The sequence below is a fragment of the Salvelinus namaycush genome, chromosome 8 (genome assembly GCF_016432855.1).
Source record: "Salvelinus namaycush isolate Seneca chromosome 8, SaNama_1.0, whole genome shotgun sequence".
NCBI lineage: Eukaryota > Metazoa > Chordata > Actinopteri > Salmoniformes > Salmonidae > Salvelinus > Salvelinus namaycush.
Window position 1 is genome coordinate 46,182,469 of NC_052314.1, and position 119,363 is coordinate 46,301,831.

The 119,363-nt window shown below is 41.9% G+C and overlaps 4 protein-coding genes across 7 annotated transcripts; all 4 read right to left on the reverse strand.

Moving 5' to 3' along the window:
• Positions 1-1,874: 1,874 nt before the first annotated feature.
• Positions 1,875-22,531, reverse strand: LOC120052747 (SPRY domain-containing SOCS box protein 3-like). 2 transcript variants are annotated; one of them, XM_038999838.1, is made up of 7 exons: positions 22,350-22,531; positions 13,600-13,738; positions 13,105-13,282; positions 12,631-12,818; positions 12,165-12,267; positions 7,686-7,811; positions 1,875-3,966 (listed from the first exon to the last, which is right to left on the reverse strand). In XM_038999838.1, the coding sequence occupies exons 2-7, from the start codon at positions 13,723-13,725 to the stop codon at positions 3,572-3,574; spliced, it is 1,116 nt and encodes a 371-aa protein (XP_038855766.1). In that variant the 5' UTR covers positions 13,726-13,738; positions 22,350-22,531; the 3' UTR covers positions 1,875-3,571. The 2 variants fall into 2 exon arrangements, with proteins under 2 accessions (XP_038855766.1, XP_038855765.1); XM_038999837.1 differs by lacking the exon at positions 22,350-22,531 and adding an exon at positions 21,730-22,023.
• An 856-nt stretch (positions 22,532-23,387) lies between these two features.
• LOC120052748 (V-type proton ATPase 16 kDa proteolipid subunit-like) lies at positions 23,388-33,590 on the reverse strand. The gene is made up of 3 exons (XM_038999839.1): positions 33,355-33,590; positions 24,720-24,903; positions 23,388-24,385 (listed from the first exon to the last, which is right to left on the reverse strand). Exons 1-3 carry the CDS (start codon positions 33,425-33,427, stop codon positions 24,181-24,183), a joined length of 462 nt encoding a protein of 153 aa, XP_038855767.1. The 5' UTR covers positions 33,428-33,590; the 3' UTR covers positions 23,388-24,180.
• A 14,844-nt stretch (positions 33,591-48,434) lies between these two features.
• Positions 48,435-62,796, reverse strand: LOC120052749 (exportin-6-like). Of its 3 annotated transcripts, none has more exons than XR_005477404.1 (3): positions 62,535-62,796; positions 49,544-49,991; positions 48,435-49,244 (listed from the first exon to the last, which is right to left on the reverse strand). XR_005477404.1 is itself a non-coding variant. In XM_038999842.1 (3 exons), the coding sequence occupies exons 1-2, from the start codon at positions 62,619-62,621 to the stop codon at positions 49,758-49,760; spliced, it is 321 nt and encodes a 106-aa protein (XP_038855770.1). In that variant the 5' UTR covers positions 62,622-62,796; the 3' UTR covers positions 48,435-49,244; positions 49,717-49,757. The 3 variants fall into 3 exon arrangements, 2 of the variants coding, with proteins under 2 accessions (XP_038855770.1, XP_038855769.1); XM_038999842.1 differs by having other exon boundaries at positions 49,717-49,991; XM_038999841.1 differs by having other exon boundaries at positions 48,435-49,991.
• A 2,171-nt stretch (positions 62,797-64,967) lies between these two features.
• On the reverse strand, positions 64,968-110,824 carry LOC120051937 (BTB/POZ domain-containing adapter for CUL3-mediated RhoA degradation protein 1-like). Its single transcript, XM_038998819.1, has 7 exons — positions 110,624-110,824; positions 94,561-94,822; positions 93,762-93,931; positions 93,386-93,475; positions 92,988-93,040; positions 77,239-77,434; positions 64,968-66,499 (listed from the first exon to the last, which is right to left on the reverse strand). The coding sequence occupies exons 2-7, from the start codon at positions 94,793-94,795 to the stop codon at positions 66,263-66,265; spliced, it is 981 nt and encodes a 326-aa protein (XP_038854747.1). The 5' UTR covers positions 94,796-94,822; positions 110,624-110,824; the 3' UTR covers positions 64,968-66,262.
• Positions 110,825-119,363: the final 8,539 nt, after the last annotated feature.

Genomic DNA, 119,363 nt, shown 5'->3' on the forward strand with positions numbered 1-119,363 from the left:
TTGTGGGTTTTGTGAAAGCTATGTTTGCGGTGAAAAAATGGCGTTGTGTGTTTGGCTATTGTGGTGAGCTAACATAAATATATATTGTGTTTTCGCTGTAAAACACTTAAAAAATCTGAAACATTGGCTGGATTCACAAGATGTTTATCTTTCATTTGCTGTACAAAATGTATTTTTCATAAAAGTTTTATGATGAGTATTTATGTATTTCACGTTGCTCTCTGTAATTATTCTGGCTGTTTTGGTGCTATTTGTGACGATGGCTGCAATGTAAAACTACGATTTTATACCTATAAATATGCACATTTTCGAACAAAACATAAATGTATTGTATAACATGAGGTCATAAGACTGTCATCTGATGAAGTTGTTCAAAGGTTAGTGATTCATTTTATCTCTATTTGTGGGTTTTGTGAAAGCTATGCTTGCGGTGAAAAAATGGCGTTGTGTGGTGAGCTAACATAAATATATATTGTGTTTTCGCTGTGAAACATTTTAAAAATCAGAAATGTTGGCTGGATTCACAAGATGTTTATCTTTCATTTGCTGTATTGGACTTGTGATTTCATGAAATTATATTATATGATATTCCCTGTGGCGCTAGGCTAGGCTATGCTAGTCAGCGTTTCTGATGAGGAGGATCCCGGATCCGGGAGGGTGATTAAGTATTAAGTAACCACATTTTGGGCCTATTACAATACAGAAACCACGACGGATTTGAAGAATATTCACTTGCTGAATGTGCGCCAATCTGGGCAATGGAACGGTCTGCGTGGCCATCTCTGTTGTGATGTCACCTGCTAGGTTGGGAAGCGATCTCTGCTCAGACTACGAAGGTGAATACCAGTAGAATGTTGTCGTCAATATGATTTTTTTTTTGTGTGCCAGAGCTGCCTCAGCTGATACCGCTGTCTGTACACTGAAAGTGGCATTAGTTTGATTTGCAAAGGAAGGTTTTCATTTGTATTTTATTTGATGTTGATGCATTTTGTGCCATTGTAGGTTCTTTAGACCAACAGACATGCACAAACATTACTTACTTAATCCTTATTTCCTGGAGGAACATTGGTGTGCAAACAGGTTGCTATAACAATATAAATCTTAACAGAGTAGAGAATACTGAATGTAAAGGTTAAAGATTATTAAAGATTAAACATTTGCTTGAACCAGGGGGAAAAAGAAAAGCAAAAAGCACCATGAGCCTCTGACTATTTTTTAGAATAAGAAAAACAGTTCTGTGCATATTTCACGTATTCATCTTAGTTTCAGTTAAAGGCCATGCTTTAGATATAGATTATTGTAGAGAAAGACATTTTTAGAGAGAAAGAGAAGAATAAAGGCCTATACATACAGTATGAACATTACATAGAAGATCCATTTATATATCCCATTTATACAGTGAATTCAGAAAGTATTTAGACTCCTTCACTTTTCCCCCCACATTTTGCAACATTACAGCCTTATTCTAAAATGGATTTAAAAAACACAATACCCCATAATGACAAAGCGAAAAAAAGTTTGACATTTTTGCAAATGTATTTAAAATAAAAAACAAATGCCTTATTTACATAAGTATTCAGACCCTTTGCTATGAGACTTAAAAATTGAGCTCAGGTGCATCCTGTTTCCATTGATCATCTTTGAGATGTTTCTACAACTTGATTTGAGTCCACCTGATTTGGAAGTCACACACCTGTCTATATAAAGGTCCCACAGTTGACAATGCATATCAAACACCAAGCCATGAGGTCGACGGAATTTCCGTAGAGTTCCCGAGACAGGATTGTGTCGAAGCACAGATCTGGGGAAGGGTACCAAAAAATGTCTGCAGCATTGAAGAACACAGTGGCCGCCATCATTCTTAAATGTAAGAAGTTTGGAACCACCAAGACTAGTCTGGCCAGCTCTAGGAAATAAAATGTGGGAAAAGTCAAGGGGTCTGAATACTTTCCAAATGCACTGTATATACACAAGTGCTTTGATGCATAAAATAAACCACATTGTACACTGAAAAATAATAAAACACAGACATATTTATATATTATAATATGTGGACACCCCTTTTCTACCCCCTTTGCCTTCTTTATTCAGTACACTGTCTGCAACCCAACCATTGGACGCACAGGAGTTCCAACCAAATGCACGTGACAACAAAATCAAATGTCTAACTAACAGACAAAACAAGTCAGGCTCTCTTTTTGCTTGATGGTTAACAGGGAGGTCAGTATAAGAATGGTGCGTGACAACTCACAGTTCAACATAGATGGTGTGTGTATGTGTAACAGTCATCACTGCTCCAACACGACGGCAGTATTGAGTGAAAAATAAATCAGAACCCCCCCTAAACATCTAGTTAAAAAATAAATAAAAATAAATAAAAAATACATGTTGATGCCATGTCTGGTGTCGATATGACAAAAATAATTCAGGGGAATATATTGTCAAGCTGATCTAAACAAAATAATAAAGATTGTTCCTGTTCCGAAACAAATGTGCTGATTAACAAAATAACTTTGTTTCACTGAGTATTCAAAACTGTCAAAAACTGTCAAGAATACACAGATCAAGTAATCCACTTGATCTGTGTATTCTTGCAGAGCAAGAACAGACATTTTCCCATAGATTTTCCAAAACTTTGATTCAATTCCAGTGTTAATGCCAGCCTAATGAAGTTATGATTTCATTAGAGAACAGCTAATGACATACAAACGCAAGCTCTTGCCAAATTGCATCACTTTAACCATTGGTCAGACAGACTCCATCAACATTGATCTAGGGACGGTCTTCCAGCTAGGATATTTGTTGAAGGTCATGTTTTACATGCAATAAATCTGACCAGGACTACCGCCAAAGCAGGCCTTTTCTCCTATTTAGAAAATGTCAAATTTTGAGTGTGAGTCTTGTCTTATTTACACCTTGCATTAATAATGTAACATGGATTGTTTGGATTTTCGTGCCAGGACCAGACGAAGGCACAACAAAGAGGGAGGAAAAAAGTAACAAATAAATGTTGTCATGGAGATGTGAAAGCGCAACAAATTGTGACTACTCTCTGGACTCAACTTCGTTCTTCGGTCAGCTAAAACAGAAACTTAAAATAGGGCCTTATGGGCCAGTCTTATAGCAATCCAACCAGTATTGCATGTACAAGGAGAAAGCATGGTGACAATCCACATAATGCTGCACTTGGTCTCTTCTCATTGATTTCATGTCATCATTGTTGTTGCATATACTGTTAATGTACACTGAAGTTTGGCCATAGGTCTTAGTGCCACATTCGTTTGATCTTGATTAAATGTTCCCACAATATTAATGGTCCTGGGATCACCATTAACGGTAATGTGTGTGCATGTGTATATGTGTGTGTGTGTGTGTGTGTGTAAGGGGTTATAACTTGAGTATGTCTCAGGGAGGGGGCAGGGATCCAGTCCAGTTCATGGCTGCATCCAAATGGCACCCTATTGACCAGAGTCCTATGGGTCTTTGACCAGTAGTGCACTATATATAGGGAATAGGGTGTAATTTAGGGCACACCCCATGTGTTTACATTGGGGGTCACATCGGATTCCCGTCACGTCCAACGACATCTCTTCCTCTGACATGCCTCAGGGTCCGACGAACACCCCTCAGAGTCATCGCTTTCAGAGGACAAGGCCCCAGCCAAGGGGGGCGTAGGGGGCAAGTCAGACCCCAAGCCCCCCCCCCCTGGAGCCCCCAGGAGGCCGTTGTTGAGGCGGAGGACCCAGCCCAGCTTATTGTGCAGCAGGTGGCGCAGGCCAGGGGGCAGCGGCAGTATGCTCAGGGTGTCTGGGCACTCAGGGAGGAGCTTGCGGAGGCGAGCACAGCACAGGTACTGCAGGGAAGTGGGCGTGAAGCAGGAGCGGATCACCTTCATGCTGCTCTTGGCTGCTGTGGAACACGCCATGGGGTAGAAATGCTTGTTCTGTAGCTCCGTAGCCGCCACGCCTGCAGAATAGAATATACATTTTATTGTCCAGTTTAGAATGGAAATGTATCCATTTGCTGTCACATTACCCAACGTCACACACAAGCAAAAGGCTAGGCGCAGCACAGGGGTAACTAGCTGGGTACATGCAGAGGGGGAATATGAGAAATCCTAGGTAGGTTCCATGTTGATTAGGTCTTGAAGTGATTTATAGGGCCGGTTTTCCCATCCCAGATCAAGCCTAGTTCTGGACTAGAAATCACTTTGAATGGCGATTTAACATAAAGCATGCATTGTAGCCCAGGACTTAGCTTAATCAGTGTCTGAGAAACTGGCCCCTAATGCCCATCTAGTTACATACTGCCCAACCACCCATCTAACATGCAGTTGTAACGGCAGCCTTCCTCCTCTTCATCTGAAGAGGAGGTGTAGCAGGGATCGGACCAAGACGCAGCGTAGTTCGTGTTCAACATGTTTAATAAAGAGTGAACGTGAACACTACAAGATACAAAATAACAAATGTGGCAAAACCGAAACAGTCCTATCTGGTGCAGAGAACACAAAGACAGAAGACAACCACCCACAAACCCCAACACAAAACAAGCTACCTAAATATGGTTCCCAATCAGAGACAATGACTAACACCTGCCTCTGATTGAGAACCATATCAGGCCATACATAGAAACGGACAAACTAGACACACAACATAGAATGCCCACCCAGCTCACGTCCTGACCAACACTAAAACAAAGAAAACACAAAAGAACTATGGTCAGAACGTGACAGTACCCCCCCCCCCCAAGGTGCGGACTCCGACCGCACAACCTAAACCTATAGGGGAGGGTCTGGGTGGGTATCTGTCCGCGGTGGCGGCTCTGGTGCTGGACGTGGACCCCACTCCACCATTGTCTTTGTCCACCTCCTTTGCGTCCTTTGAGTGGCGACCCTCGCCGCCGACCTTGGCCTAGGAACCCTAACAAAGGGCCCCACTGGACTGAGGAGCACCTCTGGACTGAGGGGCGCCTCATGACTGAGGAAACTCCTCCGGACTGAGGGACAGCTCATGACTGAGGGACAGCTCATGACTGAGGGACAGCTCATGACTGAGGGGTAGCTCATGACTGAGGGGTAGCTCATGACTGAGGGGTAGCTCATGACTGAGGGGTAGCTCAGGACTAAGGACAGCTCCGGACTGAGGGGTAGCTCATGACTGAGGGACAGCTCATGACTGAGGGACAGCTCATGACTGAGGGGTAGCTCATGACTGGCGGGCGGCTCATGACTGGCGGGCGGCTCATGACTGGCGGGCGGCTCTGGCGGCTCCTGACTGGCGGGCGGCTCCTGACTGGCGGGCGGCTCTGGCGGCTCCTGACTGGCGGGCGGCTCTGGCGGCTCCTGACTGGCGGGCGGCTCCTGACTGGCGGGCGGCTCTGGCGGCTCCTGACTGGCGGGCGGCTCTGGCGGCTCCTGACTGGCGGGCGGCTCTGGCGGCTCAGGACAGACGGGCGGCTCAGATGGCGCTGGGCAGACGGGAGGCTCAGACGGCGCTGGGCAGACGAGGCTCAGACGACGCTGGGCAGACGGGCGGCTCAGACGACGCTGGGCAGACGGGCTGGGCAGACGGGCGGCTCAGACGGCGCTGGGCAGACGGGCAGCGCAGGCGGCGCTGGGCAGAGCAGACGGGCAGCGCAGGCGGCGCTGGGCAGACGGGCAGCTCTGGGCAGACGGCAGACTCTGGCCTGCTGAGGCGCACAGTAGGCCTGGTGCGTGGTGCCGGAACTGGTGGTACCGGGCTAAGGACACGCACCTCAAGGCTAGTGCGGGGAGCAGCAACAGGGCGTACAGGGTTCTGGAGACGCACAGGAGGCTTGGTGCGTGGTGCCGGACCTGGTGGTACCGGGCTGGAGACACGCACCTCAGGGCGAGTGCGTGGAGGAGGAACAGGGCTCTGAAGACGCACAGGAAGCCTGGTGCGTGGTGTTGGCACTGGTGGTACTGGGCTGGGGCGAGGAGGTGGCACCGGATATACCGGACCGTGAAGGCGTACTGGAGCTCTTGAGCACCGAGCCTGCCCAAACTTACCTGGTTGAATGCTCCCCGTAGCCAGGCCAGTGCGGGGAGGTGGAATAACCCGCACTGGGCTGTGCTGGCGAACCGGGGACACCATGCGTAAGGCTGGTGCCATGTACACCGGCCCGAGGAGACGCACTGGAGACCAGATGCGTTGAGCCGGCTTCATGGCACCTGGCTCGATGCCCACTCTAGCCCGGCCGATACGAGGAGTTGGGATGTACCGCACCGGGCTATGCACACGTACAGGAGACACCGTGCGCTCTTCCGCATAACACGGTGTCTGCCCGTACTCTCGCTCTCCACAGTAAGCACGGGAAGTTGGCGCAGGTCTCCTACCTGACTTCGCCACACTCCCCTTTAGCCCCCCCCCCAAGACATTTTTGGGGCTGCCTCTCTGGCTTCCAGCCACGCTTCCGTGCTGCCTCCTCATACCACCGCCTCTCGGCTTTAGCTGCCTCCAGCTCTTCACGAGAGCGGCAATATTCTCCAGCTTTAGCCCAGAGTCCCTTACCGTCCAGAATTTCCTCCCATGTCCAGGAGTCCTGTGTACTAGGCCGCTGCTGCTGCTGTCCCTTACCACGCTGCTTGGTCCTTTTTTGGTGGGTGGTTCTGTAACGGCAGCCTTCCTCGTCTTCGTCTGAAGAGGAGGTGTAGCAGGGATCGGACCAAGACGCAGCGTAGTTCGTGTTCAACATGTTTAATAAAGACTGAACGTGAACACTACAAGATACAAAATAACAAATGTGGCAAAACCGAAACAGTCCTATCTGGTGCAGAGAACACAAAGACAGAAGACAACCACCCACAAACCCCAACACAAAACAAGCTACCTAAATATGGTTCCCAATCAGAGACAATGACTAACACCTGCCTCTGATTGAGAACCATATCAGGCCATACATAGAAACGGACCAACTAGACACACAGCATAGAATGCCCACCCAGCTCACGCCCTGACCAACACTAAAACAAAGAAAACACAAAAGAACTATGGTCAGAACGTGACAGCAGTGTTGGGGAAGCTACCCTGAAAATATAGTTGACCAAGTTATCAATTACTTCACACTGCAGGAAGTTAAGCTACCCTTAAAGGAAAACACCCAAAAACAATCTTACCGGCAGTATTTCTGTAACTTGATTGCTGGCACGCAAAACATTTCGGGACTATATCAACAATGGACTAATCAAACAAATACCTAAATACATATTTTGGGGTGTAATTTTTCTTTAAGAAAAAATATAGTTTACTTAACTAAAGTTTATTTGAAAAAGTAGTTCAAACTAATTTGTGATAAATTATATCTAAATCTGAAACGTCAGACTACAAATTGCAAGAACAGTCAAATGTAAACAGAATGTGTAATTAGCCTATTAATAACAAAAACTGTTTCAAGTGAGAATTAGGCACGTTTGATGCCGTAAAAGAAAGGAAATTCTTGCCTACTTCACCCATATTTTCTTATCTTTTTGCCCAAAAAAGTAGTGTGTAGTTCCAGTAGTTAACTACAACGCTACATGGCAAAAAAGTGATTAACTACTGAAAATGCTACCAAGATTTGAATTTAGTTCAACTACTACCAAGCTAATGCAAAACGTAGTTAAATTACTATATGTAGATCACTACTCACCCCACCTGGTCCCCTTGACCTGTGACCCCTGTAATTACCTATGCACTTGCGGTTCTTAAAGAAGGTGAGTGTTCCATGCCATGTGTCCAGGTGCACTCCGATGATTGAGCCCTGGCCGAAACGTGAGGAGAAGGTCACCTTGTCTCCTTTATGATGTAACAGACCTAGAAGATGACCATATTAGCATTATTATTATTATTATAAGGGGAAAACAAAACTGGCTCACACACACACACAATTATTTCATGTTTCAAAACAATTTCTTTATCCAGATGAAGGGTACTGTTAAGGGATCCCCTATGGCTCCTAATTATGCTAATGTATATGTGGGTTACATGGAGAAACAGTCAATTCTCAACCACCCCAAAATATATATTTTCCCCCAACATTATTATTTGGAAATGGTACATTGATATCTTTGCTCCATTCGGGAATTTTCCACTCCAGTTAGCTCATCAAATGCCAACTAGTGTTAGCACTATGACTTGTAGTCTATGGGAACAGCTGCTGTACCTGTAGACTTCCTGTCAGCACTGGCTCACGAAACTACCTACCTTCATACTGCATGGTCATGGCTAAACAGCTTTTGTCAAATTGACATCAAAAGTTATTATTTTGCATTTTAGCTAACCCTAACCCTTTTCATAACCTTAACCCAATTCTCCTAAACTGCTACGAAAAGTCAAATCTGACAAAAGCTTTATTCTTTCTAGTCAAAACCATACTAGACGAAGAGACATAAAAATGATATCCACGAGTTAATCAGACTCTGGGTAAGTAGATAAAAGGTCTTCATTGCCAAAATCCCGAATTATCCCTTCAACCTCTACGGGATCGGGACAGTTGTTTCGTAATATGCATAATGTGACTAGAACGACGTGGTAAAGAACAGCATCTTTACAAGGTCCTTTGCTGTTGTTTTGGGATTGATTTGCACTTTTTGACCAAAGTACATTCATCTCTAGGAGACAGAACCGCTCCTTCCTGAGCGGTATGACGGCTGCGTGGTCCCATGGTGTTTATACTTGCGTACTATTGTTTGTACAGATGAATGTGGTACCTTCAGGTGTTTGGAAATTGCTCCCAAGGATGAACCAGACTTGTGGAGGTCTACAATATTTTTTCTGAAGTCTTGGGTGATTTCTTTTGATTTGCCCATGATGTCCTTGAAATACATCTACAGGTACACCTCCAATTGACTCAAATGATGTCAATTAGCCTATCAGAAGCTTCTAAAGCCATAACATAATTTTCTGGAATTATCCAGCTGGTTAAAGGCAGTCAAATCCGTGTATGTAAACTTCTGACCCACTGGAATTGTGATACAGTGAAATAATCTGTCTTTAAACAATTGTTGGAAAAATGACTTGTGTCATGCACAAAGTAGATGTCCTAACCGACTTGCCAAAACTATAGTTTGTTAACAAGAAATGTGTGGAGTGGTTGAAAAACTAGTTTTAATGACTCCAACCTAAGTGTATGTAAACTTCCGACTTCAACTGTATGTATTTGTGTGATATATAAAATTGTCCGATTAATCGGTAACAGCTTTTTTTGGTCCTCCAAAAAATCATAAAATCGGTCGACCTATAGTCCTCAGTACATGGGCAACAGGAGTGGGTGGGGGGAGACAGAGACATATATCAAACAGACCAAACCATTATCAATTTCTATTGGTCCAATGAAAATGGATGCAGGGGTGTGGATAGGCTCATTTGAACAACCTATTTTAGGCCTTGATGTTATTATGCAACTTGACTCTACATCGAACATTTCTGAAGGGAAGGTGACGTGGCAAATTAGACAACTGCAGGGATCTACACTTCAGAACCATCCTATTTGGACTACGAAGAAAAGAGTGTGGAACTTTGCATATGGAACCAGTGTGCTTGACAGGTGTTGCCCCACCTTACACAAAACAATATCCCATTAGCAAAGAAAGCTATGGCCGCTACTAAAGTAGTGGAGGCTCCTAACATCATCATACAATGTGGCACACCATGTAATCCAGCTACTCTGATGCTTCCTCCATAAACCACATTACTTGAATACGACTGTTGTGAGTTGGTTTTGGATCAACTCTTTGATGGGTTTATTAAGAGTCATCCGTTGGAAAACCCTGAGTTTATCTTATACACAGACGGTTCAAGCATTGTGGAGGGGGGTGTGAGAGGAAGGCAGGCTGGGCAGGTACTACTGTTGGGTTCTGAGAATATGAAATATACTTATTCATGTCACTGAGGGAGAGAGGGTAATGTATAACATTTACATTATATCAGGATATGTTATTGTTAGCCATCAGGGATCCTATGGGAGGGATCCTCTGAGAGGACACAGTCTGGTACCAGGCACCATGACAGCCGTGAGTTGGAGAGGAGTGAGCACTTTGGGGTAGAGGTCAGGTCAGATGAAGTGAGGAAGAACAGATATCACTAAGGTTCTGTCTAGCAACAGAGATGGATTGGCTGTTCAGATGTGTAGGAGGAGACTCAGGAGGAAGGGTTAAATATCAGTGCTTGTGTGAAATGTCATTGTCTAATGCAACTGTATTGATCCTCTGGGAAGAATTAAACTTGGTTAAGCTTTCATAGTGTCCGTTGAGTTTTTTATCCTGAGAATTAGAACCTAACACTACAATGGACAATGTGATAGTGACAGGCACGTTAGATTTAAGAAAATCAGATGTTCACTTTGAGTGACACAATGTTTAACTATTGCATACAACTCTCTAATGCAGTAGCGGAAGCAGACAGACAAGTATAAGAGGCGTGGGGAATAAGTCCCGAGGGGGGACATGACGTAGTACCAGGACAGTGGGTGATGGTAAAAAAATATTTAACAGAGACATTAGGGCCAAAATGGGAAGGTCCTTATTAAGTTCTGCTCATAACTAGGTCAGTAGTAAAAGTCCATGGAAAATCACAATGGATATTATGTCACTCATTGCAAGGTTGTCCATGTTGATGACAAAGCGGAGCCTGGAGAATAAAGAACTGATTGGCCCCCGATTGCTAATCAATCTCGGGTGAAGAAGCATAGTAAGATGATCAGAACCTGATATGCTTCTATGTTGTACACAGCAGTCATCATATTAGGGATATCTTGGTGAAATGTCCAACTTCTTCCTGAAAATCGGGACATGCTTACTTAGGGAAATCTATGTGAAATATCAATTTCTCTTGAAACCAGGACATGTTACTTTCACTTTTTTGTTTCCTTCATTACAGGTTACTAGAATCTACAGTCTGAAGCAATATCCCTTGACCCAAGGACTGTACTTGAAATGATACAAGATCACTGGTGAAGTGTTCACTAGAGAAGTCCTTATCAACCAGTGGAACGGAAGAAGAATTAGAAAGGAAGAAGAATTCCTCACTACCAGACTTTCAGAACATAATTTCTAATAGTTATCTATGTGGGACTGATACCAGTGTGGAAGAGCGGATCACTTTTAAAGGACTTGGTAAATGATTACCTTGCCAATAGGTATATGTATGAATGTATGAATATGTATGAACTTTCCAATTTGTAAGTCGCTCTGGATAAGAGCGTCTGCTAAATGACTTAAATGTAAATGTAATAGGACGATTGAATATTATGGTCTTGTAGACAATTTTATTTTTTTGAGTTTCCTCCTAATACAGGATGTGGTAGGAATTGTAAGGGACATCATCATTACACCGGTTAATACTTATTTTCTATAACTTTGTTTGAAATCAATTTCTTATTGTAATAGCAAGTAAAATATGCCCTTTGTGTTCTATAGAAATGCAAGGTGTTTAATGTGAATGATTTTATGCTTACTGCTAATGTTTTTTATACTGTATATTTTTTAATGTTTTTTTTATTATTTTCTAAAAAGACATTTTAAGTATATTTCTTTTAAAAATGGTCTAGGGGGGAGTGTAAGAATATCTCGAAGATAAATACACAACGCAGAGGACGAGAGGTCAAGAGTACTAAAAGTCAATAGAGTACTAACGGTCAATATGGAATTATCAATGGAAATAGTTGGTTTTCAGTTCAACATCTGTTAGGAATGTCAGTCCTGAACTCATTGCTATGTGTGGCACGTTCTCATTGGTCCAACCTGAAATAGGATACTTGTTATTTGGCCATTGGCCCAGTTTTATTGCAAGGAATTCTAATTGGCCAAAAACAGGCTAGTGCTGGGTTATAAAACTACATCCTGTCCCTTTGTTCTGTGGAGAGAATCAGAGAGAATCACTGAGGACAGGGAAGGAACGACCATCTAACATCTACCTCTCAGCATAAAATCTATGATTTATCCTCTTTGAATAAACCTATTTTCCTCCCCCTGATTTGCTATGGGGTTTGTGTTATTAAAGAATAACATCAACTGCTAACAGCTCTAAAATTGAAAACCCTGTCCAGCAGAGCAGGCACCACTACAGGCAGGCTCAATCAAACACTGAAAGTATTTGAAAGAAAACGAATACGATATGAACCCAGGTCTGTTTGTGATGAGGACTATCTGATGGATTATATGGTTTTACCAGTGTAGGAGAGACCCCAGCTGTCGTCATCTTTCCCCAAAAGGCTGCAGAAGGTATGTCTGTACTTATCCAGCTTCACGTCACAGGTTCCGATGCCTACCATCTACACAACATCGAAGAGTCTTCATTCAACATGTTCACTTTAACCACATAACATCAAAATAGAACAGTAATGAACATGCTCACCATCATACAATATGCAAAAGGTTCACAAAATAAGCTTTAGGAAAGAGAAACCACTAAACTTCCTAAGGTCTTACAAGCCTAAGCACCAACCCCCAGCAGAGGAGGCTGGTAAAGAGAGAAATCAGAGGACAGGCTCATAGTAATGGCTGGAATTGAATGAATGAATGAAAACTGTTCCATTCATTCAATTACAATGTGCCCGGCCTCCGATTTAAAGTGACACCTGTCTCCACTGATCCTCATAATGCTGTCTCCTGAGTAATGATAGGCAGAGCCTCACCATATCGGTCCCGTACACTGGTGATGTCATCTTGATCTCCCAGAAGTGCTGTCCATCTGCCAGCTCCTTGGAGCCTCTTATGGCTGCTGTGCCGCAGCTGTACTCCGTGTGGAAGTTGACTTTGCGGTTGTCGCAGGTCATCAACGTGGCCGTGGAGCGGTTACTATCGTCCCACACCCAGTCGAAGTCTGCAATGTCAAGAGGTCAGTGGATCAAATGACAGTTGACTTCCAACATTTCAGACACTTAAGATATTTTAATAAGCAAATAATGGTGAGAGCTTCACTTTGGGAACTCCCTTATACAGCATGGGCATGAAACAGAAGAAAACCCTCAGAAACAGTGTGAAATACCTGAAGTGACTACCTGAACTTGACCTATAAAAAACGCTCACTTTCCACTTCAAAACGTTTTGCTACGGTGTGCCCTTCTGAACACAACCCTAGTTCCCCACCCTGCCCCTCCAGTCCTCACCCTGGTCTTCCTCTCCACAGTGGCAGTCTTTGATGCGGTGGAAGCCCCGGAGACGTGGGTTGTAGCTGGGCTCGGCCTGGGAGTCGCAGGTGCAGTACGACTCTCCGGTAACAGGCACGGCACTGGGGACCGGTGGCACCACGGGACGGTAGTCTGGCTCAGAGTCTGAGTCACTGTACTGCAGAGGCCACAAACAGTGCTCAAATATGTCAGCTTTACTTGACTCCGCTTTTCTGGCACAATGGAACTGTCTACGTCACAGGTGTCAAACTCATTCCACGGAAGGCCAATTGTCTGCGGATTTTCGCTCCTCCCTTGTACTTGATTGATCAATTTGCCTTAGGTCCCTCATTAGTTAGGAACTCCCCTCACCTGGTTGTCTAGGTCTTAATTGGACACAAACTGAAAGGAAATAACAAAAACCAGAAGACAATCTTCTCTCTATGGAATGAGTTTCACACCCCTGGACTACGTCCGTCACAAACTGACCCTTACCTGTAAGCGTTCGTAGCCCCACTCCTCACTTTCTGAGGCCAGTACCAGCGCCCGGGAATCAGAATCTCGCCGTATTCCACTCCACACGTAACGCCACGCCCGGCTGTTCCTGCTCCGCCTTGACATTGCAGCAGGACACCTGGGGGAGGGAGGAGTCAGGAGAGTCAGAGTTGGGTGGACAAAGGTTGCGTCCAAAATGGCACCCTATTCAGTGCATTACTTTTGACCAGAGCCATATGAGCTTCAGAAGTTGACAATTTTACAATGTTGGCAAAAATGTGATTTTACAGTGCATTCGGAAAGTATTCAGACCCCTTGACTTTTTCCACATTTGGTTACGTTACAGCCTTATTCTAAAATGTATTAAATTGTTTTTTACCCCTCATCAATCTACACACAATGTCCCATGATGACAAAGCAAATTTTTTAATAACTGAAATATCACATTTATATAAGTATTCAGACCCTTTACTCAGTACTTTGAGAGCCCCGACGATCGATCTGAACATTAACACGCATCGCTTTCGGTACGGTTATGGAAGCATAAGGACCTTATATTTCATATCAGTAAGAAATAATTTTCAAAAAACAAAAAGAATACATTGATACACATACACCTTTATAGGGTTAGTGTTCCCACATCGCCATCTCCATGTTACAGAGTGTGTTTACGGAAGACCTCCTGTGCTAATTAGCATGCTCCTAACCTGTGTGTAACGGAAGAAGGCCGCCAGAAATGTGTTGTCACTGAAAAACAATGTTGCCTGCAACTGTGATAAAACCGGTTAAAACACTGTATACTTTGCATTTGTGAAATTATATTGATGTAATATAGAACCATATCGCAATTTAGAATTCTAGTATTTTATCGCAATTTAGGATTAATTCACATTTAGATAAGAGTATTTGACTGTCTACCTCTGAAGATACTGTATCATATAAGGTCCTTGGACCATAACGATAGGCTCCTTAACCTCTAAAGGTCTAAGCCAGGGATCATCAACTAGATTCATCTGTGGGCTGATTTTTTGAGTGGATTTGTAGACTGCAAAAATTCGCTAGCTAGTTAACCAACAACCGTAACCATGTATTTGAGAGACAACAGGTGCTCATTGTGCAAATGTATTCCCGTTTTTAATAAACATTGGAGACAAAATACAGTTAACATGTTGTCAACAATCTAAGCCAACGCTGTATGTTTTGCCTCTTAATTACGCACGCGTTGGTTTTGTTGCTAAACAACAAAGCCGTATATTAGTTTGTAGGCCAAACCGTTTGGACTCTACAGACTCATGTTTTTGTGAGAAGACCGATTTTCTGGATTTCTCTTGGTCTGATAAACAGTGATGTAGCTCTGCCACATTCCACAGCAGATGCAGAAGGCCGACATAGACGGATCTGGTGGATTGAGCCAATGCAAAAAAAACATAACGCAAAGACGGATTTTGATGGGGACATTTTAATTATGTTAAACTGATGCACGGGTGCATCAATCAACTAGGGGGTTAAGAGTACATCTTGGGCTAACTGATGCCTAGCCTAGCTACACCATCAATTATGAATAAATGAATATCTCCTACTCAGGCCATTTACCATTTAAACAAATTGTTACAGTTCCGGTCTGCTTAAGGGGCACCAATGCAATGGATAGAAGAATGAGCCAGATATTTCACCGGATGTATAAATGTGACGCATCCAGTTCGCGTTTCCACACCACCAAATATGGTGATGAGAGGAAGCCCAGTGGCCTGCAGTGTGAGAAGATGGAGATGGATTTTGGCAGTCATTCTGCTAAATCCCATTGATTAAACATTTGATCTCCAGTTCCATTTCAAAAACTAAAATCTGTAACAAACAGTGGACTGTGTTTTTTAGACTTTACCCTTTGCCAAAGTTGAAAAAAATTGCTTTGTTTAGAATGAGTGCAAGGGCGAATATAGTTATTGCACACGCACTTCACAGCGTAGACGTTCCCTAACGGAAATATGCAAATAAAATGCTATAACGCAACAATAGGATCTCACTAGCATGTGCTTGGCTCTGCCCACCTCCTTGCTTGTTCTGCCCACTATGATTATTTTGCTCCATTTGGAAGTGGTGCACGACTCCAGGATTTTGAGTCAAAAGGAGTAGACTCTTGCTCGACTCCAAAAACACACTGAAACGGATGCGCACACACCCATCTAATTATTGCAGTCCTACTAGGAAGACTACATTTAGAGGACATGAGCATGATGCTGCCCACTTGACTATAAAAGGCCTATTTTGTTTGAATATAGAAGGTGATGTGTAGAAACAAAAATATTTCAGTGATATTTCTGCTGTGTCATGACATGTCCCATGATGCAGCGCACTTTGCTGATAAACCTGTTCTTTGCCATGCCCTATTCGGTCAGGAATTACCAGAGAGGATGTTTCATCTTCCGTCTCTGCAGTGTTGCCATGTTCACGGTTTTCCCGCCATATTTGGCTACTTTATAACCTAAGTTGTGGGTGAAAATGTATTGGCCATGGTCGCAGGTTTGTGGGCTATTTCTAAGTTGCACCGCGGCCGCCATGGCATTTCTCTTAAAAAATATACAGTACCATTCAAAGGTTTGGACACACCTACTCATTCAAGGGTTTTTCTTTATTTTGACTATTTTCTACATTGTAGAATAATAGTGAAGACATCGAAACTATGAAATAACACATATGGAATCATGTAGTAACCAAAAAAGTGTTAAACCAAATATATTTTATATTCTTCAAAGCAGCCACCCTTTGCCTTGATGACAGCTTCGCACACTCTTGGCCTTTCCTCAACCAGCTTCACCTGGAATGCTTTTCCAACAGTCTTGAAGGAATTCCCACATATGCTGAGCACTTGTTGGCTGCTATTCCTTCACTCTGTGGTCCAACTCATCCAAAACCATCTCAATTGGGTTGAGGTCGGGGGATTGTGGAGGCCAGGTCATCTGATGCAGCACTCCATCACTCTCCTTCTTGGTCAAATAGCCCTTACACAGCCTGGAGGTGTGTTGGGTCATAGTTCTGTTGAAATACAAATGATAGTCCCACTAAGAGCAAACCAGATGGGATGGCTTATCTCTGCAGAATGCTGTGGTAGCCATGCTGGTTAAGTGTGCCTTGAATTCTAAATAAATCACAGACAGTGTCACCAGCAAAGCACCCCCACCTCATCACACCTCCTCCATGCTTCATGGTGGGAACCACACATACAGAGATCATCCGTTCACCTACTCTGTGTCTCACATAGACAATGCAATTGGAATCAAAAATCTCATATTTGAACTCATCAGACCAAAGGACATATTTCCACTGGTCTAACGTCCATTGCTTGGCCCAAGCAAGTCTCTACTTTTTATTGGTGTCCTTTAGTATTGGTTTCTTTGCAGCAACTCAACCACGAAGGCCTGATTCACGCAGTCTCTTCTGAACAGTTGATGTTGAGATGAGTCTGTTACTTGAACTCTGAAGCATTTATTTGGGCTGCAATTTCTGAGGCTGGTAACTCTAATGAACTTATCCTCTGCAGCAGAGGTAACTCTGGGTCTTCCTTTCCTGTGGCGTCCTCATGATAGCCAGTTTTATCATAGCGCTTGATGGTTTATGCGACTGCACTTGAAGAAACTTCCAAAGTTCTTGAAATTTTCCAGATTGACTGACCTTCAAGTCTTAAAGTAATGATGGACTGTTGTTTCTCTTTGCTTATTTTAGTTGTTCTTGTCATAATATGGACTTGGTCTTTTACCAAATAGGCTTATCTTCTGTATACCACCCCTACCTTGTCACAACACAACTGACTGGCTCAAACGCATTAAGAAGGATAAAAATTCCACAAATTAACTTTTAACAAGGCACAGCTGTTAATTGAACTGTTAATTGAAATGCATTCCAGGTGACATGAAGCTGGTTGAGAGAATGCCAAGAGTGTGCAAAGCTGTCATCAAGGCAAATGGTGGCTACTTTGAAGAATCTCAAATATAAAATATTTTGATTTGTTTAACACTTTTTTTGTTACTATATGATTCCATGTGTTATTTCATAGTTGATGTCTTCACTGTTATTCTACAATGTAGAAAATAGTAAAAATAAAGAAAAACCCTGGAATGAGTAGGTGTGTCGAAACTTTTGACTGGTACTGTATATTTCACTGTGACCTGTTGCTGACTGTCAGGCAATGAGGCAGGCTGATGCTGAGTGAGTGATTGGTGGGGATGGCCGGAGAGGTTTGTGTGTGTGTGTGTGTGTTTGTTTGTTAATAGAACACTACAGTTATTGACTGAGTCATGTGAGCGAGAGGACAGAAAGCAGCACGCGTGCATGTTGTGACAACTTTTTACCAGTTGAATGTAGGCCATTTACTGTCATTAGGGAGACACCTATTTCTAACACTTTTTCCATAAAACACTATGCAAGAACTGATGCACATCAAGAAACAATGGAGACAAAGTGTAAAAGGTGTAACATACACTTTGTATTTCACAGAAAATCCCTAATTAATTTAAAGGTTATTTTGAGATGTGTTACACTACTTTCAAGAGAACTATTTTATTGTAGTTATTTTCTAAATTGTGATGCCATCAACGGGAGCCATGCTTTTACTCCTCAGTTTGCTCAAAGTGTGATGAGGAAAGGTGTGTTTATGTATGTTTATTTGTCTTTTGAATGCAAATGTTCACAAATGCACAAAAATATTAAATAAAAGTAGTCTTGTTGCACTACTGTCGGTAGGAATATATAATAGCGTGAATGGGGATCATTTTCGAGTGCACCTTTGCAAGGCTAGCCCAGCTAGAGAAAGGGTCTCTTTCAGGTACAGACAGCGTGAGTTTCCTGACGATTTTCTCACGCTATTCTTTACTATCTTTTGTCAGGCAAATATACTTGAGTTATGAGGGTCCAGATGGCAGCATTGTTTGCCTTGGATTTGTAGCCATTCCATGCAGGTATGTTGTCAAATGTGACATTTTTGTATTTCATGTTTGATGTGCCTAGTTAGCTGTCATTCATTTTGTTAACTGTCTGGTCATGTCAGGAATGGTGTTGTTGCCTCATTAGTATGCCTGGGGTATAATAGTACATTCAAATAAATAGTACTTATAAGCAAATTATTAGTATATTGGTGTACAACTTTAATAAAATGACATTTGAGTCTTTTGAAAATATGAACATGTACATTTTGTACGATGCATTTTTTTGTTGTCAGTTTGCTCAAAGCGTGGTGAGGAGAGGCAAATATACATGTGTATGAGTCCAGACGGCAGCATTAACATTTGCCTTGCTTTTGTATCCATTCCATGCAGTCATTAAAAAAAGAGAGACAACCAGCAGAATTGTGTCCAGAGCTTTCCCTTCCCTTCCACCTAAAACTCACCAGAACACAATGCAGAAAGGTACCGGTATAGAACCGGTTACAAAAGCACTGGAAAACGGCTTTGGGCGCACTAGAGTGCATTACATAAATTCGCTCAGAGGTGGTTTAAACTGCATTCTGGACCAGGTCTCTCTTGGAAAACAGATATTATCTCAATGAGAAAAAAACGGTATAAATAAAGGTAAAATAAAAAAACTAAATTTGAATGTTGACTGCTTAAAGAAAAAGGTATCAAGCAAAGTGCTTATTGTATGCTCAGTTCTTGGGTCTCCGGGGCTACCCGAGTGGAAATTTGAAATGGAAGTTATGAAACTCCTTCACGTGGTTCTTCTTATGTAGAAAAGTCCTCAATGTAACTGACATTAGGCTAAATGTGTAGAATTATACATTTGCCTCTGCTGGCCATCAAGTAGCCTATTACATTTATATGCCATTGTAGGCTACCATTTCATACAATAAATATGTTGAAATGACAATATCACTGGAGTCATTGCAAATCAATGTGTCACCTGTGTAGCCTACCTGGACCTGGCAAAGCAATTTAATAAATAGCCTACGACAGTTTGTTGTTGTAGCCTTGTGTTATTATGAACGCATTAGATTGACGTAACAGTTGTCAGATTAGGCTACAGGTTAAAAAAAAAAAAGTTTTAAAATAAACACTGGCTGTTGTTGACAAGCATATTCAGTTCATATACATATTATTAAAATGTAATTCATTGATTGAAATTATGACCCCATCCTCAGCAGCCTATTCAAGCAGGCTATTGGTAAACAAGCACCTCTTATTGCGAAATCGCCTCACTATTCATTAATAAATTTGTCTTAATTTGAACTAAGCAAGCTGCTAAATCATTCAGTTTATATCTTGCCTACATGTTGTCTAGGATACTGTAGACTATCTGAAATGAGATGTAGGCCTATCAGGGGCTATAGGATACCTGCCTTAAGCTAAGCAAACTACGGCAAAATGTAATTGCATTCATAAACCCAGACTTTAGTCTGTAGCCTATGCCTATTGAAATTACAAGTCAATCTTGCAAATGGGACCATTTATAACGGTTTGTAGTCTTAATATCTGGCACATAATTGCCAGAAAATAGGCTAACAGTTTTTTTTATGTTCATCCAAGTGTTTCTTGCTCAGAGATTTCCTGTCGGATTTATTTATAGTTATGCACATGCGCAAAGGGGATTTATATACATTTATAAACCTTGTTCGAGCCCTGAATGCTGATTGGCTGAAAGCTGTGCTATATCAGACCATATACCACAGGTATTACAAAACATTACTTTTTACTGTTCTAATCACAGTGGTAACCATTTTATAATAGCAATAATGCACCCCGGGGGTTTGGGGTATATGGCCAATATACCATGGCTGATGGCTGTATCCAGGCACTCCGCATTGTGTCATGCTTAAGAACAGCCCTTTTAGCCGTGGTATATTGGCCATATACCATACACCTCGGGATGGTTGAGCTAGCGTGATCTAATGTGATTAGCATGACATTTTAAGTTACGAGACATTTCCCAGGACAGAGACATATCTGATATGGGCAGAAATCTTAAATTCTTGTTAATCTAACTGCACTGTCCAATTTACAGTAGCTATTACAGTGAAAAAATACCATGCTATTGTTTGAGGAGAGCGTACAGTTATGAACTTGAAAATGTATTAATAAACTAATTAGGCACATTTGGGCTATCTTGATAAAACATTTTGAACAGAAATGCAATGGTTAATTGGATCAGTCTAAAACTTGGCAAATACAGAATTGCACCTAACCTGGAATAATACATTGTGACCTTTCTCTTGCATTTCAAAGATGGGGGGGAAATAAAACAAACATGTTTTTTTCGTTTGTATTATCTTTTACCAGATCTAATGTGAATTATTCTCCTAATGTGTTATATTCCTTTCAAATGGTATCAAGAATATACATATTCTTGCTTCAGGTCCTGAGCTACAGGCAGTTAGATTTGGGTATGTCATTTTAGGCAAAATACATTTTTAAAGGGTCCAATCCTTAAGAGGTTGCAATGTCATAACTTTATTATATAACAATTATTATTATTTAGAGGAAACCCGAATTTTACTTCTAATGTCGTTACAAGTTACTATGATATTCCTTCTTAATTGGCTCAATAACGTTACGGAAAAATATTTATTGTAGAGATATGGCAACTCCTCCCATGCTGTCAAAAAAATGTGTGCTAGTTTTTCCAAGCCTTTTGGGCAGGTTTTGAGTGGTCATGGGCTCAACATTTTAACTTCACCTGGCAACCCTGCGTCTCTCTGTACACTTCACGTACCATCAACTGTCATGCACAGATTTTAGCTAGCTACATTTTACTTACCTAGTTGCTGTGCATAAAATATCCATCCATCTGTTTAAATTAAGTGACCAAGCCACGCAAATATGTAGGCTAGGCTACTGACTAGATCATACAATCAATCATCTCGTCTGGTACGTTTTGGGCCTAGCTGGCTCGCGAACAGCCCCAACGGTACTGCACACGTTTTCAATTTAACTAACGTCAACGGGCTAACTGTGCCTCCTTGGTCAAGGACTAAACATTTACATCATGGCAAAAATGTAAGAAATAATATGCATCATAACTAGTTACATATCTACAGTTTGTAACCTTTCTCCAACATGTTATTTTTTGTTGACGTTAGCTAGCTTGCAAGTACCTAGTTAGCTACAGTTGGCTGGCTAGACAGCGTTAGCGCGATTGCTAATGTACCTGTACTGTAACGTTACCAGCCGTCCGTTTCCTGTCCGACACTTAAAAATAAGCCCTTAGTCTTCGTTAAATGTCACAGGACTGCATAGGCCAATATCTTTATGAAACATTTGCAGCGAAGTACTTTCTTTACTAACATGCTAGTCGGCCAACTAGCTTAAGTCACTCTCTATCACAGAGTATGACAGAGTTTCTAAACCGAGGCGCATCATCGCGATACTTCCGGGAACGCTTGCCAAACAGACCAGGCCGGGTTTGAGACTTCCATGAGATACGTCAAAAAGTATTCCTTAGTTGTTACTTTTCTCAAAATCTAATGGCACAACCTGGATTCTAACAATGTTTTAAGTAGTTCAACACGTTATTATTCCAACCTCGTGAAAGTGCGAAACTGACACGTGTTCATTTTCGTCACAAATTACTTTATAGTTAAGGAGTGCCTTTGATTTGAAGGCTTGCACTGGCGCAGTTTGGCGCGAGACGTCCGTTAACCCGATGCGGTGTTTCTACGCATGCATTTAGCTCGCCAGCTTCGCCACCGACATCGCCTGATGCGTGATTTCTATTGGAGAAACAGTTTCTGCCCAACTTCAAACCAAATACTTTTTAAAATAACTAACCCAAAATAGACCAGAGCCTGTCGTTTCCAATGGGAATAAATTAATCCGAGTGGGCGTCAGCGTAGTTTAGTGGTTAGAGTGTTGGACTAGTATCCGAAAGGTTGCAAGATCGAATCCCCGAGCTACTAAGGTACAAATTTGTCGTTCTGTCGCTGAACAAGGCACTACCCACTGTTCCTAGGCCGTCATTGAAAATAAGAATTTGTTCTTAACTGACCTAGTAAAATAAAGGAAAAATACAAGTGGGCAGAGCCAAGCACCAGCTATGGAAATCCTATTGGCGTGTTCTAGCATTTATTTCCGTGAGGGAACGCACACTCTGAAGTGCGCGTGTGCAGTAACTCAATTCGCCCTTGCACTCCTAAACAACGCTATTTAAAAAAAACTTTGGCAAAGGGTAAAGTCAACAAAATGCAGTTTTGTTTTGGAAACAGAAAACTGTATGGCGACCAAATGTTTCATCAATGACAAAATGTGCAGAATTTCGGCCAAAATCCATCTCGCTCCACCTTCTCCTACTGGGCTTCCTTATTACCATATTTGGTAGTGAGAGGAAACGCCAACTGGATGCTTCACATTAATACATCTGGTGAAATATCTGACTCATTGTTCTGTGTTCATACTGTACTGTCTGACTATCATGACCTATTTTCCGGCAACAGACAAACAATACTTTGTCAAACCAACTGCTGCCATGTGAGATTTTTCTTCCCTCCAACTAATAGCAAAGTTGCACATGTGAAGATTGTGAATGCTGTTATTTATAGTGCTGCTATATAAACATGAACATGGCTTAACATTCCTACACCACAGCCCATATAGGATCAATTTCATAGACATCACCACTTCCTTGTTGCTGGAACTATTCACATAAGGCTGACGGGAGAATTCGAGTGCAACTGAGCCGGCATCTGTAGTGCTGCCATTGAACCCTTGAGCAAAGCATTGAACCCCTTCAAACAATTACCCACAGTACAATTAATCTAGCTATACACAGATCTCTCTCTCTCTCTCATTGGGAACTCGATAAACACTTTGTTCCATTTAAACAGTTTTATTAACATTTCAAAATCTTCATAAATAATTAGTGAAAAAACAACCAAACCAAAAAATAGTTATCCATGTCCTCATATTAGTTTGGTCCTTTAATGTGAAAATGGTCCCCAGATAAAATGAAAATGATTTGTCCAGTCAGTTCTTCAGAAAGAAACTAAGGAATAATAATAAAAGCCATTTAGCAGACACACAAATTAAAGAAAATTGGGAGGAAGGAGGTAAACTGATACTCAAGCACGTACAGGACGAACGCGTCACTACATTTACATAGCGCATTTACAAGGGGTTGACTACTGGACTCAAGGACGACTGTACAGGAAAAGTGATAAGAGGACGCTTTTCGCTTCCCGCCCAATCCCAAAGCAACCCCATGCCTTTGTCCCAAATCACACACTATTCCCTATTGAATGCACTACTTTTGACCAGAGCACTATGTAGAGAATATGGTGCCATTTGGGACACAGCCCATAACACCTCAAGATGCCTCCCTCGTAGATCTGACAGGCATGAATAAGCAATATAGGTAGGGGGTAGGTATGTGGCTTTACTATTACCATATTGCTAACACTTATTCAAACCTATTAGATCTACAAAGGACCATCAATTAGTCTCACGAGGAAAGAAGTGGCTAAAGGGAGTTGATTTGGAACCGGGCGTAAAGGCATGCTCTACAATTTGTTCTTTATTTCTTAGTTTATATATGGAATGGATGACGTAGCGTTGACTCAACGTACACGGATGGATGGACAGAAGGACTGTTCTTTTCTTTCTTTCTCTATTTTGTGGAGAGGATGAGAGCCACGATAAGACCGTAGAGCCCTAGGACTTCTGCGAAGATCAGGATGAGGATCATGCCCACGAAGAGCCTGGGCTGCTGAGCTGTGCCCCGAACGCCTGCGTCGCCCACAATGCCGATGGCAAAACCAGCCGCCAGCCCACTCAGCCCCACGCTCAGCCCAGCACCCAGGTGGAGGAAACTCCTACATGAGAGAGAGGTGAGGGATAGAGTGAGATGGAGAGGGTAGAACGAGAGGAGGGATGGAGATGGGTTGGAGAGAGGAAGAAAGAGATGGGGAGGGAGAGGAAGATTTATTTAAAACAATTGCAGTCAAAGCATCCCAAAGAGATTGCAGACCATCAGTTTACAGATGTAGTACATCGCTAACACTTCTGAAAAACAATGGTGAAAAATCCACCAATCCTATCAAGTGGAGCCAATACCATATTACTACCAATCAGATCGCTTCAGACATGCAGTGCCTAGCGGTAGACTTGAGAATGGGTAACTAGCGTCTGCAATTTCTGAGCTCTTACTTGTAGAGGGTGACTTTCTCTGAAATGTTGTTGGCGATGAGCACCGCCACCACCAGCCCGTAGATGGCGATGATACCTGCCATGACCACAGGAATGATGGACTTCATGATGAGCTCCGGCCGCATCACCGACATGGCAGCGATGCCTGTGCCGCTCTTAGCCGTGCCATAGGCCGCCCCCAACGCTGGAGGAGAAGGAGAATTTAGAATTTCAAAAAGACAGAACTCCAAGACCATCCTCTTTTGTCAACAGAACACAATTGTTTCAAGTTAAAAAAAACATGAGAAATTAGATTGTTATAGAGCGTGTGGGTATTAAAACCAATTGAGTTTGACAGTAGTGTCTGCGCTTGTTGATCAAAGCCCATTTTCATCACAGGTAAGCTTCCCTTTCCATGCTTTGTAGCTCTAGGAAAAACATCTTAAATCTTTACATCTATGAAGAGAACTTAATAGATCAACAAATGCATTAGCACAATGGTAATGCCCATCACAATGGTTTCAGGATTTGTGCAAGGTGGAGAAAGAGGTAGCGGAGTTTGTGTGTGTCTAATGGGATAGTTTGTGATTTTGGCAACGAAGTCCTTTATCTACTTCCCCAGAGTCAGATGAACTTGTGGATACCATTTGTATGTCTCTGCGTCCAGTATGAAGTTAGTTAACTTTACTTGACTCCTTGTAAGCCTGCATGCACCTGGCCCGCCACTTCGGTCATCAGTTGAACAGTGTTTCCTCCGACACATTGGTGTGGCTGGCTTCCGGGTTAAGCTGGCGGGTGTTAAGGAGCGCGGTTTGGCAGGTCATATTTTGGAGGACGTATGACTCGACCTTTGTAGCGATGAGACAAGATCGTAATTGGATATCACAAAATTGGGGAGAAAAAGGGGGTACATTTGGGTAGCAAATTTGAGAGAAATAAGCTTTTCGTGCATATGGAACATTTGGGATCTTGTATTTCAGCTCATGAAACATGGGACCAAAACATTGCATGTTGCGTTCATATTTTTGTTCAGTGTAAATAGCCAAGAGACAAGGACAAAGTCTCACTTCAGTCAACTTTTTTTTCAAGTAAATTAGGCCAACTTATGCGTGTGCCACGCTTCTAAAAATGAATCTTTCAACTCAGCTCTTCACATGCAGTGTTGAAGCGCAAGGTGGGATAGGCTATACGTTTTGTAGTTCTTTGACTTTATGCAATTAATTTACCAGCTATGAAACAAAACTGCAGAAATACTTTGAAAATAGCTACTGCAGAATAAATGTTTCCATAAATGTGATCATACTTTACTATTTCTATTCACAAACACAAGTGAAAATGCTCACACTGTGGAGACTGACCACCTGCCAACGTGGCTGGTGAATTTGACCCGCCAATGCCAAAATCTACCCGCATTTGACAGGTGTTAATTCTACTCCCTGAATAAGAGATAATGGGGACATAGCCATGCAGTGCTGAACCCCGAAAGCAGTAGAGCTAGCCTAGCCAAACTGAAGTGAAAAAATGCCAAAGGGCGAGGCCAGTCTGGTATTTAATTAGGCAAGTCAGGTAAGAACAAATACTTATTTACAATGACGGCCTACACTGGCCAAACTCGGACGACGCCCTATGGGACTCCCAATCATGGCCGGTTGTGATACAGTCTGAATTTGAACCAGGTTGTCTGTAATGACGCCTCTAGCACTGAGATGCAGTCTCTTAGACCACTGCGCCACTCGGTTTAACCAGCCTATCACAGTACTTTAATTATCCATGTAGCCTATTCTCACATCTCCACAAATATCAGTGTGGGGCATTCTGGGTTTGGGCGGTTTCCAGGTTGTCATAACGACCTTGTGCCATACTGGGATATTCGGTAATATTGTCACTGAACACAAGGGGCGCTATTTTCAAACCCCACAGATTAAATCAGAAGTACATGAGAATGCTAATACTAACAAGCGCAATGCAGACATTTTATACAGTCTCTGACCTAAACTATTTGCAAGACAGGCAATCCAGCACAACGTTTTACAAGTAACTTAAAGATACTACTCACAGTTTGGTGCAGGCACAAAACAAATATTAGACACCTACATTTGCACACAGGCCAGGTAGCCTATGAGCCTACTTCTATGCATAATTAGGTGCACGTCCTTACTCAACATTGACAGAAGTGCTCCAAACACAAGTTGTCAATTTAGTCATTGTCTTTTAAATGGAATGAAATAAACGAATACTTGTTTCTCACAAGCGTAGCATAGTTTGTGGGCTCTGCAAACAACGTGTCCACTCTGACAATGAGAACAGTAAAAGACTGGAATAATAATTGTATTGAATGCATTAACAGAAATTATTCGGCCTGAATGCCAAGTCTGCAGGAAACCTGGCACCATCCCTACGGTGAAGCATAGTGATGGCAGCATCATTCAGTGGGATGTTTTTCAGCGGCGGGGACTGGGAGACTAGTCAGGATCGAGGGAAAGATGAACGGAGCGAAGTAAATAGAGATCCTTGATGAAAACCTGCTCAGGTTCACAGACTTGGACGAAGGTTCATCTTCCAACAGGACAACGACCCTAAGCACTCAGCCAAGACAACACAGGAGTGGCTTTGGGACAAGTCTCTGAATGTCCTTGAGTAGCCCGGACTTGAACCCGATCAAACATCTCTGGAGAGACCTGAAAATAGCTGTGCTTTGATCCTCCCCATCCAACCTGACAAAGCTTGAGAGGATCTGTAGAGAAGAATGGGAGAAACTCCCCAAATACAGGTGTGCCAAGTGTTAATCGCTGCCCAAGGTGCTTCAAAAAGTAATGAGTAAAGGGTCTGAATACTTATGTAAATGTTTTTTTGCTTTGTCATTATGGGGTATTGGGGGGGGGGCAAACTATTTAATTAATTTTAGAATAAGACTAACATAACAAATGTGGAAAAAGTCAAGGGGTCTGAATACTTTCCAAATGCACTGTATATTTGCCTTTGCTCGACTAAAAAAAATCTTGGTCGACTATTTGCGGTCAACCCTAATTCTGGTTGATGGGCACCTCTTTTACATTTCTTGAGAACAGAAATATTTAAAGATTGGGATGCCATAAAATTTGATTTGACATATGTCCACTCCTACACCTTTCTGTAATCTGTCACATCTAAATACATTATAATCATTTACTTCAATGTCTATCAGATACAGAACCATTTAACCATGTTTCTGAGAGAACCAGAGTGTCAGGACACGAGTCCTGTACCCAAAATGTCAATTGTCACCTTTTGAAATCATACTTTGCACACTTAAGTGCATTATCCCAAGGCCCATATGTGATTTAAAGTCAGAGGGGGTATTTTAAGCTCATTCCCATAAGAGCTAACAGGCATAAGGTCATCTGCAGATATTTTTTGAGTGAGCAGAGACTCTGCAGAGGTCCCTTGCCGACCAGCTGAGAGCAGAGTAGACTGCACATTTGACAGACCTCCCTCAAGTTGCTGGCTGTAGTGGCTGGGGTGGGAACTGGGAGAGCAGTGTTGGCAGAGCACAGTCCACCCTGATGAAGCTCCCGCCAAGGGAGTGGAGCTGCTGCAGGGGATCGGTGGCTGCCAATTCTCCATTCTGGGTATTCACAGGAGGCGGTGTGGATCCTGTTGCAGGGTTGGGACTGCAATGGGGGGGAGGAGTGTCCCAGGCCTGTCCTGGGGATGGGAGTAGGGAAGGTAACTAAAACTAGCCTGGGAGGGAGGTTGTGGGGAGAATTGAGGAGGGCAGTGTGGCTGGCGAAGCTCCAAACTTTCAGCATATGAGGGCTGATGATCTGAATGATACATGGTGTGGACTGCATCATGTGGTGCACTACCCTCAACAGTGTTTTTCTAGACCCTAGGGTAGTGGTCGTAGCTGTGTAGAGCTGGGCTGTGATGTGCCAGGTCTGGTAGAGCTTTGCTGATAGAGCTTTGCCTGGTCTGGTAGCATGGGAGGGAGGTTGTAGGGAGAATTGAAGAGGGTAGTGTGACCGGCGACGCTCCAAACTCTGCATAGGGCCTCTCTGACTGCGTACGGCTTGGGCATAGCTCAGTGTATCTGCATGCAGTTCTTGGGAAAGAAGTGGTGTGGGGGGGCAGTGTTGCTGACTGTTCGCCAGTCTGTGTGGCGCCACCGAATGCAGGTCTAAAGGTGCGCCTGATTTGCCTCAGGGAGTTTGTGGCTGCTATGTTGCTCCTGTGAGGTGGACTGACCACCTAGAGCAACATCCTTTAACGTCCTAAAATTATGAAAGGAAGCCCAGTGGCGGGCAGAGGGAGAAGATGGATGTTGGACGACTTCCTGCTAATTTTCTCATTGATGAAACATTTGATCTCAATACAGCTTTCTGTTCGTCACACTATAATATGTTATGAACAGTGGACTTACGTTTTGTAGAGGTTAACCCTTTGCCAGTTTTAAAAAATGGTGTTGTTTAGGAGTGCAAGGGTGAATTGAGTTGTTTCACATCTTCACTTCAGAGTATGCATTCCCTAACAGAAATATGCAAATACATGCTAGAATGTGCCAAAAGGATCTCCCTAACTCATGCTTGGCTCTGCCCACCTCCTTGCTTGTTCTACCCACTGATTAATTTTCTCCCATTGGAAACAACAGGATGTGGTCTTATCTTGGGTTAGTTATAGAAATCTTTTGCTCATGAAGGCTCTGAGGCTAAGCTATCCACATTCAGCTGTCTTCGAAACCGCTTGCGAAAGTCATCTTTATCTTCACCGTGCGCACACAGTTCAGGCGAGGTATGCGTGGGTGGAAAGTCCCTGGCTGTCTAAACTTGTGAGTCATATGACTGCGGGTGAATGACTGGTTCTGGAGAGTGGAGTCAAAGCCAGTATGAAAAAGGTGCTTTCAAGACAACTGGGAACTCAGAAATGAACATGGTAAAAACATTATCTCGGAAAGTCGGAGCTCTAGAAAAACGCCTTGGAATTCCGAGTTGGATGACCGTTCCAAAATTATTTTTAAGAGTTCACAGTTGTCTTGAATGCTTGGAAGTCGGAGATTTCAGAGTTCCCAGTTGTTTTGAACGCGACAGGCCTTTTTTTCGGTTAATGCTACAATATTTAAATCACTGACCTTGACAAATAAAGCGTTGTAGTTTACATTTACATTATCCAGAGTAACTTACACTAGTGAGTAGATACATTTTCATACTTTTTCGTACTGGCCACCCGTGGGAAGCGAACCTACAACCCTGGCATTGCAAGCGCCATGCTCTACCAACGGAGAGGAAATGAATGACACAGATCTGATCAAATGAAGAGGGTACCCTAACTCGAATGACTTTAGCACCATCTAGGCTATTGATTGAATATGGCTAGTCAGGTGTTGCATTAGAAGATGGCTTGTCAGTCACTCAGTCTTACTGTGTCAATACCATTGAAACTATTTATACATTTGAATATTTGTAGCTACTTAAGTAAATACCGCAGTCAACTTTTGCAAAACGTTAGGAGATGAAGAACATTGCGTTCTTCATTTCATCCGTCACATAATTTTTCATTGTGAAGCTTACATGTAGTCACATGGTGGTTGTTTACAAGCACACAACGACGAGAGACCGGAGCCTTGTGAGTCACTCACTGTTGTGCAGCACGCGGCAGGTGATTGAGTTACAGTATGGAATTCACAACTAAATGTTTGCCAGCTAGATATCTTATATCAAATGAACTGTCTAAAATGTGCTAAATGCTCTGCCGTTGTGCATTTGGTTTGCAAATTTAGTAGCTAGTTAGACATAACAACAGAGAATCCCCTCCTGGATCAAGAGCCTTGGGTATCTGATAGTATTTCTGATTGACTTAACGCACCACCACTAATGAGCTGTGGAGCTTCTCAAAGTAATGTTTTCACCACCTCAAACAGTCTGTTTAACATCCATTGAGAATGACAATAGTTCAATGGATTTGAAAAATCTTTCATGCTCTCTTCCTTTTGATAACCCCTCAGTGTAATAGGGAAACAATGAACATTGTCTAAAATCATGTGAAAGGCAATATCCACAATGCAACTCGTTCAGCATATGTCGGGAGACACAGTTTGTGTTACAATTGTTTGTCTATCCTGAAATAACTTAAGCTAATTTCCATGAAAATGGCCTAAAATCAATTGTTAGGCAACACCCACAATTCCACTAGTTTAGTATTTGAAGGGAGACACTGAGTTGCAAATAAACATTCTAAAATCATGTTTTAGTCAATATCAACCATGCAACTACTGCTGCATGCAACAGGAGACACAGTTTGTGTGCTACCTGAAATAACTTAACTTGATTTCCATGAACATGGTCTGAAATCATGCGTTAGGCAATATCCACCATGAAACTAGTTCATATGACGGGAGATCTACCATTCCAGTGTTTTACTTGATATATTGTATTTACTTCGCCACCATGGCCTTTGTTTTTGCCTTTACCTCCCTTATCTCACCTCATTTGCTCACATTGTATATAGACTTATTTTTCTACTGTATTATTGACTGTATGTTTGTTTTACTCTGTGTTGTTGTATGTGTTGTTGTATGTGTCGAACTGCTTTGCTTTATCTTGGCCAGGTCGCAATTGTAAATGAGAACTTGTTCTCAACGTGCCTACCTGGTTAAATAAAGGTGAAATAAAATGTAAAAAAAAGGTACAGTTTGTGTGTTACAATTGGCCAAGCAAGACTCCAACATCGTCAACAAGTTTGCAGGTGACACAACAGTGGTAAGCCTGATCACTGACAACGAGACAGCCTATAGGGAGGAGGTCAGAGACCTGGCCGTGTGGTGCCAGGACAACAACCTCTCCCTCAACGTGATCAAGACAAAGGAGATGATTGTGGACTACAGGAAAAGAAGGACCGAGCACGCCCCCATTCTCATCGACGGGGCTGTACTGGAGCAGGATGAGAGCGTCAAGTTCCATGGTGTCCACATCATCAACAAACTAACATGGTCCAAGCACACCAACACAGTCGTGAAGAGGGCACAACAAAACCTATTCCCCCTCAGGAGACTGAAAAGATTTGGCATTGGTCCTCAGATCCTCAAAAGGTTCTACAGCTGCACCATCGAGAGCATTCTGACTGGTTGCATCACTGCCTGGTATGGCAACTGCTCGGCCTCCGACCGCAAGGCACTTCAAAGTGTAGTACATCACTGGGGCCAAGCTTCCTGCCATTCAGGACCTCTATACCAGGCGGTGTCAGAGGAAGGCCCAAAAAATTGCCAAGGACTCCAGCCACCATAGCCATAGACTGTTCTCTCTGCTACCACACGGCAAGCGGTACTGGAGCACCAAGTCTTGGTCAAAAAAGTAATGCAGCTTCTACCCCCAAGTCAAAAGACTCTTGAACAGTTAATCAAATGGCTACCGGGACTATTTGCATTGCCCCAAACCCACCCCCCAGTTTTACGCTGCTGCTAATCTGTTAATTATCCATGCATATGTAACAGTTTAACTTTAGTCCGTCCCCTCGCCCCGACCCGGGCGCGAACCAGGGACCCTCTGCACACATCAACAGCAGTCACCCACGAAGCATCATTACTCATCGCTCCACAAAAGCCGCGGCCCTTGCAGAGCAAGGGGAACCACTACTTCAAGGTCTCAAAGCGAGTGACGTCACCGATTGAAACGCTATTAGCGCGCACGACCGCTAACTAGCTAGCCATTTCACATCGGTTACACAGTCACTTTACCTCTACCTACATGTTTATATTACCTCAATTACCTCGACAAACCGGTGCCCCCGCACATTGACTCTGTACCAGAACCCCCTATATATAGCCTGACTACTGTTATTTTATTGCTGCTCGCTACTGTCATTTGTTCTATTTCTCCCCCCCCCCCCCTTTTTCTTAAAACTACATTGTTGGTTAAGGGCTTGTAAGAATTTCACTGTAAGGTCTACTACACCTGTTGTATCTGGCGCATGTGACAAATGAAATTTGATTTGACCTTATTTGTGAAACAATCTTCAAAATATTTTGGTGCAATTCAGAAGGGTGATTGAGGACCTTATTACTGATGAATGTGTTTTTTTTATGACCATGTCCTTTCTGCTTGCATTTTGTATTTACATCGATCTGTGTAAGTTATGTAATTCTGGGCTCATCTGTAAAATAAAGGTTAAATAAAATAAATAAAAATAACCATATTTGGTGGTGAATGGAAATGCAACCGGATGCTTCAGATGTATGGTGAAACATCTGGCTCATTGTTCTATCTGTGGTTGAGCAGCCCAGGTGAGAAAGCTGATTAGCAGATAGGTATCTTGTTGCTAGTCGACACGATTACCAACCATCGTTATTTAAAGTATCGAATTGGATGTCTCCAGTTAACACAGAAATACCTACATCAAACTGTATCAATAGAAATTGGCCAGCTTATTACGTCAATGGCAACGTCATCTGTTACGATGGAAATCTCCATTCCGAATACCTACCCCCTCACATGACAGGAATGATAGCCAGTTATCTAACAAGCAACCGCATCCTCTTGGCTTTTTTGACTTGCCCGCTCCATATTCAACACAAAATTCCTTAGTAGTAGACATTTCGGCCGAGAGTAATACGACCCACACACCCCTTGTGATTGAACGAGGCATGAGACATATAACTGAACGAGGGTGTTGTGATAGTTAACGTTACCGCTGAAGACCATAGCCGCAGAGGCTCCCATCACTGCGAAGAAAGGGGAATATTCGGGACTTTCTGACGACATTCTTACGCGTTCAGGGAAAAGCGCACTAACGTTCTTTTTTTTTAAACCGTCAACGTTTCTGTCGATTCTCAACACTCAATTGCAAGGCCCTTTCGTGCAGCACAGGAACGACACCCGAAAAAGCCACCTCTTCCCTGGTGTAGCGGTAGAAAATGGCGAAACGGGAAATGTCACATGATCAGTCCCCTGGCCATGTCCCATTATGTCGATGTAGGGGTGTCCAAAATATCCTGCGTGTCATGTCCATTTCGTTCGCGTGAGAATACAAGTGAGAATAATTTGTTGCCAAGAAAGGTAGAACTTGTTTGTATATAATTTAATCAAATAAATTAGATGATATCCCTAATTTTGTAGTCATAATGGTATGGTCCGCTGAAGGCTGTCTATGGTCGTCTATTCATGCTTGCCTGGTTGTGGGAGGGGATGTGCCGCTACCATAGGTTACTATGGAACGCCGTTTGGGTCTTTGCGTGTCAAAAAAAAATATGAAAGTGATGCAGAAGGTTACAATTGGTGGAATTATGCCATGTTTAGACTAGATAATGTTAAACACGGTTGAACAAATTATTGTCTTTTCTTGATTTTATATAACAACATTTCAACCTCGTTTAGCATGATCTATTCAATTAGCTAGGTGTCATCAACTAAAATAACCCTAATTTATAAAGCAGTTCTTATTTGATTAATGGTGATTGGACCCATCTATGTGAAGCTAGCCACAATAGTGGACTTTACGGTTAGCCTTCAAAATAAAAGTATGTCATTGACACTGATGCAAATTAATACAAATTTAATTATGCCATAATTGAATAGGTCATGCTAAACGAGGTAGAAATGTTGTTATATAAAATCAACAAAAGATAATAATTTGTTCATTTGACAAAAAGCTGTTGAAATCACACTGGATGTATTAGACTTTAGAATTGCATTGGGGGCATACGTATTTCACTGTACAGCCTAACCTATGGATTGTGGATCAATGACATAGGGTATCAGTCTACTCAGTGACACCCAGAGAAACATTAGTGTCATAGCTCTTATTGCAGGACTCTGAAACAACTGTGAATTGAGCCACATTTATTGTCAACCCATGTGTATTGAACACCATTCCAAAGGAAAAACAATACTGCATGGATGTTTTGGAGTCTGATAACTCTAACGAGGACGTTGGGGAAAAACATATTGGATATTGAGTAGACTCATACCCCAATTCATTGATCTCCAATCCTTAGGTAAAGCTGTACAGTGCAATATGAATGTCAATACACACAATAGGCTGACTGGGGAGGTGATTTCACACAGTCACAGTCCCGCGATAAGAGTTACAACACTAATATTTGTGTAAACTCTTCACAGTTGTGTTCTGTGGGTGTCACCGAGTAGACTGGTAACCCATTTCATTGCTTCACATTCCAACCTTGTTTAATATTATCTAGTCTAAATATGGCATAATTCCACCAATTGTAACCTTCTGCATCACTTTCAAATAGGTACTTTTCTTTTGAAGGCAAACTGCAAATTGCACCATTGTGCCTTATCCTTATTGTGGCTACTTCACAACACATAACCCGGTCTGGTCGAGCGTCACTAACGTAAACTCACCCCATTCCGTACAAATGTGCGCAACCGCAACATTCATACGAGGCTACAAAGAAAACTAATGGGACTGTAGCGACTGTGTTGACTTCAAAATCGGGGGTGTGAACTACGTTTCTATTCAAGCGTTGATTGACATGGTAATGGCTCTATAGTATTGGAGAAAAGTTGAAAAAAAGGACCCTCCGTTACATCGTGACGTGTCATGTCGTAACGTACAGCATGCATAAAGCAACTATTTCTGTCTTACAATCTCTCTCCACCAGGTGTAGCACTTCTCTCATCGTTTAAAAACAAGAAATGGACAGTGACGGGGGTAAGGGGGATACCTTAGTCATTTTTTGTGATCATGCATGTGATCATGATTCTCAAAGCCGCTGTTTACTTCTAAGATCACTTTTGCACCGCCCTAAAAACCCGATTCAAATTCGACACAAACCTTCAAATAGGTATGTAATGACACATTATATAAACTCTTTATAGTGTTTTATGAGGTGATAAGTTGGACAGATCGAGTGAAAAAAAGCAATTTTACCACACAACATCTCTCCTTCTCACTATCACGCATTAGTTTCGCTTCCCCACCCGCCATTTTTTTTAAAGACCCGACGGAGCTCATTGCATTGTTGAATTATGCAGAAACGGGCAGCGTGGGAGTCATGTAATTGATTCTGTTGGAAAGGGGAGAAATTGTGCTTTACAATGGTATTGACATTACAGTTGATCTGGAAGTATTACGTTTTTGGGGCGCTAAAATAAGGTCAATTGTACGGACCAAGGCGGTGTACAAAAGTGAGTGTGTTTTCGTTAGCTAGATTAAGCTAGCTGGTTGCTTATAACGTTAGCTTTGGGCAACAGGGTTGAGTAGCTAGCTAGCTATTTATTTTCATGAACTGAAGTTCAATTTCAATAGGCAAACAACAAGTGGCTACGTAGCTAATACTTACTCACAAGAATTCCTAAATCGTTGTTAAGGATAATGAAAATGACTGCGATTTCTACTGGTCATTGTTTTCAGGCTGGTTGTATTGGTGCTAGCTAGCTACCCCAGAAGTTGCGGTTGAACAAAAAATGCCTTATTACCATCGCGGTACTGTAAACACATCGTTCGGGGCCAGTGTGTGCTTGTTTGCAGACTTTTTTTGTACAGCTTTGACAGTGCTACTGATAGTGGTTGCACTTGGCTTACACGTGCAATTCATCACACACAACATTGTAATAGAATTGTGTTATTTGACATGTCAAATTAAAAGCTTATTTAAAACGTCAAGTATGTCACTATTTGACGTGTATCTTTTTAGACACGTAAAGACCCAAACGGTGTTCCATAGGGTACGGTCCAAACACTTAAAAGACACCCTATATCCCTTCAGCCCTCAAATTAAGTGGACACTTCTGATGACGTATCATGACATCTGACGAATATACACTTGCAGGCAAGGCGTGAGGGAGGAAGGAATTATTTTTAAATGGACCAGCCTTGGCAGGAAATTCGTCACTCGTTGATCCGGCCATTGATTGTGTTTTCAGCCACCGGTAGCTTTATATGCGCTACAGTCAATTATGAGTGCATTTCTACGTTTATTAAATATATAATTATTAATATACGCCTACTGTACGATAGCTAGCAAATGAATTAGCTAACTAACGTTAGCCTGCCTAGCTGGAACTTCTGAAGAAGGAAAATGTTTTATTTCTACAATTTCCAAAAGATAACCAAACAAAAACATTTACTTTTTACGAGACGTGTTTGTGCCGTCATGTGCATTAGTAGTACAATTTCTAACTTATTTGCATTCGTTTTAACTAACACTTGTATGTTGACTTCTCCATTGATGTTGTTTTAAAGTTTTCGCTGACTTTTCTTAGCGGATGTACAATTGCCAAAAATTGAATTATGGGGAGTTTCAGGCCCTGGAGTGAACATAATTGTACATTCGCAAAGCCTACTAAAAACGAGGGCTGAGGGGTTTACGTTGCAAACTTCCCTTGCTTGGCTAATAATTTGGACCACCCACTAAGATGGCGATGGGGATTCCCCAAAGGGCATAAGGCGAGGGTAAGTGGACGAGGATGTGTCTTTTAAGTGTTTGGACCGAATAAATAATCTTGCTACATGGAGGAGTTTCTGGAAACATCACATGCACAGTTTGAGCGACTTTAGGAAGTGATGTTGCAGGGTAGCTCAGTGCTGCCCCCTCTTATTGAGTATGTCAAGTTGAAGGCCGACCAAGGTAAGGCAGGCTGCCATTAGCAACTAAATTATAATTTTAAGAATATGTTTTTGTTTCAGTCTCCTCCATCTCCATTAACCGAAAGTAATTGAATGGATTTTTTTCCTATTAATAATGTAAAATCAACATCTGTACAGAAAGACTCATGTGAAGGCCAAATTACAGAGGAGGATCTTCTTGATGCAATTAAAGCCTTTAAATCTGGGAAAACTCCAGGGCTGGATGGCATACCAGTGGAAGTATGCCAAACTTTTTTTGATATACTCAGGAGGACCATTATTAGCATGTTTAAACCACTCCTATATACACGGTAGATTATCGGATATGCAACAAGAAGGTCTGATTTTATTATTACAGAAACAGGATCCAAGTTGTATATATAAAGATCCAGTCCATTAAAAAAATTAGAGGCCTCTTACACTTCAGTGTTGTGACGCAATAATTTGAATTAAAAAGGTATTGTCAGATATTATTCAGACAGGTTTTTTACATGGATGATACATTGGAGATAATATAAGACAAGTACTGGAAAAATAGAATACTATGAAATATCAGGGACACCAGGCGTGGTTTTCATAGCTGATTTTGAAAAGGCTTCTGATAAAGTACGACTGGAGTATATATATAAATGCCTAGAATATTTTGTCTGATAAATCTCTTATAAAATGGGTTAGTTATGTATAGTAAACCTAGGTGTAAAATAGTAAATCATGGCTACAGCTCAGAAAGTTTTAAACAGTCAAGAGGAGTAAAACAAGGTTGTCCACTATCGGCATATCTGTTTATTATCGCCATCGAAATGTTAGCTGTTAAAATTAGATCCAACAATAATATTAAGGGATTACAAATCCATGGCTTAAAAACAAACGTGTCATTGTACGCTGATGATTTATGTTTTCTTTTAAATCCCTCCACAGTCAGAGGATCTAGATACTTTTGCTAACCTCTCTGGATTAAAACAAAATATTGATAAGTGTACTATTTTACATATTGGATCACAAAAAAATTCTACTTTTACATTACCGTGTAGTTTACCAATAAAATGGTCTGACGGGGATATGGACTTACTCGGTATACAAATCCCAAAAGAAAGAAATTATCTCACTCCAATACATTTTTATAGAAAGTTAGCAAAAATAGATAAGATCTTGCTACCATGGAAAGGAAAATACCTGTCTATTTGTGGAAAAATCACCCTGATTAACTCTTTAATCATATCACAGTTTACCTATTTGCTCATGGTTTTGCCTACACCTAGTGACCTGATTTTTAAATTATATGAACAAAAAATATTAGATTTTATTTGGAAAGGCAAGCCAGACAAAATTAAAAGGGCCTATTTATATAACGAATATGAATTTGGAGGCCAGAAATGATTAAATATTAAAGCATTAGACCTCTCACTAAAGGCATCAGTCATACAAAAGTTATACTTAAATCCTAAATGGTTCTCTAGTAAATTGGTAGGAATGTCTCACCCCATGTTCAAGAATGGCCTTTTCCCCTTTATTCAGATTACAACTGCTCACTTTCGGTTGTTTGAAAACAAAATAATCTCCAAAATATAGTTATTTTTTAAACAAGCCTTAGAAAGTTGGTTGCAATTTCAGTTTAATCCACCTGAAAAGACAGAACAAATAACACAACAAATATTGTTGTTAAACTCAAATATACTAATTGATTAAAAAAAAGTATTTTTCTATAAAATGTTTTAAAAAAGGTATAATTCTTGTAAATTATATCATAAATAGGATTGGTGGAGTTATGTCACACATGAAGCTAACACAGACATATGGAAATGTCTGCTCTACCTAAAATTACAACCAACTAATTGCAGCATTACCACAAAAATGGAAGAGGCAAGTAGAAGGAGGAAAAAGTAAGGAACTTGTCTGTAACCATAAATGGTTAAAGAAAATTGTGATAAATAAAAACATATACCAATTTCATTTAAGGACAGCTGTGCCATATAAATTGCAAAATAGTTGGGAAGAGATTTGCGATGTACCGATTCCATGGCACATTGTTTATGAATTGACAAGCAAAACAACGCCGGATTCAAAACATCACATTTTTCAATATAAATTATTATACAAAGTTCTTGCTACCAATAGAATGTTATATATATGGGAGATACAATCTTCCCAGCTCTGCAGATTTTGCTGCGAGGAGGCAGAATCATCAGATAATTTATTTTGATACTGTCCATATGTAGCTCGTTTATTTTCAGCAAACTTAACATGTGTAAATATTTGTATGAACATAACAAGATTCAACAATTGAGACATAAACTGAACAAGTTCCACAGACATATGACTAACAGAAATGGAATAATGCATCCCTGAACAAAGAGGGGTAAAAATCAAAAGTAACAGTCAGTATCTGGTGTGGCCACCAGCTGCATTAAGTACTGCAGTGCATCTCCTCCTCATGGACTGCACCAGATTGGCCAATTCTTGCTGTGAGATGTTACCCCACTCTTCCATCAAGGCACCTGCAAGTTTTTATTGCTATCTAACTGTACTGTTAGTTCTTCAATTTCCTTTGTTAATATGGACTCTTTTGATCTAAATTGCTTTTGTTTTATAGATGAGTACTGAATTGCATGGCCTCTAAAGGCACATTTAAAAGTGTCCCATACAAGAAGGGGATCTGATATACCTATGTTATGTCGGAAAAAGTCAGTTATAAATTATTCTGTCCTAGTTATAAACAAGTTATCATCCAGTAGGCTTTGATTAAATGTCCAATATCCTCGCCCATGTGGAAATTCTGTAAGAGTAATATATATGCCAATTATGTGATGATCCGACCGCATTCTGTCCCCTATCAACACTTTTTTTAAACTTTTGGTGCCAGAGAGAATGACATAAGAAAGTAATCAAGACGACTAGCTTGATTAAGCCTCCGCCGTGTATATCTCAATAGGTCAGTGTATTTAAGCCTCCATATATCCACTAAATATATCCACATATCCACATTCATGATTTCCTTAAGTGCCCGAGGGTGATAGTTTATAGTGTGATTTCCTTTACGGTCCATAGAGGTATTTAAAATCGTATTAAAATCCCCCACCATAATAATAGTCTAGTGTTGCTTGTAGAGTTGATAAATTCTTATATATATTTTCATTATTTTGACCGTATAGGTTAATAAGCCATATCTGTTTATTGTCCAATAACATATTTAAAATAATCCATCTACCTTGATGATCTGTTTGGACACCGATCTACTACTCTGAGACAAGCCCGAGCATAGCCCACAAAGATCTCCTCCACAGCACGAACCCGTGGGGTTCACCAACCCGGACAGGAAGATCACATCAGTGACTCAACCCACTCAAGTGACGCATGGAAGAGCACCAGTAAGCCAGTGACTCAGCCCCCTTAATAGGGTTAGAGGCAGAGAATCGCAGTGGAGCGAGGTGAACCGGCCAGGCAAGTCTGGTTCATCCTTGGGAGCAATTTCCAAACGCCTGAAGGTACCACGTTCATCTGTACAAACAATAGTATGCAAGTATAAACACCATGGGACCACCCAGCCGTCATACCGCTCAGGAAGGAGACGCCTTCTGTCTCCTAGAGATGAACGTACTTTGGTGCGAAAAGTGCAAATCATTCAACAGCAAAGGACCTTGTGAAGATGCTGGAGGAAACGGGTACAAAAGTATCTATATCCACAGTAAAACGAGTCCTATATCGACATAACCTGAAAGGCTACTCAGCAAGGAAGAAGACACTGCTCCAAAACCGACATAAAAATGCAGTTGCAAAACCGACATTTGCACCTGCACATGGGGACAAAGATCGTACTTTTTGGAGAAATTATGTGGATACATTGAAGCAACATCTCAAGACATCAGTCAGGAAGTTAAAGCTTGGTCGCAAATGGGTTCTCCAAATGGACAATGACCCCAAGCATACTTCCAAAGTTGTAGCAAAATGGCTTAAGGACAACAAAGTTAAGCTATTGGAGAGGCCATCACAAAGCCCTGACCTCAGTCCTATAGAAAATTTGTGGGCAGAACTGAAAAAACGTGTGCGAGTAAGGAGGCCTACAAATCTGACTCAGTTACACCAGCTCTGTCAGGAGGAATGGGTCAAAATTCACCCAACTTATTGTGGGAAGCTTGTGGAAGGCTACCTGAAATGTTTGACCCAAGTTCAACAATTTAAAGGCAATGCTACCAAATACTAATTGAGTGTATGTAAACTTCTGACCCACTGGGAATGTGATGAAAGAAATAAAAGCTGAAAAAAGTTATTCTCTTTACTATTATTCTGACATATCTATTTCTTAAAATAAAGTGGTGAGCTTAAATGTATTTGGCTGAGGTGTATGTAAGCATCCGACTTCAACTGTATACAGTACCATTCAAAAGTTTGGGAATGGGAATGTGATGAAATAAATAAAAGCTGAAATAAATCATGGTATAAAGATGATAAAACCCCATCTCCTACTGTAAATAACCTGTACACTGTGTGTGTGTGTGTAGCCAGCCAGGTAGGAAAAAGATTATTAAAAGAGTATTTTTCAGTACACCACAACGCAAAGTAAGAACCCTAGTAGCCTAATATCTCAAAGACTAGTTGATAAAATGTTTATAAATAAGAAGTGAAATGCTAATAGAAATGTTTCACAATGATGTCATTAGGCAGAGCAGGCAACAGATGGCACAGACAGCAGAGCTGGGGACAGATGGGCAGGGACAGACTGGCAGAGACAGGGAGTCTCAGGTAAGTTTGAGTCTTTGTTTGCAACATTATGAAAGGTTCTCTTTTTTAGTAGGGAAGTAGGGAAAATGCCATGGATACCCCAACTCTCAACTTAAACTGGTGACTGAACAAATATTTGTTTAAGGCAATGGTATTGCTGTTGTGATTGTGTAGTTTTGGGTAACAGTAGTTAGGAGTATGGCAAACACCTTATTTCTTTTCCAGGAGACAGACTGTGTGTCAGTGAGGGTGGTGAAAGGGAAAGAGACTTCAGAGGACAGTGTCACAGCCACGGCAGGACCAGGTGTCAACCTTGTTGCCAGCAGCACCAGTATAGTGGACAGTGGTACAGCATTGTCCAGCTACCTCAGTGATGGCACAAAACCATATCAGCCACACCTACAATTTATAGAACCGCAAACTCTTGCCAACAGAGTGTTGACGTTTCAAGAGAGATGGTTTCGCGATTTTCCCTGGCTACATTATAATCCATCAATAAAAGGAGTGTTGTGTTTTCACTGTAGCCAAGGGTTTTCAAGCCAGCCATCTTTTGGCCAAAGGGCGGGTGCTGCCTTCATTAGTGCTGGATTAGGAACTGGAGAAAAGCCATTGTAAAATTCACAGCTCATCAAAACTGCCAAACCCACCGCCATTTTGTAACTGTAACAGCACACCAGCTAAATCTAATCAGTGCCCAGTTATCCAGCGTGTGGGGTAAACAGCAGAAATTACGAAAGCTACCTTGCACTGTATGAGAAAGCAACAACATTGATTGACTCCATTGAATCCATTGAGACACACTCAATACGATTTGCTGGCAAAGCAGTGGATCACTATAGGGCAGAATTTTTTTAAGTGTTGGATGGTGTGGAGGTTCAGTTTGGCAACCATTTTGACCAAGACAGTCTAAATGTCCTGCAAAAGTTGGAAAGAGCGCTTCTCATGGGGGAGTTGGATGAGTCTCTAGAGCAGTACTCTGAGCTGAACATAGATTCTCTTTTAGTGCAGTTGCCTTACTTTTGCAACAAATACCCCTGTAGCAGCAGTGGAGAGGCAGCAGAGGTCCTCAGGAGGCTTCCAGTGGCTTCCAGCTTCCCGCACCTTGGGGTTGGTTGAGCAAGTTGAGGTGCTGATCAGAATTTTGTTTGTGGTACCAGTGTCTTCATGTGAGGTTGAGAGGAGTTTCAGTGCACTCCGTAGGTTAAAGACTTGGCTACGGGCTAGCATGGGCCAAGAGAGACTGAATGGCATAGATGTCTGTAATGTACATAAAGACAGGCTGGACAGTCTCGAGGGAAATATCTGCCAGCAATTTGGTGGATCCGTTGAAACCCGCAAACATATGTTTGGTTCTTTTGTTCAATAGTGTGTATAGCAGTGGTTCTCAACCTTTTTTGGGTACAGGAACTCCTGCATATTTTGAGGTAAGGCAGGCAAGGTTTTGAGTGGTCCTCAGGGACCTCCACCCCATCTATATTATGTTATTTTATAAAAAAATAGCATACTTTTGTGACATACTTGTCCATAGCTGCTGTTTGAAGAGTTGAGACACTGACTGAATGATAAAACAGTATTTCTGAAGGATATTTTGGTTGATTTATTATGGTTATTCATTGAAGTAGTTATTTTGCTTTTAGAACTGTACTTATTTTGAGCTTTTTGTTCTTGTAAAGCTATTGTAGTAGATTCAGGCTAGTGGCACATATTTAATGACTATATAAATGTATCAGAAAAAGTTAAATAAAAGGTTAATTCAATATGGAGACCAACTTTGTGATGGTTCTCAATGGAGATTCTTTTAGATAAGATCACACTATGTTCATTGTATTTACGAAAACTGCACCCTGGCCTTTCTTGGTATTGCTGGTTGTAAATACAAATACCTGCATACATACTGGACTGATAAGGAACACTGCTATAACTATTTTTATTGGTAGTATTATAATGATTTAAACATTTGAACAAGTTGGGACAACCCTTCAGATAACTACTGTACCTATCAATTATCCAGTTGTAGTAATTATGGTTCCTCAATATATATTTAACATATTACGACGTAGGCTGTGTGTTACAGCACTACTTTTGGTGTCCCCCTCAGGAATTGCTCTTGTAAATTTCATGTAATCCCCTCCAAAGTTGATATCAGATTTTCGCCCCTGAGCTCGCCAGCTTGTAGTCCTAAAACCCAGAAGTGATTTACTTCTGGGTTTGTTCAGCCATTCCCATTCCTGTGACGAAAATGAATGGGGAAAGAATAGGGTTTTGTGATTAACGTAGAAAATAAGGTCTGTTAACACAGGTTTAGGAGATCTTATACGTTTTGTTCTATGAGATTATAATGTATCAGTCAGTTAATATGACCTTTATTAATTATGAAGCCTTCATGTGCTTTATGTGCTTTTTTGAATTACATAAATACTAATTCAAAAAAAGTGACGTTAGATGGACAAAATGTATGAGATCTCCTAAGCCTTATTTTTGCAGTTTATCTAAAAACCCAACAAAAACTCCATTAATTTTCCCATAGGCTTTGTCCAAAAAACCATGATGGAGTTAGTGCCTACAAAAGATGCCATTGCTATTGCTCTCCTATGAGTCTGATTCCGACTTAGGAATGTATGCCTTTCCTACGTACGCACACCTTTCCTACGCACTTCTCAGTATTTGGTATTCAGACTTACCTTATTCAGTTGCATAAAATGCTCTGCAAGTGTGGCTACCTTGCGCTCTCTGAATACGTTTAATTCAACCTCTGAATACCCTCCCACTTGCTGGACAACAGATTTTCTCGCAGAGTTTATTCAATAGGGTTTTCAATACATTTATCTTAAGCCATCCCTTTAAATACGGTGTACCTTTAATTCGAATTTTGTCCACAGACTCAATAGAATACATAGAGAGAACAGGTTCAGAATATATATGGATCAATGAAAGAATGCCATCTATACTGAACAAAAATACAAACACAACATGTCAAGTGTTGGTCCAATGTTTCATGAGTTGAAATAAAAGATCCCAGAAATTTTTCATGAGCAGAAAAAGCTTATTTCTCTAAAATGCTGTGCACAAATTTGTTTACGTCACTGTTGGTGAGCAATTCTCCTTTGCCAAGAGAATCCATCCCCCTGACAGGTGTGGAATATCAAGAAGCTGATTAAACAGCATGATAATTACACTGGTGCTCCTTGTGCTGGGGACAATAAAAGGCTACTCTAAAATGTGCAGTTCTGTCACACAACAAAATGCCACAGATGTCTCAAGTTTTGAGGAAGCGTGCAATTGGCATGCTGACTGCAGGAATGTTCACCAGAGCTGTTGCCAGAGAATTTAATGTTAATTTCATGTGAAATCCATAGATTAGGGTCTAATGAATTTATTAAAATTGAGTAATTTCCTTATATGAACTGTAACAGTAAAATCCTAGAAATTGTTGCATGTTGCATTTATATTTTTGTTTAGTATATTTATCTTATTCTTTGTTTCAGCACCAACTGGTAGATTTAAAAGTACTCAGATTTTGTCGATTATTTAGGCACATTTGGGTTAGGAAAGTATGTATGAATCATAAAAAAATAGGTTTGGTTTTTGCTGTATTCATCCTGAAAGTTTTCAATTTCAAGTTCAATCCAATTTCAATCCATGAAATTTTGGAAGTTGGAAAAGTGTACAATAGGGGTTGAACAATAGTCCTATAACTCTACACTAATTCTCATTAATCATGGAACTGTATGACAACGGCCCAGTAGTCGTGAACCACGCTCCAGGTTTAACCTGCTATGTGCAGAGGAAAGAAAGGTAAATGGAAAGGAATGATGCAAAATGTGAGTTACAAATTGAAGAAAACTAACACTAAAGTGACAGTTATACATGTATGTGGGTATTACTGACTCTGGCTCCTGATAGTGACTAATATTTAACATAATACAAATTGTAAAATAAAACTGAGAAAAGTCCAGGCATAGGCTATAATTAAAACATTCTAACTCGGCAGATTCAGCCCTTGTGAGAGCAAAATTATAAGATTATGTTATAATACTGATATTGCATCAAATGGATGCAATGGAATAGGAATAGAATAGGGTTCTTAGAACGCGGTCTAAGAAACTGCATCTCAGTCCCTTGGTTTGAATCCAGGCTGAATCACATCCAGCCGTGATTGGGAGTCCCTTAGGGCGGCACACAATTGTCCCAGCGTCGTCCGGGTTTGGCCGGGGTAGGTCGTCACTGTAAATAAGAATTTGTTCTTAACTGACTTGCCTAGGTAAATAAAGGTTACATTTAAGAAAAAGTTTCAAAAATTAAGACACTCATCTGTGCGTGGTCTTCTGAATTGAGCCTCTGGGGCTTAATAATGCTGACAGTGGATTTATGATGCCTTTGGTGATAAAACCTAAAGAAACCATTCCATAGCATGAGTTAGTGTTTGTGTATTGGGAAATACCAGGGTTGAGATGGCTCGGGTTTGGATAATTATGAGAGGAACCTTGTTTTAGTGACCAGACCTTGGTTTCCACACAATGAGAACAGTCTTTACAGCAGATACTGTCTGCTGTGAATTATTCATTTATTTTATACGAATCCTAACCTTGTGACCCATTCCACACATCTGTTGTTTGCATTGCAGACTAAGGGTGTGTATTTTTGCTAAAGAAGATCTTTGTATCCTTTGTGTCGGGGCTCTCAACAAATCATCTAAAGGGTGGTTCGTCGACCAGCCATTGTTATTGCAGAGCACTCACATCATGCACTTGTGTGTGTGGTGTGACATGCTTTCCTTATTAATAAGTGAATAAAGATTTAGTTTAAGTATAACTCTGACTTGTGTGATATGTTTGTCTCGCCTCATTTGATAATAAAGAAATAACCACCACACCCTACAGAAGACTATAGCTTGGGCTAGTGGCCTGGGTTCGAGACCTGCAACAAACTTATTTTATAATGATATTAACATATATTGCTAAGAATGTGAGAGTAGGGTGATTCCCGTAGCAGGTCTTAAACCCAGGCCACCAGCACCAATGATGAACACCCTAACCACTGTCCCAATAAAGGATATCTCTATAGGACATGTGCTTATTGGGCCAGTATAGTTTGGCCCTGTCCTGTCCAGAAGAAACCCTACCCCCTCATCCCTAGGCACTTGTGTAGATCCGAAACAACTTGATAGGTGGAAAGGCATCCGCATGCTTCCCAGCTGAAACAGTTCATAAGAGTTTGCATATTTTATGACTACATTTTGTGATGTTTTTGTTTGTTTTGGACTTCGGTAAGGTTTTTTCGGCTGTTCGGGCACACATTTTTTCTCTCGAGGCAAGCCGAAGTTGGTAGCTGAAGTCTACGCCCCTTCATCAGTGATTGGTCAATTAAGTATTGTTGTATTTCAACTAGTGACGACTGGTTTTCATGCACATTTTTCATTAAGGAATACTGCACCAAACATTAGTTAGATGTAAAAAAAAAAAACGTCAAAATTAATGATAGAATTGAGTTAAATTAATTCTGACTATTTTGAGGAAGTGTATATTGGCTACGGCGTCTCAAAATGGACAAACAGTACTATTGTTGCTTATTTCTCATTTTTCAATCGAAGCTCTTGTAGCCCTTTCCTGCAGTTAAATGACCTAGTGGCCTCATGGGTGGAACGTTAATATTTTTCATAATTAAATAACATTATTTACAAAAAATGCCGAACATCCTGTGTTTCTATGTGAAACGGTTTTGTTATTTCAGTCTTCTGTGATGTATTTAAAGTGTAATATTGGGATGCAAACAAAAAAATTAGTACATTTTAACTCTATATCTGACATCCTACAGGTCTCTTCTTTTTTTAATAACTTATTTACATAAATCAAATCAATTATGAAAATAGTCAGATTAACCGATGCGTCCGGCCAAACACGGATGACGCTGGGCTAATTGTGCGCCGCCCCATGATTCTCCCGATCACGGCCGGCTGCGACAGAGCCTAAACTCGAACCAGGAACTCTAGTGGTACAGCTAGTATGCAGTGCCTTAGACCACAGCGCCACTCACTCGGGTTCTATTTGATGTTATGTCTGGCCTATCTATCTACCTATCTCACCCTATCGCAGTGCATTTTCTTCTACGTTAAGCTGTGAACATCAGACAATAAATGCATCTCTTTTATAGTCTAATCCCACAAGGCATATTTTTTAAAACACTGAAATAGACCATTATGACCTTAACTGCACTAGGTTAAACAGTGAAAATATCCATAGCCTAATAAAATATATTTTAGAGTTTTAGTCTGTCTATGTGCTCTTAGCCAACTTCTTTGTCGTTGCTTAGTCAGATGAACTAATCCTGAATTATTGGAGCACACATGGGGCCGGTATCCCAGACACAGATTAGGCCTAGTCCTGGACTAAAAAGCATTTTTAATGGAGAAACCGGAAACCAGGGTGGTATTGTCAGTTTCATAGTCAGTTCTGGAGAACCCCCTGTGAATGCAGGTTTTTTATTTCAACCTTATAATCATTGTACATTGCTTTCTTTTGAAGTCTACTTTACATTTGAAAGAAATGCAAAAACATTGACATTGCAAGATTCATCATAGTGTCACAATGTCATAGCACAAAAAAACTAAGTAAAAAAAAACTTTATTAATTAAGCATAGTTTATTCTGTTTCAGAATGGAATGATATGAAAGACAAGTTGAAAGTCTGTCTCCTTTGGAAATTAAAAACTGAAGGCAAGATCAATAAAAACGTACACGTTTGTTTTAAAAACTCAAAATCGAGTTGGAAAGTGCTGAATCCCAGCCTGGCCCTGGCTCAGACCGCTTCAATCTGGATTTAAATTGGGTCTAGACAAGACCAGGTCTGCCCATCTTGCCGCATATCAATTTGGCCTTGTCATCATCAATGGCAACAGACAAGTCAAGGGCACTGTTGCTAAAAAATGAAATAATAAAAACCCTCTACAGCAGAAATGAAGGTCCTAGAGCACAACCGCCAGTCCGTACTTTTCTCAGAGAATCTTCAACCCAAACCCCTCCCAACCCAAAAGACAGGCCAGCCCATGTGGAGTTCCTATCCCCCTGGGAGGCTCAATAGAGGGGGTAGATAGGAGGGGAGCGGCCAGCACTGGTTTGGACAGACCCCAATGTTGAAAATCTGAGCTGTGTGGAGCGTGCCCATGGGTGATGTGCTATAGCTTGACAGTGCCCGTAGGGAGGCTGCTATTACACAATCTGTAATAACGCAGGTCGTTTACCAGTCTGTGCACACTCTGAGTGAAGGAGGGCAAGTCCTAGAGAGAGAGAGAGAGAGAGAGAGAGAGAGACACTGGTTACAAAGAAATCAAACATTTGAAGTCATGCAAACATTCAATGTACCGTAACATCCATTGGAACCATCCCACCAGTGTGTGCTAGTGTATATATTGGAAAAGAGCCAATGTAAATTGCATGTTGCATATGGGAGTTTGTTTATAAGCCCTCCCCCATTCCCAAATATGGGCCATGGGAAGTTTAGACATTTTGTTGTACATATGTAAAGTCACATGCACAACAGATTGTATAGTAATTAAACAATTATATCCTGTCATACTGTAAGCATCCAGTTTTCCACTGGAAAGAGATACAACGATGCTACCACAGTTTTCCACTCGTATTTCTCAGTCCAGAGTCTCTGATAATTCCAAGAGCACATAACCATATAATATTGGGCTAATACCCCACCACCACCTCTTTTACTATGAAATACAGTATACCAAACCCTACCCCAGACTCCCACTCTATAAACCCATTCCCATTAAGTCTCATTAAGTCTCCAGTTTAAAGTTGCGGCAGAGCACCGCCCGCTGGTTGGCGTCCACGCTCTGGCAGCCATTGAGGAACTCGGTCATGAAGGAGGAGTAGAAGGCATCAAAGTCCACGGAGGCCATGTTGTACACTGCCAGGGCGATCTCCTCTTGGAGCAGGTTGTGACTTTTGTGGAGGAGCACCTGTAGGAGCACGTTGATGAAATGAAACAGCATGGAGGTCCGGAACACCCTCTGGAATAGATAGACAGAAAGAACAGCGTGGCCAAACACCAATGTTAGAATCATTCAATTTCAAATCAAATCAAAGTTTATTTGTCACGTGCGCCGAATACAACAGGTGTAGACCTTACAGTGAAATGCTTACTTACAGGCTCTAACCAACAATGCAAAAAAGGTATTAGCGTTAGATTTCCCTTCATTGGAACTAAGGGACCTCCTGCACCAAACTTTACAGTTGGCACTATGCATTGGGGCAGGTAGCGTTCTCCTAGCATCCGCCAAACCCAGATTTGTCCGGACTGTCAGATTGTGAAGTGTGATTCATCACTCCAAAGAACAAGTTTCCACTGCTCCAGAGTACAATGGCGGTGAGCTATACACCACTCCATCCGAAGCTTGGCTTTGCGCATGGTGATCTTAGGCTTGGGTAGTTCCAGAAATGGTTAACATAGAAATAAAGACATTTCTAGAGCAATAAATAAATAAAGAACCACTTGGAAGGGAGGCTCTCTTATTGAGGCAAAGTGCCTCCAGATGACACGAGATGGGAAGAAAGTGGATAGCTTGTCAGTGCTACTAAACTTTGAGGATATGGTATTGCCAGGAAAAGTTAGGACTGGGTATATGAGTTATTATGTGTGAGCATATATTCCGAAACCATTGCGTTGATATAAATGTCAAAGATTTGGGCATGTGGCGGTGGTGGGTAAAGGCAAAAGGAGATGTGCAAAGTGTGGGGGAGAACATGCATATGGGGAATGTGGAGATGGGGTCCAGTTAACCTCTTGGCGCACCGATTCCTTTAGCGGGATCATTTGTCAACATCTGCTGAATTGCAGAGCGCCAAATTCAAATTAAATTACTAAAAATATTTAATTTTCATGAAATTACAAGTGCAATATTCCAAAACACAGTTTAGCTGGTTGTTAATCCACCTGGCGTGTCAGATTTAGAAAAAAAGCTTTACAGCGAAAGCAAACCAAGCGTTTGTGTGAGGACATTGATCAGTAGACAAAACATTACAAACAGCTAGCAGCAAAGTAGCTTGGTCACGAAAGTCAGAAAAGCAATAAAATTAATCGCTTACCTTTGATGAACTTCGTATGTTTGCACTCACGAGACTCCCAGTTACACAATAAATGTTTGTTTTGTTCAATAAAGATTATTTTATATCCAAAAACCTCCATTTGGTTGGCGCGTTTTATTGAGTAATCCACAGGCTCATGCAGGTCATGACGGGCAGACAAAAATTCCAAATAGTATCCGTAAAGTTCGTAGAAACATGTCAAACGTTTTTTATAATCAATCCTCAGGTTGTTTTTAACATAAATAATCGATAATATTTCAACCGGACGGTAAACTTTTCAATACAAGAGAGAAAGGCTGGCTGTCCACTGACGCAATGTGATCATTCTCGCTAATTTTTCAGAATAAAAGCTTGAAACTATGTCTAAAGACTGTTCACACCTTGTGGAAGCCATAGAAAAAGGAATCTGGTTGATATCCCTTTGAATGGAGGATAAGCAGGCAATAGAACAGAGTAGTTTCAGAAAAACAGCACTTCCGGGTTGGATTTTCCTCAGGTTTTCGCCTGCAATATCAGTTCTGTTATACTCACAGACAATATTTTGACATATATGCATATTCTAGCATCTGGGCCTGAGAAATAGGCAGTTTACTTTGGGAACATTATTTATCCAAACATCAAAATACTGCCCCCTAGCTTCAAGAGGTATTAAAGTGCTGTAACTGTGGGGGCACCCATAGTGTAGCGTATGGGGGTTGTTCAGTGATGAAAAGACAGGTGGAAGTGCAGCAGGTGAGGAGTGAGCGTAACATCTCAGAGAGAATACAGTAGACGGCACACATCAAATGTGTGATTTTTGACCCTATGTCATGGGTCACGTGTATATACCCATATATGGGAGTCCTGTTGTTCATTTCTCACGCTTTAGAGTGAGTGTTAATTTATGCATATAGTGCATCTGTTCCTTTGAAGCTGTCATGATGATTGATGTGTAGGGACCTCGTTGAAATGGGGGATGTGTTTGAACATTTCAAAGAGTATGCCCCCCCGGTGTAGTGGCCTTAGGGCTGTTGTCTATGAAACAGGAATGTCCGGGGGTATTGGGGGGGCGGACCCATTATAAATAAGCCCCAGAACACCACAAGCGCCCGCGATAAACCACTAAAGAAATTAAAAATAAATCCAGAACATTAAACAGAAAATTAAACATGTCTCCTGGGCCAATTGTAGGTGTACTTTGTGCCGCGTGTCAAGAACCCAATGACAAAAGCGTTGAGGACATTTTGTGTGAGGCCCCTGAATGTTTTAAAGGAGTTTTGGACATGACTGATGGACATATGGCTTACATATTCCAACCGGAGGATTCAATTGTGAAGATTTTCACAGACAGCGGCCACAGCCCCCTTTTATCAAACAAAATCCAGGGGGGGGGGGGTTCTCCTGCACTGCGTATGAGAGAATGGCTTAAGATATGGCTAGCGCTATGTCAGATCGAACACGCCCTGAGTGGTACATCCCTGCCCGGCTACACGTTGGAAGAGGAGGTGTGCGGGCGCGATGATTTGAAAGCCATAAGAATCTCTTCAATAGTGTTTAGCATTCACCCAAAGTCACATCCACTTGGGAGAAGATGGTCGCCAAGGGGTAATTAATGAGACTCACTTTGGCATCGTTTGCAATATTAGTACCATCTCTTTTGGTAACTTTGAGACGTAAATGCAATAAGGTGTTGTTGAGGTCCAGGTAGTTGTCACTGTGGCCTGGTATGAAAAATTCTATAGGACCGTTGTCGGTAATGGCAGAGAGTGGAGCTATCTCCAAATAACAGGACCTACCTATTGAAAATTGGGTTAAGGGGGCCGTGAAAAGATCGAGCTCTGATTTTATAGCTTCAGAGGACATGCGGTGTAAAAGAGCCATGTTGCTTGTTCTTTTAGAAAATACTTCTGAGTATTATTTTTGCTGTTTTTGGTCCAGACCTCCTCACTTTACCTTGTCTTTGACTTAAGTGAGTTTTGAGTTTCTTTTAACGGTTAACCTCCGCTTTTTAGGGGCTGGCCTGCGCCTTATACCCGGAGGTCTCTTTTTTGGTCTTCGAGACAACAGCATAAGCCCTGAGCCTTCTTGATGCTCGGCATCTGATGACGCCCTTCTGGTCATAGCATTGGATACAACCTCACTTACAATATTTTTTAGCCGCTGGTTTTAAATGTGGTTTGGCTATGCTGAGGCCTCTCTTCATAAATGGTAAAACCATTCTAAAGAGGTTACGAAATATGCCTCCTATCCCCGAACCGTACATGGTCGGGGATCCATGATAGCTGGGCAATCCATTACCCACTTGATCAACATAGTATGAGACATAGCGGTTAGGGTCGAGATGGTGGTTGTGTTCCATAACTATTTCAATTTATTTCTATTATGTTTATAAAATATATTTAATACCTAATAAAATATGAAATATGTAGAGAGGTTTTGGTGGGTCTAAAGTGGAGTTTTACAATCGTTTTACCATAAGTAAATTCGATATTTTCGTTCTGATCCGTTTTAAGCTCAACCAGAATGTTTTCAATATATTTCTTGCTTACAGGTACATAGTGTGGCTTGTCATGGTTAACAGTGACTACATCACCATCCTTTCCCTCTATATGAACTGTTCTCAGGAGGGGCACATAACTGTCTCCTACCCTTTGATAGGATATGATGTCGGTATACACAAATATGTTGTAAAACCCTGCATGTATATCCGCAGGGAATGGGAATAATTTCTCTCTCACATACGTCCATTTATTGGAACTCATCCCCAACATGTCGACTAAATTACCGCTGGTCTTTATACCCCCATCAGCAGCCCCTGAGATTCGTACACGTTTATGAATAGGGTTGTAGTTCAAGAGTATTTCCATATTGTTCAGGGTTAGGAGTTTGTTCAACTCTGAGATGATTCTGTCGACAGTTCTATAGAACCCTTTTTTAAGCATTATAAGTTTCGGGGGTTCCGATATCCTTTTGCAATAACAATCACGGTCCTTATCCTTGATATTATATCAACTATGGGGGTATGTAATCTCGCTGAGAACTACTTCCCGGGCCTCTGATAACTTTATAGGCTTTGGAAAATTGGTTGTAAAATTCAAACTTTGGTTATTCATATATATATACACACTGCTCAAAAAAATAAAGGGAACACTTAAACAACACAATGTAACTCCAAGTCAATCACACTTCTGTGAAATCAAACTGTCCACTTAGGAAGCAACACTGATTGACAATAAATTTAGCAAAAAAACACCAAACGCGCTCTCATTCACGCGCTTGGAAACACTACAGCCAAAATGGGAGCCACCTAGAAAAACTACAATTTCTGGCAAATTTTTCCAAAAACCAGCGTGAACCTCTTTCTAAAGACTGTTGACATCTAGTGGAATCCCTAGGAACTGCAATCGGGCACGATTTCGCCCTATTATAAAAGTGCCAGCCATAGAAATCAGTGGTAGGATGATTTTTTGGGGGGGGGATGGTTTGTCCTCGGGTTTCGCCTGCCATTTCAGTTCTGTTATACTCACAGGCATTATTTTAACAGTTTTAGAAACTTGAGTGTTTTCTATCCAAATCTTAAAATGATATGCATATCCTAGCTTCTGGGCCTGAGTAGCAGGTATTTGGCTTTGGGCACGCTTTTCATCTGGACGTCAAAATACCACCCCCATCACAAAGAAGTTAACTTGTAGACAGGGGGTATACGTGGTAGACATTTGGTAACTGAACAACTCGTCGCTGTAACCTTGCTAATTTTTTGGTTGAAAACACCCCTCAACTTGGATATACGTACCAAGTCCCCCACTATGAATTTAAAATCAATTTTTAAAGACTTGAAGAGTTTTCAGAAGAGACCTCGGAGGGCTTCATCCATATACTCTTATGGTAGCTGTAGTTGTAACCCTTTACTAAATCTTGAACTATATCGACATATCTATGTGTGTTGTGAGCTTTAAAGTATTTCCAAATCCTCTCCTTCAAAGTTCTGTGAAAGCGTTCAACAACTGAAGTGTTCAAATCCGAACTTGTAGCAAAATATACGATATTGTGCTTCTTCATGAGTTTCTGAAAAGTATTATTAAACAATTATTTTACGCCATCAGTCTGCACTTTCTTGGGGGCTCCTCCTTCCTTCAAGACAGCGTCAAAGGCCCGGGTCACCTGTGCCCCACTTATTTAAGACCCTTACAAATTCTATTTTAGAGAAAATATCTATAACCGTTAGCATGTAGCGATTTCCATCATTTTTATCTGCAAGGGCCTGCATGTCACATAGATCTGCCTGAAACTGGGACAAGGGATGTTTTCGCACAGGTTTATGCAGTGTAAGCATCCTGTTCTGCTAGCCATTCATTCACTTGAGCAGCGCCTAACCTGCTACCTGTTTCTTTGGCTATAGCCAGGCTAAGACCCTGGGTTAGAGGGGGTATAATAAATGTTTTTCAACATCTGCCCCGCTGTCCTCCTTGCCTCTCTGATGTACAATAACGTTAATGAGCCCCTTTCAAATAACGAGAACATTTCATTTTCATTTTGAATTTTTATTTTTGCAAACATTAAGTATTACATATACAGACAATTCAGGATACATAGCAGGATACTAGTCCCCGTTTTCTCAACGACCCATGCATGCAACACCTTGTTTATTTGGTTTACATTTACAGGCTTGTGTCGCTGAATTTTTAAAAACACACACATCCGTTAAATAAGTATATAAATCAACAAATATGATACATGTTACAATTAAACCGGGTGTTTCAAACAAATAAAGTAAAATCTTAGATGTTTTTTCTAGTTCTTCAGAATCAGCCACAAGACAGGATACCAGTTGTGTCCATTGTAGACTCTCGCCCGTATGTCGCACATGATTTGCTCCATTTTTAGCACACGCTCTGCATTAGCCCATGTATTGTGGGTTGTGTAGAACGATACATTGTTCAATTTATTTTCAATAATTTGCTGCATAACATTTGTAAGTTCTCTCAAAATATTTGATTTATTTATTCTCTAACATCGTATGCATATAGTTACCCATTGCTTTACATCTAAATAAAAAATACGTATTGTTAGTCGCTCTCTTGGGGTTTATTGAGCCAGAAAGTCACCACATCAGCCACCAAAGCTTCCTTGTATTTGTTGTCGTCCACCAGTGTGTACCGGATATCTTTGAATTTCTCGTGGATGTAGATCGCCTCCTTCAGTTCATGTAGGAAAGCCTCGGTTACCCAGTAAACTCTGGGAATAGATGGCACAAGACCCATAGATTCCAGGGCTCTGACCATGGAAGGTATAAACCGGCTGAACCTCAGTCTTTTTACCAGCTCCTCAAAATGGTTGAAGAAGTAGTACCGTGGTGGGTCGTATAAACACGGATGTCGTCGTTGGCTGGGGTGATTGATCTCACAACCGATGCATTTTTCTCTTATATACTCTCCAATCACCACGTCTAAAAGTGCGGCTACAGAGGCCTTGATGGTGTCCACAAAAATAGTACTGACCACCCCATCAAACACATCCTCAGGCAGTGTACATGTAGGGGGTGTCGGGGGGCTTGCCTGGGGGGAGAAGAATGGAGGGCTGTGAGGCATAGAGTCCTTAGGGTCTGGTACCCATGACGTATCGGAGTCCTGGTATGGTATATGAATATACATGGTATATGCCGAAATGAAGAACCGGAGGCTTTAAGGGCACTCCTTTTATTGTTGAACCAGTCCTTTGCTATCGGGGCGTGGTTAATGTAGCAGATGCGTACTTAGTTTTCTTCGGGGCCTGACCCTTCTGAGGATGATTTTTCTTGAGGTTCCTTTGAATCATAATCCTTAGGATCCGCATATATCATGCACTTCCTTAGCCGAACAAAGCTCTGCCATTGTTGGCTCTGTACAAAAAGATCATCCACTAACTCTAACATTTTCAATTCCATTAGATCCCAACTTTTAAAAGGAATACGTATACGCAACCTAAAATCCCCAGTCAGGCCACCATCCATGTTGTTGCCATTGTAGATTTCCTTGTTGCTGATATGGAACTCCACGCACCCACATGGAAGTCCTTCTTTGTATTTTCACCCTATGAAATATTCTTCCTGAGGAGTCATGGGCACCTTCTCAATGGGTCTCGTAGCCCGTGAAGAAGCTATACCCCTTTGTGATAATTCTCAGTTCTGGACACACTACCTTGCGAAACACCTGCCAGTCTTCAAGCCTGTAGTCCACTCCTAAAGTCTGGTCTGTATATTCTTCTCCTTCGGTTACGGTATAGAGTTTCACTCTACAGGCCGGGTAATCAAAAAGATAACCCCATTGCTGTCCATTAGCTGTCCATTAGACATCATCACTTGATCTTTCAGCGCAGTTGCGGGCGGTATTTGGGTTCTATGCATATTTATAAAGCACTTTTTTGGCGCATCGTATATGGATGCTTTATACTCTGACCTTTATGTTTCAACCGAGGTCCTGCTTCCGTTGTTACGGTCATCACGGGTGTGTCACTGATCACAAAATTCATGTTTCATTTCTTTAGTGGTTTATCGTGGTCGCTTGTGGTGTTCTGGGGTATATTTATAATGCGCCTGCCCCCCCAATTCCTGTTTCATAGACAACAGCCCTAAGACACACTACAACAGGGTGGGGGCCATACTCTTTGAAATGTTCAAACACATCCCCCAGTTCTACGAGGTCCCTACACATCAATCATCATGACAGCTTCAAAGGAACAGATGCACTATATGCATAAATTAACACTCACTCTAAAGCGTGAGAAACGAGACCCATGACATAGGGTCGTGACCCATGACATAGGGTCAAAAATCACACGTTTGACGTGTGCCGTCTACTGTATTCTCTCATATCTCGTATGCAGAAGCAGTGAAGGTAGTTCACGCAGAAACAAGCGAGGCACCTAGAAGAGCCAGTATTCCAGGGCAGATTGAGATGCAGGTTGGGTGTGATGAAGGTAGTAGAATGGGGGAGAACAAGAATGGTAGGAGACATGAGGAAGGTTGTTACATCTGTGACAACAGTAATCAATTGCACAGACAAATGACAATCTAAGAAGATAAAGATCATAGTGGAGCTTGGGATTACAGGACTGACATGGGAATATGTACAGGATGACCTCAATAAGATTGAGAATCAGTCCAGCCAGGAATCATGTATTGGTTAATTTGCATTATGGTGTTAATCCTACAATGGAATGCCAGAAGTTTGATGGCTAATGGGCAAACAGTTTATTGAGGAGTTACCAGCCAAACCTGATGTGATATGTCTCCAGGAGACATGACTAAAACCTTCTCTAGCTTTTGTATTACAAGGTTAAGTTGTAGTCCGTAGAGATAGGGTGGCAAGGGAAGGAGGAGAGTGTGCTACCTTTGTAAAGCGGGGGATCCCATATAGGTGTGTGGGAGAGGAACAGGAGTATGTAGTGGTAGAGGTGTGATTTGGAGTAGGATATACAGTAATGGTGAACTTTTACAACCTGTGTAAGAGACTGGAGTTGCCGGCCCTTGGGAATGTAGAAGGTTAAGATAGGAGATGGGTAATGTGGTGTGGGGATTTTAATGCTCATCGTACGCTCTGGGGAGGGTTACGGACTGATGTAAACAGATAAGTGTTGGAGGAACTAGTGGATAAGAAAGGACTTGTGAGTCTTAATGACAGTCGGGGAACCAGGATTGACCCAGTAACTGGAAATCTTAGTTTGATTTCAAGATCAATGACAGGCAGATGTAGTTGGGAGGTTTCTACAGGGGTAGTGATCACTATCCTATCATGAGTACTGTAGGATTGAGGGAGGAAAAATAAGTAGGAAATGTATATTTGGCAAAGCAAAGTGGGGTCAGATTCAGGAGTTGAGTGAACAGGAGCTGTCTCAGGTAGATCTTAATTCAGATATAGAAACAGTCAATTAGGGAATAAGAGGAGCAGGAGGGGGAGAAAGAGTAACGCAGTCCCCTGGTGAAGTGAAGTGTAGAGAAGCAGTGAAAAGTAGGAACAGTGCTTTCAGAATGTTGAAGGTTCCATAATTACCAGCACCTGATGCAGTATAAATAAGCACAAGCAGTAGTAAGTAGGATCATTAGGACAGCTAAGAGGGAGTATTGGCACCGGTTTTGTGGAAACATAGGCAGCACCACTCCTGTGGGAGAGGTATGGGGGATGATTAAGAGGATGAGTGGGTTCAGAAGAGGTTGGGATCTCCCTGTGCTGAAAAGTGGGGAGATTGTTGTAGTGAGCGATATGGAGAAGGCAGAGATGTTAGCCCAGGCATTTGTGAAGGTGCACAGCTCAAATAATCTGACAGAAGAGGGGCAGCGTGGGAGAGAGAGGGTCAGAGGAGAACATCCGGAAGTCCTGGATACGAGAGAGATGGGGGATACATTGAATGACCCTTTTACGTTGGTTGAGATGAAGAAAGCATTAGCTAAAGCTGGGGTAACAACACCTGGGAAGGATGAGATGTGTTACATCATGATGGCTCATCTCAGAGACACTGCAATGGGGAAAGTAGAAGAGAGGGAGAAATATTGCCAATGCAGCCAGAAGAGTTTAAGAAGCGATTCGTGAAGTAGAGCAGTGGTCCTTCAGGTGGGGCTTCAAGTTCAGTTGAGAATCACAGACTTTTTTTGTGTTAGAAGGTTGGGGAGGAAATATTCTTGAAGTTGTATAGAAGGAATCTGGAGTGGGTGGAAGGGTTTAGGTTCCTGGGGTCTGGTTTGACGCTTGAATGACATGGGAAGAGCATATTAACAGAGTAGTTGTCAAAGGAAAGAAAATATTAAATGTGATGCATTGCTTGTCAGGAATTGAGTGGGGGGGGGGGGGGGAGATAGAATGGCGTTGAAAATGATATATATAGTGCTGTTAAATTCATCATTGGATTATGGAAGCATGCATATGGATCAGCAGCTCAGATATCTTTAAAAAAGCTAGATGTAATCCAGGTCCAAGCCCTAAGAATATGTTGTGGAGCACTCAGGACCTCCCCGGTGGCAGCGATGCAGGTAGAGTTGGGAGAGATAACGTTAAAGTTAAGAAGACAACAGCTAGCCATGACATATTGAGTAAATTTACAAGGACATAAGTTTACACATCCTACAAAAAAGGTGCTCTGAATAAAAGCTTTGCGTGGATAGGCAATTGCATAGTGAGAGAGATGGGGTTGTTTGGGAGGGAGTTTAGCCCCTCTGTGGTTCTTCCTGCTATCCCACCTTGGTGTCTCCCTCAACCAGTGATGGATGTAGGGTTGCTTGAGAGGGTAAGAGATGTTGAGGAAGGAGTAGATTCAGTTGTAAGTGAACATTTAAGGACACAATACTATGCTTTCTTGAATATATTCACAGATGGATCTAATGAACCTAAAACAAGGAGGACAGGAGCAGCTTTTAGTGTTCCTGAGTTTAAGGTGGCAGTGACGAAAAGAGCAACGGATCATTTATCTGTTTACACAATGGTGTTGCTGGCCATACTATTGGCTGCAGAGGGGTGGATATGAGGCCAGACAGGGTAGTCATCTGCTCTGACTCCTGTGCAGCACGGATGAGCTTAAATTGTTGTGTGTCTCAGAGCAGACAGGATGTATTGTATGGGGTTTTGCAGTGTTTGTATAGGGTGAAAGATGGGGGTATTTGTGATGTTCCTCTGGGTACCAGCTCATGTGGGAGTAGAGGGGAATGAGGAAGTGGAAGTTATTGCCAAGCAGGTTCCTAAACATCCTAATGTTGAGATCAAATTGTCAATCAGTAAAGCAGAAGCCAAGGGATGAATAAGAACAGTGGTTAAAAATAATTGGCAAGAGTTGTGGAACAGGGAGAGAAAGGGAAGACACCTGTATAAGATCCAGGAAAGGGTGGGGGCAGGGAGGTCCTCAGACCGAGAGAGAAGGGAGGAAAGTGTAGTCACAAGGCTAAGACTGGGACACACAAGACATTGAAAGTGGTGGGGAAACATCCGACTGGGAGGTGTGATCATTGTCAGGAGAAGATGGAGACAGTGGAACCTGTCCTATTTCAGTGCCAGAAATATGTGAGAGAAAGGGAGCGATTGTTAGATTTGAGGAGTAACGGGGTTGAAGAGCCAGGATTAAGTGAACTGCTGGGGACATCTTCAGGGGATGTAGTATTTAATTCTGTATTTCGTTTCCAGAGAGACAAGATTACAGGGTAGGATTTAGACCTTCACTCCAGTCCAGTTGGTGGCGGTAATGCACCTTAAAGTTGGTTGCCAACCACCATATAACATCCATGGAAGGACAGCTTCCTTCACAAGAGCTCTGCTCCACAAAGTATGAAAGCTCTGACTTCTGCAGAGGCCGTATCGCTGTAAGTGCTGCACGGCCAATACATACGTCTGAATGACCATGCATCGCCTTTTAAGAACGAGCGATTAAGAAAAACTAATCATGACTTTTCAGTCTGTAAAAAGAGTCGTTCATAAATAACGACTCATTCGTCAACTGCATCACTAAACGAAGAGTTTATGGGTATTGTGATTGAGGCAGTCGGTAATTAATGAGCGTTTTAAGCACAACTTTAGATGGTTTAGGGACAGCTCGAGATTTAACAATGCTCCTTTTAGTAGGGTGGCCGGCACTCTGCTCTCCCCAGTCAGTGCTTTGAGCAGCGCTCTCAATAGACAGAGTGCAATTTGTCCGCTTTGCCGTTTTATACTAAAACTTCATACGATCACGAAAGCACAATCTTTCTGGATTTTTTTTGTAATACTGTTTTAAAAGTACATAACACTTTCTACGTGTTGTTATTTATCTCCCTTACGACCCTTTCAGAGAAAGTATTTAAGAAAATTTATGCGAAAGAAATATCGATCCTCAAATTGAAAGCGATTGATCAGCTTTGAATCTATTTGTTTTTTGAGAGAGAGTGGGAGGTGCATCTCGTATTGATAGCAAGCCCCCAAGCCTGATGGAGAGGTGTGTGGATTATGACAACTGTTCAGGAAAATAAACAAATGGAGCACTTTAGATGTTTAATTGTTTTTGTATTATGTATTCTGCTTTAAAATCATCCTAAAACTGAACACATGACTTATTACTTTATGAAATTAACGTGAAAAAAAGAAATCACAAAAATGTTGTGAAATCCTGGAGGGAAAGAAATCTGATGGAGGGGGGAAAGCAAGCAGCAACATTATCTAGCTAACAAATGGTGTTAGCGGAAGAAACTCAGATTCGGAGGTTCGTTTCTGGACAACTTCGTGATTGTCCTGACCTGAGGTGAACTCCCTTTTGCAGTTTCTTTAGACAAAGTCAAATCATGCATGTACATTCCTGTAACTTCTGGCAACGTTTTGACATGCCATAACCGCTTGTGCGTGGTTGTTGGCTTGTATGTGCCCCAGTATGTCGACGATGAGTATGCCATGTCTCCTTTCTAACGCCCAGGGCCCAGTTTCCCAAAACCTAAGTTCAGAATTAGAAGGCCACCCTACTAAAGCCAAGGTTAGCGGAGTCAGTTTGAGTAGAACGCCACTCACCTTGATTCTTTCAACGCTTGCAACAGGCTTCCCTGCTACCACTTCAGTCATGGTGATCTGCCGCTGCTGTGGGAACTGTTCTGACATTCTCAAATGCTTTGCTGATTCGCAGTGACTGTTGATTGTCGACTTTCTCTTGTTTCCAAAAACATTTGGAAATTGTTTCGCACGGCCTTTAATGAGATTGAGTTCTGTTCATTGAACTGACTGTCAGCCGTCAACAATCACCCATCTTCGCACGTCAATACGCTGACAGCCAGGGGGAAAAACTGTTGACGTGTGGTTGGATTGGGCAATTTTCCAAGGTAACAGTGCAGTAATTGGTCAAAATTACGAACCCGCTTTTGATTGGACCCTTTTATGCGCTAAAAGTGCGGGGATTGGTCAATTGCGAGCTCTCGCGTAATATGCGCTGATTGGTTGATTTTGCATTGAATTATGCAATCGTGGAATTCTGCAGGGACTGAGATTTGGCATGACATTGTGTAATGACGCAACTAGCTACGTGTTACTTGCTATGTTTGTGTCATGTGGGTTTTAAGACGACTGGGAACTCGCAAAAAACAAGGGCAAATCATGACATCAGTGATTTTTCAGGGTGGCGCTCTAGAATTCCGAGTTGGATGACTGCATATATACATAATGACTTGTAATGTTTTTCTTCTTTTGGAACTTATGAGTGTAATGTTTTCTGTTAATTTTTGATTTAATGCAAGTGAAATAAACAATGTTAACATATGTTTCCCATGCCAATAAAGCCCCTTGAAATGAACAAAGATTTTTCTCGAGTTCTCAGGTGTCTTGAATGCACGGAGGTTGAAGTCTTTCTTTTACGCCTGCTATGTTAGGTTCATCATTAGTTAACATCGCCACAAGTATCGCTAAACCCCACCTCTACATTTTATTTTAAATGTATACAGTGCATGATTTAGGCAGGAGCTCATAGGAGCAGCACCACAACATTTCTACTGCTTTAGCTTCTGTTCCTACTATAGAATATTAGCAAAAGTATTGTAATGAAACAGGCAGGGAGCAGGTCTCGAACCCTCGACCTCCTAGCCCGAGGTCCGGCGCGCTATCGACTGTGCCGCAAAAGCATGCTCAAGCGGCAGAGTCGATTTCCGCGCTTATAAACCCAGGGTCGTTACACTACTCCCTCCTTTCAAAGAGCGCGTCCTCGCGCTAGCTTGCGACTTTACGTCTTACAGGAACGCGCTCACCGGCCAAGCACACGCACTGTCGTGGATGCGAGGTCCGATCACTTCCGACACCAATGTAATGAAACAGGCAGGGAGCAGGTCTCGAACCCTCGACCTCCTAGCCCGAGGTCCGGCGCGCTATCGACTGGGCCGCAAAAGCATGCTCGAGCGGCAGAGTCGATTTCCGCGCTTATAAACACAGGGTCGTTACACTACTCCCTCCTTTCAAAGAGCGCGTCCTCGCGCTAGCTTGCGACTTTACGTCTTACAGGAACGCGCTCACCGGCCAAGCACACGCACTGTCGTGGATGCGAGGTCCGATCACTTCCGACACCAATGTAATGAAACAGCAGGGAGCAGGTCTCGAACCCTCGACCTCCTAGCCCGAGGTCCGGCGCGCTATCGACTGTGCCGCAAAAGCATGCTCAAGCGGCAGAGTCGATTTCCGCGCTTATAAACCCAGGGTCGTTACACTACTCCCTCCTTTCAAAGAGCGCGTCCTCGCGCTAGCTTGCGACTTTACGTCTTACAGGAACGCGCTCACCGGCCAAGCACACGCACTGTCGTGGATGCGAGGTCCGATCACTTCCGACACCAATGTAATGAAACAGGCAGGGAGCAGGTCTCGAACCCTCGACCTCCTAGCCCGAGGTCCGGCGCGCTATCGACTGGGCCGCAAAAGCATGCTCGAGCGGCAGAGTCGATTTCCGCGCTTATAAACACAGGGTCGTTACAGTATTGTGGAGCCCCTTCACCTAAACAGTACCGTCACCCAAAATGAGGACCTGCAACAATTTCAGTCCAAGTCAAGCATTGACCTAAAATGTACACACTGCTAACCTTAAATACCAAAACGCTAGCCAAATATGACTTTGTTTTCTAGTATAAGGGGCATCTCAATAGTATTATTATTTTTTATTTAAACTAGGCAAGTCAGTTAATGACGACCTACTGGGGAACAGTGGAAACAGGCAGAATGACAGATTTTTACCTTGTCAGCTCGCAGATTCGATCCAGCAACCTTTTGGTTACTAGCCCAACACTTTCCAATTTCTTTTCCATTAATGCAGGTGAATGACAATGGCGACGTTTCACTTGGGGCGGCTGGTAGCCTACCTGCTTTAATGGAAAAGAAATTGGAAAGGTGAAAACAAATTCATTGGTCCATTTGAAAAGATTAAGAGGACAGGAAGAGTGGGATTTTCCACTCAATCCTACACACAACACCAAGATGCAGGATTTAGACTTTTATTGAGAATGTTGATGGTCCATAAAATATCTAAACCCCCCAGACAGTTACAATATCAAAGTACATTTGATGAAAAAAAATATGGTTTGCGCATCTTGGCAGACATTATGAGACGGTTTTCTAGACCCAGATTAAGCCCCTAGTCCTGAATTAAAAAACATTCTTTGCAAATGCGTTTTATTCTAGGACTGCCCCAAGCATTTTTTTATAGGATTAGGATGTGAGATTTACATGCCAGATGACATGCTTCTATGGGTTAACAAGTGTCCAATAATAACCATTGTGACATAAAAACGCTTCCCAGGTTCAGATCACTTCCTACATTTCACATGTAAAAAATGTTTTTCTCCCCCCTTTTTTTTGATCATGGACTTAATAAACATGCTTTTTAGAGAGCCAAATAAAGCCTGATTTCACCACCAGACCCAACATGAAATCCTGTTTCAATTAGGCACGGTAGCATCATGGACAAAAAAATATATAATAATTGTTTCGCAAGTGAATGTGTCAACATGAACTCACATGGCTGTTAAACGTAACATTGCCTTAACATATTGGATGAGCATGGCATCAAGTGTCGGTCCAGAAAGTGATCTGTGCATGAACTGGTCAAAACAAATCAGATCAGCACCTCAACACTCACAATCCCCACCAACATCTATACAGAATAAATAAATAATTTATTTAAAGTTAAAAGGAAAAATTAACATTCTAAAATAAATTAAAAATTGAGACAAACATACAACAGTAATCAATTCAAAAGGAATAAACATCCAGCAGATGCTCAGCAGTCACACTTCCTCTAATCTACTACCAACACGCCATTCCACACTCCCTGTTCCCTTTTAGTGCAGAGTTAAAGTACCTTATTTGAACCAGCGAACCCCTCCATTTTCCAGTCACACTACCACCATCCAAACCGGGTCAGGAGATAGCCCCAACTAGCCCTTAGGTATTTGCAGACCTATGCGGTGGTCCAATTCTCTCTACCCTTCTCCCCCAAGTGTGCATGTTAATTAGTGTAATAGTCCGACCTTTGGGTTAAGGGTTGTTTTCCCGATTGGGCACAAAAAATTATAATCTCAGTCTTTGGTAATATAGGTAGTATAATCTCAAAGTCCCACACCTCCTTCCTTATATAAGAACCTATCCTACCCCACCCCTACTAAACATCCACCCTAACCTCCAGGCAAACACCCCGCTGCCAAACATGTATCTTTACCCTGCTGCTAACTCCCTCTCTTCATCCTCTCCTTAACCCCACAGTTCATTATTTTTTCTCAGTCCTTATACACAGTCTGTTGGCCATGTCCTCTCTCATCATGCATGATGTGCCTCCTCACGTGAATCCTCCTCACCCTTCGGTCCCCTGCACTGGCCCCCTCCTCCTCTGATTGGCTGGCCACCAGCGAAGATGACTCCAAAAGGGCCACGCCTCCCGGGCCAGAACCACGCCCATTCTCATAGATGAGGATGTTGAGCGTCTCCTCAAAGATGCGGGCTTCAGGAAACTCCACCTGACAGTGAGTAGGAAGAGCAGGACACAGGGAGGGAAAGAAGGGGTAGCATACCATTGTAGAATTCTGTATTTAAGTGCCTTTGGAAAAGTGTTCAAACATTTTGTTACATTACAGCCTTGTTCTAAAATTGATTAAATTGTTAAACCTCAATCTACACACAATACCCCATAATGACAAAGCAAAAACAGGTTGACATTTTTGCTAATTTATAAAAAATACATTTACATAAGTATTCAGACCCTTTACTCAGTACATTCTTGAAGCACCTTTGGCAGCGATTACAGCATCAAGTCTTCTTGGGTATGACGCTACAAGTTTGGCACACCTGTATTTGGGGAGTTTCTCCCATTCTTCTCTGTAGATCCTCTCAAGCTCTATCAGGTTGGATGGGGAGCGTTGCTGCACAGCTATTTTCAGGTCTCTCCAGAGATGTTCGATCGGGTTCAAGTCCGGGCTCTGGCTGGGCCACTCAAGGACATTAAGAGACTTGTCCCGAAGCCACTCCTGCATTGTCTTGGCTCCGTGCTTAGGGTCATTGTCCTGTTGGAAGGTGAACCTTTGCCCCAGTCTGAGGTCCTGAGCGCTCTGGAGCAGGTTTTCATCAAGGATCTCTCTATACTTTGCTTCGTTCATCTTTCCCTCGATCCTGACTAGTCTCCCAGTCCCTGCCGCTGAAAAACATCCCCACAGGATGATGCTGCCACCAACATGCTTTACCGTAGGAATGGTGCCAGGTTTCCTCTCGACGTGACGTTTGGCATTCAGGCCAAAGAGTTAAATGTTGGTTTTTGGCATTCAGGCCAAAGAGTTAAATCTTGGTTTCATAAGACCAGAGAATCTTGTTTCTCATGGTCTGAGAGTATTTAGGTGCCTTTTGGCAAACTCCAAGCAGGCTGTCATGTGCCTTTTACTGAGGAGTGGCTTCAGTCTGGCCACTCTACCATAAAGGCCTGCTTGGTGGAGTGCGGCAGAGATCATTGTCCTTTTGGAAGGTTCTCCCATCTCCACAGAGGAACTCTAGAGCTCTGTCAGAATGACCGTCGGGTTCTTGGTCACCTCCCTGATCAAGGCCCGTCTCCCCCGATTGCTCAGTTTGGCTGGGCGGCCAGCTCTAGGAAGAGTCTTGGTGGTTCCAAACTACTTCCATTTAAGAATGATGGATGCCACTTGTGTTCTTGGGGACCTTCAATGCTGCAGAAATTGTATGGTACCCTTCCCCAGATCTCTGCCTTGACACAATGCTGTCTCGGAACTCTACGGACAATTCCTGCGACCTCATGAGGGTTTTAGGCTGGGTTTCTGTACAGCACTTCGAGATATTAGCTGATGTACGAAGGGCTATATAAAATAAAATTGATTGATTGATTGATTGATGACTTGGTTTTTGCTCTGACATGCACTGTAAACTATAGGACCTTATATAGACAGGTGTGTGCCTTTCCAAATCATATCCAATCAATTGAATTTACCACAGGTAGACTACAATCAAGTTTTAGAAACATCTCAAGGATGATCAATGGAAACAGGATGCACCTGAGCTCAATTTCAAATCTCATAGTCAAGGGTCTTAATACTTATGTAAAAGAGGCATCTGTTTTTAATACATGTTTTCGCTTTGTCATTATGGGGTATTGTGTGTATATCCATTTTGGAATAAGGCTGTAACGTAACAAAATGTGACTCCCCACCTGGATTCGGCCTTATGTGTCAAAACTTGAATTTCTGTTTGACATCGGATAAAAGTAGAGACTCAGAGCTACAAAATGGTATATCATACATGGCATTTTTGAGGAACAATGGTAAATTAATTCTACTTTGAAAGTTGATACACTTGTAAACTCACTTTTGAGAAAAGAGCCTTTGAATGTTTTGGAATCTACTAGTGCTCTCCTTTGTCTACACCCATTCAGCATTGTTCACACCCTCTTAAGCCAGCCCCATCTCTTTAGGATTCACATGAGGTCATGTGCTAAAGACTAAAGGTGGTAGTAGCCTACAATAAGAAAAAATTCCAAGTGAACAGAAAGTGTCCAGATAAAAATATTTTATATTAGATGACGCTTACCCAGATACACTTGTCTAAACTGATGGGTCATGTGAAAGAAATCCATCCACATCCAGTGGTGGAAAAGTACTAAATTGTCATACTTGAGTAAAAGTATAAATAATTTCAAATTCCTTATTAAACCAGACGGCACAATTGTATTTAAAAAAAACATGTATTGACGGATAGCCAGGGGCACAAAGTACTTAAACTTCTTATGGCTTAAATTCCGTTAACGGGATCGATATGACAACAGCCAGTGAAAGTGCAGGGCGCCAAATTCAAACAACAGAAATCTCATAATTAAAATTCCTCAAACATACAAATATTTTACACCATTTTAAAGATAAACTTGTTGTTAATCCCACCAGTGTCCAATTTCAAAAAGGCTTTACGACGAAAGCACAAACGATTATCTTAGGTCAGAGCCAAGTCACAGAAAAACACAGCCATTTTTCCAGCCAAAGAGAGGAGTCACAAAAAGCAGCAAGAGATAAAATTAATCACTAACCTTTGATGATCTTCATCAGATGACACTCATAGGACTTCATGTTACCCAATACATGTATGTTTTGTTCGATAAAGTTCATATTTATATCCAAAAATCTCAGTTTACATTGGTGCGTTACGTTCAGTAATGTTTTGCTTCCAAAACATCCGGTGATTTTGCAGAGAGCCATACAATTTACAGAAATACTCATCATAAATGTTGATGAAAATACAAGTGTTATGCATGGAACTTTAGATAAACTTCTCCTTGATGCAACCGCTGTGTCAGATTTCAAAAAAGCTTTACCGAAAAAGCACACCATGCAATAATCTGAGTACGGAGCTCAGACACAAAACAAGCCATACAGATATCCACCAGGTTGTGGAGTCAACAGAAGTCAGAAATAGCATTATAAATATTCACTTACTTTTGATGATCTTCATCAGAATGCACTCCCAGGAATCCCAGTTCCACAATGTTTGTTTTGTTCGATAAAGTCCATCATTTATGTCCAAATACCTCCTTTTTGTTTGCGCCTTTAGTTCACAAATCCAAATGAAGCCAGATGAAAAGTCAAAAAATTCCATTACAGTTCGTAGAAATATGTCAAACGATAAGTAGAATCAATCTTTAGGATGTTTTTAACATAAATCTTCAATGTTTCAACCGGAGATTTCTTTTGTCTTTAGAAATGCAATGGAACGCGGCTACCTCTCACGGGAGCGCGCCTGAATGAGCTCATGGCACTCTGGCAGACCTCTCACTCAATCAGCTCTCATTCTCCCCCACTTCACAGTAGGAGCCTCAAACAAGGTTCTAAAGACTTGACATCTAGTGGAAGCCTTAGGAAGTGCAATCGGACCAAATTTACACTCTATCTTGGATAGGCAAAGAGTTGAAAAACTACAAACCTCAGACAAACCTCAAATTGCAATTGGCTCAGAACAGGGCAGCACGGCTGGCCCTTGGATGTACACAGATAATATTAATAATATGCATGTCAATCTCTCCTGGCTGAAAGTGGAGGAGAGATTGACTTCATCACTACTTTTATTTATGAGAGGTATTGACATGTTGAATGCACCGAGCTGTCTGTCTAAACTACTGGCACACAGCTCGGACACCCATGCATACACCACAAGACATCTCTTCACAGTCCCCAAATCCAGAACAGACTATGAGAGGCACACAGTACTACAGAGCCATGACTACATGGAACTCTATTCCACATCAAGTAACTGACGCAAGCAGCAAAATTACATAAAAAAAAAAACACCTTACAGAACAGCGGGGACTGTGAAGCAACACAACCATTGGCACAGACACATGCACACACACACACGATAACATACGCACTATACATACACATGGATTTAGTACTGTAGATATGTGGTAGTGGTGGAGTAGGGCCCCGAGGGCACACAGTGTGTTGTGAAATCTGTGAATGTATTGTAATGTTTTAAAATTGCATCAACTGCCTTAATTTTGCTGGACCCCAGGAATAGTAGCTGTAAGGTCCCTCGGTCGAGCAGTGACTTTCAAACAGATTCAACCACAAAGACCAGGGAGGTTTTCCAATGCCTTTCAAAGAAGGTAGATAAAAAATAAAAAATAAAAAAAGCAGACATTGAATATCCCTTTGAGCTTGGTGAAGGTAATTACACTTTGGATGTTGTTTCAATACACCTAGTCACTACAAAGATACAGGCGTCCTTCCTAAATCAGTTGCCGGAGAGGAAGGAAACCGCTCAGGGATTTCACCATGAGGCCAAAGATGCTTTAAAACAGTTTGAGTTTACTAGCTGTGATAGGAGAAAACAGAGGATGGATCAACAACATTGGAGTTACTCCACAATACTAACCTATTTGACAGAGTGAAAAGGAGGAAGCTTGTACAGAATAAAAATATTCCAAAAGCATCCTGTTTGCAACAAGGCACAAAAGTTATACTGCAAAATAATTTGGTAAAGCACTTTACTTTGTGTCCTGAATACAAAGTGTTACGTTCGGGGCAAGTCCAATACAACACATTACAGAGTACCACTCTCCATATTTTCAAGCATAGTGCTGGCTACATCATGTTATGGGTATTTGGGCTGGGCGATATGGCATTAACATTTCTCAAACTTATGGCCGATTCACGATATACACTAGTATGTGGACACCTGCTCGTAATTCATTCCAAAATTATTAGCATTAATATGGAGTTGGTCCCCCCTTTGCTGCTAGAACAGCCTGTACTCTTCTGGGAAGGCTTTCCACTAGATGTTGGAACATTGCTGCAGGAACTTGCTTCCATTCAGCCACAAGAGCATTAGCGAGGTTGGGCACTGATGTTGGGCGATTAGGTCTTGCCTGCAGTCGGCGTTCCAAATCATCCCATAGGTGTTTGATGGGGTTGAGGTCAGAGCTCTGTGCAGGCCAGTCAAGTTCTTCCAAACCGATCGACAAACCATTTCTGTATGGACCTCGCTTTGTGCACAGGGGAATTGTGATGCTGAAACAGGAAAGGGGCTTCACCAAACTGTTGCCACAAAGTTGGAAGCACAGAATCGTCTAGAATGTCATTATATGCTGTTGCGTTAAGATTTTCCTTCACTGGAACTAAGTGGACTATCCTGAACCATGAAAAACAGCCCCAGACCATTATTCCTCCTTCACCCAACTTTACAGTTGGCACTATGCATTCTCCTGGCATCCGCCAAACCCAGATTTGTCTGTCAGACTGCCAAATGGTGACGCGTGATTCATGCACTCACTCCAGAGAACGCGTTTCCACTACTCCAGAGTCCAATGGCGGTGAGCTTTACACCAATCCAGCCGACGGTTGGCATTGCGCATGGTGATCTTAAGCTTATGTGCAACTGCTTGGCCATGGAAACCCATTTCATGAAGCTCCCGACAAACAGTTCTTCTGCTGACGTTGCTTCCAGAGGCAGTTTGGAACTCGGTAAGGAGTGTTGTATTTATTATGGATCCCCATTAGCTGCTGCCTGGGGTCCGGCAGAATTAAGGCATTTATAAAATGTTAAAAACATTACAATACATTCATTACAGAATTCATAACACATTAAGTGTGTGCCCCCAGGCCAATACTCCACTACAACATATCTACAACACAAAATCAAATGTGTACGTGTGTGTATAGTGCATATGTTATCATGTGTGTGTATGCATGTGTCACTTCACAGTCCCCGCTGTTCCATAAGGTGAATTTTCACTTGCTTTTTAAATCTGATTCTACTGCTTGTATCAGTTACCTGATGTGGAATAGAGTTCCATGTAGTCATGGATCTATGTAGTACTGTGCGCCTCCCATAGTCTGTTCTGGACTTGGGGACTGTGAAGAGACCTCTGGTGGCATGTCTTGTGGAGTATGCATGGGTGTCCGAGCTGTGTGCTAGTATTTTAAAAACAGACAGCTCGGTACCTTCAGCTTGTCAACCCCTCTTACGAAAACAAGTAATGATGTCAATGTCTCTTCCACTTTGAAAAATGAGGGATTGGCATGCATGTCATTAATGTTAGCTCTCAGTGTACTTTTAAGGGCCAGCCATGCTGCCCCGTCTGAGCCAACTGCAATTTTCCCAAGTCCCTCTTTGTGGCGCCTGACCACACTACTTAACAGTAGTCCATGTGCAACAAAACTAGGGCCTGTAGGACCTGCCTTGTTGATAGTGTTAAGAATGCAGAGCAGCGCCTTATTATGGATAGACTTCTCCCCATCTTAGCTACTGTGGTATCCATATTTTTTGACCATGACAGTTTACAATCCAGGGTAATTCCAAGCAGTTTAGTCACCTCAACTTGCTCGATTTCCACATTATTCATTACAAGATGTAGTTGAGGTTTAGGGTTTAGTATTTGCCCAAATACAATGCTTTTAGTTTTGGAAATATTTAGGACTAACTTATTCCTTGCTGCTCATTCCGAAACTGCAGCTCTTTGTTAAATGTTGCAGTCATTTCAGTCACTGTAGTAGCTGACGTGTATAGTGTTGAGTCATCCGCATACATAAACACACTGGCCTTGCTCAAAGCCAGTGGCATGTTGTTAGTAAAGCAAGGGGCCTAAACAGCTACCCTGGGGAATTCCTGCTTCTACCTGGATTATGTTTGAGAGGCTTCCATTAAAGAACACCCTCTGTGTTCTGTTAAACAAGTAACTCTTCATCCACATTATAGCAGGGGGTGTAAAGTCATAACACATATGTTTTTCCAGCAGCAGACTATGATAGATAATGTCAAAAGCTGCACTGAAGTCTAACAAGACAGCCCCCACAATCATTTTATCATCAATTTCTCTCAGCCAATTATCAGTCATTTGTGTTAGTACTGTGCTTGTTGAGTGTCCTCTATATGCGTGCTGAAAGTCTGTTGTCAATTTGTTTACTGTGAAATAGCATTGTATCTGGTCAAACACAATTTTTTCCAGAAGTTTAATAAGGGTTGGTAACAGGCTGATTGGTCGGGTATTTGAGCCAGTAAAGGGGGCTTTACTACTCTTGGGTAGCGGAATGACTTTAGCTTCCCTCCAGGCCTGAGGGCACACGTCCTCTAGTAGGCTTAAATTGAAAATGTGGTAAATAAGAGTGGCAATATCGTCCGCCATTATCCTCAGTAATTTTCCATCCAGAATTTCAGACCCCGGTGGCTTGTCATTGCTGATAACAATTTTTTCACCTCTTCCACACTTGGCTTTATGGAATTCAAAAAGTACAATTCTTGTCTTTCATAATCTGGTCAGATATACTTGGATGTGTAGTGTCAGTGTTGGTTGCTGGCATGTCATTCCTAAGTTTGTTTATCTTGCTATGAAAAAGTCATTAAAGTAGTTGGCAATATCAGTGGGTTTTGTGATTAATGAGCCATCTGATTCAATGAATGAAGGAGCCGAGTTGGCTTTTTTCCCAAAAATGTAATTTAAGGTACTCCAAAGCTTTTTACTATCATTCATGTTTGTTTCATAGTATAGTTTATTTGTATTTATCTTAGTCACATGAGTTCTTAATTTGCTGTACGTTTGCCAATCAGTTGGGCTGCCAGACTTATTTGCCATACCTTTTGCATCATCCCTCTCGACCATAACATTTTTCAATTCCTCATCAATCATAGGGGATTTAACAGTTTTTACAGTCATTTTCTTAAATGGGTGCGTGCTGATTAGTAACTGGAATAAGCAATTTCATAAGTGTCAAGTGCAGTGTCTGATTGCTCCTCATGACAACACAGACCAGCAAATATTCTTTACATCATAAACATATGAATCACTACAAAACTTATTGTATGACCTCTTATACACTATATATTAGGCCCAGCCTTTGGAACTTTAGTTTTCCTAGATATGGCTATTATATTGTGATTAGGGTTGCACATTTTGGGGAATATTCAGAGGTGGAAACTTCCCGTGGGAATTAACAGGAATATGGGAATTAACGGAAATATATGCAAATTAATATTAATACCATTTAAATGCTTATCTTTTTTGCATTGGATATATTTACCATATCATATGGAGACAGAAACATAAACCTTTACCTTGTCATAAGTAGACATAATTGCAAATGATTAAAACCTTCTAATAGAAATATAACAATTTAGTTACGAATTGAACTTTAATTAAAATGAGTTGACTCTTCACATGGAATGATTTCACTGAACAACAAAAGGGATTATTGAATGATCCATCGCATCTCCTAAAAACATTTGACATACATCTGTAAAATTATAGTCTAGAAACTAAAGCTTTGGTTGTCTTCCTCTCAGGCTTCCATGTCTTCTTCCTGGACCTCCTCAATGTCCACCTCTTGAACATTAGACTCTGAGGCCTCATCTTCACTGTTACTTTCCAACCTTGTTGAGGATAGCTCGTTGTCAGGCTCAAAAAGCCTCAAATTTCCCCAGATGGCCACCAATTTTTCAACCCTTGTATTGGTCAGCCTGTTGCATGCTTTGGTGTGTCTGTTCCCAAACAAGGACCAGTTGCGCTCTGAGGCGGCTGATGTTGGTGGGATTTAGAGGATGATGGTGGCAACAGGGGAAAGAGCCCCAGATCCACAAAGCCCCTTCCACCAGGTGGCCGATGAGATATGTTGGCACGATTGCATCTCCATCCCAAAGCCCTTGCTTGGAAGTGTACTTCGCCAGACTGCCAAGAACCTTGCCCTCATCCAGGCCAAGGTGGCGAGACACGGTAGTGATGACAGCATATGCCTAGTTGATCTCTGCCCCAGACAGGGTTCTCTTGCCAGCATACTTGGGGTCCAACATGTATGCTGCAGCGTGTATGGACTTCAGGCAGAAGTCTTTACACTTTTTGATGTATTTCAGAACTGCAGTTTCCTCTGGTGGGAGCAACAGTGAAGTGGGCAGTACAGATTTCTTCTCTTACATCTGCAAGCAGATTCTGAACATCAGACAGGCTGGCATTGTCTCCCTCAATCCGTGCAATGGCTACTGCTATAGGATTCAGGAGTTTCAGGTTGCTTACCACTCTCTTCCAAAATGCATCATCCAGGAGGATCCTCTCGATGGGGCTGACGATATCGGCAGACTGTGATATGGCTATTTCTTGGAGAGACTCCTTCCCTTCCAGGAGAGTGTCAGACATGACGACAACACCACCCCAATGGGTGTTGCTGGGCAGCTTCAATGTGGTGCTCTTATTCTTTTCACTTTGCTTGGTGAGGTAGATTGCTGCTATAACTTTATGACCCTTCACATACCTAACCATTTCCTTGGCTCTCTTGTAGAGTGCATCCATTGTTTTCAGTGCCAAGATGTCCTCGAGGAGCAGATTCAATGCATGAGCAGCACAGCCAATGGGTGTGAAGGTAGGACTCCTCCACTTTAGACCAAGCAGCATTGTCTGTCACCAGTGCAAATACCTTCTGTGGTCCAAGGTCATTGATGACTGCCTTCAGCTCATCTGCAATGTAGAGACCGGTGTGTCTGTTGTCCCTTGTCTGTGCTCTTGTAGAAGACTGGTTGAGGGGTGAAGATGTAGTTAATTATTCCTTGCCCACGAACATTCAACCACCCATCAGAGATGATTGCAATACAGTCTGCTTTCTCTATGATTTGCTTGACCTTCACTTGAACTCTGCATCCAGAAAATTAGTAGATAAAGCATGTCTGGTTGGAGGGGTGTATGCTGGGCGAAGAACATTCAGAAATCTCTTCCAATACACATTTCCTGTGAGCATCAGAGGTGAACCAGTTGCATACACAGCTCGAGCAAGACATTTATCAGCATTTCTCTGACTACGTTCCTCCATTGAGTCAAAAAAAACTTCCGATTCCAGGAGGACCATGAGCTGTTGCTATCGATAAGGTGTCTCAATTCATAATTTTATCCTCGAATAGAAGTAGAGGGACTTTTGTCAGAGGTTGCTTGTTGTGAGAGCTGAGGGAAATTCATGCACTTGGCCAGATGATTCTGCATCTTTGTTACATTCTTCACAAATGATTTGGCACAGTATTTGCAAATACTGGCTATTGTTCTGAGCGCCGTCTCAGATTATTGCATGGTTTGCTTTTTCCGTAAAGTTTTTTTGAAATCTGACACAGCGGTTGCATTAAGGAGAGGTATATCTATAATTCCATGTGTATAACTTCTATTATCATCTACATTTATGATGAGTATTTCTGTTGAAACGATGTGGCTATGCAAAATCACTTGATGTTTTTGGAACTAGTGAACGTAACACGCCAAACAATGGATGCACTCTACAAGAGAGCCAAGGAAATGGTTAGGTATGTGAAGGGTCATAAAGTTATAGCAGCAATCTCAGATTTATTGATATCAATATGAACTTTATCATACAAAACATACATGTATTGTGTAACATGAAGTCCTATGAGTGTCATCTGATGAAGATCATCAAAGGTTAGTGATTAATTTTATCTCTATTTCTGCTTTTTGTGAAAGCTATCTTTCGCTGGAAAAATGGCTGTGCTTATTGTGGTTTGGTGGTGACCTAACATAATCGTTTGTAGTGCTTTCGCTGAAAAGCCTATTTGTAATCAGACACTGTGGTGGGATTAACAACAAGATTACCTTTAAAATGATATAAGACATGTATGTTTGAGGAATTTTAATTATGAGATTTCTGTTTGAATTTGGCGCCCTGCGCTTTATCTGGCTGTTGTCATATCGATCCCGTTAGCGGGATTGCAGTTATAAGTAGTTGACTGGGCTTACCTTGGTCTGTTTCTTCTCAGTGGCGTAGACAATGGATGTGCAGCACACCTCAGCGATCTTGCGTCCCTCACCGTAGAAGGACCAGCAGCAGATCTCGTCCCCGAGCACATCCTTGACAAACAGGACGCGCCCGTTGAAGCGCAGCCCCAGTTTATCAAACAGCTCAATGTTTTTCAACAGGTTGTCGTCCGAGTTACTGAAGGAGAGGGAAAAGCAAGGCTTAGGGTCAATCCCAAAGACACAGCACCATTGTCGACATGCAGAGAGCGTGATATCCTGACTTGAGAAGCATCACCCCTTGGCAACAATGCCTGACATACATGAAACCCTGAAATCTCAAATTGAAATATTTGGTTTTACATTTCTAAAAAGTAGGCAGTAAGTAATGTAACTTTTTTGTTGCTTAGCTTAATTGTGGCAGTGCTTGCTAAAAGAGTGACTTTGGGCATGGAATCCCCTATTAAGTCAACAGCAGCTATAACATGATGACTTATTGGATATACCTAAACTCCTGGGCAATGTTCCCTCTAAGCTGCGCGCATGTGACCACGCAACTCCCTCAGGACTTCCGCGCAGAGGAAATGCTGGCCCGCGCAAGATTGAACTTCACTAGAGTTGCCCCATTAGTTTACACATCTTTCCTTAAACAGATCGTTTCCTTCTAATGTTTGAATTGCGATCAAATCAACAAAGGTTTGTTGCATTGAAAGTGGCTGATACTAACTTTGCAAGATTGAGTCAGTAATTTTGATGTAGCAGGTCGTTCAATAATCTGCTGTCGAGTATGTGCTTTTGAGATCAAAGAGCAGATTTTACAGCCCTCAACTTGCACATTTGTTGATATCCTTTCCTATTTAGCAAGTTACAAGCCCAGTTATAGCATTTTTTTGGTCAGCAATGGTAGAGTGATTGCTTCCTATCAAAGCACAAAACCTGAACATTTCTTGCTATCTTTCAAAAGAGAGTTTGGTAAGAGCTTTGATTGCTCTTAAGACAGTGTTGTATTTTGAGACTGGCTTTTTTTCTTGCATATTCAAGCCTATAGGCAGAGGGTAGCCTACATTTTTGTCTGGTTATTGTAATAAATTAATTGTATTTTGTAGTTTCTTGCATCATACACAAACACAATAGCCTACAACGCAATTTCCAGTCACCTATTACACCCATGGTGTTTACAGAACTTTTTTGTTTTGTTTGGACAAGTGACTTGGGCTTTAGGACAAGTAATATCAAGCCCTGCATAATGTTTTTTTAAAGTCTCATGGAATGTAGGCCTACGTTGAACACATAGAGGCTACAATAGGCTATATATCCCCAAAAATCTATAGCCATTTCCATGCGAAAATGTTATGATAGGATTTGCATAGTTTTTCTTGTCAGGCCACTGATAGGCCTATTAGACTCAAATAGCCACAGTAGCCTACTTGGCCACAGTCTAAAACTGCAACTGGTGTTTTTAAATCACCGATGAAGGATTTTGAGACTGATTCCCTGACCTGTCAATGTTTTTAATTTGCTGTTTTATGATTTTGTTATACTCTTGTGAATTCTATGGTTTTTACTAGATTACTTGTAGTTTTGCATGTTGTCTCTGTAATTGTGTAATGACTTGGTGCTGCCTATCTTGGTCAGGACGCTCTTGAAAAAGAGATTTCAAATCTCAATGAGCCCTTCCTGGTTAAATAAAGGTTAATTAAAAAATTAAATAAAGCGGGTAGAGTTGAATTTCAAAGTAAACGTGTGCCGGAAGTTGCACAGAATGCTCAGTGTTCAAGTTTCCGATCCCAAGACCTGAAATTTGCTCAGTGTCTGAAAAATTGAGGGAACATTGTTCCTGAATATCAACAGTACCTGGTGTGCTAACCAAATAGGGCTATCTTCTGTATAACACCCCTACCTTGTCACAACTGATTTGCTCAAACGCATTAAGAAGGAAAGAAATTCCACAAATTAACAAGGCACACCTATTAATTGAAATGCATTCCAGGTGACTACCTCATGAAGCTGGTTGAGAGAATGCCAAGAGTGTGCAAAGCTGTCATCAAGGCAAAGGGTGGCTACTATGAAGAATCTCAAATATAAAATATATTTTGATTTGTTTAACACTTTTTTGGTTACTACATGATTCCATGTGTTATTTCATAGATTTGATGTCTTCACTATTATTCTACAATGTAGTCAAAATAAAGAAAACCCTTGAATGAGTAGGTGTGTCCCCAAAAAATTGTGCTTGTTTTGCATGTTATTTTGGCATTAATACGTGTCACATATCAGTTCACAAACAAGGTAAAAAAAATCTTTGAGTTAATAAAGCCGCATACAAACACGGTCTATTTTTTGCATTCTTGAGTAAGGCAGCTCCAAAATGCAGGTGTTTCAGCCTACCTCAGTGCTTTCTGTGGTGGTGGGGTAGCCAGCGGAAAATACAAAAGAGTAGGGGTTGGTAATGTTCTCTATTTGCGCCTTGATTGGCTCAGAGTTCTGTCACTCATGAGGACACTATGTCACCGAAAATTCAAGCACCTTGGGTGCTGCCATAGAGTTACATTAGAAGTGCCCATCCAAGAAGGCACGTTATATCTACAGTAGCTTTGATTGGACTGATCATGTCAACATCATACTTTCAAAATCTTAGCTAGCAAGTCAACAATCTACTGGTAAATTATTTTCAATCCTTGTCATACGAAGATAAATAATGAAGATAAATTATAGATAAAAAGTATCGGTGCTCATTGGCCATTGCACATAAACATTACACAACAAGTTGAAAATCACAAATTCAACAATGAGTGGTTTGGAAGGAATCAGTGGCTGACTGCAAGTGTTGCAAAGCAATCACTAGCCTGCTATTCAGTGGAGTGTGTGTGTGGTCCAAGTCTGGGTTCAAGGGTCTCTTTTTCAAGCTAAAAAGGATAAACATTCAACATTGGCCATGCTGTCAATCCTGCATGACTTCTGCCATGCTCAAAACTGGAATCACGGAAATCTCAGACTGCCCTCCCCTCCACCAGCCTCTAGCTGACTTGCCGGTGAACCAGTCTACCTCTAGTGAATTTAACTGTGATGTACTAGATGCTTTGCTTAAGATTGATGTAAAACAAAACTCCATGCTTGATCCATTTTTGCAGCAGCTCTACCCCCGATTGCGGAATCATTAACTCATAATGTGGAGACCCTTGTGACTTAATTATCTCCGTCTTTCTAAACTTTATTGCCTAGCTAAATGATTAGAACCATTGATTAATTCTCAGCTAAGACCTTTCTTATCTTTGAAATGTACACCAGTCAGGTTTTAGACCAGGTCATAGCACTCTCTCTGCGGCATCCTTAGTTACATGTATAAATGATGTGGGTAATGGTATAGATAAAAGGCAACATTGTGCTGGCCTCTTCATTGATGTGTCACTACTATCACTCGCTACTGTTGATCACTCACTGCTAATTCCGAGGCTTTCCTCAATTGGCCGAGACAAGGCTTGTTAAAAATTACTTGAAAGATGGAACTCAAATGTGTATCTACTGATGGTGTTAAATCTGGACATAACGAAAGGTGTCCCGCAGGGGTCGATTCTGGGTCTGAACTTTATACTGTTTACATGAACAATACTGACTTTTCTGTTAAAATAAATTGACCTGCACTTGTATGCTGCACCGATGACACTGTTGTGTATGCCATTGCCTCCACGATGTCACAGGAAGGCCATAAAGATCATCAAGGACAACAACCACCCGAGCCACTGCCTGTTCAACCCGCTATCATCCAGAAGGCGAGGTCAGTACAGGTGCATCAAAGCAGGGACCGAGAGACTGAAAAACAGCTTCTATCTCAAGGCCATCCGACTGTTAAACAGCCACCACTAACATCAAGTGGCTGCTGCCAACATACTGACTCAACTCCAGCTCACTTTAATAATGGAAATTGATGGAAATTGATCAAAAATGTATCACTAGCCACTTTAAACAATGCCACTTAATATAATGTATATTTATATACTGTACTCTATATCATCTACTGCATCTTGCCATCTTTATGTAATACATGTATCACTAGCCACTTTAAATTATGCACTTTTATGTTTACATACCCTACATTACTCATCTCATATGTATATACTGTACTCGATACCATCTACTGCATCTTGCCTATGCCGTTCTGTACCATCACTCATTCATATATCTTTATGTACATATTCTTTATCCCTTTACACTTGTGTGTATAAGGTAGTAGTTGTGGAATTGTTAGGTTAGATTACTCGTTGGTTATTACTGCATTGTCGGAACTAGAAGCACAAGCATTTCGCTACACTCGCATTAACATCTGCTAACCATGTGTATGTGACAAATAAAATTTGATTTGATTTGACCAGGCCCTATCGGAACAACAGTATGCTTTCATTGTATTACAGAAAAACTGGCCTGAAATTAGTATTGAATACATGTAAAACGAAGTACAGGTTGATCTCTAGACTGCATAAAATGAACTGATGATTTAAGCATATGTACTTCGGATGGTGCCAATATTTGTATTATGTATTTATTATAGATCCCCATTAGCTGCTGCCAAAGCAGTAGCTACTCTTCTTGGGGTCCAACAAAATTAAGACAGTTTATACCATTTTAAAAACATTACAATACAGTCACAGATTTCACAACACACTGTGTGCCCTCAGGCACCTACTCCACCACCACATACAGTGGGGAGAACAAGTATTTGACACACTGCCGATTTTGCAGGTTTTCCTACTTACAAAGCATGTAGAGGTCTGTAATTTTTATCATATGTACACTTCAACTGTGAGAGACGGAATCTAAAACAAAAATCCAGAAAATCACATTGTATGATTTTTAAGTAATTAATTTGCATTTTATTGCATGACATAAGTATTTGATACATCAGAAAAGCAGAACTTAATATTTGGTACAGAAACCTTTGTTTGCAATTACAGAGATCATACGTTTCCTGTAGTTCTTGACCAGGTTTGCACACACTGCAGCAGGGATTTTGGCCCACTCCTCCATACAGACCTTCTCCAGATCCTTCAGGTTTCGGGGTTGTCGCTGGGCAATACGGACTTTCAGCTCCCTCCAAAGATTTTCTATTGGGTTCAGGTCTGGAGACTGGCTAGGCCACTCCAGGACCTTGAGATGCTTCTTACGGAGCCACTCCTTAGTTGCCTTGGCTGTGTGTTTTGGGTCGTTGTCATGCTGGAAGACCCAGCCACGACCCATCTTCAATGCTCTTACTGAGGGAAGGAGGTTGTTGGCCAAGATCTCGCGATACATGGCCCCATCCATCCTCCCCTCAATACGGTGCAGTCGTCCTGTCCCCTTTGCAGAAAAGCATCTCCAAAGAATGATGTTTCCACCTCCATGCTTCACGGTTGGGATGGTGTTCTTGGGGTTGTACTCATCCTTCTTCTTCCTCCAAACACGGCGAGTGGAGTTTAGACCAAAAAGCTCTATTTTTGTCTCATCAGACCACATGACCTTCTCCCATTCCTCCTCTAGATCATCCAGATCATCCAGCTGGCTTGAGCAGGGGGACCTTGCGTGCGCTGCAGGATTTTAATCCATGACGGCGTAGTGTGTTACTAATGGTTTTCTTTGAGACTGTGATCCCAGCTCTCTTCAGGCCATTGACTAGGTCCTGCCGTGTAGTTCTGGGCTGATCCCTCACCTTCCTCATGATCATTGATGCCCCACGAGGTGAGATCTTGCATTGAGCCCCATACCGAGGGTGATTGACCGTCATCTTCAACTTCTTCCATTTTCTAATAATTGCGCCAACAGTTGTTGCCTTCTCACCAAGCTGCTTGCCTATTGTCCTGTAGCCCATCCCAGCCTTGTGCAGGTCTACAATTTTATCCCTGATGTCCTTACACAGCTCTCTGGTCTTGGCCATTGTGGAGAGGTTGGAGTCTGTTTGATTGAGTGTGTGGACAGGTGTCTTTTATACAGGTAACGAGTTCAAACAGGTGCAGTTAATACAGGTAATGAGTGGAGAACAGGAGGGCTTCTTAAAGAAAAATTAACAGGTCTGTGAAAGCCGGAATTCTTACTGGTTGGTAGGTGATCAAATACTTATGTCATGCAATAAAATGCAAATTAATTACTTAAAAATCATACAATGTGATTTTCTGGATTTTTGTTTTAGATTCCGTCTCTGACAGTTGAAGTGTACCTATGATAAAAAATTACAGACCTCTACATGCTTTGTAAGTAGGAAAACCTGCAAAATCGTCAGTGTATCAAATACTTGTTCTCCCCACTGTATCTACAGTACTAAATCCATATGGATGTATAGTGCGTATGTTATCGTGTGTGTGTATGCATGTGTCTGTGCCAATGTTTGTGTTGCTTCACAGTCCCCGCTGATCCATAAAGGTGTTTTTTAACATGTTATTTAAATAAATGTCACTGCTTGAGTAGGTTACTTAATGTGGTATAGAGTTCCATGTAGTCATGGCTCTGTAGTACTGTGTGCCTCCCATAGTCTGTTCTGGATTTGGGGACTGTGAAGAGACCTCTTGTGGCATGTCTGGTAGGGTATGCATGGGTGTCCGAGCTGTGTGCCAGTAGTTTAGACAGACAGCTCGGTGCGTTCAACATGTCAATACCTCTCATAAATAAAAGTAGTGATGAAGTTGTCATGACGTTGCCCTCTTTGGGTACAGCGAGCATCATCCCCCTCTCTCTGCCTCCTACAACCAGGCTGCTGTGGTCAGAGAGGTCGTACATTCCTAGGGAAGATCCTCATGGCCACACAGTATAGAGACAGAGTGAGTTTTCATAGAGAACAAAGGAATTTCTTCCACTTCACAGAACTTGAGGTCCGAACAACATTTACGTTCCGGAGAAGGTATAAAAGATCGGTGAAGAATCCAGCTACGAACTGGTCCGTTTGTTACAACTTGGGGAAGCTCATGGGAGACGGTGCGGCCACATTACCATACAGCTGTTTATATAATAGCCTCAGATATGAGGTTTACATCTAATTGTTGTATAAGATGAATGAGGATGATACTGTTTGTAAAATTGTGTAATGTGATTTTGGACTGTTTAATGAAGGAAACTCCAATTCCCTTTTGAGTTAAACTAAATCAGAGGACCGCCCATGAGCCCAGTTAGGGTCGGGCATCCTGGGACAGGCCCTTTTCTGCAACTTCCGAATAAAACCCCCACTCGGGTTTTCTATCACCAGACCATGTTTCTCTCAATCACGAGAGGACAAAGGTTGCAGACCAGCTTACCTCAATAACAAGAGGGCCAAGGTTTGAGACCAGACTGCTGAATCTTTTAACCATCCCTCGTGTTTAAACTCTTAGACTATCGATACCGACAGAATAAGAACAAGTCTTTGATATTAATTACTAGTCTGCAGCTAGGAATTCGGTATCATTGAACGCGAAGAACGACAACCGCCGAAACACCTATCCATAACGACATGAATGAATGTCACTCTGAACAATCCACTCTAACCACGACAGAGAGAGAGAGAGAGAGAGGACGGAAACTCTCCAACAGAAACAAACTTTTCAGTAGAGATCCCGACGACACACTGAGCGTAAATATATATATTGATTGCAATTGTTCCCGAATGAGTGAGCGTTCATGTGCAAAGGATTAGCATTTCAATTGTTATAATTATCAACTCTGTAGCGACTTCTCATCTGACCCCCACTCCCCCTTTGTCTAACAAGCCGCCATGTCGGTTTAGCCCACTAGGGCACGTTCCCCTATCATTTCTTGTAACCATATTTACTTTGTTTGTTTGTTTATGCATTTCTGTGAATTACTTAGTTAGTAAATAAATGATTTAAGACAATTGATGTATGGATGACTCATAGTGAAGACTGGGTTCGTGCAGATAACCAACAATTTACGACGTTTGGAATGAGACTAACGTGAGGTAAAATAAATAATTCATTCATTCAGATATGAAAATACCTGAAAAGTTATATTAGGAAAATTATAACTTTGTAATCTGAATATTTTCCTTGGTGCCCCGACTTCCTAGTTAATTACAGTTACATGATTAATCAGTTTAATCACGTAATACTAATTACAGAGAATCTTTGATAAAAAAAAAGTTTTCATTTAATGATAGTAAAGACACGACAAAGTCAATCTCTCCTCCACGTTCAGCCAGGAGAGATTGCATATTATTAATATTAGCTCTTTGTGTACATCCAAGGGCCAGCCGTGCTGCCCTGGTCTGAGCCAATTGCAATTTTCCTAAGTCCTTTTTTGTGGCACCTGACCACACGACTGAACAGTAGTCAAGGTGTGACAAAACTAGGGCCTGTAGGACCTGCCTTGTTGATAGTGTCATTAAGGCAGAACAACGCTTTATTATAGACAGACTTCTCCCCATCTTAGCTACTACTGCATCTGTTGACCATGACAGTTTCCAATCTAGTGTTACCCCAAGCAGTTTAGTCATCTCAAACTGCTCAATTTCCACATGATTTTTTACAAGAATTAGTTGAGGTTTAGGGTTTAATGAGTGTTTTGTTCCAAATACAATGCTTAAAGTTTTAGAAATATTTAGGGCTAACTTATTAGTTGCCACCCACTCTGAAACTAACTGCAGCTCTTTGTTGAGTGTTGCAATCATTTCAGTCGCTGGAATAGCTGACGTGTATAGTGTTGTATAGTGTTGAGCCATCCGCATACATAGACACTCTGGTTTTACTCAAAGTCTGTGGCATGTCGTTAGTAAAAATAGAAAAAAGCAAGGGGCCTAAACAGCTATCCTGGGGCATTCCTGATTCTAACTGGATTATATTTGAGAGGCTTCCATTTAAGAACACCCTCATTGTTCTGTTAGACAAGTGACTCTTTATCCCCGTTATAGCAGGGGGTGTAAAGCCATAACAAATACGTTTTTCCAGCAGCAGACTATGATCGATAATGTCAAAAGCTGCACTGAAGTCTAACAAGACAGCCCCCACAATCATTTTATCATCAATTTCTCTCAGCCAATCATCAGTCATTTGTGTAAGTGCTGTGCTTGTTGAGTGTTCTTCCCTATAAGCATGCTGAAATTCTGTTGTCGATTTGTTTACTGTGAAATAGCATTGTATCTGGTAAAACACATTTTCCCAGAAGTTTACTAAACAGCCTGATTGGTTGGCTATTTGAGACATTAAAGGGGGCTTTACTATTCTTGGGTAGCGGAATGACTTTAGCTTCCTTCCAGGCCTGAGGGCACAAGCTCTCTAGTAGGCTTAAATTGAAGATGTGGCAAATAGGAGTGTCAATATCGTCTGCTATTATCCTCAGTAATTCTCCACCCAGGTTGTAAGATCCCGGTGGCTTGTCATCACTAGATGACGGCTCAAGATGGCGTAGCAGTGCAGACGTGGTTTGTCGTCCTCTCGTGTACTTGTGTACTTTTCGTATACATTTCAATTTATTTTCAATCTCTTTTCCACTTTTAAATTAAATATACCTTCCGGTAACCTGCCTCACCCAATGTGACACGGATCCGCTATTTTTTAGACCTCATAGCCAGAACCTCCATCCAAAGCTAGCCAGCTAATTAGCTACTAGCTATTCAGCCATTGTTAGCCACTACTAGCGACCTTTCCTTCTGCAGACACCAGACGTTTTTTTTTGCCTGGATAATACTTGCCAGCATTGGACTGTTTTCTCCACTACAACACCGGATTCCTGCCGTAAACCCTGGACCATTACTCCTGATCATCACAGCTAGCTAGCTGCCACCGAGTGACCCAGCCCCTAAGCTAGCACTGAGCCAGGCCCACCTCCCGGCCTACTCTGTGATCACCCGGCTACTCAGCCGATGCCTTCCGGACTCTACCTCAAGACGGCTAGAATCCACCACTTCGCCGGATCCTTGCCGTAAGCTCTGGACCTGTGCATCAGATCATCGCTGCTACCGAGTGGCTATAGTGGCTGACGCCCCTGCCCCAAAGCTAGCACCAGTTAGCCGTGAGCCAGGCGCATCTCCCGACTAGCAAACAAAATTACTACAACTACCTCTTTCGCCATCTGGTCTGGACCCTTTGTCGACACAGCGCCCCGCAGTACCACCACGACTGGTCCGCCAACTTAACCCCATCCGCTGTGCCCTCAACCGGACTTCGCCGGACGTCAGAGCTGACGCTTCTACTTACCCCGGCCTGCTAACTTTAAACGCCGTGTCTCCCGCGTGCTAGCGTAGTAACAACTACCTCGCGGCTTCCCTGTTCCATCTATTGCTGTTCACTGGACCCTATGAACTTGGCTACATAGCTGATGCCTGCTGGACTGTTCATTAATCACGGTACTCCATTTTGTTTATTTCTTGTTTGTCTGTCGGCCCCAACTCAGGCCCTGTGTGTAGTTAACCGACCCACCCTGCCCATTCATTGCCATTTTACCTGTTGTTGTTGTCTTAGCTGATGTTGTCTTACCCGTTGTTGCCTTGGCTAGCTCTCCCAAACAACACCTGTGATTGCTTTATGCCTCGCTTTATATATCTCTCTCAAATGTCAATATGCCTCGCACACTGTTGTTTAAGATAGTTATTATTGTCTTAGTTTACTGCGGAGCCCCTAGTCCCACTCAACATGCCTCAGATTCCTCCTTTGTCCCACCTCCCACACGTGATGACCTAACCCAGCATAACTAGCCCGTCCAGAGATGCAACCTCTTATCACTCTGTGCCTGGGTTTACCTCCACTGTACCCGCACCCCACTATACCAGTCTGTACATTATGCCCCGAATCTAGTCTACCACACCCAGAAATCTGCTCCTTTTATTATCTGTCCCCAAAGCACTAGACGACCAGTTTTGATAGCCTTCGGCCGTACCCTCATCCTACTCCTCCTCTGTTCCTTGGGTGATGTGGAGGTTAACCCAGGCCCTGCGTGTCCCCAGGCACTCTCATCTGTTGACTTCTGTAACCGAAGAAGCCTTGGTTTCATGAATGTTAACATCAGAAGCCTCCTCCCTAAGTTTGTTTTACTCACTGCTTTAGTAGACTCCGCCAACCCTGATGTCCTTGCCGTGTCTGAATCCTGGCTAAGGAAGGCCGCCAAAAATTCTGAGATTTCCATCCCCAACTACAACATTTTCCGTCAAGATAGAACTGCCAAAGGGGGAGGAGTTGCAATCGACTGCAGAGATAGCCTGCAGAGTTCTGTCATACTTTAAAGGTCTATGCCCAAACAGTTCGAGCTTCTAATTTTAAAAATGAATCTCTCCAGAAATAAGTCTCTCACTGTTGCCGCCTGTTATAGACCCCCCTCAGCTCCCAGCTGTGCGCTGGACACCATATGTGAAATGATTGCACCCCAGCTATCTTCAGAGTTCGTTCTCCTAGGTGACCTAAACTGGGATATGCTTAACACCCCGGCAGTCCTCGAATCTAAGCTAGATGCCCTCAATCTCACACAAATTATCAAAAGGAACCCACCAGGTACAACCCTAAATCCATAAACATGGGCACCCTCATGGATAATATCCTGACCAACTTGCCCTCCAAATACACCTCTGCTGTTTTCAATCAGGATCTCAGCGATCACTGCCTCATTGCCTGCATCCGCTATGGGTCCGCGGTCAAACGACCACCCCTCATCACTGTCAAACGCTCCCTAAAACACTTCTGCGAGCCGGCCTTTCTAATCGACCTGGCCCAGGTATCCTGGAAGGATATTGACCTCATCCCGTCAGTCGAGAATGCCTGGTCGTTTTTTAAAAGTAATTTCCTCACCATCTACAATAAGCATGCCCCTTTCAAAAAATGTAGAACAAAGAACAGCTATAGCCCTTGGTTCACTCCAGACCTGACTGCCCTCGACCAGCACAAAAACATCCTGTGGCGGACTGCACTAGCATCGAATAGTCCCCGCGATATGCAATTTTTCAGGGAAATCAAGAACCAATATACGCAGTCAGTCAGGAAAGCAAAGGCTAGCTTTTTCAAACAGAAATTTGCATCCTGTAGCTCTAACTACAAAAATCTTTGGGACACTAAAGTCCATGGAGAATAAAAACACCTCCTCCCAGCTGCCCACTGCACTGAGGCTAGGTAACACTGTCAACACGAATAAATCCATAATAATAGAGAATTTCAATAAGCATTTTTCTACGGCTGGCCATGCTTTCCTCCTGGCTACCCCAACCCCAGCCAACAGCCCCGCACCCCTCTCAGCTACTTGCCCAAGCCTAACCAGCTTCTCCATCACCCAAATCCAGAGCTGCAAAACCTGGACCCGTACAAATCAGCCGGGTAAGACAATCTGGACCCTCTCTTTCTAAAAATATCCGCCACCACTGTTGCAACCCCTATTACCAGTCTGTTCAACCTCTCTTTTGTATCATCCGAGATCCCTAAAGATTGGAAAGCTGCCACGGTCATCCCCCTCTTCAAAGGGGGTGACATTCTAGACCCAAACGGTTATAGACCTATATCCATCCTGCCCTGCCTTTCTTAAGTCTTCGAAAGCCAAGTTAATAAACAGATCACTGACCATTTCGAATCCCACCGTACCTTCTCCGCTATGCAATTCGGTTTCCGAGCTGGTCAACGGGTGCACCTCAGCCACGCTCAAGGTACTAAACGATATCATAACTGCCATCGATAAAAGACAGTACTGTGCAGCCTTCTTCATCGACCTGGCCAAGGCTTTCCACTCTGTCAATCACCGTATTCTTATTGGCAGACTCAATAGCCTTGGTTTCTCAAATGACTGCCTCGCCTGGTTCACCAACTACTTCTCAGACAGAGTTCAGTGTGTCAAATCGGAGGGCCTGTTGTCCGGACCGTTGGCAGTCTATGGGGGTGCCACAGGGTTCAATTCTCGGGCCGAATCTTTTCTCTGTATATATCAACGATGTCGCTCTTGCTGCGGGTGATTCCCTGATCCACCTCTACGCAGACGACACCATTCTGTATACACCTGGCCCTTCTTTGGACACTGTGCTAACTAACCTCCAAACAAGCTTCAATGCCATACAACACTCCTTCCGTGGCCTCCAACTGCTCTTAAACACTAGTAAAACTAAATGCATGCTTTTCAACCGTTCGCTGCCCGCACCCGCCCGCCCGACTAGCATCACTACTCTGGACGGTTCTGACTTAGCATATGTGGACAACTACAAATACCTAGGTGTCTAGCTAGACTGTAAACTCTCCTTCCAGACTCATATCAAACATCTCCAATCCAAAATAAATCTAGAATCGGCTTCCTATTTCTCAACAAAGCCTCCTTCACTCACGCCGCCAAACATACCCTCGTAAAACTGACTATCCTACCGATCCTCGACTTCGGCGATGTCCTTTACAAAATAGCTTCCGATACTCTACTTAGCAAACTGGATGCAGTCTATCACAGTGCCATCCGCCTTACCTCCTCACGCCATTTGCACACACTCTATATAGACTTTCTTTTTTCCTATTGTGTTATTGACTGTACGCTTGTTTATTCCATGTGTAACTCTGTGTTGTTGTTTGTGTTGCACTGCTTTGCTTTATCTTGGCCAGGTCGCAGTTGTAAATGAGAACTTGTTCTCAACTAGCTTACCTGATTAAATAAAAAATAATAATAATTGTTGATAGACAAAAATATTTTTTTCACCTCTTCCACACTGACTTTAAGGAATTCAAAAGTACAATTCTTGTCTTTCATAATTTGGTCCGATATACTTGGATGTGTAGTGTCAGCGTTTGTTGCTGGCATGTCACCAAAGTTATTAAAAGTAGTTTGCAATATCAGGGAGCTTTTGTGATGAATGAGCCATCTGATTCAATGAATGAAGGAGCCGGGCAGGCTTTTTCACAAAAAATGTAATTTAAGGTGCCCCAAAGCTTTTTACTATCATTCTATATATAATTTACCTGTTTCATAGTGTAGTTTCTTTTTTATTTAGTCACATGATTTCTTAAATTGCAGTACGTTTTCCAATCAGTTGGGCTGCCAAACTTAATTACTCTACCTTTTGCCTCATCCCTCTCAACCATACCATTTTTTAATTCCTCATCAATCCAAGGGGATTTAACAGTTTTTACAGTCATTTTAATGGGTGCATGCTTATTAGTAACTGGAATAAGTCGTTTCATAAATGCGTCAAGTGCAGCGTCTGGTTATTATTTACATCATCAACATATGAATCACTACAAAACTTAGTGTATGACCTCTTATACACTATATTAGGCCCAGCCTTTAGAACTTTTAGTTTTCCTAGATATGGCTATTATATTGTGATCACTACATCCTATGGATTTGGATACTGCTTTAAAGCAAATATCTGCAGTAAAGATGTGATCAACACATGTTGATGACTTAATTCCTGTGTTGTTTGTAACTACCCTGGTAGGTTGACTGACAACATTGATCCAGGTTGCAGGCACTGGTTACAGTTTGAAGTTTTTTCCTTAGTGGGCAGCTTGATGATAGCCAGTTAATATTTAAAATAACCCAGAAAAAATACTTCTCGGTTACTTCTCACATTATCCAGATACTGACTGTTAACACTTGGTGGTCTATAGCAGCTTCCCACAAGAATGGGCTTTAGGTGATCGTGTCCCTGCTTACAAATATCTGGGCATCTGGATAGGTGAAAAGCTGTCTTTTAAAAAGCCTATGAGTTAAGAAGCTGAGAATACAAATGGGCATCTATAGAAAGCTGATTCAGTAAAAGTTCCTATCGATCGTAGACTATGGGGACATCTATATGAATACAGCTGCCACTTTAATAGAGCCATGCAGATGCAGTTTATAATAGCGCACTGCGCTTTATTACGGCCGACAGTTTTAGTACACATCACTGCATTCTCTACCAGAAAGTTGTTTGGCCCTCTTTGATGTCACGTAGGTTGAATCATTGCTATGTTTTCATTTATAAAAGCTCTTTTACAAAACTCCCTGTTATGAATTTTATGTATATTGACTAAATTATGTATACATTTAAAGTAATGATAGGACTATATCTAACAGAATTCTACCCTGTCTCTGTATAATGATGAAGAATGATTGTCCATAAGAAAGAGGGACTGTTCGCAGGCAAGGAACTGTGGCAGACAACTTGTGACCACTGTGAAACTGATAACAGGGAAGGAAGTCTCCCCACCCAGGGAGGGGAGAAACCTTGGGCTTGTAGTAGATTGTATAACAGGTGGCAGGATGGGATAAGCAATGTATGAGTAGGAGAAGACTTGTGAACTATATTGTCATTGTCTGAGAGGAGGGACATTTATGATGAAATGAGAGGTATATAAACCAATGTACCTGAGATGATAAGCAGAGCTCTCGTAAATAAACGTTGCTGACTATTGTAGACTGGCCTCTGTCTGTTTCATTTCAACAAGAAACTTACAAATTCTTGGTAGCAGACCGAGTAGTTTAATTAATGTTCAGTTTATGAACATTGAGAACATAATTCTCTTAAAACCCCCACTGTACCAAACATCATTACTAAACTTTAGACATGAGTTACCACACCTGGGTCTCAGGGATGGCTAACTCCAGAAATTCCTTTGGTCTCTACTGAGTTAAGTAAATCAGCTTTTAGTTTTCTTGCACCTTATTTGTGGAACAATTTTCAAAATGTTCTTAAATTTGATGTTTTGGAGCCTCTAGGGCAATTAAGAAAGCTGATTGATGACCTTATTACTGATTGTGTTTGTTTTTATGACAGTGTTTTCTTTCTGCTTGCATTTTGATTTGTATTTTCTGTAATTCAGGTCTCATCTGTAAAAGAGACCTTGGTCTCAGAAAATGTTAAATTTAAAAATTACCTGGTGTACGAATACTTGTTGTTCCCTCTGTTGTTCTGTAGTTTTACTACAGGCTGTGGGAGACAGGAAACATTAGAACAGTAGCAAATATTTAGCATTTTTAGTTAATTTATTTGGAAAAGTAGAGCTGCTGAAAAATGTTGGGGGTCCACTTTAATAATAATACTTTTTGTTTGTATAGTGCTTTTCGGAACACTCAGACACTTTATAAAAAGGCAATAACAAATCTAAACTCACATGGACTTAAAAATCAGTATGAGAGCTAAAGCTAAGCAATGATACCAGAGCTAAGGTCGGAGATCAAAGTAAGCATTTAAAGTCAAACCAGTCTGCCATCCGTAATAGACAGCCTTCCTACCTATGCCTGTCCTCCCTCCCTCCCATCCACCCTCTTTCACCTTCCTGCAGGTGGTTATCATTCTCTGCTCTTCTTTGGTTGAGGTAATCATGGGAATGCGGCATATCCCCTCATAGACATTCCTTTGTTTCTGTGGGACATCAAAGGCATTTGATTCAAATGAACATCTGACTCTGACACTTTGGGCTGGGTATTCAACACACAAACATTGGGATCCAATGTAAGTATTAGAGATTATATGTGCATAATAGTTGTTTGACTCGCATACAGTATATTGCACTTTGAGCTAAACTTGTAAGTCTTATCAAAGGCTTTCAAAGACAAACACAAAGAGCGAAGGACATTTAATATTGCTGACACTCAGCTCAGTGCTTTTCACACAATGATAATTTGCTGTGGGTCAGTCTAGGTCTTACCTCCATGGCAGACATGCAGTGCTGGACTAGTCCTTGGACCCTGTAGTACTGAGCTTCCTTCAGAACTTCCTCCAGCTCTCTGTGGGACTCAGGAAGCGGTACCGAGCCGTCCCGCATAAAGTTCAGCACCAAGCCAAAATGGCGACCACACCTGTCCAACACTACCCAGCCTAAGAGAGAGGAAGAATATTCAGAAGGAGTGAGCACTGACAGGCGAGAATCAATCTCATCTAAATTTATTTTTTCCCCCATGTGTCGTTTGCTTTAGTAATTCCTGAGGATATGGAGAAAACAAAAAGATTAATAAGCCACATCACAGCTGCAAAGGGGAGTAAACGGTTTGTTTAAAAAAAATGGTGCGCATCGTTATTCAGTCTTCGAGGTATGTTTGCACCTATGTGGTGGGTGCGAACTAATCAATATAGGTGTGACCATTTGAAATATAAAATCCAGTGCAGCAGCACACCGCACAAAATTGCCCTCTGAGCCATCATAAATCACAACATTCAACTGGTCGTTCAGTACTGTACTGTTTCCATTAAATTGCATGTTGCACACCGTTATGTCCTGCTAAACACAGCCCAGTGTTTTCAATCCGTTCTTTTGGCTCCCTTAGGACTACATGTTTTCTTCCAGCATTAGCACACCTGATTCACAACCTTGGTGACCATTAGTTGACTAGTTGTATCAAGTGTGGTAGTGCTGGACTGGAACAAAAATGTGCAAGCCTGCATGATCCTAGAATAACATATTTGGAAACACTGGCATACATAAATAATACACAAAGGTCCATACTTACCCTCCGAATCTATGGTGACCTCTGCTCCTCCATTGCACATGCTCCTTAGTAGGCTGTCCTCTTTGCTCAGGGTCTGTACCGTGGTGTAATGCAGGGAGCCCCCAACATTCAGCTTTACATATTTACTCCCCGCCAGACCCCCTCCAACCCCCTTCTCCTCGCTGCCCCGGCCAGAGGACTGGGTGGCAGGGACGGATGCAGCTGCCACACTCCCTGCGGAAGCCTCGGCAGACATCAGGCTTGCTTGCTGTTACAGAAGTTCCTGATTTAAAAACAGGAGACCTCAGTTGGGGGATGTGATTTCAATTGAATTATCAAAAACAAATACAACTGTCAACATACAACAAAAATGAGGTGGATGTTAGGGGTGTAACAGTACACGGGGACCTCTGTTAGGACCACACTGTGAACCCGAATGAATACATAAATTGTTTTAATTCAAAATGAAAACACTAGGCCTATAGGCTATGCCTACGTTGAGTTGTAGGCCTATTAAATCTAAGCTAAGAAAATGTTCAAGCTATTCCGTAAAAAAAAAAGAAGAGCCTATTCGCACGTTGAAATAAAAATGTGTATCTTAATTGATGCATTTCAAACTGTCCTTTTGTAAGGCGCAGCCGGGAACTAGTTCTGTACGGTGGCAAGTGGTGGAGTCGATAAACCAGAATGATTTAAAATCTCCAGTTTGGGAAAATGTTGGCTTCCCAGTAATTACAATGGCGATGGACAGTTGTGGATAAATGTTAACAGTAATTCGCCACGCACAACGAGAAAACTCTATACAGCTGCCAACACCTCAAATACGTTGACAGATTTATGCTGACATCAACTCAGTAAACCAGAGCAAGACAGAAAGCCTTTGGCAGCTGATTCTGACCGGACCAAAGAAATTACAAGAGCGATAAGTAGGCTGTGTTTCCATTTTTTTTACAGTCTTTGGTTTATAGCTGCTGATATGCGCCCATTCTCTGTGGTTGAAAATAGGGGGTTTCAGTATGGAGCAAGATCGCTGCCAAAAGGTCGAACGTACATATCATTAGGATCACAGGAAAATCCATACGGAAATTGTTAGGATTAGGGATGCACAATATATCTGTGAACATATCGGAGTCGGACGATATTAACTAAAAATGCTAACATCGGTATCGGCCGATGTCTAGTTTAACGCCGATGTGCAAAACGATGTCAAAGCTGATGTGCGTACCTATATAACCTATATAACATGACGTAATGACACCACGTAAAACTTTGCGCTACACGTGCAACACAACATTCCTAACCTAGCCCACACAATGTCGGCTATGTGGATCGAGCAGTCAAGTCGAGCAGTCATTTGAAAGAGTAAGAAAATTTCAGCGAGACAACAATGGTGATCTCCATTAAAGCTAAGATTGCCCTTGACAATGTTGTTGGCTTTCGCCGACTGGTCGAGCACCGGTACACACTACCAAGTGCGCTATTTTTTCAGATGTAGCACTACCGGAGTTACACAGTAATAGCGTCACTGCTATTAGCTTCTTGACATACATACTATGGAATGCCGTTTGAGTCTTTGCATGTCAAAAAAGATACAGTAGCACTGTCAAAGCTGTACAAAATAGTCTGCAAACAAGCAAACACCGGCCATGAACGATGTGTTTACAATGCCGTGTTGGTAATAATGCATCATTTGTTAAACCGCAACTTCTGGGCAAGGTAGCTTTAGCTTGGTACCTAGCTAGCACCAATACAACCAGCCTGAAAACAATGACCAGTTGAAACTGCAGTCATTTTCATTATTCTTAGCAATGATTTAGGAATCCTTGTGAGTAAGTATTAGCTAGGTTGCCACTTGTTGTTCACCTATTGAAATTGAACGTCATGAAAATAAATAGCTAGCCAACTACTTAAAAAGCTAACGTTATAAGCAGCCAGCTAGCTTCATCTGGCTAGTGAAGCTTGACGGGACCGGGTTGTGTTATGAAGCTAGCCACAATAAGGATTAGTCACAATAGTGGAATTTGCAGATTGCCTTCAAAAGAAAAAGCCACTATTGTGGCTAGCTTCACATAGATAGTTCTTATTTGATTAATGGTGGTTCACCTATCTTATAAATTAGGGTTATTTTAGATGACACCTAGCTATATAGTTAGCTAACTCACTATAGCTACTGAAACAGATTTGTTTTGCTATTCGTTTTGCTATGTTTTTGGGGAAGAACATTGTTTGCATCCATGAGCTAGCAAGCTTTTTTAATGACCAGCACTGTAGGTGCGCGAGACAACTTTACCAGCATCATAGCATACGTATCGATGAATCGTTGTGACATATGAAATATGAGTGAGTGTAATCAACGTGTAATAACTACATAAAAAATGTATGAACGTGTTAAATTATGTGACGTGCAGTCATATTCAGGTCGTGATTGGTCAACAAGCTTATTTGACACTCAAAGACCAAAACGGCGTTCCATAGAAATCCTGGTTGAGAATAAAACGACTGAACAAATGAACAACGAAACAGCACAGCAAGTAAGTGAAATAAATAGCTTTTGATTATGTTTTACTGGTAATGGGGAGATACGTAAATGCCAACAAATTAACTTTTTGGTCAGAGTAGTGTGGGTGTGTAACCTTATTTAACTAGGCAAGTCAGTTAAGAACACATTTTTATTTACAATGACAGTCTACGCCGGCCAAACTCGGACGACGCTGGGCCAATTGTGCGCCGCCCTATGGACTTCCCAATCACGGCCGGATGTGATACAGCCTGGATTCAAACCAGGGACTGTAGTGATGCCTCTTGCACTGAAATGCAGTGCCTTAGACCGCTGCGTCCATGTGTTTACTATTTAACTGTACTAGAATGCTTAAAAAGGCAGCAAAAATTTTAAATAAATCGTTATCGTTTTTTTGGCAAGGAAAATATCGGATATCGGCAAAAAATGTAATATCGGTGCATCACTAGTTAGGATCATAAGAAAAGCCCATGCTGAAACATGAAATGTAAACGTTAAATTAGATTTGTACACACAAACCCTATGCTATGACTATAAATGAATATTTACACGTTCAATTACTTAATTTATGTCTCCCTTGACTCGGTTAGAGATCTTTTTATACGTACAAACTTGTCAGTAATGTGGCACCTGCTAAGGACAATAACTGAACATAGCTAGTCAATCAAGCAACTCTAGCCCAGACCAGTTAAAGTTGCTTTGCAGCTTCCAGTTTCATTTCCAAAATAAAAGTCTAGAGCTTGTTTTAGAACTGCATTCAATAAAAACATTTTACCAGTAGATGGCGTAGTATAGGCTTGGGCCTTCAGTGAATGACTTGTGTGAGAAGGACACACAGAAGAGCCTTGTCTGGAATAACTAACTGAACTGCAAAATAGAAAGTAGATAGTTTGTGCAAAACAGAAAGCGCGAACCATCGTATTTAACCATGGCAAGGTGACTGGGAATTTGGCCGAAAAACAAACAGTGTAGTTACTCCCTCCGTAAGAAAATCGAACAGACAAAACGTCAGTATAGAGACAAAGTGGAGTCGCAATTCAACGGCTCAGACACGTGGCCTTTGTAGTCCATAATTGTCTGTAGACCCTGCCACGTGGTGGAAGGGTCTACAGACAATTATGGACTACAAAGGAAAAACAAGTCAAGTCGCAGTCCCCAAAGTCTTGCTTTTGAACAAGCTAAACACCTTCTTCGTCCGCTTTGAGGATAACACAGTGCCACCGACGCGGCACAATACCAAGAACTGTGGGCTCTCCTTCTCCATGGCCGACGTGAATAAGACATTTAAGCATTTACGGACATATTCAATCTCTCCCTATCCCAGTCTGCTGTCCCCATATGCTTCAAGATGTCCACCATTGTTCCTGTACCCAAGAAAGCAAAAGTAACTGAACTAAATGACTATCACCCCATAGCACTCACTTCTGTCATCATGAAGTGCTTTGAGACTAGTGAAGGATCATATCACCTCTACCTTACCTGACACCCTAGACCCACTTCAAATTCCTTACCGCCCCAATAGATCCACAGACGATGCAATCGCCATCACACTGAACACTGCCCTATCCCATCTGGACAAGAGGAAAACCTATATAAGAATGCTGTTTATTGACTATAACTCAGCATTCAAAAACATAGTACCCTCCAAGCGCATCATTAAGCTCGAGGCCCTGAGTTGAACCCCGCCCTGTGCAACTGGGTCCTGGACTTCCTGACGGGCCACTGATCCTCAACACCGGGGACCCACAAGGATGCGTGCTCAGCCCCCTCCTGTACTCCCTGTTCACCCATGACTGTGTGTCCACGCACACCTCCAACTCAATCACCAAGTTTGCAGACAACAACAGTAGTAGGCCTGATTACCAACGATGACGAGACAGCCTACAGGGAGGAGGTGAGGGCCCTGGGATTGTGGTGCCAGGAAAATAACCTCTCAATGTCAACAAAACAAAAGGAGCTGATTGTGGACTACAGGAAACGGCAGAGGGAGCACCCCCCTATCCACATCGACGGGACTGCAGTGAAGAAGGTGGAAAGCTTCAAGTTCCTCGGGGGAAACATCACTGACAAACTGAAATGTTCCACCCACACTGACAGTGTGGTGAAGAAGGTGCAACAGCGCCTCTTCTTTAAGAGGCTCCTCTGTCCTACCTTTAATAATGTTTACATATTTTGCATTACTCATATCATATGCTCTGGCTGGGCCACTCAATGACATTCAGAGACTTGTCACGAAGCCACTCCTGCATTGTCTTGGCTGTGTGCTTAGGGTCATTGTCCTGTTGGAAGGTGAACCTTCGCCCCAGTCTGAGGTCCTGAGCGCTCTGGAGCAGGTTTTCATTAAGGATCTCCGTACCTGTTCATCTTTCCCTCGATCCAGACTTGATCAAAACATCCCAAAAGCATGATGCTGCCACCATCATGCTTCACCGTAGGGATGGTGCCAGGTTTGACGCTTGGCATTCAGGCCAAAGAGTTCAATCTTGGTTTCATTAGACCAGAGAATCTTGAGTCTCACAGGCTGTCGTGTGCCTTTTACTGAGGAGTGGCTTCCATCTGGCCACTCTACCATAAAGGCCTGATTGGTGTAGTGCTGCAGAGATGGTTGTCCTTCTGGAAGGTTCTCCCATCTCCACAGAGTAACCATCGGGTTCTTGGTCACCTCCCTGACCAAGGCCCTTCTCCCGATTGCTCAGTTCGGCAGCCAGCTCTAGGAAGAGTCTTGGTGGTTCCAAACTTCTTCCATTTAAGAATGATGGAGAAAACTGTATTCTTGGGGACCTTCAATGCTGCAGAAATGTTTTTCTACCCTTCCTCAGATCTGTGCCTCAACACAATCCTGTCTCGGAGCTCTACGGACAATTCCTTTGACCTCATGGTTTGGTTTTTGCTCTGACATGCACTGTCAACTGTGGGACCTTATATAGACAGGTGTGTACCTTTCCCAATCATGTCCAATCAATTGAATTTACCACAGATGGACTCCAATCAAGTTGTGGAAACATCTCAAAGATGACCAATGGAAACAGGATGCACCTGAGCTCAATTTCGAGTCTCATAGCAAAGGGTCTGAATACATATACATACACACATGCTTCCCAAAATGTCTAAAAACCTGTTTTCACTTTGTCATTATGGGGTATTGTGTGTAGATTGATGAGGAACATGTTTTTTTAAAATCCATTTTAGAATACGGCTGTAACAAAATGTGGAAAAAGTCAAGGGGTCTGAATACTTTCCGAATGCACTGTATTTTTATAAGGTGCATGCATGGGGATAACCATGCTGTAGAAATACACCCAGCGGACTGAAACTTCACTTTTTTAGGTATAATACAGCTAGGGCTATCTAGACTTGTTCCGGCAAACAAATCCATTACATTAGCTACCTAAATGTAAAATAAACTCAACCGAGTAATAGAAAAGACAGAACTTGAAAATGTGCAGGATACATCTTTCCGGTGTCCCTGACTTCAGGTTTTTGTACTGTGGTATGCTTGTTCTCGTAACACAACTCACAGGCCACTTGGTGTACGTTTTTTTTGTTGGTGAGATGAAACTGCCAGGATCTCTGAAAGGTATTATTGTATGTCAGAATTGCAACAAGATTTGTTCAATCCTAAAATGTTAGTCCGTAATCCTAACATGGTGTTGGTATGTTCACAGATTACATCTCGTTTACGTTTCATGTTTCACGCATGGCTTTTCTTACGATCCTAACAATTTATGTATGGATTTTCTTACGATCCTAACGATACGTTTGTTCAACATTTTGGCAGGTATCTAGCTCCACATTCATACATAATAGATACCATTTACCAGACATTTTTATCCAAAGTGATTTACAGGGCTGCTTGCATACATTTTATGTATGGGTGGCCCCGGGAAGCGAACCCACAACCCTGGCAGTGCAAGTGCCATGCTCTACCAACTGAGTCATACAGGACCATACTCCAGCTCCTCATGAAAGTGAATTTATTCTAGACACAGATTTAGATGAAGGTAGGCTAATTCGCTTGCCTCATGTATTGTTTCTTTTGAGGAGCAAAACTTCTCCCGACATTTATGCCACAACACTTGAACAATCAAAATAAACAATCTACATTTGTCTTTTTATTTTGTTACGATCTGTCACTCAGTAAACATGCCTGGGCGAGAATAAATAATAACAGCAAGCAAGCATGGGCTTGGATCACAACAGACGTCGTCAGCAATGGAATAATTATACGAACAAACAAAGTAGGCCTACTAAACAACGCCAAGTACAGACAAAAACAACAATATGGCCCCAGCTAAGTCGACAGGAAACAACTAAACTGACCAAAAATATAAACGCAACATGCAACTATTTTTTTGATTTGAATGAGTTACAGTTCATAAGTCAATTTAAAAAATGCATTATGCACTAATCTATGGATTTCACATGACTGGGAATACAGATATGCCTCGGGTTGGTCACAGATATCTTTTTTTTAAAGGTAGGGGCGTGGATCAGAAAACCAGTCGGTATCTGGTGTGACCACCATTTGCCTCATGCAGCGCGACACATCTCCTTCGCATAGAGTTGATCAGGCTGTTGACTGTGGTAGTTATTGGCAGTAGAAAGGCCTTACTGAAGAGCTCAGTGACTTTCAATGTGTCATAGGATGCCACCTTTCCAACAAGTCAGTTCGTCACATTTCTACCCTACTAGAGCTGCCCCGTTCAACTGTAAGTGATTTTATTGTGAAGTGGAAATGTCTAGGAGCAACAACGGCTCAGCCGCGAAGTGGTAGGCCACACAAGCTCACAGAACAGGACAGCCAAGTGCTGAAGTGTGTAGCGCGAAATAAATCACCTGTCCTCGGTAGGGCTGACCCCAATTAGTCGAGTGGTCGATTGTTTGGTTGTTATGCTGTTGGTCGACCGAGATTGTTTTAGTCGAGCAGTAACAAATAAATAAATAAAATCATATATATGTCCATCTCAGTGAACTAATCAACTGCGGAGGCCTAGACTAAAAGCCAATTTATGTTTGATTCTAAAATGTGGTCGGAGGCTCCATATGGAGGGTTGGACGCAATTGCGGAGCCTCTAGAGGCATGCAGAGGCCAAATCGAGCTCTGTACCGCATCACCATGCACCTCCCAAATGTTGTAGCAATGCGGAGGGCTCTGTATAGCTCAGCATTGGTAGGTGGGGGCAGTACATCCTGTATAAACACAAACTCACTTCCTTGACAACAGCTCTGCACTGCTCCGAGAAGCAAAAGTATGAATGCCCTGACTTCTGCTGAGGCCGTATCACCGTAAATGGCCAATGCAGACGTCGGATTGACCATGCGCCCAGATGCACAATGCACTTCTCTCCAGAATGCACTCTCTCCCACCAATTTGTGCACATTCATTGTTTCATCATTTAAATTGTATTAATTGTTTGAGTTTGATTGTTAGTGCATATCAATTCCCCATTACCTATATCACCAGTAGTACACTTACTGTTAATTGCTATAATTTCTAATATACAATGTTTGCTACTTTGGTTAGAGTCATTTATTTTACTGCGTTAAATATTATTATTCCATTCCTGTTCTTATTGCCCGAGTGGACACATAGGTTGTGCACTCTGCAAACAATGCTACACTTGTGAGAAACAAGTTTTAGTTTACTAAATTCCATTTACAAGTTCTGTCAATTTAGTCATTGTCTTTTGTTTGGAGTGCTCCTGTCGATGTTGAGTAAGGACACGCATGCATAGAAGTAGGCCTATAGGCTACCTGGCCTGCGCACAAACTTAGGCATATAAAATGTGCCCATTTGGGGATCTGATAGTATTTGTGAGTGGCTTAACGCACCACTACCGACCTGTGGAGCTTCTCAAAGTAATGTTTTCTTCACCTCAAACAGCAAGCAAACAAAGTCTGTTTTTACCTAAATTGAGAATTACAATAGAAGCTGTTTTTCAGTCTCTCAATGCCATCAGGCTGTTAAACAGCCATTACTAACAGAGTGGCTGCTGCCAACATACAGACTCAAATCCCTTGCCACTTTAATAAATGGATTAAATAATGGTATCACTAGTCACTTTAAATAACGCCACTTTAATAATGTCTACATATCCTACATTACGCATCTCATATGTATTTACTCTGTTCTATACCATCTACTGCATCTTGCCTATGCCGCACGGCCATCGCTCATCCATATATTTATATGTATATATTCTTATTCAACCCTTACATTTGTGTGTATAAGGTAGTCGTTGTGAATTTGTTAGATTACTTGTTAGATATTACTGCTCTGTCGGAACTAGAAGCACAAGCATTTCACTACACTCGCATTAACATCTGCTAACCATGTGTATGTGACCAATAAAATTTGATTTGATTTAGTTCCTCAATATATTTGAAAAATCTTTCCAGCTCTCTCCCTTTCGAAAACCACTCAGCTTGAAAGGAAAAAATGACATGCTCCGATCCAGTGTAAACGTCATGAAATAGGCTTCTTATCAGTGCTCGACTTGGACTGAAAAAGGTTCCGGTACTCATTTTGGGTGCTGGTGCTGTTTATATTTACGTGCAGGAGATCCACAATACTTTTAATCTAATATTCTATAAGAGGTACAGGAGCTCAAGCAGTAACAAATGTGAATATTTTATACAATGTTGCAAGTTCGCCAGCGCAAGCTTTTGGCAGGACACAAGTTAATAGTCGATAAGTTCGTTGCAGACAGGCCAGGCCATGTGTAGCCAATGCGATTTATAGGATTTTTTAAAATGTTAAAAATCAGGATATTTTCTACCTGCAGGCTACAATGTTTTTATTTGTTGGCTTTATGTAAGCTATTTTTACATAGTTGGCAATGGCAATAGAAGTCACTTTTTAGGATTGCATCATTTTGATTTAGATTAACCACATGACAATGATTAAGATATGAAGACGTTATTATAAATTAAACTAAACTGTTTCACGAAAATGTGCATATGAAAACCATAACTGGCACGCAGATCGGTAGAAATGGTAAGATAAATTGGCATTCCACATGAGAAAGGTTGCAGACTCCTTGTGTAGCCCATTACCGGCAACTTTAGGAGAGAAATGGCTGAATCTGCAAAAGCCAGCAGGAGCAGGAGAATAGTTGGGTCAGATTAAGATTTTTTTCCTTCTGGTTATCTCGATCTCTGATGCCCTTTTGAGGCATCAAATCCTAAGCTTAAAGCATCAGACAAGCTCAATGCACATAGTTGATTTTATTAAAACACGATTCAGGAAACTAGGCATATGTCGCAAGTCACGACTTCACAGGAGAGCTGTTTGAACGTAAAACGTATTTTTATCAAAATGCGTTTTTTGGCAGAAATGCCTTCTCGAATGTGAACTTCCATGTGCCTTAATATCAAACCTGTATGCCATCCCGAAATGGTTAAATTAGGAGCCTAGTTGGTATAGCCACAGAAAAGGTGAGCAACCTTCCCGCTATCCATGATTGGCTGAGATAATGAGTGGGCTGGACATACCGAGAGAGGAGAGAGGATTGGTCTGCCATATAGCATGCGCCTGTCTATTGGAGCTGGTCAGTATGTCTAGGTAATCGTGTCAAAAGCTGCTTTAAAAAAAAATGTATCACGTAGTAAAACTGCATAAACCTAGTGTCAAGTTAAAGTGTACTGCTAGCTAGCTAACTTTAGCTGGCTCGCTCGCTAGCTAACATTATGTGTATGCTCTCCACTTTCTGGAGGACCGAGTTTTGAAATCAGTGGAATTCGAGTATGATAGCTAAGGAGATGGAGAAAACAGTCTGGATTACATCGTCAAACTAAGGGCAAGGATGCATGGCATCAGACAGGAGACGCATCCAACCATGATGTATACTGGTAAGATAGTCTAGCTAGCTACATTTTCAGATATTACACGTTTCTAATTTGAACAGAAAGTGGCTTAATTTCAAGTGTACTGTTAGCTAGCTAACGTTAGCTGGCTGGGTAGCTAGCTAACGTGTATGATCTTATTCTTCGTATCTCAGACACATTTGCATGACTAGTTATAGCCATAGAACCTGGTTGGTGGTTAGGTAGATGCAGATTCATACAGGGTAGTAACGTCATGAGTTGTGATTAAGGTCCATTGTTTAGCTAGCTACATGTCTTAACAAAAGACCACTAATTTTGATAAAGTATTTTCCTTTCAAGTTAGTGTACTGTTAGCTAGCTAGCTAACGTTAGCTGGCTGGCTCACTAACTGACGTTACGTCATGCGTTGGGATTCATTGTTTACCTAGCTAGCGATCTAGCTACATTTCTTAACAAAATACTCTCATTTTAGTGTGCCAGAGAGCAGAATAACTAATTAATTTTTGAATGCTTAACACTCGTTGAATATGTCCGGTGTCAGTAAATGTTGGCAACAAAGCGTAATTAAATTGTTGCCAGCAGCACAGTTACAGTCACCAACGCTCTGGATAACATGAAAACTGCCTAACCAGCTCTGCTTGGGGGAGTTAAATTGTCAGAGTGGGGTCCGTTCTCTCATTATGTGTCTGGAAGTAGCTAGCCAATGTTAGCTAGTTAGCTGCTAGTTAGCTTGGGTGATTGACTGCTGTTGTGAGGTCAGAGCTTTCAGATCAACCCTACTTATTGGCCAGAGCATCCAGGGGGCGCTCTGAATGCGAAACGCTCTGAATTTACGAACGGTCAATCTGACTGCACAGTTGCAGTCACCAACGCTCTGGATAACATAACAGCCTAACCAGCTCTACGAGGGAAAGTAATGTTCAGTGAGCTGTTCTCTCTCTCTCTTAGATGTCTGTAAGTAGCTGGCAAGTTAGTACAGAACGCACGGATCAACCCTTAAAGAGATGGGTGGGGCTAAGGCTTAAGAGGGTGTGAACAATGCTGAATGGGTGTAGACAAAGAAGGGCTCTCCCATAGTAGTACTAAAACATTGAAAGACAGTTTTCAAAAGTTTACAAGTTGATCAACATTCAAAGCAGAATTACTTTCCCATTGTTTCCTCAAATGCAATGTATGATATAGCATTTTGTAGTAGTTTACTTCTATTCAATGTAAAAAAACAGAAATTCAAATGTTGCGACATATGACAGAATCCAGGTGGTGAGTCACATATTGAAAACTACACATTTAAAAATTGAGAAATCACCTTTCGGTCGACCAACATTTCTTTTTTGAGTCGGGAGCAGCCTTGGTCCTCGGTTGCAACACTCACTACCGAGTTACAAACTGCCTCTGGAAGCAACGTCAGCACATAACTGTTCGTCGGGAGCTTCATGAAATGGGTCTCCATGACCGAGCAGCCGCACACAAGTCTAAGATCGCCATGCGTAATGCCGCGCGTCGGCTGGAGTGGTGTAAAGCTCACCGCCATTGGACTCTCCAGCAGTGGAAACATTCTCTGGAGTGATGAATCACGCTTCACCATCTGGCAGTCAGACGGACGAATCTAGGTTTGACGGATGCCAGGAAACGCTACCTTCCCCAATGCAAAGTGACAACTGTAAAGTTTGATGGAGGAGGAACAATGGTCTGGGGCTGTCTTTCATGGTTCGGGCTAGGCCCCTTACTTCCAGTGAAGAGAGAACTTAACACTACAGCATACAATGACATTCTAGACGATTCTGAAGCTTCCAACTTTGTGGCAACAGTTCGGGGAAGGCCCTTTCTTATTTCAGCATGACAATGCCCAGTGCATAAAGCGAGCGCCATACAGAAATGGTTTGTCGAGATCCATATGGAAGAACTTCACTGGCTTGCACAGAGCACTGACCTCAACCCCATTGAAAACCATTGGGATGAACTGGAACGCCGACTGCGAGCCAGGCCTAATCGCCCAACATCCGTGACCAACATCACTAATGCTGGTGGCTAAATGGAAGCAAGTCCCCGCAGCAATGTTCCAACATCTAGTGGAAAGCCTTCCCAGAAGAGCGGAGGCTGTCATAGCAGCAAAGTGGGGGAACCAACTCCATATTAATCCCCATGATTTTGGAATGAGATGTTGGACAAGCAGGTGTCCACATACTTTTGGTCATGTAGTGTATATAGAAGGACATTCCATTATTTAAACAGTTCAGGCAGTAGCTAGCTATGCTGAAACCTGCCATCTAGTAGGGACTTTTTTTTTTATCTCAAAATTAAAATATTGAGAAGTATATGTGATTAATTAGACACGGCAAAATTATTCAATGTACAAAAGGAGTGTACAAAACATTAGGAACCGCTTCCTAATATTGGGTTGCCCCCCCCCCCTTTCGCCCTTCAGAACAGCCTCAATTCGTCAGGGCATGGACTCTACAAGGTGTCGAAAGCAATCCCAGGGATACTGGTCCATGTTGTGGTCACGCTCTCTGTAGCCGATGTGAGCAAGACCTTTAAACAGGTCAACATTCACAAGACCGCGGGGCCAGACGGATTACCAGGATGTGTACTCAGAGCATGCGCAAACCAACTGGCAAGTGTCTTCACTGACATTTTCAACCTGTCCCTGATGGAGTCTGAAATATCTACATGTTTCAAGCAGACCACCATTGTCCCTGTGCCTAAGAAAGTGAAGGTAACCTGCCTAAATGACTACCGCCCCGTAGCACTCACGTTGGTAGCCATGAAGTGCTTTGAAAGTCTGGTCATGGCTCACGTCAACACTACCATCCCGGAAACCATAGACCCACTCCAATTCGCATACCGCCCAACAGATCCACAGATGACGCAATATCAATTGTACTCCACACTGCCCTTTCCCACCTGGACAAAAGGAACACCTATGTGAGAATGCTGTTCATTGACTACAGCTCAGCGTTCAACACCATAGTGCCCACAAAGCTCATCACTAAGCTAAAGACCCTGGGGCTGAACACCTCCCTCTGCAATTAGATCCTGGACTTCCTGACGGGCCACCCACAGGTGGTAAGGGTAGGCAACAACATCTGCCACACTGATGCTCAACACGGAGACCCCTCAGTGGCGCATGCTTAGTCCCCTCCTATACTCCCCGTTCACCCACGACTGCGTGACCAAGCACGACTCCAACACCATCATTAAGTTTGCGGACGACACAACGGTGGTAGGCCTGATCACCGACAACGATGAGACTATAGGGAGGTCAGAGACCTGGCAGTGTGGTATCAGGACAACAACCTCTCCCTCAATGTGAGCCAGACAAAGGAGATGATCATGGACTACATAAAAAGGAGGGATGAACACGCCGCCATTCACATCGACGGGGCTGTAGTGGAGCGGGTTGAGAGCTTTAACTTCCTTGGTGTCCAGATCACCAACAAACTATCATGGTCCAAACACGCCAAGAAAGTCGTGAAGAGGGCACGACAACGTCTTTTCCCCCTCAGGAGACAGAAGATTTGGCATGGGTCCACAGATCCTCAATTTTTTTTAACTATAGTGTATTTAGTAAATATTTTCTTAACTCTATATTTAAAAAAAATGCATTGTTGGTTAAGGGCTTGCAAGTAAGCGTTTCACGGTATGGTCTACACCTGTTGTATTCAGCGCATGTGACAAATACAATTTGATTTGACTCCAACGCTTTCCTCAGTTGTGTCAAGTTGGCTGGATGTCCTTTGGGTGGTGAACCATTCTTAATACACACAGGAAACTGTTGACCGTGAAAAACCCAGCAACATTGCAGTTCTTGACACCCTTAAACCAGAGCTCCCGTTCAAAGGCACTTAAATCTTTTGTCTTGCCAATTCACCCTCTGAATAGCACACACATACAAAATCCATGTCTCAAATCTTTTTTTAACCGGTCTCCTCCCCTACCCTGATTGAAGTGGATTTAACAGGTGCCCTCAATAAGGGATCATAGTTTTCACCTGCATTCAACTGGTCAGTCTGTCATGGAAAAAGTAGCTCTTCCTAATGATTTGTACACTCAGTTTAGATTATAGAAGGCGTCTACAAATCCTCATCTAAACAATCATGTACATAGGGTATTCTAAGTTTCCGTGTGGCCTTTGAATAGTGTAAGTTTAAACATCTCTACACGCCAAACGCTCCCTGTTCTATTGATTACAGCGTGATATTGATGGAAGTGATTATCAAAAAAAGTGTTGCGTTACACTTACCGCTTTGGTGACCCACTTGAATCAAAATGCAACACTTCAAAATGTAGCTAGCCGTCTTCTACAAATTGTCCTCTAATCAGTGATGTACACATTATTCCCATATTTCGTGTGATTTTTGACCGGTGTTAGTTTTAACAGGACGTGCATATTTCTGCATATTGGTTATTGATGCGGACATTTTAAAACTGTTTTAACATTGGGCTATATCAATATGTCTAGTCAACAGGAAGCAGAGACACTGTCATTTTCAATTTAAATTTTAAGATTAGAACTTTTGCCTTGTGACTGGCACAGCGGTCTAACGCTTTGAACACACATACAGTGTCATTGCATTTTGGTACACCAGAATTACATTCATTTCCAATGAAACGCTGAGTTTGCCTTGCAGCATTGCGTTGCAGAGGCAGTTGCAGTGCGTTCGTTGAGGTGCATACGTTGGATTTATTGAACCTATGCATCAAATTGTATGCGTAGACTGCTTGACAGAAATGGTAGAAGGTGAATGTTTAACTTTTGTTGCATACATATCCAGATGCTGGGTACTATTTTGCACAATGACACTGTCGGTGTGTTCGAAGTATAAGAGAAAAGTGTTTTATTTATTTAAAAGGAATGTAACTTTTAACATTAAACTTTAGATATTGTAAGAATTATTCTTTACAAGGCTAGAGTCCTCTTACACCGTTTAAGCTAGAAACGTCTTCCAAACTTTAAAATGTGTAGAATGGTCTGGAATAGTGTGCTTGCATACAACTTTGATAGATTTTATAACTTTTGGTCCTCCATCCACTTTCATGGGATTTCCTCCACATTCTGAAGGTCCCATTGTGACATCACTCCTAACTTCTATTCACCATATATAATGTTACTTTTAACACATATCAGCTACTTTGACCACTTTCCCAACAACTTGGACAAAATGAGAGTGCATGAAACCTTCCTCTACTCTATTTAAAATCTCAAATCAGAACACAATTACTCTCTGGTACCGACCAAAACTGGCAATTGAGTGGACACAAAATATTTTAAAAAGATGAAGCAAGTCACAATTTTTCTTCATGTAAAATTATAATCTACAGTAGTTTCCAATGATATTGTATCTACTTAAATGAGGTAAAACTGCTGGATGAGTACATAAACGTGCTGTGATTGATTTATTTGGACGATTTAGCTACCAGAAATCAACTAAACGTGTTTGCCAGTATCATTTCCAGGTGAAATTCGAATGGGTATCAACGTTAGCTAGTTAGTTTTCCAGACACTGCAAGACAGCTTGCCAGACACATTAAAGACAGTTAACCCGCTAACGTTGGCTAGCAACGTAGCTCACTACAATCACACAAACTAACTTACTGGTTAGTAGTGGCTTACTAGCTACATTCACTAACGTTAGTTTCAAGCTACCGTACCGTCTCTGATTGGATGCTAAAGACAAGCCTTTCAAGCTACCGTACCGTCTCTGATTGGATGCTAAAGGAAAGTCGTTAGCTACTCACCAGTCTAGCTAACGTTAGCGGTTAACTGTTGTGGTGGTTCCAAATCTCCAATGCTATTAAAATTTTAATTTAAAACAACGTCAACGGAACAAGAAAACACTTAACTAGGTTGCTAGCTAATTGTATGAATTAGGGAAATACTGTGGTTAGTTAGGACGGGGTCATTTTTACATGTTTAGCTTGCTTGCCAAGACTAGCTTCTTATTCGATTAGGTTTAATGGCGGTTGGCATCCACTAAATGTTGCATTACCGCCACCTACTAGACTGGAGTACCATTATACTTTGCTTGAAAAAAAAATACATAAGTAAACAAATAGCCTACCATCACAAAATAATATACAATTATAAAAAAAATAACACTACCCTACTCCACTATTTAAATATATTTAGTTCTACCTCAGGGCAACAACCTGAAAGGATGGGACACCACCACTTAACACATCCTGTAACTAACTCTTCTGATGTCAAGTCTTGCACACCCTAATACCTCTCTGCAGCTGCCACCACAACCTCAATTTTCTGCGACTTACGTTCCATCCCTGCAGTACAGTTGATAACCATTGCTATACACGCAAAAAAATCCAATCTTACTGAAACATATATCACTTGTTGACCTATCCTTCTGAACTGGAACAGATCTACTACTCACACCACTCCTCTCAGGATCCCTCCCCTTGACCCATCTTCCTCTACTACTTTCTTCACTGCCTCAGCATATGACAACTTCTGCACTACTCTAACCCTGGAAACGTCAACCTGCCTCTTTCGCACGGGTGATATCTGATCCCCAGCCCCATGGGAACTCCTACAATTAACACATACCACTACTTTCCCCAATGCTACACATTCCTTTGTCTCATGCTCTTCTGCATACTTCTCACACCTGGAACCTCCCTCATACACACTGCTGCCACATGCCCATAAGCTAGACACCTGTAACAATGTAATGTACAGTGGCAAGAAAAATAATGTGAACCCTTTGGAATTACCTGGATTTCTGCATAAATTGGTCATCAAATTCGATCTGATCTTCATCTAAGTCACAACAATAGACAAACATAGTGTGCTTAAACTAATAACACACAAATTATTGTATTTTTCTTGTTTATATTGAATACATCATTTAAACATTCATAGTGTAGGTTGGGAAAAGTATGTGAACCCCTAGTCTAATGACTTCTCCAAAAGCTAATTGGAGTTAGGAATCAGCTAAGCTGGAGTCCAATCAATGAGATGAGATTGGAGATGTTGGTTAGAGCTGGTTTGCTCCAAAAAAACAATCACAAAATTTGAGTTTGCTATTCACAAAAAGCATTGCCTGATGTGAACCATGCCTCGAACAAAAGAGATCTCAGAAGACCTAAGATTAAGAATTGTTGACTTTGCATAAAGCTGGAAAGGGTTACAAAAGTATCTCTAAAAGACATGATGTTCATCAGTCTACTGTAAGACAAATTGTCTATAAATGGAGAAAGTTCAGCACTGTTGCTACTCCTGCAAAGATGACTGCAAGAGCACAGTGCAGAATGCTCAACGAGCTTAAGAAGAATCCTAGAGAGTCAGATAAAGTCTTACAGAAATGCTAACATCTCTGTTGACGAGTCTACGATATGTAAAACACTAAACAAGAATGGTGTTCATGGAAGAAGCCACTGCTGTCCAAAAAAAACATTGCTGCACGTCTGAAGTTTGTAAAAGTGCACCTGGATGTTCCACAGCGCTACTGGCAAAATATTCTGTGGACAGATGAAACTAAAGTTGAGTTGTTTGGAAGGAACACACAACACTATGTGTGGAGAAAAAAAGGCACAGCACACCAACATCAAAACCTCATCCCAACTGTAAAGTATGGTGGAGGGAGCATCAAGGTCTGAGGCTGCTTTGCTGCCTCAGGGCCTGGACAGCTTGTATCATCGACAGAAAAAGGAATTCCCAAGTTTATCAATACATTTTTCAGGAGTGTAAAGCTATCTGTCCACCAATTAAAGCTCAACAGAAGTTGGGTGATGCAACTGGACAACGACCCAAAACACAGAAGTAAATCAACAACAGAATAGCTTCAACAGAAGAAAATATGTCTTCCGGAGTGGCCCAGTCAGAGTCCTGACCTCAACCCGATTGAGATGCTGTGGCATGACCTCAAGAGAGCAGTTCACACCAGACATCCCAAGAATATTGCTGAATTGAAACAGTTTTGTAAAGAGGAATGGTCCAAAATTCCTCCTGACCGCTGTGCAGGTCTGATCCGCAACTACAGAAAATGTTTGGTTGAGGTTATTGCTGCCAAAGGAGAGTGAACCAGTTATTAAATCCAAGGGTTCACATACTTTTCCCACCCTGCACTGTGAATGTTTACACGGTGTGTTCAATAAAGACATGAAAGCGTATAATTGTTTGTGTGTTATTAGTTTAAGCAGACTGTGTTTGTCTATTGTTGTGACCTAGATGAAGATCAGATCAAATTTCATTACCAATTTATGCAGAAATCCAGGTATTTCCAAAAGGTTCACATACTTTTTCTTGCCACTGTATTCGGCACAAAAGCTTGTACAGAATAACTAATATATTCTAACAAAATTTTGAGAGCAAAACAATTCACTTTTCTTGCCCCCAGAGCACCTTCTCCCTCTGACCAGCAGAAACACAAACAATTATCACAAGACCACTTCTGGTTACCCTCACCGAATCCACATAAATGGATGATTATACCAAAGATTTTTTTTTATAACTAACACTGTTCTAACTGTGATTATACTGTATGGCCTAGTCTAGTGGCTTATCCTCATGTGTTTTGTCATAGTAGCACCCTCAAGTGGCTGAAAGCCTCATGTGTCTTATCCTAGTTCTGTGAAACCATAATGCTAAACTCAGCAAAATAAGAAACGTCCCTTTTTCAGGACCTTGTCTTTCAAAGATAATTAGTAAAAATCCAAATATCTTCATTGTAAAGGGTTTAAAAACTGTTTCCCATGGTTGTTCAATGAACCATAAACAATGAATGAACATGCACCTGTGGGACAGTCGTTAAAACACTAACAGCTTACAGACGGCAGGCAATTAAGATCACAAGTATGAAAACTTAGGAGACTAAAGAGGCCTTTCTACTGACTCTGAAAAACACCAAAAGAAAAATGCCCAGGGTCCCTGCTCATCTGCATGAACATGCCTTAGGCATGCTGCAAGGAGGCATGAGGACTGCAGATGTGGCCACAATTGCAATGTCCGTACTGTGAGACGCCTAAGACAGTGCTACAGGGAGACAGGATGGACAGTTGATCGTCCTCACAGTGGCAGACCACGTGTAACAACACCTGCACAGGATCGGTACATCCGAACATCACACCTGCAGGACAGGTACAGGATGGCAACAACAACTGCCTGAGTTATTCAAGGAATGCACAATCCCTCCATCAGTGCTCAGACTGTTCACAATAGGCTGAGAGAGGCTGGACTGAGGGCTTGTAGACATGTTGTAAGGCAGGTCCTCTCCAGACATCACCGGCAACAACGTCGCCTATGGGCACAAACCCACCGTCGCTGGACCAGACAGGACTGGCAAAAAGTGCTCTTCACTGACGAGTCGCGGTTTTGTCTCACCAGGGGTGATGGTCGGATTCGTGTTTATTGTCGAAGGAATGAGTGTTACACCGAGGCCTGTACTCTGGAGTGGGATCGATTTGGAGGTGGAGGGTCCGTCAAGGTCTGGGGCGGTGTGTCACAGCATCGTCGGACTGAGCTTGTTGTCATTGCAGGCAATCTCAATGCTATGCATTACAGGGAAGACATCCTCCTCCCTCATGTGGTGCTCTTCTTGCAGGCTCATCCTGACATGACCCTCCAGCATGACAATGCCACCAGCCATACTGCTCCTTCTGTGCATGATTTCCTGCAAGACAGGAATGTCAGTGTTCTGCCATGGCCAGCAAAGTGCCCGGATCTCAATCCTATTGAGCTAGTCTGGGACCTGTTGGATCGGAGGGTGAGGGCTAGGGCCATTCCCCCCAGAAATGTCCGGGAACTTGCAGGTGCCTTGGTGGAAGAGTGGGGTAACATCTCAGCAAGAACTGGCAAATCTGGTGCAGTCCATGAGGAGGAGATGCACTGCAGTACTTAATGCAGCTGGTGGCCACACCAGATACTGACTGTTACTTTTGATTTTGACCCCCCCCTTTGTTCAGGGACACATTATTCCATGTCTGTTAGTCACATATCTGTGGAACTTGTTCAGTTTATGTCTCAGTTGTTGAATCTTGTTATGTTCATACAAATATTTACACATGTTAAGTTTGTTGAAAATAAACGCAGTTGACAGTGAGAGGACGTTTCTATTTTTGCTGAGTTTATGTGCTGTGCCCAGCAGTTGTCATACTATCTTTTGCTAATAAAAAGTAATTATTTGGTTATTCATAGTTTGTGACTATTTACCCATGCTTTTACCATATTTACCCATACACGGTGAACAATGCAGTTCACTGTATATGGAATACATATTGGACTGTAGTGGAAAAAGTTTACTACCTGTCTCAGCTAAAGTGAGTTGGAAAAGACTCAGTTGGGTCTCTACTAACCAAATATGTTTCGGTTTGGAAGGGGACTGTGTCGTACGGACAGTTGCTGGCTGTTTACTTCCGCCCCTTCCATAGCCCCCTATGCAATACACTGTATTGGACTGTCTACTACCTGTCTCAGCTAAAGTGGGGTGGAAAAGAGTCCGTAGGGTGACTTTCAACAAAAAGCTAAGTCATAAGAAGTGTTGCTGGAATTTTACTGTGGTCAAACAGCTTAAAATGGGGTGCCTGGAAACTATATGGTTCAAATCTAGCACTGTGTCATAGGATGCATACACTGAGTATACAAAACCTTAGGAACACCTGCTCTTTCCATGACATAAACTGACCAGGTGAATCCAGGTGAAAGCTATGATCCTTGCTATTGATGTCACTATTGATGTCAGTGTAGATTAAGGGAAATAGACTGGTTAGCCCTTCCCTGCACTAAATGACCAAAAGCGCCCTCTTTGGCCTCATGGGTGGATGTTATTAATATTTTTCATAATTTCATAATTAATAAATGTTAATCGAAGGCAGAGTTGCAAAGAAAAGGCCATATCTCAGACTGGCCAATAAAAAGAAAAGATTAAGATGGGCAAAAGAACACAGACACTGGACAGAGGAATTCTGCCTAGAAGGCCAGCATCCCGGAGTCGCCTCTTCACTGTTGACATTGAGACTGGTGTTTTGCGGGTACTATTTAATGAAGCTGCCAGTTGAGGACTTGTGAGGCGTCTGTTTCTCAAACTAGACACCCTAATGTACTTGTCCTCTTGCTCAGTTGTGCACCGGGGCCTCTCACTCCTCTTTCTATTCTGGAAAGAGCTAGTTTGCATTGTTCTGTGAAGGGAGTAGTACACCGCGTTGTACAAGATCTTCAGTTTCTTGGCAATTTCTCACATGGAATAGCCTTCATTTCTCAGAACAATAATATACTGATGAGTTTCAGAAGAAAGTTCTTTGTTTCTGGCCAGTTTGAGCCTGTAATCGAACACACAAATGCTGATGCTCCAGATACTCAACTAGTCTAAAGAAGGACAGTTTTATTGCTTCTTTAATCAGAACAACCGTTTTCAGCTGTGCTAACATAACTGCAAAAGGGGTTTCTAATGATCAATTAGCCTTTAAAAAGTATAAACTTGGATTAGCTAACATAACGTGCCATAGGAACACAGGAGTTATGGTTGCTGATAATGGGCCTCTGTACGCCTATGTAGATATTCCATTAAAAATCAGCCGTTGTCACGATTCCTAATGAAGGTGGCTCCCCTTCCTGTTCGGGTGGCGGTCGTCGTCACCGGCCTACTAGCTGCCACTGATCCTTTTTTCCCCTTTTCTGTTTATTGGTTTCACCTGTTTTGTGTTTGGTTAATTAGTTGGGCTATATTACCCAGCAGGCCCGCCTGCTATTTGTGCGGGATTGTTTGTGTAACTAGGGTGCACGTTTGAGGTATACGTGTTTCGTGGGTTTTGCTGGACTGTTGCAGTCCCCGGTTTTGGGGCATTTGTTTTGTGTGCGCCCTGTGTTTTGTGAGGTGGCTTATGTTTGCCGTTTTGTGCATTAAATTAGCACTACCACTGAACTCTCTGCTTCCTGCGCCTGACTTCGCACCCACTACACCCAGATCGTTACAGCCGTTTCCAGCTGCAATAGTCATTTACAACATTAACAATGTCTACACTGTATTTCTGATCAATTTGGCGTTATGTTAATGGACAAAAATGTTGCTTTTCTTTCAAAAACAAGGACATTTAAGTGAACCCAAACTTTGGAATGGTAGTGTATATATATTTTTTTACAACAAAAAGCCAGTGTTTCTATGGCAAACTGTTTTGTTTTATTTCAGTCTTCTGTGATGTACAGTCATGGCCAAAAGTTTTGAGAATGACACAAATATTAAGTTCCACAAAGTTTGCTGCTTCAGTGTCTTTAGATAATTTTGTTAGATGTTACTATGGAATACTGAAGTATAATTACAAGCATTTCATAAGTGTCAAAGGCTTTTATTGACAATTGCATGAAGTTGATGCAAAGAGTCAATATTTGCAGTGTTGACCCTTCTTTTTCAAGACCTCTGCAATCCGCCCTGGCATGCTGTCAATTAACTTCTGGACCACATCCTGACTGATGGCAGCCCATTCTTGCATAATCAGTGCTTGGAGTTAGTCAGAATTTGTGGGTTTTTGTTTGTTCGCCTCTTGAGGATTGACCACAAGTTCTCAATGGGATTAAGTTCTGGGGAGTTTCCTGGCCATGGACCCAAAATATCGATGTTTTGTTCCCCGAGCCACTTAGTTATCACTTTTTCCTTATGGCAAGGTGCTCCATCATGCTGGAAAAGGCATTGTTCGTCACCAAACTGTTCCTGGATGGTTGGGAGAAGTGGCTCTCGGAGGATGTGTTGGTACCATTCTTTATTCATGGCTGTGTTCTTAGGCAAAATTGTGAGTGAGCCCACTCCCTTGGCTGAGAAGCAACCCCACACATGAATGGTCTCAGGATGCTTTACTGTTGGCATGACACAGGACTGATGGTAGCGCTCACATTGTCTTCTCCGGACAAGCTTTTTTCCGGATGACTGAAACAATCGGAAAGGGGATTCATCAGAGAAAATGACTTTACCCCGGTCCTCAGCAGTCCAATCCCTGTACCTTTTGCAGAATATCAGTCTGTCCCTGATGTTTTTCCTGGAGAGAAGTGGCTTCTTTGCTGCCCTTCTTAACACCAGGCCATCCTCCAAAAGTCTTTGCCTCACTGTGCGTGCAGATGCACTCACACCTGCCTGCTGCCATTCCTGAGCAAGCTCTGTACTGGTGGTGCCCCGATCCCGCAGCTGAATCAACTTTAGGAGACGGTCCTGGCGCTTGCTGGACTTTCTTGGGCGCCCTGAAGCCTTCTTCACAACAATTGAACCGCTCACCTTGAAGTTCTTGATAAATGGTTGATTTAGGTGCAATCTTACTGGCAGCAATATCCTTGCCTGTGAAGCCCTGTGAAAACCTTGCCTGTGAAAACCTCTGTAAATCATCTGCCAAAAGGTCAGACCAAATTAGTATTACAAGGAGAACATTTTTGAAAAATGTTTCCAACAGCCCTTTCTTAAAGTAAATGTTTTGATCTGTGCATTGGACACTAACTGATATTATTTTATTTAATGCTTTGTGTCCGTATTTCAAAGAAACGCTCAATGAAATGTGATTGTGTTTCTTTCAGAACTTCCTCATTACCCAGTTCCTCAAATAATCTGCACTGCAGTTCATTCATTGAATTGCATGGTTCACTTTTAGAATGGCTGTTCAACTTTCCTGCTTGACTATTCACATTGACAATAGTTCTGCTCCATAGGACTTAGCAAATGCTGCACTGTGCTTGGTCATATTAGTAAAACATGTATGAACCCCTTGATAACCGTATTTGGTTAATTTTCAAGCTTTTCTTCAAGTTTTTAATTGATTTAATCAGAATCCCCAAAGTTATTTGTGCATTGTTAAAAAAAATCTACTCCAATGCCACTTCTGTTCTGAGTGGCCAAGAATCGGAGTTCTTAACTGACTTGCCTTGTTAAATAAAACAAATAAATAAAAAGAGTTGCTCCCTATCTGGAGCTCGAATTGGTTTTTATGCCATCTTCATCTGAAGTTTTGATTTCGCCTGAATATGAGACATGGAAATCTAGTGCATTCGCATTGTCTAGAACAATAACTAATTTTAGCTCGCATGAAGAATGGTCACAGTATCCATTTATTTTAAGATACAGTTTTTGTATATCCATTTCTGAGCTACTGAACATGTATGATACAGTTGAAGTCGGAAGTTTACATACACCTAGCCAAATACATTTAAACTCAGTTTTTGACAATTCCTGACATTTAATCCTAGTAAAAATGCCCCGTTTTAGGTCACTTAGGATCACCACTTTACTTTAAGAATGTGAAATGTCAGAATAATAGTAGAGAGAATTATTTCTTTCAGCTTTTATTTCTTTCATCACATTCCCAGTGGGTCAGAGGTTTACATACACTCAATTAGTATTTGGTAGCATTGCCTTTAAATTGTTTAACTTGGGTCAAATGTTTGGGTCAAACTTGGGTCAAATGTAGCCTTCCAGAAACCTCCCACAATAAGTTGGGTAAATGTTGGCCTATTCCTCCTGACAGAGCTAGTGTAACTGAGTCAGGTTTGTAGGCC

Coding starts and splice junctions, on each gene's coding strand:
- LOC120052747 (XM_038999838.1), bottom strand. CDS start 13,725: ATGTCAAGGCGGAGCAGGAACAGCCGGGCGTGGCGTTACGTGTGGAGT. Junction 12,268..12,630: donor CAGTGTACGGGACCGATATG/GTGAGGCTCTGC, acceptor GATGTTGTGTAG/ATGGTAGGCATCGGAACCTG. Junction 3,967..7,685: donor TAAGAACCGCAAGTGCATAG/GTAATTACAGGG, acceptor TCTATTCTGCAG/GCGTGGCGGCTACGGAGCTA.
- LOC120052748 (XM_038999839.1), bottom strand. CDS start 33,427: ATGTCGTCAGAAAGTCCCGAATATTCCCCTTTCTTCGCAGTGATGGGA. Junction 24,904..33,354: donor TGCGGCTATGGTCTTCAGCG/GTAACGTTAACT, acceptor CTTCTCCTCCAG/CGTTGGGGGCGGCCTATGGC. Junction 24,386..24,719: donor GAGAAAGTCACCCTCTACAA/GTAAGAGCTCAG, acceptor TCTCTCATGTAG/GAGTTTCCTCCACCTGGGTG.
- LOC120052749 (XM_038999842.1), bottom strand. CDS start 62,621: ATGTCAGAACAGTTCCCACAGCAGCGGCAGATCACCATGACTGAAGTG. Junction 49,992..62,534: donor CAAGCGTTGAAAGAATCAAG/GTGAGTGGCGTT, acceptor TATCTATTCCAG/AGGGTGTTCCGGACCTCCAT.
- LOC120051937 (XM_038998819.1), bottom strand. CDS start 94,795: ATGTCTGCCGAGGCTTCCGCAGGGAGTGTGGCAGCTGCATCCGTCCCT. Junction 93,041..93,385: donor TGATAACCACCTGCAGGAAG/GTGAAAGAGGGT, acceptor TGTCTCCCACAG/CCTGTAGTAAAACTACAGAA. Junction 66,500..77,238: donor CTGAGAAGAAACAGACCAAG/GTAAGCCCAGTC, acceptor ACTCACTGTCAG/GTGGAGTTTCCTGAAGCCCG.